This window comes from Salmo salar, chromosome 01 (genome assembly GCF_965601325.2).
Source record: "Salmo salar chromosome 01, fSalSal1, whole genome shotgun sequence".
Classification (NCBI taxonomy): domain Eukaryota; kingdom Metazoa; phylum Chordata; class Actinopteri; order Salmoniformes; family Salmonidae; genus Salmo; species Salmo salar.
The window spans coordinates 174,847,822-174,992,000 of record NC_138291.1 but is presented as its reverse complement, the minus strand read 5'-3'; the positions used below and the strand labels follow the sequence as shown (position 1 = coordinate 174,992,000).

At 41.7% G+C, this 144,179-nt stretch overlaps 6 protein-coding genes, 3 long non-coding RNA genes and 2 other non-coding genes across 15 annotated transcripts; 6 read left to right on the top strand and 5 right to left on the bottom strand.

Annotated features, from left to right (window-relative positions):
* Window positions 1-918: 918 nt before the first annotated feature.
* Window positions 919-19,909, top strand: st8sia4 (ST8 alpha-N-acetyl-neuraminide alpha-2,8-sialyltransferase 4). The gene is made up of 5 exons (XM_014144958.3): window positions 919-1,165; window positions 6,417-6,548; window positions 10,193-10,450; window positions 11,995-12,288; window positions 15,620-19,909. Exons 1-5 carry the CDS (start codon window positions 1,053-1,055, stop codon window positions 15,897-15,899), a joined length of 1,077 nt encoding a protein of 358 aa, XP_014000433.1. The 5' UTR covers window positions 919-1,052; the 3' UTR covers window positions 15,900-19,909.
* LOC145858569 (uncharacterized) lies at window positions 2,651-5,808 on the bottom strand. Its single transcript, XR_014378987.1, has 3 exons — window positions 4,873-5,808; window positions 4,560-4,619; window positions 2,651-4,419 (listed from the first exon to the last, which is right to left on the bottom strand). It is a non-coding gene; the product is annotated as an uncharacterized LOC145858569 (long non-coding RNA).
* On the bottom strand, window positions 7,096-10,338 carry LOC123726604 (uncharacterized). The gene is made up of 2 exons (XR_006758671.2): window positions 10,156-10,338; window positions 7,096-8,380 (listed from the first exon to the last, which is right to left on the bottom strand). It is a non-coding gene; the product is annotated as an uncharacterized LOC123726604 (long non-coding RNA).
* Window positions 19,910-25,860: 5,951 nt separating the features above from the next.
* On the top strand, window positions 25,861-27,661 carry LOC106571679 (transmembrane protein 217). 2 transcript variants are annotated; one of them, XM_014145024.3, is made up of 2 exons: window positions 25,861-26,046; window positions 26,551-27,661. In XM_014145024.3, the coding sequence occupies exon 2, from the start codon at window positions 26,840-26,842 to the stop codon at window positions 27,398-27,400; it is 561 nt and encodes a 186-aa protein (XP_014000499.1). In that variant the 5' UTR covers window positions 25,861-26,046; window positions 26,551-26,839; the 3' UTR covers window positions 27,401-27,661. The 2 variants fall into 2 exon arrangements, with proteins under 2 accessions (XP_014000499.1, XP_082813553.1); XM_082957427.1 differs by having other exon boundaries at window positions 26,530-27,661.
* Window positions 27,662-32,827: 5,166 nt separating this feature from the next.
* Window positions 32,828-73,428, top strand: chd1 (chromodomain helicase DNA binding protein 1). The gene is made up of 37 exons (XM_045693707.2): window positions 32,828-33,160; window positions 34,754-34,888; window positions 41,610-41,793; window positions 42,184-42,291; window positions 42,559-42,611; window positions 42,842-42,988; window positions 43,545-43,819; window positions 44,510-44,735; window positions 44,911-45,011; window positions 45,226-45,404; window positions 46,553-46,677; window positions 47,058-47,274; window positions 50,330-50,419; window positions 51,484-51,674; window positions 53,771-53,959; window positions 56,387-56,549; window positions 57,590-57,742; window positions 58,233-58,304; window positions 58,529-58,678; window positions 59,507-59,655; window positions 60,703-60,799; window positions 61,361-61,456; window positions 61,724-61,900; window positions 62,175-62,335; window positions 62,551-62,592; window positions 62,687-62,820; window positions 63,210-63,348; window positions 65,077-65,227; window positions 65,532-65,654; window positions 67,411-67,548; window positions 67,983-68,234; window positions 69,009-69,137; window positions 69,283-69,461; window positions 70,656-70,755; window positions 70,929-70,980; window positions 71,132-71,372; window positions 71,611-73,428. The coding sequence occupies exons 2-37, from the start codon at window positions 34,836-34,838 to the stop codon at window positions 71,975-71,977; spliced, it is 5,403 nt and encodes a 1,800-aa protein (XP_045549663.1). The 5' UTR covers window positions 32,828-33,160; window positions 34,754-34,835; the 3' UTR covers window positions 71,978-73,428.
* Window positions 55,630-55,863, top strand: LOC123726830 (small nucleolar RNA SNORA53). Its single transcript, XR_006758985.1, has one exon. It is a non-coding gene; the product is annotated as a small nucleolar RNA SNORA53 (small nucleolar RNA).
* On the top strand, window positions 67,780-67,907 carry LOC123726835 (small nucleolar RNA ACA64). The gene has a single exon (XR_006758990.1). It is a non-coding gene; the product is annotated as a small nucleolar RNA ACA64 (small nucleolar RNA).
* Window positions 73,429-80,497: 7,069 nt separating the features above from the next.
* On the bottom strand, window positions 80,498-94,878 carry LOC106571619 (caspase recruitment domain-containing protein 8). 2 transcript variants are annotated; one of them, XM_014144930.3, is made up of 13 exons: window positions 94,706-94,878; window positions 88,054-88,588; window positions 86,737-87,210; window positions 83,866-84,108; window positions 83,474-83,732; window positions 82,960-83,138; window positions 82,805-82,860; window positions 82,472-82,686; window positions 82,067-82,323; window positions 81,798-81,932; window positions 81,563-81,710; window positions 81,400-81,426; window positions 80,498-81,175 (listed from the first exon to the last, which is right to left on the bottom strand). In XM_014144930.3, exons 4-13 carry the CDS (start codon window positions 83,869-83,871, stop codon window positions 80,859-80,861), a joined length of 1,599 nt encoding a protein of 532 aa, XP_014000405.3. In that variant the 5' UTR covers window positions 83,872-84,108; window positions 86,737-87,210; window positions 88,054-88,588; window positions 94,706-94,878; the 3' UTR covers window positions 80,498-80,858. The 2 variants fall into 2 exon arrangements, with proteins under 2 accessions (XP_014000405.3, XP_014000410.3); XM_014144935.3 differs by lacking the exons at window positions 86,737-87,210; window positions 88,054-88,588 and having other exon boundaries at window positions 94,706-94,857.
* Window positions 94,879-107,140: 12,262 nt separating this feature from the next.
* Window positions 107,141-108,739, bottom strand: LOC145858666 (uncharacterized). The gene is made up of 2 exons (XR_014379151.1): window positions 107,664-108,739; window positions 107,141-107,527 (listed from the first exon to the last, which is right to left on the bottom strand). It is a non-coding gene; the product is annotated as an uncharacterized LOC145858666 (long non-coding RNA).
* A 5,978-nt stretch (window positions 108,740-114,717) lies between these two features.
* Window positions 114,718-123,483, bottom strand: reep5 (receptor accessory protein 5). Its single transcript, NM_001140957.2, is given in 5 exon segments — window positions 114,718-114,773; window positions 117,932-118,100; window positions 120,706-120,844; window positions 122,846-122,939; window positions 123,268-123,483. Coding segments are annotated over 5 exon segments (585 nt in total). The 5' UTR covers window positions 123,395-123,483.
* Window positions 123,484-127,642: 4,159 nt separating this feature from the next.
* On the top strand, window positions 127,643-142,379 carry dcp2 (decapping mRNA 2). Of its 3 annotated transcripts, XM_014143287.3 has the most exons (11): window positions 127,648-127,935; window positions 128,824-128,975; window positions 129,279-129,406; window positions 129,539-129,637; window positions 129,786-129,938; window positions 130,048-130,160; window positions 135,360-135,464; window positions 135,561-135,687; window positions 137,165-137,248; window positions 140,903-140,954; window positions 141,815-142,379. In XM_014143287.3, the coding sequence occupies exons 1-11, from the start codon at window positions 127,883-127,885 to the stop codon at window positions 141,955-141,957; spliced, it is 1,209 nt and encodes a 402-aa protein (XP_013998762.1). In that variant the 5' UTR covers window positions 127,648-127,882; the 3' UTR covers window positions 141,958-142,379.
* Window positions 142,380-144,179: the final 1,800 nt, after the last annotated feature.

The following is a 144,179-nucleotide window of genomic DNA, read 5'->3' as shown; positions in this document are numbered from 1 at the left end:
TCTCACTTGCATCATCCTTGTCTCACTTCTCATCAGCAGGGTTGTCTTCCATCCAGGCCTTTCTCTGAACCTACTAGTTGATGTTTAGAGTCATTTCTGACTTCCTAGTGTGTCCTTCAAGAGATCCAGAGTTATATTCTGACAGTTCAACATCTGATTGGTCGTTCATTTTTCTTAACCCTCCATTTGGTCATGCTAAGACTTCCTCCCAAGTGGTGTAGTCTACATGTCGGTGGTATTCTGTGCCAGTACTAGGCCATAGGGCCCTCAAATTCAACTCTGAACCTTGAAGCCAGTTCCAAGGTATTTTTTCATTGTTCTCCTCTAATCAGGGACTGTTTTAGACCTGGAAATAAGACATTTTAAGTGGTCATGTATGTTCATGAAGTCGATAGGTAGCTTAGCGGTTAAGAGCATTGGGCCAATAACCGAAAGGTTGCTGGTTTGAATCCCCAAGTCGACTAGGTGAAAAATCTGTTAATGTGCACTTGAGCAAGGCACATAACCCTCCTGTAAATTTATCTGATTAAGAACGTCAGCTAAAATGTAAATATAAGGAGTTTTAACTGCATCCTAATGTTTTCATACCCGCAGGATAAAGGTAAACTGTTACCATGTTTGAACAGAAAATGGGGGCACATGCGCTGCAGACCTGGGCTTTGCGATAGTCAGCAAGGCGGCCAGAGCTCCTCCGCCTACACAGCGTCTACCGGTCTACCGGTCTTTCTATCTGTTAAATGTTACGTCTGGCCACGCTCAGTGTGCTATAGATCTCTAACGTAACTTCAAAGTGAAAGTTGACGCCCTTCCCTATAACCATTGGTTTAGAAAACCCCGATCATTTGCATGGGCAAAACGGAGTGAGATGATTGGCTACGTTGCCTTTCCATCACAAAGATGGGCTTCATACGATGGATATGGTGTAGTTGCTGTAAGTCATGGTAATGCGCGCAGCAGAAGGAGACAAGCGCTTCGGAAGGGGGACAAATCTAACCAATAAAGGATTTTAAAGGGGAATCTATCGCTAAGGATTCTGTCACTCACTCTGCGAGATGCGTCTCTCACGGAAACGCTGGACTATTTGCACAATAAGCATCCTGGTGATCTTCTACAAGACGAAAGAAATAACTAGAAGTGAAGAACATCAGGAAGCTCAAGTCACTGGGTATGATACGTTCTTTTGCCATCGATATGGCCAATAGAATAGCTGGAACACGCTTGGGAACACAGGTATTACCATAAGGCGCGCTGCAGAGGTTTTCTACTTTGAGACTTGGTCAATGAATGTATCCTCGTGATACATTTTCGTTTTTAGGACTTTGTTTAGATGTATATTGGTAGATCTGTGCCAGTGTCCTGCAATTGGACACCTCTGCCATTGTCCAGCCCATAGCAATTGTATTGGGATGGACGCTTAATTCTCCTTTGTTTGAACTGAACCGGTGAGCACAATGTCAAAACGACACAGTGCTGCTCTTCAGTATTTTCTAGTTATTTAATTGGCTGGTATCATATTGACTGTGGCATGTGAGTGGATTCTTCAAAGATTTTACACATTTCTCTCTGAATGCTCCAGAGTCGATGAGGCATGCGGACGGACTGTCTCCTTCTGAGCCTCAGCCACACACATTGGGACAAAATCTCATTATACAGAGAAATATAGTTTTTTAGTTGATAGGATTTCGCTTTGTTCAAAATACTGGAATGCAAACAAAATCAATCAAATCTTATGCTTTACAACATTGTGTGTGTGTGTGTGTGTGTGTGTGTGTGTGTGTGTGTGTGTGTGTGTGTGTGTGTGTGTGTGTGTGTGTGTGTGTGTGTGTACGAACCCTCAAGACTCAATCACTAGTTTAAGGATACCATATTTGGGACTCTGAGTACAGGTGAAGGTTGCCATGTACCTCAACTCCTCCACTGAGTTGAGTGCAGACTAGAGTTTATTTCTTTTTAAAATGAACCTCTGACTCTTTCAAAAATGTACATTCTTAAACTCTTACTGTGTACCTAGGTTTGTCCTTTGTTGTTGCGTGCCTTTCTTTGTTTGCTGAAATCCATACTTTTTAATAAAACATTCATCAAATACAGCCACTGACTGTTTCGTCATTGCTGTTCCTCTAAGAGGGCGAATAGGCGTGAACCCGCATGTCCTGTTTGACTCTCAACAAGGAAACAGTCGGTGGTTGTGCCTGAGATGAGAAGGGTGTAATTGCGGAGCGCAATTAGGGGTGTTTTCTGATATACTGTAGGCGTTACTTGATTTCAAGTTACGCGCCATTGGTCCTTGGCCGTTTCTTTTGTGTCGGGACAAGAGTTCTTGACAATTGTAGCTAAGCATAACCCTTTTCCTAACCTTAACCTCAGCCTCCTAACCAGCCACGTCAATTATCCATAACCTGCTATGTCAACAAATCATCTGTGTCGAGAACACCAGAACTGACCAATGGCAGGTATCAATGGGCGTTTCCTGATATCAGGGAACACCCACAACAAGAAAAACCTGAATTGCGGTCGGTAATGACACCAAATGCCCTGATTTTTCCACCACCATCAAAACACCAAATGATGGATGATAGAGTTCCAGACACTTATAGAATCTATGCCAAGGAGCATTGAAGCTGTTCTGGTGGCCCATGCCCTATTTAGACACTTTAGGTTGATGTTTCCTTTATTTTGTCAGTTATCTGTATCAAATCAAAGTTTATTGGTTGCGTACGCAGATTTGCAGTTGTTATCGCAGGTGCAGTGAAATTCTTGTGTTTCTAGCTCCAACAGTGCAGTAATAATACCTGGCAATACAAAACAATAGGCACATATTCCAAAAACAAAGAAGTCAGAGTATGTACACTACCTTTCAAATATAATGGTATGTGTGTGTGTATGTACACTACCTTTCAAATATAATGGTATGTGTGTGTGTATGTACACTACCTTTCAAATATAATGGTATGTGTGTGTGTATGTACACTACCTTTCAAATATAATGGCATGTGTGTGTGTATGTACACTACCTTTCAAATATAATGGTATGTGTGTGTGTATGTACACTACCTTTCAAATATAATGGTATGTGTGTGTGTATGTACACTACCTTTCAAATATAATGGTATGTGTGTGTGTATGTACACTACCTTTCAAATATAATGGCATGTGTGTGTGTATGTACACTACCTTTCAAATATAATGGCATGTGTGTGTGTATGTACACTACCTTTCAAATATAATGGCATGTGTGTGTGTATGTACACTACCTTTCAAATATAATGGTATGTGTGTGTGTATGTACACTACCTTTCAAATATAATGGTATGTGTGTGTGTATGTACACTACCTTTCAAATATAATGGTATGTGTGTGTGTATGTACACTACCTTTCAAATATAATGGTATGTGTGTGTGTATGTACACTACCTTTCAAATATAATGGTATGTATGTGTGTGTGTATGTACACTACCTTTCAAATATAATGGTATGTGTGTGTGTATGTACACTACCTTTCAAAAGTTTGGGGTCACTCTAGAAATGTCCTTGTTTTTGAAAGAAAAGCAACAAAAAAAATTGTCCATTTAAAATAACATCAAATTGATGTTATTTTAATGGACAAAAAATGTGCTTTTCTTTCAAAAACAAGGACATTTCTAAATGATTCCAAACTTTTGAACGGTGGTATACATACTAACTTTTGAACAGTTATGTATGTATGTATGTATGTATGTATGTATGTATGGAGAATATATATAATATGGTGTGTATGGAGAATATATGAATAGAAAAGGTGTGTACAGCAGTAGTTATATAGGATGAACCTTGACTAGAAAACAGTGTATACTGTACATATAAAGTGGATAAAACAGTATGTAAACATTATTAAAGTGACCAGTGTTCAGTCTCCACTGCAGCCACGTCGATGTGAATGGGGGGGTGCTCTCTCTGCGGTCTCCTGTAGTCCACGATCAGCTCCTTCGTTATGTTGACGTTGATGGAGAGGTTATTTTCCTGCCACCACTCTGCCAGGGCTTTCACCTCCCTGTAGGCTGTCTTGTTTTTGTTGGTAATCAGGCCTATCAGACACTGTTGTGTCTTCAGCAAACTTGATGAATGATTTGGAGACGTGTTTAGCCACGGGTGAACAGGGAGTACAGGAGGGGGCTAAGCACACACCTCTGTGGGGGCCCCCGTGTTGAGGATCAGCGTGGCAGAGGTGTTGTTGCCTACCATCACCACTTGGGGGTCGGCCCATCAGGAAGTCCAGTTCCACAGGGCGGGGCTCAGACCCAGGGCCTCGAGCTTAGTGATGAGCTTTGATGGCACTATGGTGTTGAAGGGTGAGCTATAGTCAATGAACAGCATTCTTACATAGGTATTTCTCTTGTTCTTGTGGGATGTGCAGTGCAATGGCGATTGCGTCGTCCGTGGATCTGTTGGGGCGATATGTGCATAGTAGTGGGTCTAGGATATCAGGTAAGGTGGAGGTGATATGGTCCTTAATTACCCTCTCAAAGCACTTCATGATGACAGAAGTGAGTGCTATGGGGCGATAGTCATTTAGTTCAGTTACCTTCGCTTTCTTGTGTACAGGAAGGATGGTGGACATCTTGAAGCAAGTGGGGACAGCAAACTGGGATAGGGAGAGATTGAATATGTCCGTAAACACTCTAGACAGCTGGTCTGCGCATGCTCTGAGTACACAAAGAAATGGTATTTACATCTTTACCGGGAACTGAAAATATGTGATTTCTTGTATGAACAAGCCTCAGTTGGAGAGCTTCCCATTTATTCCCACTCAGTTAAAGTTAACGCTGAAGGGTTCATTTAAGCTTTATAAAAGAGAAGTGAGGTTTAAATTATTGTAATAATTAGGTTACAATCACCAGTCAGTAGGTAAGTAAGCCGTCTTGTCCGAGCCAGAACGGCACACAATCACCAGTCAGTAGGTAAGTAAGCCGTCTTGTCCGAGCCAGAACGGCACACAATCACCAGTCAGTAGGTAAGTAAGCCGTCTTGTCCGAGCCAGAACGGCACACAATCACCAGTCAGTAGGTAAGTAAGCCGTCTTGTCCGAGCCAGAACGGCACACAATCACCAGTCAGTAGGATGATACCATCAAAGAAAGGACGTGCTTTGTTTCAGGTCTTTATACTACTGTTGTCTCTCTTTCTGTGTGTGTGTGTGTGTGTGTGTGTGTGTGTGTGTGTGTGTGTGGCACTGAGCAGTAGACTGTGAGCCTACGCAAGAGACCTGCGGTTCCCTTTTTCTCCAATCTAAGCAGGAAGTGTCAAACGAAAACAACAACCCATCTATCAACTGATGTTGTCCTATCCGTTCATGAGAGTTAAGACTGTTCAAAATGTAATTAGTATTACAAGGATTTAGAAAAACTATAGATGATTGTCTCTTGAACCACCACTGCAGCTAGCCTAAAAGGTTACACATTTGAACATCCAAGCTGTTTTTGTTTTAAGCCAAACAATTAGTTTAATCAGGTTGCAACAACCAATAGGAAGTAACTTCAGTGGTCATTATGCGTGTGAACAGCTAAGTCCCAACAGTAGGGTATTTCCCATTGTGTCCACTTATATCTGTTGAAGATCGTCAGTTCACACACAACCGTGCCTCATTGATCCCAGGCAACCCTGGCAGATGCTGTGAGTCAGATGCTGTGAGTCATATAACATTTGAGAATGTCTGGGGCTCGCGGCTTTGTTCACTGGGGTAACCATGCATAGACATGTTAAGGTAGGCGAATGGACTGGGAGTAGCTCTTTCAGAAAAGTAAAAGTATTCTTGTGAATGGTGCTTCACTCTAATCACACGTACATATGTGTTAAAGATATTAGTACACTTGTTTTTGGAAGACTCTGAAAGCTGCCATGACTTTCTCTGTAGAGCACGTCTCTAAATATAAAGGAAGTTACATAAATAACCTTCCCAAAATCAACTGTCCTTGCCAAGAGTAGGTGTAGCCCAAGCAAGGACAATCAACTGTGTGTGTGTGTACCACACACACACACACCTTTATGAGAGACTGTACAGTGTGATGGATGAAAAACAATGTCAAACTGACAGTGGGTTCACGGTATCTCTTTCAGAAAACAACAGAGCTTTCATATTAAGGACAAAAGACTGGGTGCGCATGGAACTCAGGGTGTACTGCTGTACAAATCAAGCCCTCTTTTCTAGTCCACTATCTCTCTAGTACCTTTTTCTGACATTCATTCCAATGTAATTACTGGTGCAATCACCTCAATGAGAAATCATATCACATTAAAACAAAGAACCTGGACGTGTGTGTGTGTGTGTGTGTGTGTGTGTGTGTGTGTGTGTGTGTGTGTGTGTGTCAAGGATCAAGTACTCGTTCATGTGTGGGGACATTGGACAATAAAGTCTTTTTTTTCTATAATATTTTTCATTTCAGCGACAGTGAACTCGGCACTTCAAGACTTATGGTCAATAGTTCGGAGAAAAGCAGCAGGAGTGGTGTGCCTTCCTTTTTCCAGCACTCGGTCGAAGGATGGCGGGTCAATTCCTCACTAGTTCTCATGATAAGGTGAGTCACCACTTGTCCAGTTATTGATATTGGATTAAAAGAGGCTTGAATTGACACAATGGAGATCTTCTCTACACCACTAGCCCCAAGAGCACACATTGTCCGAGGATTACTGACCTCATACACCACCATTGTACAGTCTTCTGCTCAGTGGCACACACACACACACACACACACACACACACACACACACACACACACACACACACACACACACACACACACACAGAAAGAGAGACAACCTTCCTGTCTTAAGTCCAGTAGTATAAAAAACCTGAAACAAAGCACGTCCTTTCTTTCAGCGATATGCGATTCGTCCAAAACGGCACCCTATTCCCTACATAGCACTACTTTTTTACCAGAGCCCTATAAGCCCCTGGTCAAAAGTAGTGCACTGTATAGGGAATAGGGTGCCATTTGGGACGTAGAGATACAGTAGGAAACCACTGGAGACTATGAGGAGGATGAATCATTGTCAGGGTCAACATTAACTCAAGCTCATTGCTTTGGTGACACAGTTCAACCAGAGTCAACACGTTCGTACATCTAATTTGACTGCATTTAATGGCATAAGAATCTATACCGAAGGTCGTTCCTTTTCATTACAAACACTCTTGTCAATAAGTCTATATTACTTATGTACTACTTCTGAAGAAGTCTGTGTACTATTTCTATACATGATATCATAAAGGAGTTGAGATACTTATTATATTCTTACAACACTGTTGTATTATACTGTAACTTTGGGGAGGTTGTCATTGTAGAAGGTTGTCTTCGTTTTTTGCCACCGACTGTTTTACCTAAACATGCAAACACCGTCAGATAGAATTTATAGCAAACAGTGCACTGGGTTAGTCAGATTTGATGAAATATAACATAACAGGTGAACTGGGATGACATTCACTCTCACGGGATGTGTTGCCAAAAATAACTAACTGAAAGCCACACCCCCGATAAGCTGTGAATATGACTGCATTGAGGCATCTGTCACTGTGTTTCTATGGCTATATGCACCATGCCACAGCTTACTTCATTTGTTCATTTAGCAAACAAGACCGCTTATAATCCAGTGCCTTTATCACAGCCAACACACATTTATTTTAGCTTTACTTTTCTCTCAGCCTCATGGCATAATGTGTAGAATAGCATGAGATTAGCTATGAAACTGAAACTTTGCCCTATTGCAAAATGTCTATAATTTAAGGAAGTTAGCTGCAGGCCCACCCACCAGCTAATTTCTGGCTACGCAACTGCGTATGCGCTTAATTTGCGGTGAGACAACTTTTCTTTTTATTGTGGAAATGTGCCTTCCATGCCTAAGAATAGCGGCCTGCCCCTCTGTCTCCGTGTCTAGGGAATCGTCGACGTTGGACTGCAATAGAACACATAGCCCTCTGAGACAGCGAAAAAGAGACAGAAAACTGCAAAACTCTCATTACTGTATGACATAAGAGGCTCTTTGCCCATTTAGCCGAGCCTTTGTTCTGGGACTGATTTCCGTGCTTCCTTTTTCCCCCCATGCAGCATATTGTAATTACAAAGCCAATCAAGATATTGCTATTTGACTCGCTGTGAAAAATGTAGGCCATTTTTGCTCATTTATCTTTTTTGCTATTTTTGCTCATTTATCTTCATGTTTTTTTTTCTGGCCCACCTAATGTTTCAAACTTTGCAGCAGGTTGACTGGAACACATTGCACCAGCATTTTAGGGTGCTTCATATACTGTGGTTTCTTTCTTCATCATCTTGCTTTGCGTTAGATGTTTTTGAGACACCATACTGTTTGTCGCTGTCATGTTGGATACATGCTTACATCTGTCACAACAGGAGACCTGTAATGAATCAAAACAGAACATTCCCCCATTAAGATTTCATCATTAACAACCGGAGAACTGTGACATATTTTCATCAAATATAGAACAGAGGTGTCATCCCCCAACATCAAAAGAACTGAATCAATCACTGTCAACAGACTGTCTAAACCCTTATCATGTGCTGAAGCCAACTCTTCTATCATTGCCATGTCATGTAGAAGAGCAGCGCATACAGTAGGCCTATGGGACATGTCTATCATACAGTAGGCCTATGGGACATGTCTATCATACAGTAGGCCTATGGGACATGTCTATCATACAGTAGGCCTATGGGACATGTCTATCATACAGTAGGCCTATGGGACAAGTCTATCATACAGTAGGCCTATGGGACAAGTCTATCATACAGTAGGCCTATGGGACATGTCTATCATACAGTAGGCCTATGGGACATGTCTATCATACAGTAGGCCTATGGGACATGTCTATCATACAGTAGGCCTATGGGACAAGTCTATCATACAGTAGGCCTATGGGACATGTCTATCATACAGTAGCACTATTGGGACATGTCTATCATACAGTAGGCCTATGGGACATGTCTATCATACAGTAGGCCTATGGGACATGTCTATCATACAGTAGGCCTATAGGACAAGTCTATCATACAGTAGGCCTATGGGACATGTCTATCATACAGTAGGCTATGGGACATGTCTATCATACAGTAGGCCTATGGGACAAGTCTATCATACAGTAGGCCTATGGGACAAGTCTATCATACAGTAGGCCTATGGTACAAGTCTATCATACAGTAGGCCTATGGTACAAGTCTATCATACAGTAGGCCTATGGTACAAGTCTATCATACAGTAGGCCTATGGGACAAGTCTATCATACAGTAGACCTATGGGACAAGTCTATCATACAGTAGGCCTATGGGACAAGTCTATCATACAGTAGGCCTATGGGACAAGTCTATCATACAGTAGGCCTTTGGGACAAGTCTATCATACAGTAGACCTATGGGACATGTATATCATACAGTAGCACTATTGGGACATGTCTATCATACAGTAGGCCTATGGGACAAGTCTATCATACAGTAGGCCTATGGGACATGTATATCATACAGTAGCACTATTGGGACATGTCTATCATACAGTAGGCCTATGGGACATGTCTATCATACAGTAGGACTATTGGGACATGTCTATTATACAGTAGGCATTTTGGACAAGTCTATTATACAGTAGGCATTTTGGACAAGTCTATTATACAGTAGGACTATTGGGACATGTCTATCATACAGTATGCCTTTGGGACAAGTCTATCATACAGTAGGACTATTAGGACAAGTCTATCATACAGAGGTTCTATGGGACAAGTCTATCATACAGTAGGACTATTAGGACAAGTCTATCATACAGAGGTTCTATGGGACAAGTCTATCATACAGTAGGTCTATTAGGACAAGTCTATCATACAGACGTTCTATGGGACAAGTCTATCATACAGTAGGTCTATTAGGACAAGTCTATCATACAGAGGTTCTATGGGACAAGTCTATCATACAGTAGGTCTATGGGATAAGGGTATCTTAAGCCCAAATCTCGACCAAAAAGCCCTTTCAATGGAGAAACCCATTAGGCCGGTTTCCGAGACACAGAATAACCCTGGTTCTGGACTAAAAAGCCCTTTTAATGGAGGTTCTCCATTGTGAATGCTTTTCAGTCTGGTACTTCTCTTAATCTGTCTCTGGGAAATCAGGCATGAATTAAGAGTTGACTTACTTCACTACAGTCCACTTCTCTTCTGACTAACATACAGGAAGGATGTCCTGCGTTTCCTGGATGCTGAGAGGGACGTTTCGGTTGTGAAGAGCAGTTTCAAACCAGGCGACACTATCCACTACGTCCTCGACAGACGCCGGACGCTCAACGTCTCCCACACGCTTCACAGCCTGCTACCAGACGTCTCTCCGCTCAAAAACAAGCGCTTCAGAACGTGCGCGGTGGTGGGCAATTCCGGTGTGCTTCTCAACAGCGGATGTGGCAAGGAAATCGACAGCCATGACTTTGTCATACGGTACTGCTGCTGCCTTTTTTAAAAGGATAGTTCACTCAAACACTTTTGAGTTTTTTTTGTTCATATTCTGTATGTCAGCGTTCAAGTTTTCAAGCTCCACAAACTGATGATGCATTTTGAATCATATGATAGGATCCCTTTAATGCTACCATGTCTGGTCTATGTTTTACCAAGATTGGGACTTCTTAACGCAGTTAAGGCATAGACATTCTCTGACACTCTATGAGAAAAGGTTGGATCTTTTTGCCTGGGCATAAAAGCCATAATATAGTTTCCCTCCGCTGTCATTAGCCCATGGTTAACACCTCCAGAATGTATATATGTTCATAGAAAACACTCAAGGTAATGACAATATTAGCTGTCATTATCTGATGGATAGAAGTCACATATTGGATCAACACTTAAGGAGACTGGCTCTTAGCCAGAAGCTTGGTCAATTTATTCCCCTGTCTGCATTTAATGAGGGGTTCTTGGGTTTATGTGCCCATGCGGCCACATTAAATTAAATCAGAAAAATAGCATCACTCTTCTCTTGTCTGGTGTTTGGGTTTGCCTCCAGCTTAGTGATACTTACATAAAAAATGACTAGATGATACGAATTTAAATTACCTGAGCATTTATAACAGTTAGGTTCATATGTCATATTGTATGACATGACATCGATAAGAAGATTGTTATGATTCATAAATGGCTGTTGTGAATATTAAACAGACAAAGCCAGAAGCACATACTGTTAGCGTGGATCAAAGATGCTACTTTTGAATAGTCTGACTCATGATGCGATACCACAACCTGTTGTGGGAGAAAAGCACAGTAAAGAGGAAGGAAATACCTTCCACCAATATTTCCATTGTGCCATCAGCCCAGTTCAGACATAATGATGTCGTCCCAAATGGAGCCCTATCCCTGAAAATGCCCTACCAAGCAAAAAGGCAGTAACTGCTCAATTGGTCTAAAATGAGTTAATGTCATTATTGTTACATTAAATACATGCTTAATCATGTGGACAAGTATCCTGCCTCTATTGTGTTTTGGAGAAAATGGGGGTCATGTTAGCAGTAACTGCATAAAGTTACTGTGAATCCAAGGTAAATAAAAGCATTTTTTTCTCAGTTACACGTTTTGAGCAGTTACTGTCTTTTTGCTTGGTAGGGCAGTAACAGTAGTGCACTACTTTTGACCAGGGCCCAAAGCTATTGTTTGCAGAGTATTGAGTGGTGTTGTATGTACAATCCTAGCCTCTCTAGAACATTGCTCTTTATTCCTGGTCCTGGAAAGCTACAGGGTGTACACAAGGTTTTGTTTCAGCCCAGCACTAACACACCTGATATAACTAATCTAAGGTTAGTGTGTAAGTGCAGGGCTGGGACAAAAACTAGCGTTAACACTAAGCTTCTCCAGGACCCAGGAGTTAAGACTTTGAAGTTTGACCACCCTTACAAAGAACAACATTTATTCTCCCCCTCTTTAAGCTTATTGGTATTGTGAAAGAGCAACGCTGTTCGAGGTTGTACCCTTTCTGAAATGACTCGTTGTTGATTTAGCTGTAACCTGCCGCCGCTGTCCGAGTTCGCCGAGGACGTGGGGCTGCGGTCCGACTTCACCACCATGAACCCCTCTGTCATCCAGAGGGCGTATGGCGGCCTGAAGAACGCCACGGACACAGAGAGGTTCGTCCAGCGCCTGCGGGGGCTCAACGACAGCGTTCTGTGGATCCCGGCCTTCATGGTGAAGGGAGGAGAGAGGCACGTGGAGAGCGTCAACGAGCTAATCGTCAAGAGGAAGCTGAGGGTGAGGACGGCCTACCCGTCACTGAGGCTCATCCACGTGGTGAGAGGGTGAGTTGAGGATTGCCACACGTGTACTACACTACCGGTCAAATGTTTTAGAACACCTACTCATTCCAGGGTTTTTCTTTATTTGTACTATTTTCTACATTGTAGAATAATAGTGAAGACATCAAAACTATGAAATAACACATATGGAATCATGTAGTTACCAAAAAACGTTTAGGTTTTCTAAAACTTTTGACTGGTAATGTATATGCATGCACACATTGACACACATTCTCACATACGGTATACACTACAGTATGTTCACACACACACACACACACACACACACACCCACAGTCAGGTAGCTGTTCATAAAGAGTTGTGGGCCATTAAATGCTTGCCTATTATACAATTGGTTGTAACTTACAGCTCAGTATAAAGTAAGCCATGCACACACCCTATTCCCTATATAATGGAGGGGCCCTGGTCAAAAGTAGTGCACTATGTCGGGAATAAGGGACTCTATGGGAAGAACTCTAGAGGTCTGAGATCTGAGGTCTGGAGGTCTAATGCATTCTATCAATGTGCCATTAATTGCAAATTGTGTTGGGAGAGAACCATTTTAAATTGTTGGTCACTGTCACGTTGTCGTGACAGTTGGCAAGACGGCACAAACCGATTGTAGACTAGGCTAGACTGAAGTACCTGCCTCTCTAAACCTTTAACATTATTTTTACACCTAGAGATGGACCAGTGATGTCATTCTCTGTTTGTTTTTATCTCATTGAAACCCACATTTTTCCAAAGGGAAATATCAATGAATTTCAATCTGGTGTCTAAACCCCATGAACCTGGTGTCCAAACCCCATGAACCTGGTGTCCAAACCCCATGAACCTGGTGTCCAAACCCCCATGAATCTGGTGTCCAAACCCCCATGAATCTGGTGTCCAAACCCCCATGAATCTGGTGTCCAAACCCCCATGAATCTGGTGTCCAAACCCCCATGAATCTGGTGTCCAAACCCCCATGAATCTGGTGTCCAAACCCCCATGAATCTGGTGTCCAAGCCCCCATGAATCTGGTGTCCAAACCCCCATGAATCTGGTGTCCAAATCCCCATGAATCTGGTGTCCAAATCCCCATGAATCTGGTGTCCTGCAGTGTGTCGTGTTAGTGTGCACCGCTTCACGCAGCATGCTAAAGTAACCGGGCAACCCGCCGATCACATCTCCCCACGCTACAATCAGCATGACATTCCACATGTCTTCTCAGCAGGCTACATTTCCATCTGTGCTCATGTCTTCATACGCAGATAGATTGCTAGGTGTAAGACAATGTCAAATATGATTGGCTTCAATTCAATTCCAATGTAGAACTCTGCGAGCCGTGGAGGAAAGGATAGAGGCAGTGAAAGGAGTGATGAGAAAAACGTCTTTGAAAGGAGAAAGTGTGTGAGACCTTATTATGGAAAAACGTCTTTGAAAGGAGAACGTGTGTGAGACCTTATTATGGAAAAACGTCTTTGAAAGGAGAACGTGTGTGAGACCTTATTATGGAAAAACGTCTTTGAAAGGAGAACGTGTGTGAGACCTTATTATGGAAAAACGTCTTTGAAAGGAGAACGTGTGTGAGACCTTATTATGGAAAAACGTCTTTGAAAGGAGAAAGTGTGTGAGACCTTATTTTGAAACATTGTTATTATCACGAACATACGGTTTACGAGCTCGAGCTTTTCTGTAGGAGTTAAAGAGAGGATCATTGTGACGGTTGTCATTTCCCCCCAGGACAAATTCACAGCAATGTATTAATTGTCCAATTGACTGGTTGATTAGTTAATTGTTTTGTGGGTTGATTGTTAGCCGTGCAGAGTTCCCCCTGGGGCACAGGTTGTGACTGTCTGATTTTATGGGCTCATTTGATGTCCTTGTGAGTTGCCATAGCAGCCAAGCACTGTGTTCTTTCTGTTCTGTCTTTCTGCTGCCCTGCCTCGCTGCTAAATATAGTTTGGTTGAAGGAGGGACATGGCTAACAGGTCCATGGGACAGACCTATCAAAATGGTTTTCATTTGAAGGCCCAACCTGTGATAGGTACAGCCATTTTTTATTGTTTAAATGAATGATATATATACACTATGTAAATATACACTGAGTGATTCTAGAAGAATATTACTTATGGCTTTTTATAGTTCAATTGTGTCTATCATGACACAAAACAATAAGGTTATTTTTCTCAATTGTCTATGTAAACAAATAATGTGTATAGCTTCAAAATGTGGTTTAAACTGTCATGTTGACCTCATGGACTGTCAGTCCTTGTATCCATGAAATGGAGAGTGGTTACATTTCTCAAGCCCCATCTCCCGGCTTTATAGCAAACCAAGTCTATAGCAGACTGCCGTTGACTGAAAAATAAAGATTGTGGCTTAAAGTAAATCAAATATATACGTTTAGGACGGCACTGGCCTTTATAATTACCATTATCTGTGATAATTTGGGTGGGATCAAGTGTTAGCCACTCAGATAGCACACAAACCTCAATGTAGGTACGACGTGTACAGGATACATCAGGAATATGTTGTTTTGACATCTTTTAAAGATAGGCAAGAGTATTGACGATGTATTTCAAATGTCTACGTTCTAAAATCTATTCTAATATCTCTGTGATGTCTTTCCAATGTGCAAACGCTCTCCACATTACATATGTCAGCCGAACCAGACGTGTACATGTTTACTGGGCACTGACCCACTGCAAATAATATTTTTATCCTGTACACTTCAGGCTCAATATTCAGTTCACTGGACAGTGCATTGTGTTATTGTAAAAATATCAATTGCAGAGGCAAATAATGATCTAGGTATGTCGGTTTATTTGGTCTATAGTAATAAGGACTTGGATTTGTTTCCCCGGCATGAGAATGTGCTATTTTTTTCATCCAATCCAAATTATCATTCTCCTCGACACACACATCTGTCTTGGGAATTGAAAACTGTCGGTTGTTCTTTAATTCATCAGTCGTTGGGAGTCTCTCTCCAAAAATTTCCCTTTTCTGTTTCGAATCCATTGATGTGTTGAAGCCTCCGAGGATGCAGCCCATAAGCCTTCGGCGTGGATATAACTTGAGTACGGAGGAGCTGTCATTCCATTCAATTAGTAGTCTGAGCTGTTATTCTATCACAAAACAACATTGCCGCCAGCATTATTTAGGCTACTACAGAGAATTGGGGCCATTTTGAGTGTTTTAGGGAATACGTACCTTGGCACTCTGCTGTTATATTGTGGATTACTAGAGATAATAGCAGTGAGATGTTTGTAGCCATCTGTATCAGTGATGGAATCATGTTTACTGTAAGTCTGAGCGAGGCTTAGTAAAACAATTTGTTCTTGTTTTCCAGGTACTGGCTGACAAACAAAATCAATATCAAACGGCCCAGCACCGGATTGTTGATGTACACTTTGGCCACGCGCTTCTGCGACGAGATTCACTTGTATGGATTCTGGCCCTTTCCGCGGGACGCAAATGGAAATATGGTGAAGTACCATTACTACGACATGCTCAAGTATCGATACTTCTCCAACGCAGGCCCTCACAGGATGCCACTTGAGTTCAAAACGCTGAAAATGCTGCACAGCAAAGGAGCTCTGAAGTTGACAACTTCGAAGTGTGAATCTTAAAGTGCTCTTCCTCGACAGAGTGCCAGTTTGTGGCGCACACTGACACTTTGTTTGCGTTGCTAGAAAGCACACAAGGCTGTAAGACTGCTGAGTTGATTATGAATAATTGCAAAAGTAGTAAGTAAAAGTGAGCGTGCCTTTTTTTAAACTAACAATATAAAGGTACAAAACAAAGAATGTAATTGAAAAATTATTAGTCTATATAAATGTCAGGTTTGGCATTGTAAGCATCATGGCTGAGAAATCAGGAAATCAATTCTTTGGATGGAGCATCAGAGACAACCAGATTGATTACAATACCATGGATTTCTACATTGGTCATTACAGTAGTTGTCTAGTAGACAAAGCACAAAGACCAACTGCTAAAAGCAGCGGTGGACGCGGTGTGTTAGCGATTACCTGCTGGGTGTCGACCAATGGTGGCGATTCAACATGCGGAATCATCAGGAAATGAACAGAAAATGACAGTCCAAGGGGATATTCTGGTCAGAGGGAATAGGACGGCCCCCAGCAAACATTAACTCCATTGGCCCCATGTGGGTATTCGGTGGGCAAGCCCACATCTGCCCGACACGAGCTAGCCCACAACAAGTCCAACACAGGCTACCCCACACCAAGCCCACATCAGCCCATACCAAGCCCACATCAGCCCAACACAGGCCAGCCCAATGCAGGGCTTTCCCACACCAAGCCCACATCAGCCCAACACAGGCCAGCCCAACGCAGGGCTTTCCCACACCAGCTCAACGCAGGACTAGCCCATATCAGTCCACCTGATCTTGGACACTGCCAATGATGAAGTTTTAAAATAAAAACTTAAATGAGTGACATGAGAAAGTAGTGTTTCTGATGTAATGTAACAAGTTCCCTAAATACCTTTTTAAGGCTTGAAAATGATCAAATGTATGCCAATGTGGGCATGTTCGCTGGGCCACCCGCTGGTTTCAACCGTTTTCGTCGCCATAGCGTGTTTTGTCAGTAGGAAAAAGCAGAGAATACAGGTTATGCCCAGTAAATTAGATTTTGGGATATTTAAAAAAAAAAGAATGTGCCCAGAGAAGTTGATTCCAAAGATCTCATGCCAATTTATTTGCCCTCACTACAAAACAAGGTTATGTTCTTCACAGCTGAACTTTCTAGGAATTAGAAGCCTCAGGGCAAAATTATTTTTATATTTGTCTAGATGTCAGATTAATTTATACATTTTCAATATGTATGCTGTTTCAAAGTGATTAATCTCATGTTATCTGAACACACCTTTTGTAAACTTGCATGTTAAAGGGGAATGGAAACGTACTTCAAGTTAGGCCTTTTTAGACAATTGTTATTAATTTGTATGCATTATTGGACTTTATACAACAGGTGGGTCTAATCCTGAATGCTGATTGATTGAAACCGCATTCCAGTCGGTGTCTTTTCCACAAATTATCACCGGCTAAATCTATGACGTTAAAATGCCTATTTACTCTGTTCCATCTAACTGCGCAATCCACTGTCTCATCAGCCCAGCCAGGCAATTTATATACTTGATCTCCACTATAAAAAGCATCGAGACATTATCTCACATTTCTTTTAGACTAACATTTAGTTTTCAACAACGACGATTTGTATAAACCTTGCTGTCTGTCTCTCCTACATTTGCAACATTGTTTCAGTATTCAAATTCGATCTCCAGCTGTCCGAAAGTAATGAATGTGTTGGGAGTCGGTATGAGACAGACAGACAGCGTTTCTCAGCCAGTTGAAATCATGAATCAGCTGGCATAATTTTCATGGATATATACAAAGAAATGTAAATTGAAAAAAGGTCAAACGAAAGGAAGTGCAGGTAGTTTGCAGTCTTTCCAGCTTCAGTTTGAAGTGATTGTGTTAGCTGTGTTGTTGGCTAGCTCCTCTGAACAACAGTGTCCTGACGAGTGAGCACATTTTCTATGCCAGGCGAAATCGCGCCTCATTAGCTCATTGTTATGGATGTATCCAAATAAATGTTACTAGAAAACAGCGTAAACAAATGCAAATGAAGCTACTTTGTTGTTTTTCTGGCTGAACTTTTTGACGTGACTGTAAGTTAGCCGTAGTTGGCTAGCTAGCAAGCAAGGGATAAGAACATTGCCAGCCAGTATGGCAATGGAGCATTTAGAAAGATTGTCCATAGATAGAGAACAAAAAGACTGAACGACTGGGTCGCGTCCATAGATACAGAACATAAAGACTGAACGACTGGGTCACGTCTCTGGCAACCGAACCGATAGAACGAACGACCAGCCGGCCTGGGTAGCAACCCCTAGATTTGTGTCGGGACTATACCTTGTGAAAGGATAAAATTGTATGAATAAATTAATCAAAATAATGTTTTTAATGAAAATATGTTAATCATTATTTGAATATGTTGTATAAAAGTGATAATGCCCTCGAAACCGGTTTTTGGAGGATATATTGAAGAAGTCTAGGGCGTAACAGCACCCGTGCCAATATATCCTCCAAACACTGGCTTCTCGGGCATTATCACTTAAGCAAAGTATTGCACCTTGCGGTGTGGTGCGTTGTGAGGTTACAAAGCGGTTGCAGAGCCTCTACAGATGACCCCCGGGGGAGTATAAAACTGATTCATCTGATCCAGTTAATTAAACCTTACCATTCCCCTTTAAACAGAGCTGAATGTAAACACAGCCTAATACCATTGGAATCAATTGGCCTATGAGCCACTGCAAGTCTAAAAATGTATAAGAAAAAAGCTGATAGAAAAGAGGTAGAGGTATGGAATTTTATGTAAGCCTATGAATTATTCATTAGCAATCAGATCTTTCGGTGATTGTTCTTAGTAACAGGATTGTTCTTAGTAACAGGATTCAACATCAGTCTGTTTCACTGTTGAATCTCTTTCATATCTCACACAGAAGTACCTCTTAGATATTTGATATATTTGAACTGCTGCATGCTCATGCTATCCTGTAGTAACTTCAACTTCCTGTATTTACATAATGTCAAGACAACTGCCCTTTCCCAGGTTCTTTAATAGGCTTGAATGTAACGCATTTATCTCACAATATGGATGATGTCATGCAAATGCTAACGAATGTTCAAAAAGATCTGCCTCGAAGAGCCATTGTATGCTCAAGGAATTCTTAATTACATTTTCTTTACATGCCAATTAAATTTTTTTATTTTATTTTTTATTTTTTACTCTCAGTATTTTGAAAGTCCAGTTGCTTACAGCTAAAAGATTGTATGTATCTAGGGGCCTATATATGAAAGTCTGGGACCGTATTCATAAATCTTCCCAGAGAAGTAATGCTAGTCTGGGACCATGTCCTCTCTGTCCATGTACTGTTTTTCTGATCTAAAAGGAAAAACTGATCCTAGATCAGCACTCCTACTCTGAGCTGCTTTATGAATACGGGCCCTGGACACCAGTGGAGACTGGAGCCCATCCTCCTAACTTCTCCTTCCACCAGCCTCCACTGCAAGACACCAACTTCTGGTATGTGGTGGCATAAATTATGTAAAATGTCCAAAAACTTTGCTTTGTAATGAATAATACTGATGTAATTGGATATGTGGCAGGTCATTTGTAAGTGAACCATTGTCAATGACAATGACCTAGACAGAATGTGAAAATGTACATACATGGTAACATTGAATAAGGAAAACAATGAATGTTAATTAATTTATGGTAGGCTAACCATTATAACGAGACATAAGGTTAAATAACTTTCTTCAATACTGCCACAAGCCTTTGAAATGACTGAAATTGTTACGCCTCGTTTGCTTTGTTACACCATGTGTCAGTTTTTGACTGTTCATAAATATGTAATTTATACAATTCTTGTTTGATGTTGAATATGTAACACCTGTAGTTTGAGTCAATCCGATCAGGTGCTGAATGTTGTGGTAGATTTTCATCCTTTTTGGTAAAATTTGATACCATTTGTTTTACAGCTTCTTTTTTATGTCAGTTTTCTATGTTTGTGAAAATGCGTTTTAGAAAAGTTAATAAACTTGTAAATTGAAGTAATCATTTGATAGGGTAATTATTCATGGATGTTTAAACGTCCATCTAGGGCCCTGTGTTTTGGCCTATTATGTCACATGACCTAGATTTTAAACTTTATTTTAATCCTTTTCACGAAATTAGAATGACACCAAGAATGAAAGCAATTGACTGAGGATGGTGCTAGACCACCTGACATTAAAAGAAAAGAGGACCGTTTGATGAAAAAGCTTTAAATAAAGGTTAAAATCCAGGTCATGTTACATGATTGTCCAAATCACAAGGCCATAATAGCAAATGCCTTATACACAAAGATGATGGCCACAGTCTGTAACATTACCAGTGTAACCCAGTGTATGTGGGCGTTGCCCTGCCTCTGCCCAGAGACCAGAACGGTTCGAGTCCCTGTTGATGCTCACTATCTCCTGCTACACTGATGGCAGTGGTGGGCTCACTCCAGTGATCTCACGTGGAGTTGGGAAAGCGTGCTCTCGCTCTCTCTCTACGCTTTTGTGGCTTGGTGAGGATGCTGCTTGAGAGAAAGGGAATACTGTAACACTGCATTTGTCAGCGTTGCACTGTCTGTCCTAAGGCCTGTGCTTTTGTGGCAGTGTGTTTGACGCTCGTCTCTGCACGGTAAGCGACACAGTTTGAGCCCCTGTCCCTTTCTCAATCACGCCCAGATTGTAACCAATTTGTTTTAAGGTAATACCCTAATAACCTGCAACATATTACCTGATTATTAAAAAAATATATACAAAATGTAGATTCTAATTATCAAAACATAAATAAATAGGCCCTAATGTAATGTTGGTTTTTATGGAATGTAATTCCTAGAGCACTAAGCCTACCATTAGAAATCAATGGGATGTAGGCTACACTTCCTTCAATGTTGTTTCGCCTACCCTTGTTGGTGGGATGATAAGAACATTATACACGGTATAATATACTCATTAAGATAAATTAATATTTCACATACTCAGGAGGAAGAAGTAGGTACATGCACAGTGATCAGGTGCGATGTCCTTGCAGGCGAGGACTTAGTGATTTGGAGGCCCCAGGCAGAGGCCAGTATTTTTAATGGGTTATATAGTAAAGATGTAATTTACCTTTTAATGTGCCATGAACACCACCAGTCATGATGTTTTTTATCTGATTGTCAAACAAATCACTTTAAAAAAGTAGGTTACCTTCACATATTCATCCCAAAATAATTCCAGCATCTGAACAGTGCACTGTGCACCAGCCAACTTTCCTTCAATTCATAAGTGGCTGAAACTATCTCACCAGAGAAAGCATCTGAGCGAGTGAAACAGCTCCCCTCTGTCTTACTATATGTAGATAATGTATCTGATGCTGTCTGGCCAAAAAGAGTATGACATGCCATACTCTTTTTGGCCAGACAGCATCAGACACATGGGCTACACATACATGTCCTCTGTCTCCACGACGATGGCAGTATTATCTACAGTATTGTATTCCCATAGAGTTTAAGGTTCCGGGGCTGGGTTTCTACTAAGCTAGCCTCGTCGAGAACCAGGCTTCCCTAATACGCTAAGCCTGGGGAAGATAATGGAAGAAAAATAGCTTGATATCAAATCAAGTTTATTTGTCACATGCGACAAATACAACAACCTTACAGTGAAATGCTTACTTACAGGCTCTAACCAACAGTGCAATTTCTAAGTTAAAAAGTTATTAGGTGAACAGTAGATAAGTAAAGAAATAAAAACAGTAAAGAAGACAGTGAAAAATAACAGTAGCGAGGGTATATACAGGCACCGGTTAGTCGGGCTGATTGAGGTAGTATGTACATGTAGATATGGTTAAAGTGACTATACATATATGATAAACCGAGAGTAGCAGCAGCGTAAAAGAGGGGTTGGGGGGGCACACAATACAAATAATCTGGGTAGCCATTTGACTACCTGTTCAGGAGTCTTATGGCTTGTAGGTAAAAATAGTTGAGAAGCCTTTTGGTCCTAGACTTGGCACTCTGGTACCGCTTGCCATGCGGCAGTATAGAGAACAGTCTATGACTGGGGTGGCTGGGGTCTTTGACAATTTTTAGGGCCTTCCTCTGACACCGTCTGGTGTAGAGGTCCTGGATGGCAGGCAGCGTAGCCCCAGTGATGTACTGGGCCGTACGCACTACCCTCTGTAGTGCCTTGCAGTCGGAGGCCGAGCAGTTGCCGTACCAGGCAGTGATGCAACCAGTCAGGATGCTCTCGATGTTGCAGCTGTAGAACCTTTTGAGGATCTGAGGACCAATGCCAAATAGTTTTTGTTTCCTGAGGGGGAAATGGGCTTTGTCGTGCCCTCTTCACGACTGTCTTGGTCTGTTTGGACCATTCTAGTTTGTTGCTGATGTGGACACCAAGGAACTTGAAGCTCTCCATCTGCTCCACTACAGCCCTGTCAATGAGAATGGGGGCTGGCTTGGTCCTCCTTTTCCTGTAGTCCACAATCAACTCCTTAGTCTTGGTTATGTTGAAGTTGTTATTCTGGCACCACCCGGCCAGGTCTCTGACCTCCTCTAACGTCTCGTTGTTGTCGGTGATCAGGCCTACCACTGTTGTGTCGTCTGCAAACTTAATGATGGTGTTGGAGTCGTGCCTGGCCACGCAGTCGTGGGTGAACAGAGAGTACAGGAGGGGACTGAGCACACACCCCTGAGGGGCTCCAGTGTTGAGGATCAGCGTGGCAGATGTGTTGCTTCCTACCCTCACCACCTGGGGGGGCGGCCCGTCAGGAAGTCCAAGATCCAGTTGCAGAGGGAGGTGTTTAGTCCCAGGATCCTTAGCTTAGTGATGAGCTTTGAGGATACTATGGTGTTGAACGCTGAGCTGTAGTCAATGAATAGCATTCTTACGTAGGTGTTCCTTTTGTCCAGGTGGGAAAAGGCAGTGTGGAGTGCAAAAGAGATTGCATCATCTGTGGATCTGTTTGGGCGGTATGCAAATTGGAGTGGGTCTAGGGTTTCTGGGATAATGGTGTTGATGTGAGCCATTACCAGCCTTTCAAAGCACTTCATGGCTACGGACATAGTCATTTAGGCAGGTTGCCTTAATAGGGGTGGAGACCACTTGTAAATCAGTGACGACTTGCTACACGTCAAACCAATCAAATGCTTTGCTTGGGCGGAGCCCCAATAGTGCTCACTAGATTAGTGTCCTAGGTGCAACAGTGCGTGACTATTCTTTTTAGATCTGGGTAAGGGTACCAAAACATTTCTGCAGCATTGAAGGTCCCCAAGAACACAGTGGCCTCCATGATTTTTAAATGTAAGAAGTTTGGAACCACCAAGGCTCTTCCTAGAGCTGGCTGGCCGGCCAAACTGAGCAATCCGGGGAGAAGGGCCTTTGTCAGGGAGGTGACCAAGAACCCGATGGTCACTCTGACAGAGCTCTAGAGTTCCTCTGTGGAGATGGGAGAAACTTCCAGAAGGACAACCATCTCTACAGCACTCCATCAATCAGGCCTTTATGGTAGCCTGGCCAGATGGAAGCCACTCCTCAGTAAAAGGCACGTCTAGAGGAAACCTGGAACCATCCTTACGGTGAAGCATGGTGGTGGCATCATCATGCTGTGGGGATGTTTTTCAGCGGCAGGGACTGGGAGACTAGTCAGGATCGAGGCAAAGATGAACGGAGAAAAGTACAGAGAGATCCTTGATGAAAACCTGCTCCAATGTGCTCAGGACCTCAGACTGGGGCGAGGTTCACCGACCCAAGGCACACAGCCAAGACAACGCAGGGCTGGCTTCGGGACAAGTCCCTGAATGTCCTTGAGTGGCCCAGCAAGAGCTTGGACTTAAACCAGATCAAACATCTCTGGAGAGACCTGAAAACAGCTGTGCAGGAAGAGGATCTGCAGAGAAGAATGGGAGAATCTCCCCAAATACAGGTGTGCCAAGCTTGTAGCGTCATACCCAAGAAGACTCAATGCTGTAATCGCTGCCAAAGGTGCTTCAACAAAGTACTGAGTAAAGGGTCTGAATACTTACGTAAATGTGATATTTCCATATTGTAATAAATTTGCAAAAATGATTTGTCATTATGGGGTATTGTGTGTAGATTGATGGGGAAAAATAACAATTTCATCAATTTATAATAGGGGTCAGAATACTTCCCGAAGGCACTATATACAGTACCAGTCAAAAGTTTGGACACACCTACCCATTCAAGGGTTTTTCTTTATTTGTACTATTTTCTACATTGTAGAATAATAGTAAAGACATCAAAGCTATGAAATAACACATATGGAATCATGTAATAACCAAACAAGTGTTAAATAACTCAAAATATATTTTATATTTGAGATTCTTCAAAGTAGCCACCCTTTGCCTTGATGACAGCTTTCCACACTCTTGGCATTCTCTCAACCAGCGTCATGAGGTAGTCACCTGGAATGCACCAGGAATGCATTTCAATTAACAATTCATTTGAGCCAATCAGTTGTGTTGTGACAAGGTAGGGTTAGTATACAGAGATAGCCCTTTTTGGTAAAAGACCAAGTCCATATTATAGCAAGAACAGCTCAAATAAGTATAGAGAAATGACAGTCCATCATTACTTTAAGACATGAAGGTCAGTCAATCTGGAAAATTTCAAGAACTTTTAAAGTTTATTCAAGTATAGTTGCAAAACCCATCAAGCGCTATGATAAAACTGGCTCTCATGTGGACCACCACAGGAAAGGATGACCCAGAGTTACCTCTGCTGCAGAGGACAAGTTCATTAGAGTTACCAGCCTCAGAAATTGCAGCCCAAATAAATGCTTCACAGAGTTCATGTAACAGACACATCTCAACATCAACTGTTCAGAGGAGATTGTGTGAATCAGGCCTTCATTGTCGAATTGCTGCAAAGAACCCACTACTAAAGGACACCAATAAGAAGAAGAGACTTGCTTGGGCCAAGAAACACGAGCAATGGACATTAGACTATTGGAAATCTGTCCTTTGAGCGCAAATTAGAAATTTTAGCTTCTAACTGCCATGTCTTTGTGAGACGCAGAGTAGGTGAACGGATGATCTCTGCATGTGTGGTTCCCACCCTGATGCATGGAGGAGATGGTGTGGCGGGTGCTTTGCTGGTGACACTGTCGGTGATTTATTTAGAATTCAAGTCACACTTAACCAGCATGGCTACCACAGCATTCTGTAGTGATACGCCATCCCATCTGGTTCGCGCTTAATGGGACTATCATTTGTTTTTCAACAGGACAAGGACCCAAAAGACACCTCTAGGCAGTGTAAGGGCTATTTGACCAAGAAGGAGAGTAATGGAGTGCTGCATAAGATGACCTGGTCTCCACAATCACCTGACCTCAACCCAATTGAGATTGTTTGGGATGAGTTGCACCGCAGAGTGAAGGAAAAGCAGCCAAAAAGTGCTCAGCATATGTGGGTCATATAAGGGGTCATATTAGTTTGAAGGCCAAGATGCCAGTGGTGTAAAGTACCCTAGGGTAAAAATACTTGAAAGTACTACTTGAGTAGTTTTTTTGGAGTATCTGTACTTTACTATTTATATTTTTGACAACTTTGATACTTAAGTATATTTTAAGCAATTACATTTACTTTTGATAATTAAGTATATTTAAAATCAAATACTTTTAGACTTTTACTCAAGTAGGATTTTACTGGGTGACTTTCACTTTTAATTGAGTCATTTTCTATTAAGGTATCTTTACTTTTACTCAAGTAGGACTATCCTGGTCTGCCAAACACAGCTGTAGCTCTGCCACGTTCCATCGCAGATGCGGAAGGCCAACATTAAAGGATATGGTGGATTGAGACGAATGCAGAAAAATACATATCTCTTACAGAGAGATTTTGATGGGGATTTTTTATTTTTATATTGTATTTATTATGCCTCAAGTGGAGAAAATTGTAATATGTTGTATTTATTATTTTTTTTGATGTTTTTGTTTAGCTCATGAGGTCAAAGGCCTAACGTTAAGTCCGCGAGTGCGAGGCGCGCGCGGCGTCACTAGGGTGTTTTAACGGTTGCTGGCCTCGCTCATCATCTGGACCGCGACGCCAACGGACGAACCTGTTAATTGCTAAACTAGCTAGCAATTTTTTTGTGTGAAAAATAACAAGAAGGTGTGAATAGAAAGGGCCCAATTCCAACAAACGTCCCGCCAGCAAGTGAGTCGAGCTACACAGCTAATTTATGGCTGTAAAAATATATATATATTTTCGCGTCACCTTTGTTGGAAAGCAGTGTATATATCGACTGATGTAACATTAGCAACTAACTTATTATTAACGTTAAATTAGCTAACGTAACTGTAGCTAGCTGGGCCTGGGCTGTTTGTGATTTTTTATTTCTGTTGACGTTGAACACATTCACCACATATTTTCATACAGTTGGATAAAATATTGGTCTCAGATAGCAAGCTAACATTACAGACAGTTTTCAATTTAATAACAGACAGGCCTGTTTTACACACAGTCATCCTCATGACGGCTGATTTCTCTCCCAGCAGTTTTCAGTGACAGTTTTATCCTGTAGCTACAGTAGCTACTGTTACCTGTCCTATGTTTGGTGTCACTGTGAGATCAGTTTTATTGCAATAATAATCCATTGTCATGCCAGTCTCCAATATTTTGTTTTCAAACATAATGCAGTCTTCTGATTCCTCCCTTCAGGTGCTGTTGTGGACTCCCCTCTCTTCCAGGAGTGAACAGATTGTTCTGCATAGTCTCAGCCGTCCACTGTGAATATTAAGCGAGAAGAGTTCTGACCTCTTTCAATGAGACATTGTGATGGAATGATAACAAATCTGACTGACTCCTCGCCTCTGTGTTTTTAAATATTTATTTTCCAATTCTGACACTCAACCACTAGAACTCCTTTAACCTTTCGCCATCTGTCTCCTTGTTTTCATCTATTCTCTCCATCGCACTCTCCTCTGTCCCATTGGACTGTAATTGTACCATGAAGCTACTTCTGTCTTCAGGCCTATGTGGCATGACCCCTTACCAGGGCTCCATAGTAGGAGGACTCTATTTTTTGATGGTGGGCGTCATGCAAATGGTCTTTGAGTTTGGCCATCTGCGCACAGCCAAGGAGAGCAACATCACAGGCTCCCAGCTTCTGCCCCAGGTGTGCTTCGGTTACTACTACTCTCTGCTTATCCTGGGTGGCATCACCCTACTGCTGACCCTGTGCATGCTCGGAGCAGTTTGGGCCCACCAGCATGTGGGTATCCTGGGCTTTGCGGTCTGGCTGACGCTGTACGACGTGATTCTGTTGGTGGTCACTTGCCTGCTCCAGAGGCAGATGCAGGCACTGGGCTTGGAGCTGAGTGTACTGGAGTGGTACGGCGTGATATGCAGGGTCATGGGAGACCCCTTCTGGCTGGCCCTCGTAATCACACACGGTCTAGAAGTGCAGATTGAGAGGCATCGGCTTGGGACACGACAACGCAAAGGCGGGATTCCAAATGAGGGGACACAGCTCAAACTGAAATTTAAGGCCTTTGACAGCAGTGTTTGAAATGGAGACCCTAATAGACACTGGTATGTGAACATGACAAACTGACTCCTTACAGTGCTTCCAGATGCTGTTTTATATTTCAGTCTTAATTAACGGAATTGATTATTTTTGTTGCTCACAGGTCTCTTCAGATACGAAAATAAAAACGTTTTGGACTTTTACTTACATGCAGAAAGTATAATATGAGTATTTTTAATGTTGTTTTTTTGTTTTACTTTGATGTTCTCTGTGTTATGTATGTATCCTCCAAATCTAAAATAATACCCTGTTTTTCATTGCAATAATGCGTCTGTTCAGTCATTAATGTTTACTGTCTACTTTTTGTTTTGATTACATAATGATTACACAGTAATAAGAATTTGTAGCTTCTTCTAGCTTAAAAGAATAATCGAACATATGACTACCACTAGTCAAGTAAATATATGTTTATGGTATTTGTGTCGCCCAAATGTGTTAAAGGTACTGTGTTCAGAAACCTAAGCAGACAGTTTTGGAAATTCAACAACATCTCTGCATACTTCCCTTTGAAAAGAGAACTGCTTCATTCATAAAAGCATTAGCTTCATGTTGATGAATTTGCATTACAAAAATGTAGCATTAAAACTCAACTTAATGTCTTGGAGGACATTGTAGCACTGAGCTGCTTTGTGTGTGGGGCTTAACTCCCTGGTTCAATCAACCTACGTCTGTGTACACTTCAAATATGGAAACTCTAGTCAATGCCAAAGTTCAGTGAATGTATTACCAATTCCCCAAAAGTACCAGACCTACCTGTTACTCCATATTGATGACTAGAACATGAAAGTAATTCAAAACTAAATGGACTTTCTAAAGATTCCCCCAGAGGGCAATACACAAAAGCCGCTACAGACATACAACTAAAGGGGAACTGAGGGAGCACTAAGAAATCTAGGTCATGTCACGTGACCTGTTGTCTGAATAACAATAGTGGATGGAGGCCCCAAGATAATATACTCCACAGTTGTGCTGATCATCTTTGTTCGTTTATTTTCCTCTATCGTTTTAGTTACCGCCAGACCTAAATTAGGTTTGACAGCCATTGGGCCGAGCCTTTTGGTCCGTATTAAAGCACACCCGTTGTATTACCACTAGTGATGGGGGGGGGGGGGTTCAATACAATTACATATCGTGATATTTTTGACGATATATCATATCGCTTTGACAATATCCCAAGACTCATTTTGCACTGGTTGGTACCTAGACCAAAACTCCAGTATTTTTCCTTCATAGCTTGTTCTCCATCTTCTTTTTAAATGCAGTGCCTGGCTCCACTCCTACTCCCCAGGCGCTCTCTTTTGATGACTTCTGTAACCGTAATAACCTTGGTTTCATGCATGTTAACATTAGAAGCCTCCTCCCTAAGTTTGTTTTATTCACTGCTTTAGCACACTCTGCCAACCCGGATGTCCTAGCTGTGTCTGAATCTTGGCTTAGGAAGTCCACCAAAAACTCTGAAATCTTCATCCCTAACTACAACGTTTTCAGACAATATAGAACGACCAAAGGGGGCGGTGTTGCAATCTACTGCAGAGATAGCCTGCAGAGTTCTGTCCTGCTATCCAGGTCTGTACCCAAACAATTTGAACTTCTACTTTTAAAAATCCACCTCTCCAAAAACAAGTCTCTCACCGTTGCCGCCTGCTATAGACCCCCCTCGGCCCCAAGCTGTGCTCTGGACACCACATGTGAACTGATTGCCCCCCATCTATCTTCAGAGCTCGTGCTACTAGGTGACCTAAACTGGGACATGCTTAACACCCCAGCCATCCTACAATCCAAGCTTGATGCCCTCAATCTCACACAAGTTATTAATGAACCCACCAGGTACAACCCCAAAGCCGCAAACACTGGCACCCTCATAGATATCATCCTAACCAACGTGCCCTCTAAATACACCTCTGCTGTTTTCAACCAAGATCTCAGCGATCACTGCCTCATTGCCTGCACCCGTAATGGGTCAGCGGTCAAACGACCTCCACTCATCACTGTCAAACGCTCCCTGAAACATTTCAACGAGCAAGCCTTTCTAATCGACCTGGCCCTGGTATCCTGGAAGGATATTGACCTCATCCCGTCAGTAGAGGATGCCTGGTTATTTAAAAAAAATGCCTTCCTCACCATCTTAAATAAGCATGCCCCTTTCAAGAAATTTAGAACCAGGAACAGATATAGCCCTTGGTTCTCCCCAGACCTGACTGCCCTTAACCAACACAAAAATATCCTGTGGCGTTCTGCATTAGCATCGAACTGCCCCCGCGATATGCAACTTTTCAGGGAAGTTAGAAACCAATACACACAGGCAGTTAGAAACGCCAAGGCTAGCTTTTTCAAACAGAAATTTGCTTCCTGCAACTCAAACTCTAAAAAGTTCTGGGACATTGTAAAGTCCATGGAGAATAAGAACACTTCCTCCCAACTGCCCACTGCACTGAGGATAGGAAACTCTATCACCACCGATAAGCCCACTATAATTGAGAATTTCAATAAGCATTTTTCTACGGCTGGCCATGCTTTCCACCTAACTACCCCTACTGCATTCAACAGCACTGCACCCCCCACAGCTACTCGCCCAAGCCTCCCCCATTTCTCCTTCTCCCAAATCCATTCAGCTGATGTTCTGAAAGAGCTGCAAAATCTGGACCCCTACAAATCAGCTGGGCTTGACAATCTGGACCCTTTCTTTCTAAAATTATCTGCCGAAATTATTGCAACCCCTATTACTAGCCTGTTCAACCTCTCTTTCGTGTCGTCTGAGATTGGAAAGCAGCTGCTGTCATCCCCCTGTTCAAAGGAGGTGACACTCTTGACCCAAATTTCTACAGACCTATATCCATCCTACCCTGCCTTTCTAAGGTCTTCGAAAGCCAAGTCAACAAACAGATTACCGACCATTTCGAATCCCACCGCACCCTCTCCGCTATGCAATCTGGTTTCAGAGCTGGTCATGGGTGCACCTCAGCCACGCTCAAGGTCCTAAACGACATCGTAACCGCCATCGATAAGAAACAATACTGTGCTGTCGTATTCATTGACCTGGCCAAAGCTTTTGACTCTGTTAATCACCACATCCTCATCGGCAGACTCAGTAGCCTTGGTTTCTCAAACGATTGCGTCGCCTGGTTCACCAACTACTTCTCTGACAGAGTTCAGTGTGTCAAATCGGAGGGCCTACTGTCCGGACCTCTGGCAGTCTCTGTGGGGGTACCACAGGGTTCAATTCTTGGGCCAACTCTTTTCTCTGTATACATCAATGATGTCGCTCTTGCTGCTGGTGAATCTCTGATCCACCTCTACGCAGACGACACCATTCTGTATACTTCTGGCCCTTCTTTGGACACTGTGTTAACAACCCTCCAGACGAGCTTCAATGCCATTCAACTCTCCTTCCGTGGTCTCCAACTGCTCCTAAACACAAGTAAAACTAAATGCATGCTCTTCAACTGATCGCTGCCTGCACCTGCCCGCCTGTCCAGCATCACTTCTCTGGACGGTTCTAACTTAGAATTTGTGGACAACTACAAATACCTAGGTGTCTGGTTAGACTGTAAACTCTCCTTCCAGACTCACATCAATCATCTCCAATCCAAAGTTAAATCTAGAATTGGCTTCCTATTTCGCAACAAAGCATCCTTCACTCATGCTGCCAAACATACCCTCGTAAAACTGACCATCCTACCAATCCTCGACTTCGGCGATGTCATTTATAAAATAGCCTCCAATACCCTACTCAACAAGCTGGATGCAGTCTATCACAGTGCCATCCGTTTTGTCACCAAAGCCCCATATACTACCCACCATTGCGACCTGTACGCTCTCGTTGGCTGGCCTTCGCTTCATAATCGTCGCCAAACACATTGGCTCCAGGTCATCTACAAGACCCTACTAGGTAAAGTCCCCCCTTATCTCCGCTCACTGGTCACCATAGCAGCACCCACCTGTAGCACGCGCTCCAGCAGGTATATCTCTCTGGTCACCCCTAAAGCCAACTCCTCCTTCGGTCGTCTCTCCTTCCAGTTCTCTGCTGCCAATGACTGGAACGAACTACAAAAATCTCTGAAACTGGAAACACTTATCTCCCTCACTAGCTTTAAGCACCAGCTATCAGAGCAGCTCCCAGATCACTGCACCTGTACATAGCCCATCTATAATTTAGCCCAAACTACTACCTCTTCCCCTACTGTATTTATTTATTTTGCTCCTTTGCACCATATTATTTATATTTTAACTTTGAACTTTCTTCAAACTACAAATCTACCATTCCAGTGTTTTACTTGCTATACTTTATTTACTTTGCCACCATGGCCTTTTTTGCCTTTACCTCCCTTATCTCACATCATTTGCTCACATTGTATATAGTCTTATTTTTTTTAAAATTTTATTTAAAAAAAAATATATATATATTTCTACTGCATCATTGATTGTATGTTGTTTTACTCCATGTGTAACTCTGTGTTTTTGTATGTTGTCGAACTGCTTTGCTTTATCTTGGCCAGGTCGCAATTGTAAATGAGAACTTGTTCTCAACTTGCCTACCTGGTTAAATAAAGGTGAAATAAATAAAATAAAAATAAAAAATAGTGAGTCAATATGTTTTCATCACTTTTATTTCTATGACTGATCAAAACTTGTTTTATCATGGCACTCTCTTGTCCCCCTGCAGCAGACATGGTGAGCAATATGTTTGGACCATGGAATCGCAATAAAATCACCGTATTGAAATCACAATACATATAGAATTGTGAGAATCACAAAACATATCGTATCTGCACCGAAGTATCGTGATAATATCGTAACGTGAGGTCCCTGGCAATCCCATCACCCCCTAATAACCACCACAGTTGAATTTTGACCACCTATCTCATGTTATTCTGCTAGATATCCCTGACCATAACTTGTTGAAATCTGCACTCATTTCAATTCCATAACCATTCAATATGTAGAACATTTTACTTTATAGTGTTAAATTGTTAGTTTGCATTTGTCCTTTTATTGAGATTCAGGAGGCTTGATTTACCCAAGAATATATCTTTCCTCTGGCAGAGGGAGTTCTAGAAACAGTTACATCATCTACATAAAAATGTGGTGATGAGGACCATTATAAGAGATGTAGAGGGTAACTTTAAGTATTTGTCCAAATAGATAACTTGGGATGAAATTATTTGAAGCAGGTAAATGCTTGGTTGAAGCAAGCGTTGCAGTGAAGGTTGTCAATCTAACCAGCACTCAACCCAATGCTATTTAATTCTCATGTGGACTATTAGCTACCTCTGTTTTATAATTACAACTATATTTCACATAATAGGCCGACTACTGTCACCTTTCGTCTGTTGTAGTTTGCAGTTGTAGGAGACTGCAAAACATCGTCGTTACGTCACTACCCGGGGTTTCCACACTCAACATCGCTAATGTTACAGTGTGAACTCGACGGCGTCATGGCGGAGACCGGCTGTAGTAGGACCCGCAGCTGAAATGTTATCTACAATCGCTGTCAATTAAATCATATATTGTTTCGAATTCAAAACGGAAAATTAAAAGTGAAACATATTTTACACTTCTGGAGGAAGAAATCAAGAAACTTGGCTCGAATTCTAGTAAGATCAGTTGGGGCTGCTCTCCCCGGCCCGGGAGCTAGCTAGCTAGCTATCTTTAGCTGCTAGTTCGCTAGCCAAAGAAAATAAGAAAAACGGACCACTGAAGTCGGACGGCAGAATCAGACTGGCAGTTCGCCGTAGCTTCAAGGTAGCCTAAAATACTAAACAAACCCCGATTGAATTTATTTTTTAGGCACTTATATTGGTATTATTGCTTAGTTTAGTTAAATAACTCCATAGAAAGCAAGGAGCCTGTCACCTAGCTTGATTTTGGGAAGTAAGCGACTGATAAACACTCTTGTTAGCTATTAGCAACGAGGGAGTTAGCTTGGGAGTGCGGGAAAAGGGTGATTATAAAACGTGATGAGTATGTGAATGTGTTTGAGGTCATGGGAATTTGCATATATTGATTAGAGCACTGTTAGAAACAATAGTACAATCACAATTGGCTACAAGTTTGATGTAAAAACCTACCTAACACTTTCCCCATGACCTGGTTTGTTAGATTAGCTAGCTTGTCAGCTAAGCTACAGTACCTAGCTGGTTTGTTTGCTAAAATGTGACTTAAGCTAGCTAGTAAGCTAACTAGGTCATTCAGATGTCCACATACGAAAAAATAAAGGATAACTGGGTAAATATTTGCCACAAGTGGAAAATATTTTGTTAAACGTCCATAACTTGCTACTGTTTGCGAAATATTGTTTCACGTGGCTTAACGTTAGTTGCTTTTTCCTCTTTCAAGGCCAGTGTGCTAGCTAGTTAGTGGTCTTGAGTTCAGTTTACTGTTTAGCTAGAACATCAGCTAGCAACTAGCTAGGTTAGCAAACAACTTTTCAGGGCTAGAAAGGAAAAATATGGATTTAAATGTAGTACGCTCACAGACGGATTGCTATATATTAGTTTATAGCTGGGCAGTTAGCATCAGTGTGATTCCGCCAATAGCTAGCAGCTGAAATTATGCGCTAAATGCTAAACATCTCAGAAATAAATCTGTCTTCTGCACACAGCCAGAACTTGGTTTGCCATTGCTAGTTTACTGGCTTGCTGCGCAACTCTGTTTGTCGTTGTATGCGAGAGAAGAATACTGTAGGCGTGGTACTATCTTGCTTCGGGCCTCCTGCGAAAGAGATCTGGAGTGCGGCGCATTGTCCAGGACAGTGCGCGAAACTCACATGCTGTGCAGGCCTCACAACAGGCCTGTGCGGTCGGAAAAGCGCTAGCTTGGTAACTTACCGCTACCGTTTGCATTCAGACGTAGGAAGCTAGCTAATGTGACAGGGATGAAAACAAACCAGCAGGCTTTATGTGTTAGCTAATTTGCTCTATAGTTCAATTTAGCTAGCTACTAACTAGCTAACGTCATATAAGGCTAAACAAGTTTAGAATAGCTAGATGGCTATAAACAACACACCGGGTTTATAGAATACTGTTTTTCTTTTAGCTATCTTACATGGGAAGCAGTGCAGGGGAAACAGTCACTAGGAAGCAGTCAAACCACAATCAGGAAACGTTTATATCAATTTAAGGATAAAACAATTAATGGATTTGTTTAGCAAATTAGTTGATTTTCAGTTTGTACAAGGTTGTGAATCTAGAACAGTCACGTTGTGAACCTAAAACACATGCAGCTATTAAAAGTTATGAGGACTATTGACAAAATGCCTATTAAATACACTGAATGTACATACTTCAAAATTGTATTTTATTTATTTTTGCGACTTTTGTGCTTTTGATTTTACAGGTGAACTGCATCCAACACGTAAACCAGGGCAGCTTGGATTATAACATTTTCTCAGAAGCTCATATATCTGGGACTCTAAGAGATGGCTGGACGAAGTGAAGACGAGGGTGTGAGCAACAGCAGTGGAGAGTCAAGGTAATGTGTCTCCATCGGTTTGGGGAATATGACAGTGCTGTGACCACCAACTGGTCCAGGGTGTATTCATTAGTGCAAACCATAGCTAAACAATTTGCAATGGAAACAAAAGTTTCTTATTGGACACGTTCAGGTAGATCCGAGTCCCAGTCCCGCTTCAGCCCGCTTGCTTCTGTTTGGTTCCTAGAGAATAGAGAACATCCCATGTTTGAGCTTCATTGAGGACAAACCGTTACATTGGAGCTTGCTAACTGATGATTATATGTGTGTGCGCATATATATATATATATATATATATATATATATATATATATATATATATATATATATATATATATATATATATATATATATATATATAAAATACAACACAACAATTTCAAAGATTTTCCTGAGTTACAGTTCATATAAGGAAATCAAGAAATTAGGTTCCATTCTATGGATTTTGCATGACTGTGCACGGGTGCAGCCATGGGTGGGCCTGGGAGGCCATAGGATCTTTTATTTCAGCTCATGAAACATGGGAGCAACACTACATGTTGCGTTTTATATTTTTGTTCTGTATATATATTGGATGCAAAGGTGTGTGTGTGTGTGTGTGTGTGGACAAGCCGATGTTTTGTCACCAACATAATCACTCTACTGGATGCTCAAAGTGAATAAGCAAGTTGTTTCGCATCCTTGTTGATATGAACATAAAATGAGACCACTGTGTGCTTATAGATATTACCTGGAAGTTGGCAAACCATAGTTGTGTTATTTGTAATTTTTAATGCTGGCACTATATTACATTTTTTATTTATACATTGTTTGACCAGGCAAGTCAATTAAGAACTATTTCTTATTTATAATGAGGGCAAATGCCTCCTGTTGGGACTGGGGCTGGGTTAAAAACAATGCAAGACAAATCGGATAACACAGACAAGACATTGGCAAAAGCACAAATACAACAGCAAACCGTTTGTGTGTGTGTGTGTGAGACGTAAAACAACATGCTTCCTTACGACATAGCTTTTTGAGTCGTCATGCTTTTCTTATTTCACATCGTCAGTGTCAATCCATTGGCTACCACTGTCTTCTAATAAGTAATGTAGAGACATGGAAATGGTCCATTTGTTAACAACACCAAGGGCCGTTTGATTGTTTTTGTTGTTGTTGTGATATCTCACACCCTGATGTTTGTTGAGTTGTACTGCACAACGCGGTCACTAAAGCCAAAGTAATGAAGACAACAATAGTTTTTGTACTTTCAGTATCAGCGTGGCTTGGTACTGTTCTGTATGTTATTTAGACTTCCCCTTGTCTTGTTGATGCACAGAATTCATACACGTAAAATATAGTATATTAGATTCAGGCATGTCAAATATAATATTTTATATATATGTATATGTATATATATATGTATATATATAAAAAATATTATATATATATAAAAAATATTATATATATATAAAAAATATTATATATATATAAAAAATATTATATATATATATATATATATATATATATATATATATATATATATATATATATATATATATATAAAATATTATATTTGACATGCCTGAATCTAATATACTATATATATATACTTATTCTACTGAACAAAAATAAACTCAACATGTAAAGTGTCGGTCCCATTTTTCATAAGCTGAAATAAAAGATCCCAGAAATGTTCCATACGCACACAAATATTATTTCTCTAAAATGTTGTGCACAACTGTGTTTCCATTCCTGTTAGTGAGCATTTCTCTTTTGCCAAGATAATCCATCCACCTGACAGGCGTGGCATATCAAGAAGCTGATTAAACATCCATTCTAAAATGAGCCGTTTTGCCACAACACAATGCTGCAGATGTCTCAAGTTTTGAGGTAGCGTGCAATTGGCATGGTGACCGCAGGAATGTCCACCAGAGCTGTTGCCAGATAATTTTAATGTTCATTTCTCTACCATAAGCCGCCTCCAAAATTTTATAGAATTTGGCAGTACGTCCAACCGGCCTCACAACCGCACACCATGTGTATGGTGTCGTATGGGCGAGCGGTGTGCTGATGTCAACGTTGTGAACAGTGCCCTATGATGGGGTTCTGGTATGGCATAAGCTACGAACACAATTGCATTTTATTGATGTCAATTTGAATGCACCAATATACCGTGACGAGATCCTGAGGCCCATTGTCGTGCCATTCATCTGATGCAGTCACCTCATGTTTTAGCATGATAATGCACAGCCCAATGTCGCAAGGTTCTGTACAGAATTCCTGGAAGCTGAAAATGTCCCAGTTCTTCCATGGCCTTCATACTCACCAGACATGGGATGCTCTGGATCGACGTGTATGACAGCGTGTTCCAGGTTCCGCCAATATCCACCGCATTTAATCATGGCAAGGTGACTGGGAATATGGCAGAAAACAAACAGTGTAGTTATTCCCTCCGCAAGGCAATCAAACAGGCAAAGTGTAGTCGCAATTCAACGGCTCAGACACGAGACGTATGTGGCAGGGTCAACAGATAATCACGGACTACAAAAGGATAACCAGCCATGTCGCGGACACCGTCTTGCTTCCGGACAAGCTAAACACCTTCGCCCGCATTGAGGATAAAACAGTGCCACCGACGCGGCCTGGTATCAAGGACTGTGGGCTCTCCTCCTCCGTGGCCAACGTGAGTAAGACATTTTAAGTGCAAGGCTGCCGGCCCAGACGGCATCCCAAGCCGCGTGCACAGACTAGCTGGCTGGTGTGTTTACGGACATATTCAATCTCTCCCTATCCCAGTCAGCTGTCCCCACATGCTTCAAGATGGCCACCATTGTTCCTTTACCCAAGAAATGAAAGGGAACTGAACTAAATGACTATCGCCCCGTAGCACTCACTTCTGTCGTCAAGAAGTGCTTTGAGAGACTAGTCAAGGATCATATCACCTCTACCTTACCTGTCACACTAGACCCACTTCAATTTGCTTACTGCGCCAATAGATCCACGGACGATGCAATCACCCTATCCCATCTGGACAAGAGGAATACCTATGTAAGAATGCTGTTGATTGACTATAGCTCAGCATTCAACTCCAAGCTTAACATTAAGCTCGAGGCCCTGTGTCTGAACCCCGCCCTGTGCAACTTGGTCCTGGACTTCCTGATGGCCGCCCCCAGGTGGTGAAGGTAGGAAACAACACCTCCACTTCGCTGATCCTCAACACGTGGGCCCCACAAGGGTGTGTGCTCAGCCCCCTCTACTCCCTGTTCACCCATGACTGCGTGGCCATGCACGCCTCCAACTCAATCATCAAGTTTGCAGACGACACAACAGTAGTAGGCTTGATTACCAACAATGATGAGACAGCCTACAGGGAGGAGGTAAGGGCTCTGGAAGTGGTGCCAGGAAAATAACCTCTCACTCAACATCGTCAAAACGAAGGAGATGATTGTGTACTTCAGGAAACAGCAGAGGGAGCACCCCACTATCCACATCGATGGGACCGCAGTGGAGAAGGTGGAACGTTTTTTTTTTTTTTTACTTTCTCGGTGTACACATCACTGACAAACTGAAACAGTCCACTCACACAGACAGTGTGGTGAAGAAGGCGCAACAGCGCCTGTTCAACCTCAGGAGGCTGAAGAAATTTCTCTTGGCACCTAAAACCCTCCCAAACTTTTACAGGTGCACAATTGAGAGCATCCTGTCGGGCTGTATCACAGACTGGTACGACAACTGCACCGCCTGCAACTGCAGGGCTCTCCAGAGGGTGTTGCAGTCTGCCCAACGCATCACCAGGGGCATACTACCTGTCCTCCAGGACACCTACAGGACCCGATGTCACAGGAAGGCCAAAAACATCATCAAGGACATCAACCACCTGAGCCACTGCCTGTTCACCCTGCTATCATCCAGAATGCATGGTCAGTACAGGTGCATCAAAGCTGGGACTGAAAAACATCTATCTCAAGGCCATCAGACTGCTATAGAGGTCTGCTGATTTAATCGGCATGGCCGATTTTCAAGTTTTCATAACAATCGGTAATAGGCATTTTTGTACGCGGATTACATTGCAATCCACAAGGAGACTGCGTGGCAGGCTGGCCACCTGTTACGCGAGTGCAGCAAGGAGCCACGGTAAGTTGCTAGCTAGCATTAAACTGATTGTTTTTTATAAGATAAATCTTCACATAATCACTAGTTAACTACACTTGGTTGATATTACTAGGTTAACTAGCTTGTCCTGCATTGCATATAATCAATGCGGTGCCTGTTAATTTATCATCGAATCACAGCCTACTTCGCCAAACGGGTGATGATTTAACAAAAGTGTATTCGCGAGAAAAGCACAATCGTTGTACCAAGTTACCTAACCATGAACATATTTTGCCATTCTTAAAATCAATACACAAGTATATTTTTTTTACACCTGCATATTTAGTTAAAAGAAATGCATGTTAGCAGGCAATATTAACTAGGGAAATTGTCACTTCTCTTGCGTTCAGTGCAAGCAGAGTCGGGGTATATGCAGCAGTTTGGACCGCCTGGCTCGTTGCGAACTGTATGAAGACCATTTCTTCCTAATAAACACCGTAATTAATTTGCCAGAATTTTACATAATTATGACATGACGTGGAAGATTGTGCAATGTAACAGCAATATTTAGACTTAGGGTTGCCACCCGTTCGATAAAATACGGAACAGTTCCGTATTTCCCTGAAAGAATATACGTTTTGTTTTCTAAATGATAGTTTCCGGATTTGACCATATTAATGACCTAAGGCTTGTATTTCTGTGTGTTTTTTATTATATTATAAATAATTATGATTTGATAGAGCAGTCTGACAGCAGCAGGCTCGTAAGCATTCATTCAAACAGCACTTTCCTGCGTTTGCCAGCAGCTCTTCGCAATGCTTGAAGCACAGAGCTGTTAATGACTTCAAGCCTATCGACTCCCGAGATTAGGCTGGCAATACTATAGTGCCTATAAGAACATCCAATAGTCAAAGGTATATTAAATAGTCCTATGATAACTACAACCTAAAAGTTCTTAAGTGGGAATATTGAAGACTCATGTTAAAAGGAACCACCAGCTTTCAAATGTTCTGACGTCAAACGTTAGCTTTCTTACATGGCACATATTGCACTTTTACTTTCTTCTCCAACACTGTTTGCATTATTTAAACCAAATTGAACATGTTTCATTATTTATTTGAGACTAAATTGATTTTGTCTTATATTAAGTTAAAATAAGTGTTCTTTCAGTGTTGTAAATGTCATTATTACAAATTTATATATATAAAAATGTGCTTTTTTTTATCGGTATCATCTTTTTTTGATCCTCCAATAATCGATATTGAAAAATCATAATCGGTCGACCTCTAGACTGTTAATTAGCCATCACTAGCACATTAGAGGATGCTGCCTGTGTACATTGTCTTGAAATCACTAGCCACTTTAATAATGTTTACATATCTTGCTTTACTCATCTCATATGTGTATATACTGTATTCTATACTACTGTATCTTAGTCTATGCCGCTCTGACATTGCTCATCCATATATTTATATATTATTACATTATTACATTACATTCCTTTACTTAGATTTGTGTGTATTGGGTATATGTTGTGAAATTGTTAGTCTATTTAAAAAAAAAAAAAAATTATCCTTAGATTAACTAGGCAAGTCAGTTAAGAAGAAATTCTTATTTACAGTGACGGCCTACCCTGGCCAAACTTGGACAACACTGGGCCAAAAGGTTGGATATTACTGCACTGTCGGAGTTAGAAACACGCATTTCACTACACCCGCAATAACATCTGCTAAACACGTGTATGTGACCAACAAAATTGGATTTGACTCCACACACTCATTGAAGAGGAGTGGGGCAACATTCCACAGGTCACAACCAACAGCCTGATCAACTCTATGCAAAGGAGATGTGTCGCGCTGCATGAGGCAAATGGTGGTCACATCAGATACTGACTGGTTTTCTGATCTACTCCCCTACCTTCTTTTTTTAATATATATTTTTTAACGTATCTGTGACTAACAGATGCATATCTGTATTCCCAGTCATGTGAAATCTATAGATTAATGCCGAATTCATTTATTTCAATTGACTGATTTTCTTATTTGAACTGTAACTCAGTAAAATCTTTGAAATTGTTGCATTTATATTTTTGTTCAGCACAGTGTTGTTTTTGTTAACCAAAATATGGCATAGTGATGTATTTACATGTTCATATAGAGAGTACAGATATGTTTTGCATCACCATTAACATGTTATTTAGCTTGTACCTAGTCCTTACCAACGGCCTCCATACTCAAGTTTAGCCGTGTTGTTTGAAGCACCACATATGCTTTCTGTTGTTGTTTTGAGGCAGAGTGAGATATGCACATTCGCACGCAGGAGAGAAGGCAGTGTGCTCACAACTGAGTCATCTAAACTGAAACCTCTTTAGACAAGGCTCTAGGATTTCCTAAGAGTTCTGTGTGTTTAGTTATCAGTGCTAGACTTGGGCAGGAACACACCTAGAATTTTCTACTGCATAAGTACGGGCACCTCTTAGAAGGCGTACATTGTATTTATTTTTTAAAACATTGCAGAGTTCTGGCACCTAAATGTAAATGGTACCGGCACCCAAAATGACTACAGAATCCAGACGCTTATTTCAGTCCACTTCAAGTATAGGTTATTGTGTTGACCTTAGTCTAAGAAATCATTTGTTTGCTTGCAGCAACTCGGACGATGAGTCCGGGTCGGGCTCTGGATCGGGCTCCAGCTCCAGCTCCAGCTCCAGTTCCAGCTCAGGAAGTGGCTCAGGAAGCGGCTCAGACTCCGGCAGCCAGTCCGATTCCGACTCTGGGAAATCCAAGGAGAAGAACGAACCAGAAAACAAAGCCAAGATCGACGGAGCCGAGGTAGGAACACCGACATTCGACTAAAACTACGTGAAATGTAATTTTGAGATTGATTCACTGCTGTTAGCACGGCATGATCTTGTCATGTTGAAGTGAAAGAGTAGAGGTTGGATAGTTCAAACAAGATAAGAGATCTAATCAAAAGATCTGAGTTCTGGGGCTGTATGTGTCAAGCATCTTAGAGTAAAAGAGCTGATTCAGTACCAAGTCTCTCCTTACCATGTCATCTTATTCATTGCAATCTGAAAGGCTAAATTGAACCTAAATCAGACCATTGATATATACGACCCTGGTCAACAGCCCCATTTTGTATTTCTGTTGAACAAGAACTGTCTTGTCCACGGGGGAACTGTCCTTGACTTGTAGCTAACGCTCCTATCTTTATCTCAGTTCTGGAAGTCCAACCCCAGTATCCTAGCAGTTCAAAGGTCAGCTATGCTCAGGAAACAGCAACTCCAGCAGCAACAACAACAACAGAGCTCTTCAAACAGTGGATCGGTGGGTGGCGTTATTAATCATTCTAATTCCATCGTTATTCAAAGTGTGTTCTAAAGCTGAATTTCAGTGAAGATGGGAGATTTTTCATCTTTAAAATTTGAATAACATTTCACTCAGTTTCATAGCCTGGTGTTTGGTGGTAGTTAGTTCTGTCATTCATTGATTTGGTAATATATAGGTTATAACGCACAACATTACACCCAGGTAGGCTAGAACATATTATTTTGGACTTGTTTTCTAATCTGTTTTCCATTTGATGTTTTTTAGGATTCGTCGAGCAGTGATGATTCAGATGACGACTCGAGTGGAAAGAGAAGAAAGTGAGTTGTACTCTCTGACACCGTTTAGTGGTGATATCAAACACATTTACTGGGGCTATACTGTTGGTATACTGTGGGCTATACTGTGGGTATACTGGGGCTATACTGGGGCTATACTGTTGGTATACTGTTGGTATACTGTGGGCTATACTGTTGGTATACTGTTGGTATACTGGGGCTATACTGTTGGTATACTGTGGGCTATACTGTTGGTATAATGCTCCCTCTAGATCGGGTTCTGGATCGTCCTCCGGGTCTGGGTCGGGTTCTGGGAGTGGTTCCGGTTCTGACTCGTCAGCACAGGAACAGGAGCACAGTGAAGAGTCGGATGATTACGAGCCCAGTCACAAAGTCAAAAGCAGGAAGCTTCCAACCAAGTAAGAGTTTTTTCCCCCCCTCGAAAGCTGTTGTATGCCAACAGATTACTATTTATCTCATCGAGACTCATAATTGTTGCCCTTTCACTGTGGAAATAGTTCATTACCAAAGTTTATACCAATTAGGTCCGTTGATCCCATAGATCAGTTTGATTTTAGCCCTAGTATGGTAACAGTTTCTGGATCCAAACCAATCCTTTTAGAATGGATGCTCAGCCACCACAATTCATCAATTGACGGTCAATGCACTCTGGCTATAAAGATGTGCTGTATTGTTGAGGCAGCTAGCATGTAAGCAGTTCACTGCACCTTTTAGACCTGCTGTAATCTGTGTATGTGACAAATATAATTTCATTTGAAGATCAAATGACCTTTAAGGGTCAAGGAGAGGAAACACCCTTTCAGTCATTGACTAGAACTCTCACAGAATGACATTTCTGCTCATATGTTGGGTCCATATGTTGCAGCACCACCGTCTTGTACTTTGTAACTCTCCTGTTCTCAAAGCAGTTCTCCCGAACTCACCGTATTGCGTCTCTGCTGTCTCTCCCTTCAGGGCTAACGCCAGAAACGGGAAGAAGAGCAATGTGCAGAGGAAAAAGCCCTCTGCGGGCTCATCCTCAGACGACGACTACGACGGCAAGAAGTCGTCGTCGAACCAGGGGCCCAGGCGCCAGGCCACGCAGAACGTCAGCTACAAGGAGGACGAGGAGCAGAAGACTGACTCTGACGACCTGGTGGAGGTGTGCGGGGAGGATGTGCCTCCGCCAGACGAGGATGAGTTTGAGACCCTGGAGCGAGTGATGGAGACGCGGATAGGGAGGAGAGGAGGTAAAGGGGAAAAACCAGAAGAGTCAATGTACCCATTCAACTAAGTTGATAGTTGCCATGACGCCCTGGTAGCAACCAGGACAGAGTTCCTGAACATGTTTATATATTTAGTTATTTAAAGTGTTATTTTCATAGTTTTTTTGTTTTTTGAGTTTTTGTTGCATATATCTGGTGTTTTTGAGCCACGATTTGCAGATTGACTGACCAGTCAACTCTTTTTGTCTTGGCTGGTTAGCTAGAACATGTTTTGTTTAAAAAATGCATCTGGACAGAGTACCAGCTTTTTTTATTTCACCTGGCTGCTTGTAGCGTGAGAGGAGCGGGAGAAAGTGGTGAGGCAGAGTGCTCGTAGTGAGGATGACTGGCTACTACTCTGAGCTTTGTGTGGTGAGCCTTCTGGCGCTCAGAGCTGCTGAGGCATCCCTCAAGTGGATGCATCAGAGTGGAAGAGAAGTCCAGTGACTATAAGACTCAGGCTGGTTCCCAGACTTGCCCTGTACCAGATCATCAGAGTAATTGACCATGAACTGACCCTCTCCAACTGCAGAGGATGCAGCTTTCACAGACATGGTCTCTTTTAGTTGGCCTGACCTGGCATGATCTATTGCTTGCTTGTTTTTCGGTTTGACATTTTTTTATCAATGATTATTTTTCCCATACTAAACACTGGTTGTTGTTTTTCCCCCACAGCGACGGGAGGCACCACCACAGTGTACGCAGTGGAGGCGGACGGAGACCCCAACGCCAACTTCAACCCCAACAAGGAGGCGGGCGAGCAGCAGTACCTGTTCAAGTGGAAAGGCTGGTCCCATATCCACAACACCTGGGAGACAGAGGAGACGCTGAAGCTACAGAACGTCAAGGGCATGAAGAAACTAGACAACTTCAAGAAGAAGGAATCGGACAAGAAGAAATGGTAAGATAATTCATCCGTGAGGGGAAATTGGTTTGTCAATCAGTCAAAAAAGATAAACTATCAATAATAAACAAATATTACAAAACAGACGTGTACATTTCAATTGTAATTGGTTGGAAGAGGTTTTTTTTGAGTTCCAGAGTTTTTCACTATAATGTTGTTTTCCTTTTTCCAGGATAAAATGTTCTTCACCAGAGGATGTGGAATATTTCAACTGTCAACAGGAACTCATGGACGACTTACACTCACAATATCAGCTGGTGGAGAGGATAATTGGTGAGATGTCCTACTGCCGAGGCGTTCCTTCCATTTTTTTACTGTTTGGAGCTGGGACATAGGATTGAGATGTATAGAGCAGACTACACCACTTTACGCAGAGTCAGTCTTGTGGTAGTTCTATAAATAACATTTCATTAAAGTATTGCCTTAACATTTTTTGATTGGGAATTGCACCTTTTTAACATGTATTCTGTTTTTTAATGTCACCCAGGGCATTCAAATCAGAAGTCGGCGGCGGGTTTTCCAGACTACCTGTGCAAGTGGCAGGGCCTGTCGTACTCCGAGTGCAGCTGGGAGGACGGAGCCCTCATCTCCAGAAAGTACCAGAAGAGCATAGATGACTATATGCGCAGAAACCAGTCCAAGACCATTCCCTCCAGAGACTGCAAGGTAAGGAGTAGGGTGACCAGGTATAGGTGACTAGATTCAGCCGCGGGCAGATTTGTCGGAGCGGACGTTCGGGGGCTGGAACATAACTATAATAACCTCTACACTGCAAATTGACCACAACTAAGTCCCAAAATAAATTGTACTTAGAAAATAACAATTTCATACACTTAGACAGGAGACCGGTGTAGGCCGTCATTGTAAATAAGAATTTGTTCTTAACTGACTTGCCTCGTTAAATAAGACACAATCTCGTGTATATATATTTTTTGGGGGGGGCTGTTCTTGAGTACAGATTTCCTTTTAGCCTAATTCCTGGTTATTTGTATTTTTTATTTAACTTAACCAATTTCCTCCACTTATAGCCCCTCGTGGTCTGTCCTTGCGTAGCACATCTGATTGGATTGGAGAGGGGAAGTCAGCAATGTTTGTCATTTTTCCGTTACCTATCCATTCCCTTTAAAAACTGAGGAGCTGGCAAGGACCCAGTTGTAGAGACTTGGGATGGTTTTAGGAACCGGCAGTAGTTTGAGTCGTTGACTTAGAGCGGTCATCCCTTTTTTGGAATGACAGAGAACTGTCTAACTCGTTGCAATGACTTGTTTTAATTTTGAACTTCAAACTCAATCAAATCAAATGTATTTATATAGCCCTTCTTAGATCAGCTGATATCTCAAAGTGCTGTACAGAAACCCAGCCTAAAACCCCAAACAGCAAGCAATGCAGGTGTAGAAGCACGGTGGCTAGGAAAAACTCCCTAGAAAGGCCAGAACCTAGGAAGGAACCTAGAGAGGAACCAGGCTATGAGGGGTGGCCAGTCCTCTTCTGGCTGTGCCGGGTGGAGATTATAACAGAACATGGCCAAGATGTTTAAATGTTCATAAATGACCAGCATGGTCAAATAATAATAATCACAGTAGTTGTCGAGGGTGCAACAGGTCAGCACCTCAAGAGTAAATGTCAGTTGGCTTTTCATAGCCGATCATTGAGAGTGTCTCTACCGCTCCTGCTGTCTCTAGAGATTTGAAAACAGCAGGTCTGGGACAGGTAGCACGTCCGGTGAACAGGTCAGGGTTCCATAGCCGCAGGCAGAACAGTTGAAACTGGAGCAGCAGCACGACCACTCACGCTCTCTCCTTTCTCCTCGTCAGGTGTTGAAACAGAGGCCGAGGTTTATTCCCATGAAGAAACAGCCGTCCTATATCGGTGGAGAAGGACTGCAGCTCCGAGACTACCAGTTGGACAGCTTGAACTGGATGGCTCACTCATGGTGCAAGTACGTCATAGTCTTCTTGAGCTTCCATTGTTGTTGTCACCATGGTTGTTGTATTCCAATTTTTTGCAGAATCATTTTCGTATAATTTTTATTTTTTGCGAAACTCAGCATTTGGGTGTTTCATAATTCATATTAAATATCACTGTTCGAAGCCCAGACATCCTGAATTTTATTTCGATTTCACTTTTCACCATCTGAAACCAGACAATAAAATCACTTAGAATAACTTTACTGAAGATAAAAAAGACGATTTTTTTTTTTTAATTAGGACCAAAACATTTTTCGTATAATAATTGTTTTCTATATATATTTTTTCATAGTTTGCATCATCCTGCCGGTGCCCCTAACACTTCTCTCACCATCCTCTCCTCTTTCCCCAGGGGGAACAGTTGCATCCTGGCAGATGAGATGGGCTTGGGAAAAACCATCCAGACCATCTCCTTCCTCAACTACCAGTTCCACGAACACCAGCTGTACGGACCATTCCTGCTGGTGGTGCCCCTGTCCACGCTCGTCTCCTGGCAGAGAGAGATCCAACTGTGGGCCCCCCTCATGAACGTGGTGGTCTACCTGGGTGACATTAGCAGCCGGGGCATGGTAGGCTACAGCCGTAGTGATGGATATGATAGATGACATGGTAGTTATGGATATGATAGATGGCATGGTAGTTATGGATATGATAGATGTAGTAGTTATGGATATGACAGATGGCATGGTTAGTTATGGATATGATAGATGGCATGGTTAGTTATGGATATGATAGATGGCATGGTAGTTATGGATATGACAGATGGCATGGTTAGTTATGGATATGATAGATGGCATGGTAGTTATGGATATGACAGATGGCATGGTTAGTTATGGATATGACAGATGGCATGGTTAGTTATGGATATGATAGATGGCATGGTTAGTTATGGATATGATAGATGGCATGGTAGTTATGGATATGACAGATGGCATGGTTAGTTATGGATATGATAGATGGCATGGTTAGTTATGGATATGATAGATGGCATGGTTAGTTATGGATATGATAGATGGCATGGTTAGTTATGGATATGATAGATGGCATGGTTAGTTATGGATATGACAGATGGCATGGTTAGTTATGGATATGACAGATGGCATGGTTAGTTATGGATATGATAGATGGCATGGTTAGTTATGGATATGATAGATGGCATGGTAGTTATGGATATGACAGATGGCATGGTTAGTTATGGATATGACAGATGGCATGGTTAGTTATGGATATGATAGATGGCATGGTTAGTTATGGATATGACAGATGGCATGGTAGTTATGGATATGACAGATGGCATGGTTAGTTATGGATATGACAGATGGCATGGTTAGTTATGGATATGATAGATGGCATGGTTAGTTATGGATATGACAGATGGCATGGTTAGTTATGGATATGATAGATGGCATGGTAGTTATGGATATGATAGATGGCATGGTAGTTATGGATATGATAGATGGCATGGTAGTTATGGATATGACAGATGGCATGGTTAGTTATGGATATGATAGATGGCATGGTTAGTTATGGATATGACAGATGGCATGGTAGTTATGGATATGATAGATGGCATGGTTAGTTATGGATATGACAGATGGCATGGTTAGTTATGGATATGACAGATGGCATGGTTAGTTATGGATATGATAGATGGCATGGTTAGTTATGGATATGATAGATGGCATGGTTAGTTATGGATATGACAGATGGCATGGTTAGTTATGGATATGATAGATGGCATGGTTAGTTATGGATATGACAGATGGCATGGTTAGTTATGGATATGACAGATGGCATGGTAGTTATGGATATGACAGATGGCATGGTTAGTTATGGATATGATAGATGGCATGGTAGTTATGGATATGACAGATGGCATGGTTAGTTATGGATATGATAGATGGCATGGTTAGTTATGGATATGATAGATGGCATGGTAGTTATGGATATGATAGATGTAGTAGTTATGGATATGACAGATGGCATGGTTAGTTATGGATATGACAGATGGCATGGTTAGTTATGGATATGATAGATGGCATGGTTAGTTATGGATATGACAGATGGCATGGTTAGTTATGGATATGATAGATGGCATGGTAGTTATGGATATGATAGATGGCATGGTAGTTATGGATATGATAGATGGCATGGTTAGTTATGGATATGACAGATGGCATGGTTAGTTATGGATATGATAGATGGCATGGTTAGTTATGGATATGACAGATGGCATGGTTAGTTATGGATATGATAGATGGCATGGTTAGTTATGGATATGATAGATGGCATGGTTAGTTATGGATATGATAGATGGCATGGTTAGTTATGGATATGACAGATGGCATGGTAGTTATGGATATGACAGATGGCATGGTTAGTTATGGATATGACAGATGGCATGGTAGTTATGGATATGACAGATGGCATGGTTAGTTATGGATATGACAGATGGCATGGGTAGTTATGGATATGACAGATGGCATGGTAGTTATGGATATGACAGATGGCATGGTTAGTTATGGATATGACAGATGGCATGGTTAGTTATGGATATGATAGATGGCATGGTTAGTTATGGATATGATAGATGGCATGGTAGTTATGGATATGACAGATGGCATGGTTAGTTATGGATATGACAGATGGCATGGTAGTTATGGATATGATAGATGGCATGGTAGTTATGGATATGATAGATGGTAGGCTACAGCAGTAGTGATGAATATTTTGAAGATAAGTACACAACGGGAGAGGATGAGAGAACTAGAGTACTAATGGTCAATAGCGAATTGTAAAAAGGAGTTGGGTTTCAGTTCAACATATGTTCGGAATCTGTGGAATGTCACTCCTGAACTCAGGGCAATGTGTGCCACGTTTTCATTGGTCTGTACATTGAGTCGGGGGCAGGATACTTTTTATTTGGCCATTGGCCAAGTTGTACTCCAAGGACTTCTGATTGGTCAAACCCAGGCTCGGGTGGGGGGGGGGGGGTATAAATGGCATCCTGTTCCTTTGTTCGGGGGGGAAAAGCTGAGGACGGGAGACTGAACATCTACCTCCCAGCATAACATCTTGATTTGTCCTTCTCAAATAAAACTATTTTTTGCCTCTGATTTGCATTGGAGTTTGTGTTGTTGAGAATAGCATACATTTCTAACAGTATGATAGGTGACATGGAAGGCTACAGCCTCAGTGATGGATATGATGGAGGTATACAATAATATTCCCCATTTAGATTATTTATGATTCAGAACAGATGAGAGGGTTTTTCAAACTGCTGATATTGCATAGGGGCTCCCGAGTGGTGCAGCGGTCTAAGGCACTATTTATTTAACCTTTATTTAACTGTATCACAACCGGCCGTGATTGGGGGATCCCATAGGGCGGCGCACAATTGGCCCAGCTTTGTCCAGTTAGGGTTTGGCCGAGGTAGGCCGTCATTGTAAATAAGAAGTTGTTCTTAACTGGCTTGCTTAGTTAAATAAAGGTTTAATTATAAGGTTTTCTGGTACTTGATATTTGAGGAGTGTTTTACTATGAAGTTACTATTTAAAGATTGAGACACCTTTTCTTGAGTTGAGGCTGGGTTTAATTATGAATTCCTCCTTTGTTACTTTTTAGATCAGAACACATGAATGGATGCATGTTCAGAACAAGAGACTCAAGTTTAACATCCTGCTAACAACATATGAAATTCTCCTAAAAGATAAGGTAAGATCACGTTTCTTAGATCTTTGTGAGTTGAAAGAATTTCCTCCTTGAAGAGCAATAAACATCATTAATCAATTAATGATTTACACAATAACACCTGAGCTAAACGGCGCACACAGAGGACAAAACTGTTATCCAGGAGTCCATCTGACTCTGGGGAAGTAGACCAGGAGTCCATCTGACTCTGGGGAAGTAGACCAGGAGTCCATCTGACTCTGGGGAAGTAGACCAGGAGTCCATCTGACTCTGGGGAAGTAGACCAGGAGTCCATCTGACTCTGGGGAAGTAGACCAGGAGTCCATCTGACTCTGGGGAAGTAGACCAGGAGTCCATCTGACTCTGGGGAAGTAGACCAGGAGTCCATCTGACTCTGAGGAAGTACACCAGGAGTCCATCTGACTCTGAGGAAGTAGACCAGGAGTCCATCTGACTCTGGGGAAGTAGACCAGGAGTCCATCTGACTCTGAGGAAGTAGACCAGGAGTCCATCTGACTCTGGGGAAGTAGACCAGGAGTCCATCTGACTCTGGGGAAGTAGACCAGGAGTCCATCTGACTCTGGGGAAGTAGACCAGGAGTCCATCTGACTCTGGGGAAGTAGACCAGGAGTCCATCTGACTCTGGGGAAGTAGACCAGGAGTCCATCTGACTCTGGGGAAGTAGACCAGGAGTCCATCTGACTCTGGGGAAGTAGACCAGAAGTCCATCTGACTCTGGGGAAGTAGACCAGAAGTCCATCTGACTCTGGGGAAGTAGACCAGGAGTCCATCGGACCCTGGGGAAGTAGACCAGGAGTCCATCTGACTCTGGGGAAGTAGACCAGGAGTCCATCGGACCCTGGGGAAGTAGACCAGGAGTCCATCTGACTCTGGGGAAGTAGACAAAGTGCTTCTTTGCCAAAATCATGAAGTATCCCTTTTAATATAGTCATTTAGCTTTTGCCCAAGTGATTTACTTGTCAACATTAACATGGAAGACCCAGCCCTGGTGCGGCCATCACCATGTGCTAACCCAGTGAGCCATTGGCACCACGCTGTAGAACTACCACTTTGTGTCCACTATGCAGGGATTCCTGGGGAACGTGCCGTGGGCCTTCATCGGCGTGGATGAAGCCCACCGGCTGAAGAACGACGACTCGCTCCTTTATAAGACCATGATGGACTTTAAGTCCAACCACCGGCTGCTCATCACCGGCACGCCGCTGCAGAACTCACTCAAAGAGCTCTGGTCCCTGCTGCACTTCATCATGCCCGAAAAGTAGGTCACCTAGCCGGGTGTATGTGGGGAGGGGTGTTGACTGTCCTATTTTGATTGAATTGTGTGTGAAGACTAGCTGTTCTATATGAGTTAATGGAGTGGCTGCGTATCCGATGGTGCTCGTTTAGTAAAGTTAGATTAAAGCCGAATCAATGTCTGAAAATATCACAATGATCACAGTATTCTACATAACAGAACCGTGTGTATAATAGTATAGCGTTACTGTAAGACGACAACAACACAGCATTTTTCTTTCATGTGGCCAAAACTCAACTGGGAACTGCACTAAGCAAAATGTATGTATGCTATGCTACAGTTTTAACACCATCTGTTCTAAAATTTAGTTACATTTACATTTAAGTCATTTAGCAGACGCTCTTATCCAGAGCGACTTACAAAATGGTGCATTCACCTTATGATATCCAGTGGAACAACCACTTTACAATAGTGCATCTAAATCTTTTAGGGGGGGGGGGGTTAGAAGGATTACTTTATCCTATCCTAGGTATTCCTTAAAGAGGTGGGGTTTCAGGTGTCTCCGGAAGGTGGTGATTGACTCCGCTGTCCTGGCGTCGTGAGGGAGCTTGTTCCACCATTGGGGTGCCAGAGCAGCGAACAGTTTTGACTGGGCTGAGCGGGAACTGTGCTTCCTCAGAGGTAGGGGGGCCAGCAGGCCAGTGGTGGATGAACGCAGTGCCCTTGTTTGGGTGTAGGGCCTGATCAGAGCCTGAAGGTATGGAGGTGCCGTTCCCTTCACAGCTCCGTAGGCAATCACCATGGTCTTGTAGCGGATGCGAGCTTCAACTGGAAGCCAGTGGAGAGAGCGGAGGAGCGGGGTGACGTGAGATAACTTGGGAAGGTTGAACACCAGACGGGCTGCGGCGTTCTGGATGAGTTGTAGGGGTTTAATGGCACAGGCAGGGAGCCCAGCCAACAGCGAGTTGCAGTAATCCAGACGGGAGATGACAAGTGCCTGGATTAGGACCTGCGCCGCTTCCTGTGTGAGGCAGGGTCGTACTCTGCGAATGTTGTAGAGCATGAACCTACAGGATCGGGTCACCGCCTTGATGTTAGTGGAGAACGACAGGGTGTTGTCCAGGATCACGCCAAGGTTCTTAGCACTCTGGGAGGAGGACACAATGGAGTTGTCAACCGTGATGGCGAGATCATGGAACGGGCAGTCCTTCCCCGGGAGGAAGAGCAGCTCCGTCTTGCCGAGGTTCAGCTTGAGCTGGTGATCCGTCATCCACACTGATATGTCTGACAGACATGCAGAGATGCGATTCACCGCCTGGTTATCAGAAGGGGGAAAGGAGAAGATTAATTGTGTGTCGTCTGCATAGCAATGATAGGAGAGACCATGTGAGGATATGACAGAGCCAAGTGACTTGGTGTATAGCGAGAATAGGAGAGGGCCTAGAACAGAGCCCTGGGGGACACCAGTGGTGAGAGCGCATGGTGCGGAGACAGATTCTCGCCACGCCACCTGGTAGGAGCGACCTGTCAGGTAGGACGCAATCCAAGCGTGGGCCGCGCCGGAGATGCCCAACTCGGAGAGGGTGGAGAGGAGGAAGTAGTTTACTGTAGGCTCCTTCCAAACAGCGCTGTAGGCTCCTTCCAAACAGCGCTGTAGGCTCCTTCCAAACAACGCTGTAGGCTCCTTCCAAACAAGGCTGTAGGCTCCTTCCAAACAAGGCTGTAGGCTCCTTCCAAACAAGGCTGTAGGCTCCTTCCAAACAAGGCTGTAGGCTCCTTCCAAACAAGGCTGTAGGCTCCTTCCAAACATTGTCCAGCGCCCCTGGAGCAATTGGGGTTAAGTGCCTTGCACTTAAGGTCACATCGACAGATTTGGCACCTTTTCGGCTCTTTTTGGTTACTGGCCCAACGCTCTGTGTGAAGACTAACTGTCCTATATGAGTTAACTGTGTGTGTCAGAGAACGGTCCTCTATAATATCATGGGGTGACTGGGAATCAAGGTACCAAGCTGGTTGAAATATGTTCTGTTTCATTGTCCTTGTTCTGGAGCTTTTGGTCCTCAGAGCATTGCTGATGTCTGGCCTTCTGCCCGTGTTTGTGTGTATGTCTGTGTTTTCAGGTTCCACTCGTGGGAGATATTTGAGGAGGAACATGGGAAGGGTAGGGACTCTGGCTACACCAGTCTACACAAGGAGCTGGAGCCCTTCCTGCTGCGTAGAGTCAAGAAGGATGTGGAGAAGTCTCTTCCTGCTAAAGTGGAGCAGATCCTCAGAGTGGAGATGAGTGCCATTCAGAAGCAGTACTACAAGTAAGAACAGATAAATACTACTCATTCAGAAACAGTACTACAAGTAAGAACAGATAAATACTACTCATTCTGTAACGGTACTACTAGTAAGAACAAATAAATACTACTCATTCTGTAACGGTACTACTAGTAAGAACAAATAAATACTACTCATTCTGTAACGGTACTACTAGTAAGAAAAGATATGCATTATTTTCAGAAACAGTACTATGAGCAAGAACAGAGAATTAGTAGTCATTCAGAAACCGTACTATAAGTCAGAACAGATAGATACTACTAGGGTTGGGCACGGTTAAGCGGATATCCGGATATCCGAACGGATGTTAGTATTCGATAACTTGAGTAAGTAACATTGTGAGAATAAAAATGTAGGCCTATTTTAACAAAAAATCTGTCTAAATGAAATTACTACTTATTCAGAAACAGTACTCCAAGTAAAAACAGATGGATATTAGAGTTGGTGATTTGAACAAAATTCCAAATTGGGCAAATATATATTTTTTGCGATAGTGATAAATAATTTTGGGGAGAGATGCCAGAGCTGGGCGATGTGGACCAAAAGACATATTGTGACTAATGGAACTATTTTACTCGATAACAACATACATTTTACTTTACACTATGTAACACTTTACACACACTTTTTCTGTGTAAAATAACATAATTTAGATGGTAGACTGATTAAAAACTATTTAATCTAACATATCCAGGAAGCATGATTGATATTTTTTATGTGCAACTGGTCAGCGTGGGATCCAGAATGATCAGATTTATTTGTCTCTTCAGAGAATTTCCAGACATCTTTGTGCACATTGTCCTACAGGCTATATTATTCACCACATGAGGAAGTGGGAACTCAAAACACTTAGCTAGATTGCTATCTCTAAATATGATATTGTTGCTAGATAGCCATGTAGGCTAATTGATTAATCTATTAGTAAATGTAGGCTAATGTCCTACACTAGGACTAGGTTACTTGATGTAGGCCTGTTCACTGCAAATGGAGCGCTGCGCTCCCTGGGCACACCTACTCCGGTTGTAAAGTTGTGTCATGACCTCAATATTTAAAGGTGAGAAACAAGCTGTGACTCTCCTCTCTAACTACAACAGTAGTTTCTTTGGGAATGGTCATATGCTTGTGCTTCTGATTTGCTTCTCTCCCTCCTCCGTGCGCCCGGTGGAAGTCAGCAGCCGATAGCGAAACGGGGGACAGGCGGACAATTTCATAGCAGGAATCAACATGATGTATAGGCTATTACTGTTGACCAAATAATGGTTCTAGAACAATCTACAGGAACATTGTGTAGAAAAACCACGGAAAGTTATCGACGTAAGCAAAATGCTTGGGTAAGAGGAAGGCAACGTCGCCGTCTGTAAGTTTTGGTTTATCGTTCCACTAGATACTACTCATCCTGAACAGAACTACAAGTAACATCATAATATGTCAACTCTCTGCATCATTGCCTTCTGCCATATCCTGCAATGCAAATGACCAGAAGCATGAAACCAATAGAAACTAACATGGGAGCTGACTAGATCAATGTTTATGCACATCACAGACATCTCCAGATATTCACTTCCACAGCTTAGACCCAATTGGCCTCATTTAACACAATATATTGATAAATTACATCAAAGGAATCTCTCTGGTATAACATTTTAGCAAGATTTGAACACTTCTTAGATCCACCTCTGGAGGGTGCGCCTGTGCTGGTGCTGTCGTCTCCGAACGCTGCAGCTTCAGCCCAGAGGCTCTCAGCAGCTTTCTGGCTGTACAGTCGGAGGTGTTTTAGTCATTGGTGTTGTAGAGCAGTCTACCTGCCTCCACAGCCCTCCTTCTGCACTGGCAACTCTGTTATACTGATGGGAATCAACCAGTGCAGCTTGGCTGGGAGGTGGACAACACACCCCTTTTTAGTTTCACTGGGATTTTGGGGGCTTCATCAGGAGTGTGTAATGTTCCAAAGATATCAAAGATGTACTTCACCTTTTATATAAATAAACCAGTCAGCCACCTCGCCTCAATATACTTGTAAACAGGCATATGGCTCCATAACACAGAGGGGCTTATCCCGGACAGAAATGAAGCCTAATCTTGGACTAATTTGTGCTTTTAAACTGGACTAAGGAAAATTGAACAACTCAAACATGGTATACAATAGACCTTAATTCATCTGGATGGAAATTAGGCCAAGTCTAGGTATTTAAGTGTGGGTATCAACTAAACCTAGGAGGTAGGCGTAAGTTCAGGTTTCCTGTTTATCCTGACTGAGTTGGAAGTTCATTTGGAGTGCTCCTTTTGCAAATGACTTCATCCAGAAATGAATACAAATTGTATTAAATACATTGCAAATGGTAGAAATCATGCTGAATTTGGGTATTATCTTTTTGTAACTACTAAGCCTGTGTGTGTGTTGGGTGAAACAGGTGGATCTTGACGAGGAACTACAAGGCCCTGAGTAAAGGTACCAAGGGTAGCACGTCTGGCTTCCTTAACATCATGATGGAGCTGAAGAAGTGCTGTAACCACTGCTATCTCATCAAGCCCCCAGAGGACAGCGAGTTCTACAACAAACAGGAGGCCTTACAGGTGAGTAGGGGGGGGGTGGAAATAAATGGACATGCAAACTTTAACTTTTCATTTGTGTGACACTCTTTAATCACTCAATTGTCAAACCTTGGCATTAAGGCATTCTGGAGGGGTGAGAGCACTGACTTGAAGCCTAAATTGAGTTGTAAATGTGGGGAAAGTAGCTGCATCTCAGACTTGGGTTTTGAAAAATGATATTATGCTTGCAGATTCATTACTTACCAACAACTGCTGGACATTCCAATAACACTACATCACGTTTTCCTAAGAACACTAGCAACGCAGGGAGCAGGCCTGCCCCGCAAGTGCACGGGGGGTTGCCTAGCAACACGTGCCTCTGAGGGAGTTGACATCTGCATTATATGGGTTTTTTTGTTTTTTTTAATCTGTTCAGGCCGAACAGCTAGCACGACAGCTAAAATGGCTTTGAAAAAATATGATTTCAGCTAATAGGGACAAAAATCTTACAAAATATCTACATTCACTAATCATAAACTATTTTCATATAATAGAAATGCTGGCACATTTGTGAACAATATTCTTACATTGCCTTAAAGAGTGAGAGCTGTGTAAACCTCTATGCTGAATGTGTGTTTCAGCCACAAGCCACTCATCAGCGTTAGTTGACATGTTTTGGCAAAATCTGTTACATCGGTGCTACTCTTGTGTGACACCACTCCTTTATGAGTTAGCTCACGGAATGTGGTGAAGTTAGAGACCTGTATTTAGTTACTGTAGGCCTCTTTAATAAGAAGGTGATGCTGAGTTTTGTCCAATATCCATATTTCAGGATATTTATTATTTAACATTGAATTCTTTCCAGAGTTCGCATGGACGCACTCTAATCTGTCCCCCTGCCCCTTGCCCTCTCCCCCTGCCCCTTGCCCTCTCCCCTTGCCCTCTCCCCCTGCCCCTTGCCCTCTCCCCCTGCCCCTCTCCCCCTGCCCCTTGCCCTCTCCCCTTGCCCTGTCCCCCTGCCCCTTGCCCTCTCCCCCTGCCCCTTTCCCTGTCCCCCTGCCCCTTGCCCTCTCCCCCTGCAGCACCTAATCCGGAGCAGTGGGAAGCTGGTGCTGCTGGACAAGCTGCTGCTGCGTCTGCGGGAGCGTGGCCACCGTGTGCTCATCTTCTCCCAGATGGTCCGGATGCTGGACATCCTGGCCGAGTACCTGAAGAGCCGCCAGTTCCTCTTCCAGGTCAGCAGCTCACTGGCTCCTTATGTACAGATCTAGGATCAGCTTCTCCTCTCCTAATCCTAAACTTAACCCATTAGTGAGAGAAATTGTAAACTGACCCAAGATCAGTGTTTTAAGGGCGACTTCACCACATTCCTCTTCCTATCCCCTTGCCGTATACTGGTGTATCGTAGATCTCCAGGAAGAGGGTTGGGCAGCCCTGCTTTAAGGGTGGGTTGAATGCTCCCTAAAGAAGTCTGTGTTGACCACAGATTTATTTTAAGCAGATCTTGTATAGAGCAGTCTTAAGGCACGATGGCTTACTAAAAATGGTGGATACGGTGCTTTCCTAGTCAGGATTCAGCTCGGTGGTATCTAAGCAAAGTACCTAGAAGCTCCTAGAGTTACCATACTTAAACCCCTAAAGATAAGCAAAATACAAAAACATTTAAACATTGTAGAACATTGAGAGTTTGCTGGGACGAGGACTAAATGCGTCTTGTCTTTGTAGAGATTGGACGGTTCCATCAAGGGGGAGATGAGGAAACAGGCGCTGGACCATTTCAACGCCGAGGGCTCTGAGGTAAGTGTGGAATGAATGCACCATAATATCTACTACTGCGCTAACAGCCAGGGTTGGGGACAAATCACATTACTTCCTGAATCGACTGAGTTGAAAACCCCAACCCTGCTACTTTTACTCAATAGTCCAATCAAGTTCACTGATGGGGTGAATGTGTAATTGGAAATCTACTGTAATGAACCATCTTACACCCCCGTTATTACATCTCACTTCTTCCCGTCCAGGATTTCTGCTTCTTGTTGTCAACACGGGCGGGTGGTCTGGGCATCAACCTGGCGTCGGCCGACACGGTGGTCATCTTTGATTCGGACTGGAACCCACAGAATGACCTGCAGGCCCAGGCCAGAGCCCACAGGATTGGCCAGAAGAGACAGGTATGCAACCAATCACTTTGTGAAGTTGACTTGCGGTCACGTTCAAGGTCAAGTTTTGTTACACAATCACAAAGCAGTTAAGAAACCAAAATGGCGTTTAATGATGACAATTACAACAATACTGAATGAACACTTATTTTAACTTAATATAATACGTAAATAAAATCAATTTAGTCTCAAATAAATAATGAAACATGTTAAATTTGTTTGAAATAATGCAAACACAGTGTTGGAGAAGAAAGTAAAAGTGCAATATGTGCCATGTAAGAAAGCTAACGTTTAAGTTCCTCGCTCAGAACATGAGAACAAATGAAAGCTGGTGGTTCCTTTTAACATGAGTCTTCAATATTCCCAGGTAAGAAGTTTTAGGTTGTAGTTATTATAGGAATTATAGGACTATTTCTCTCAATACCATTTGTATTTCATATACCTTTGACTATTGGATGTTCTTATAGGCACTTTAGTATTGCCAGGCCCTGCCGATTAATCGGTCGACGTGTAGTGTATATTGATGTGTACAGTATACAGGGCTCATCTGTAAAAGAGACCTTAGTCTCAGCATGACTCAAAATAATTATAATAGAAAACAGGCCGTTGTCAAGTTCTATTGATACCCAATGACCGCAGGCACTAGACCAAGATACATGGTCATATGAGTCCAATACATGTTGTATTGAATAGCTTTGTAAAGCTATTGCTGTTAATCTCCTCTGATTTTGTCATTCACCTTATATCCTAAACAAACATGCATTCCCAGTGGGAACAGAACGTCTAAAATTAAAGCATTACAGTTGTGGACATCCAACATGAAACCTGTATGTCTGCCAGGTGAACATCTACCGTCTGGTGACCAAGAGCTCGGTGGAGGAGGAGATCATTGAGCGGGCCAAGAAGAAGATGGTGCTGGACCATCTAGTCATCCAGAGGATGGACACCACGGGCAAGACGGTCCTCCACACCGGCACCGCCCCGTCCAGGTAGACAAATACACACTGAAAACACACATCTCTAGGTTCTTACACACAAGCAAGAGCCCACAAACTCACACGAGAACACACGCAAGAGCCCACAAACTCACACGAGAACACACGCAAGAGCCCACAAACTCGCACGAGAACACACGCAAGAGCCCACAAACTCGCACGAGAAGACATGCAAGAGCCCACAAACTGACACGAGAAGACATGCAAGAGCCCACAAACTGACACGAGAAGACATGCAAGAGCCCACAAACTCACACGAGAAGACATGCAAGAGCCCACAAACTGACACGAGAAGACATGCAAGAGCCCACAAACTCACACGAGAACACACGCAAGAGCCCACAAACTCACACGAGAACACACGCAAGAGCCCACAAACTCACACGAGAACACACGCAAGAGCCCACAAACTCACACGAGAAGACACGCAAGAGCCCACAAACTCACACGAGAACACACGCAAGAGCCCACAAACTCACGCGAGAACACATGCAAGAGCCCACAAACTCACGCAAGAGCCCACAAACTCACGCAAGAGCCCACAAACTCACGCAAGAGCCCACAAACTCACGCAAGAGCCCACAAACTCACGCAAGAGCCCACAAACTCACGCGAGAACACATGCAAGCGCACTTACAATTTTTGTTATTTAGCGGACTCTCTTATCCAGAGTGACTTACAAGAGCAATTGGGGTTAAGTGCCTTGCTCAAGGGAACGTCAACAGAAATTTCACACAGTCGGCTTGGGGATTTAAACTGGCAACCTTTCGGTTACTGGCCCAACGCTCTGAACCACTAGGCTACATGCTGCTTTACACGCATACGCACACACATACAGCCAGTTACACCTTACACTCTCAACTACATCAACAAAACGCATACTTCCTCAGTGTGCTTAGTCTCTTACAAATACACACCCTATAGCTACCCTCTAGATGCTTAATCACAAATACACACACCATCCTTCTGAGGTGTTCACGGTCATGCACACACCACCGCAAGGTTTTTTGTGTTCTCATTTGGAACTTCCATCACTTGCAGTGCCACTCCGTTCAACAAGGAGGAGCTGTCGGCCATTTTGAAGTTTGGTGCCGAGGAGCTGTTCAAGGAGCAGGAAGGGGAGGAGCAGGAGCCTCAGGTTTGTCACTCACCTCATCACTATCACATGTTACACATTTTTCTTTGTGACAAAAAAGGACACAAAGCAAACTAAACTTTAAAAACCTGCTATATTTAAAATAGTTATATCTTGGGGGAGAAACATAAGGCTGTTTGTTTTCAACAAGATGAGAATTCTGCTTCATGTTTTGTTTACTTGCCATGATACAAATGTTTATTTTATTTTACCTTTATTTAACTAGGCAAGTCAGTTAAGAACAAATTCTTATTTTCAGTGACGGCCTAGGAACAGTGGGTTAACTGCCTTGTTCAGGGGCAGAGGACAGATTTTTACCTTGTCAGCTCAGGGATTTGATCGCTCTAACCACTAGGCTACCTGCCGCCCCAATGAGTATCGTGATACTGACATCCTGACAACCCTAATCCTTATCATTGTAGGTCTCTGTTGCATTTGTTCTGATGTAGACCTATATTGTCCCTGTGTGTCTGATGTTGGTTGACAAATTCAGGTTCCCCTCAGTGGATCGATAAAGTTAATGCGTTTTTCATAAACTGACTGTTTTGGGTTTCCCTTTGGCAGGATATGGACATCGACGATATCCTGAAGAGAGCGGAGACCAGAGAGAATGACCCCGGCCCCTCCACTGTTGGAGAGGAGCTGCTCTCACAGTTCAAGGTATGTCACGTTCAACACAAGTAAAGGCTTTTTCAAAATCACCACTAATGGAAAGAACGGCACTAGTAAGAATGACAAGTACAATAGTGTTTTATAAAAAATAAATGTAACTTAAAGGGCAAAATTAAATTTAGTCCTGGGCAAAAAATAAATATTTATATGGATATTCTCTATTTACCATACTAAACGGGCCCTAATAAGAGTAAAACAAGTGAATCCGCTGAGCCTCTGTGACCTCTCAACCTAACTCTGACACCTCCCTGCCAGGTGGCCAACTTCTCCATGATGGAGGAGGAGGAGATCGTCATGGATTCTGAGCGCCACCATCGGGGCTGGGACGACATCATCCCCGAGGAGCAGCGTCGGCGGATGGAGGAGGAGGAGAGGCAGAAAGAGCTGGAGGAGATCTACCTGCTGCCCCGCATGAGGAACTGTGCCAAACAGGTTAGCTAGGGGGCACTCCCTCACACACACACACACACACAGCAGTACTCTACAATGCAGAGATTGGGTTTATCAATGAAGAAAAATCTGGCATTCCTATTTTGATATCTTAGCATTGTAATAGACTGGTAGCTTTTTTTGTCTTCTGAATGAATATGTTGTGCCGAACAGTCCCGTCCCTGTCAGTGGATGATGTGCAGGTGGTCCCATTGAAACCCTCAGAGAACATGGTCCTTATTCTAATAGTACATTGTTGTTTGATATATGGTTCCAGGTCAACTTTAACGGCAGTGAGAGCCGGCGTAGTAGAAACAGACGGTATTCCGGCTCCGACAGCGACTCCGTCTCGGATCGCAAGAGGCCCAAGAAACGAGGACGGCCTCGGACCATTCCACGAGAAAACATCAAGGGCTTCAGCGATGCTGAGATACGAAGGTAATCACTACACATGAGATGCATCCCAAATGGCACCCGATTCCCTTTATAGCACCTTAGGGATTTGGGGGACATGTGATGCTGTTAAATGTCTTCTATCCTGTGGGAATAAGTCCCTGAAAAGTCCCCTCCCCAATACCTTTTAGGGATGTAGAAAATACACTCACTTCCATTACCTCGACTGCGCCTCACAACTTTGTCTTTTTTCAACATAGATTTATCAAGAGCTACAAGAAGTTTGGTGGACCACTTGAAAGGTAACTGCAGGCAAAATCTACAAAATGTGGTTTCAATTATTTGACAACTTTTGTCAACGTGATATTTGACCAACCAAAAATCAACCTCTCTCAGACTGGATGCTATCGCCCGTGATGCCGAGCTAGTGGACAAGTCTGAACATGACCTGAAGCGTCTGGCCGAGACGGTTCACAACGGCTGTCTGAAGACTCTCAGGGAGAACCCCTGTGGACCAGAGAAGACGTCAGGTACTTTCAGCGTTTGACTGAAATAGGTGCCGGTACTAATTTTGGGTGCCATTACTGTTTTATATTTAGGTGCAGGAGCTCCACAATACATTTGAGCTGATATTCTATAAAGGAACAGGAGCTCAGACAGTTTAGAATGAGGTGCTGGTATTCAGCTCCGGTTAGCACCTGTCCAAGTTTAACACTGGGTACTTTACACCCTCTGTCTCGTCTGTCTCTATCCATCCTTCCATCCCAATATATTCATCTCTCTCTCCAGTCCATCTCTATCCATCCATCTCTCTCCTGCTAATTCAAACAATGTCAAAATCCACTGTTAAGTTGCTCAATAAGTGGCTGTGTTATGCCCCTGGTCACTGGTTTTAAACCTCTCTCTGCCTCACCACCAGGAGGCAGAAGAGGGAAAGTGAAAGGCCCTACGTTCAGAATCTCGGGAGTCCAGGTGAACGCCAAGCTGGTGATCTCCCACGAGGAGGAGCTGGCGCCGCTCCACAAAGCCATTCCTGCCGACCCTGATGAGAGGAAGAGGTCTGTCTACATTCGGTCTCTTACCTCAAACTTGGGTTACATCCCAAATGGCTCCCTTATTCCCTCTTTAGTGCACTTCTTTTGACCAGGGTCCATTTGGAACAAAGCCATGCTGCTTTTACTCAACTCCTCCATCACACAACAGTTAATTGTTTCAAGTTTTACACTCGCATAGCAGCCAATACAAACGGAAATCCCTTGGCATAACAAATAGCATAGGCCCATCTAAATCCACACCATGTATTAAATAGCATAGGCCCATCTAAATCCACCCCATGTATTAAATAGCATAGGCCCATCTAAATCCACACCATGTATTAAATAGCATAGGCCCATCTAAATCCACACCATGTATTAAATAGCATAGGCCCATCTAAATCCACCCCATGTATTAAATAGCATAGGCCCATCTAAATCCACCCCATGTATTAAATAGCATAGGCCCATCTAAATCCACCCCATGTATTAAATAGCATAGGCCCATCTAAATCCACACCATGTATTAAATGGCATAGGCCCATCTAAATCCACCCCATGTATTAAATAGCATAGGCCCATTAAATCCACCCCATGTATTAAATAGCATAGGCCCATCTAAATCCACCCCATGTATTAAATAGCATAGGCCCATCTAAATCCACACCATGTATTACATAGCATAGGCCCATCTAAATCCACACCATGTATTAAATAGCATAGGCCCATCTAAATCCACCCCATGTATTAAATAGCATAGGCCCATCTAAATCCACCCCATGTATTAAATAGCATAGGCCCATTAAATCCACCCCATGTATTAAATAGCATAGGCCCATCTAAATCCACCCCATGTATTAAATAGCATAGGCCCATCTAAATCCACCCCATGTATTAAATAGCATAGGCCCATCTAAATCCACCCCATGTATTAAATAGCATAGGCCCATCTAAATCCACACCATGTATTAAATAGCATAGGCCCATCTAAATCCACCCCATGTATTAAATAGCATAGGCCCATCTAAATCCACACCATGTATTAAATAGCATAGGCCCATCTAAATCCACCCCATGTATTAAATAGCATAGGCCCATCTAAATCCACCCCATGTATTAAATAGCATAGGCCCATCTAAATCCACCCCATGTATTAAATAGCATAGGCCAGGGGTCTTCAACATTTTCTTGCTCGGGGACCCACTTCCTGGCAAACGGTGACCCAGGAACCCCCATCATACATTAGCAAAAAAAATAGCCTATTGACTGGGTAGCCAGCCTATTGACTGGGTAGCCAGCCTATTGACAGTTTTCTTCAAAGCCTACTATATTTCAGATTCTCCAGTGAGTCTCTAATTGGCTTCAATTAGTATAATTTGCTCAATATTAGGAGTTGACATCATTAGAGATAACATTCTCCTCTTTTCTAATGTAGGTATGTAATAAAAAGTGGTTTATTCTGTTGCTAACTATATTCATGAACATTTAAATACAAATAAATGTAAAAAATCCTATTTTAATATTTTTGCGGACCACCTGCAGTACCTAGGTGTCTGCGAATCCCCATCTAAATCCCCAACATTTATTTATTCATTAAAGGACAGACATGACTTTCACAATGTTGTAAGAACTATGAAACCAATCTGTACTTACAATGTAAATATATAATTGTTACATAACTAGTTTTAGGACCAATTAATTTGAAATGAGACTTTCTACTCTTACTGAATCCAAACCCTTCTCTTTTCTTAGGTACACAATTCCATGCCACTCCAAGGCAGCACACTTTGACATTGATTGGGGCAAGGAGGACGACTCTAGCCTGCTCATAGGAATCTACGAGTACGGTTACGGCAGCTGGGAAATGATTAAGATGGACCCTGACCTCAACCTGACACACAAGGTGAGTCTGAAGAAATGACATTTATGTGCACCACAGTTTTTATATTACTCTAAAAACTACTACTACTTTGAATGTTGCTGCTATCAATGTTCACAATCGCCTATATCAGCGGACGTCACATTTCTCTAGGCTATTATCGTAATTAACAGTTAAATGTCATCGATAAGTGGTCTGTAATTTTTTGGTTCATTGTCCCAACTCTAAGAAGACACGGGGAACTGAAACTGTCGTACCCAAGGTTACTGTAAGAGCTTTTGTGTTATAGTTGTATTCATTTACTCATCTGTTCCTTTGCGTGAACCAGCTCCTACCAGACGACCCTGACAAGAAGCCACAGGCCAAGCAACTGCAGACGAGAGCAGACTATCTTATCAAATTACTGAGCAAGGACCTGGCCAAGAAGGAAGCACAGAGGCAAGCAGGGACGGTAAGTGTCCATGACTGGCTGGATCACACTCTATTATGGTGCCACGCCCACTTGACCCAGTTCCTGATCGAACGTAAATGTTTTCCTCCTTCCAGCCCATTCACGAACAAGAACATATTAATTACTTTTGTCAAAACTATTTAAATAACGTGCCCAAAAAATGGAAAGATGTGTTAGTTCTTTGTAGAGGGAAAAAAATGTATGCTTGTTTTTTACTTAGTATAAACACTCGAAGCCAACGTTCGTTAGCGTTCCCATACCCTTTTACTGGCGTCATTAGCTAGTTAGCGTATTAGACTGCATCAAATGGTCGTTATCCATACAGGTTGTATCCATTTTTTTTTATCAAAGTTCAATGCTTAAAATGGTAAATGTTGACACAACATCAATGACCGAAACCATGCCGAAACATTTTATGGCGATAACATTAGGATAATTGCTAGTTGTTGTGCCAGTCAAAGCTAACTAGCTAACGACGCCAGTCAAAGCTAACTAGCTAACGACGCCAGTCAAAGCCTAAGAGAATGCTAACAAATGTGGGCTTCCGGAGTGCTTATATTACATAAACAAACTTGTTAAATATTTTCCTCTACATAGAACAAACATACCTTTCAAGTTATGTGCACGTTATTTACGTTTTGACAAATTTTATTCCTTTTTAACAATATTTTTGCTTGAATGGACCGGAAAGGAGGAAAACAATTGCAACAAATTGGATGTGCCCTTGTTGCCAGGCGTCATAAGGTGAATACATAGTCTGTGTGCTTTAGTGCATCTCCTTTTCCATTGGCACTTCCTCTGTAATAAGACTATGAATTCTGCATTCCTAGCTATATGCAGGTGTGAGGAGTTGTGGAGTGTTTAATTTAGTCTCAAATTTACACCTTAAGAAGTCCACAATTAAAGTTAGTCTGGGATTCTAAAAACAAAGCGGCCGCCTTGCCACTTGTTTTGGTTAGCAGATGAGGGATGAAAGCGAGGGAATTGAAGCTTTTTAAATTCATAAGACTATGCTCAAGATACAATAACTGACAGTCCAGTACAACGAGCTGCACGATACAAGACTATGCTCCCCAACCGAGTACCTGCACTTATGCACTGCTGCACTTCACTCTGCAGCAATGTGATAGCTGCAAGACAAACAGTGACGTTTAGCCTTGTGCTTCACGTTCTTAGTTGTTGCGGAAGTCGGCCAATATTCTGTTTTACTTTGTGCATCGCTGACTATCAAGTCCAAAAATTGATGTACCAATCCCAGACTAGCTCTAAGGAATGTTGTTGATCTTGTGGATGCTCCCATGTGATCAGAGCAGAGACCTCTTTGGGTGTCTTTGTCATGTCTGGTCTCTATGACAGAGTGTCATTTCCTCCTAATAAGGTGATGAGTTGAGCCGTTTTAGTTCTAAAACAAGAAGTAAGTCATGACAAACTGCCGTTTTATCGTCTCGTACTGGCATCCTGCAACGTCAACAACGTGTCAAGTCTATGGTGGAAAAAAAGAAAATAAATATTATAGAAATAGAATTACATATTTTATAGATGTATGGACCACTGATTGAGCTGGCTTTGGCCATCAGAGAATCCAAATCCAAGTGTGGCAAATATAAATCACCAGGAGAATGATTAATCACTCACTTTAAACATCCAATTGTGACATTGAAAGTCCAAAACCCAGCACACATTCTGTTTCAAGGGCCCAAGCGTTTTTTCAATTAGTTGTAAAGAATGATTAAGTCCCTTTTTGTTGTTGTTGTAGGCCAACTGGCGGAAGAGGAAACCGAGGAGTAAGAAGACCAAAGCTGTGAAGCCAGCCAAGGTGGACGAACTGGTGAAGAGTCCGTCCTCTACGCCCCACTCAGACAAGTCCTCAGAGGACGAGATTGAGGAGGAAAAGGTATGTGGAACGATCAGATTCCTCTCCTCCAATCCTAACCTTAACCATTAGTGTGGGAAAACGCCAAACTGAACAGAGATCAGCATCTATGGGAAACTTTACCCTATTCCAACTATGATAGGAGACTCCTTATGGCTGTGGATAGTAGACAATGGATCCCTTAATGAAATAACAATGAGTAACAGATGAAATTAACCCCAGTAATCAGTCAACTAAACTCAATGAATGGGCCCAGTCTGAAAATAACCTTGGATATATCAGTTGTCAGGGGAGAGAGAACTGGGCCTACAGTACTGTGGTACGTTAAGCTTATTGCCTGCTCCGTATAGCAGTGTGATTAAACCCATGTGCCCACAAGCATACTTATAGAATTCAGTTAAGGTAATCTTGCATCAAGGCTGTCAAGCTATTCTAACCATCTCTCCACCTCCCAGGAGGTGGTCCCAGTAAAGCTGCCACCCAGAAGGGGCCGAGCGGAGCGCGTGGTGGTGAAGGAGGAGCCTGAGCCAGAGGAGGAGCCCTCGCCGCCTGAGGAGAAGGAGCCCAAAGAAAGGGAGATGAAGAAAGAGGTTAAAAAGGAGAAGAAAGAAGAGAGCCGCGAGGTGAAAGAGAAGGACCTGAAAGAGAAGAAAGAAACCAAGCCCGTGGATCCAGTACATGAACAGGAAGAGGTCACAGGGGAGAAGGTAAGATGGTTTTGACTAGGTGGGATACAGTTTTTGTAAGATTAGATTGTTTGTAGCAGGTTAGGAAAATTAATGTAAGGTTTGGAAAGGGTTTAGGCTTAGCTCAAATGCATTTGATTTAAAAAATGTTGATGCCCTAATCTTGACTGCATAGACAATGTTGCTGTTTTAAAGCAAATTTCCTGCAATTCTACACATTTTGTCATGGCCTTTGACATGTTTGCTATCTGAGTGACTCAAACATATTATAAAAAATTTTATTTCACATTTATTTACATTTTTGATTCTCCCTGACTGTCATTGTTAATTCTCATAGATATCTTTTTTGGAAATATATAGCTCCATTATCTTTTCTACTTTGTCTGGTTTTGGTCATTTTAAGTTAAAAAAAAAATTATATTGGAGTGGCCGCAACAATTTAACAGTCCGCTGCTGCCAAATGAATATAGAGGAAACACTGACAAAAGCTGTATCCCTTCTAGCCATGACCAGGTAAGACCTCACCACATTGTGAATAGTTGGAAGGGACTGAAAAACTTGAAGTGCAGTTCGTTGCACTGCAAATATGAAAAATGTATTAGCACTAAAGTTAAGGTTGGTCACTTGTCTTTTTTCCGTGTGCGGTTTTAACTCATTTTTGTGCACTATTAGTCATTTATTGTGCTTTGTGTTAAGTATGTAGGATCTTTAGTGTTTTATTTACATGGTTTATAATGTCTCTGCGTAGCATCTTAACAATTGTCACTTATTAATTGTGACTGTTTTTTCCTGTAGCCGAGCGAGGTGAAGACTGAGGTACGGGAGAAGGTGAAGAAAACTTCGGACACTCCGGTCCACATCACAGCAGGGGGAGAGAACATCTCGGAGGAGTCGGAGGAACTGGACCAGAAGACTTTCAGTGTGGTAAGTCACACAAAGTGTCAGTGATGCAAATAAGTCAGCTCAGTGAGTCGGGACGTCTAGGGACCGGGTCGGGATGGTAACAAAAGTACTTTCTTACCAATGTTGACTCTCCTTTAACTGTGTATGTCCTGTCTGTGTCCCTCAGTGTAAGGAGAGGATGCGACCGGTCAAGGCGGCCCTGAAGCAGCTGGACCGTCCGGAGAAGGGCCTGTCGGAACGCGAGCAGCTGGAGCACACACGCCAGTGTCTCATCAAGATCGGAGACCACATCACAGAGTGTCTGAAGGAGTACTCCAACCCCGAGCAGATCAAACAGTGGAGAAAGTAAGGCACTTGATATTTGTTCACATTCAGCGTTTTGTTACAATCAATTTGCTGATTTAAGATCAAGCTCTCTGAAATAACATGATACTGTTATTTACCCGTGGTATATTTAAGCAATAAGGCACGAGGGGGTGTGATATTACTGTTCCTGCACACAGCCATTAGCCGTAGTATATTAGCCATATACCACAAACCCCAGAGGTGCCTTACTGCTATTATAAACTGGTTACCAATGTAATTAGAACAGTAAAAATACATGTTTTGTCATACCCATGGTATACAGTCTGATATACCATGTCTGTCAGCCAATCAGCATTCAGGGCACGAACCACCCAGTTTATGTCTGATATACTCGTTCTGATTGGCTTGAAGAGCATTCTAGAGGGTGCATTATTTCCCTATGACACACAGTATATTTGCACGGTACAATTTAATGGCTGTAGTTCATTCTTACATGTTTGAGCTGCTTTTGAACGCAAAAGTCGAATTGAAAACATTATTGGCATTGTGGAATTCGATTTCCATAATGGCAAACGAGGACTGATTTGGTCTGTTTGGTTACCAAGGCAACTACTGTAGCTATCTAGTGAACTTGCTAGCTACCTCAGTGGATGTTGAACACATTTCTACCTGCAAGTGAACACATTTCTACCTGCAAGTGAACACATTTCTACCTGCAAGTGAACACATTTCTACCTGCAAATGAACACATTTCTACCTGCAAGTGAACACATTTCAGTGGTAATTGTGTTAAATTATAGCCAAAAGGGGATAATGAACTTGGGGCTCTGTGCGTTCTAGGGTGTTGGGGAACACACCTTCCATGTCGTGAATTATTTTCCAGAAAACGCATAGCCCCTCGTTGATTATCCCTTCCAGATCGACACAGGCTAGAATGGTGTTTATAAATACAAACACCGTTGATCATCCCATCCTTGGGGAAATAGAACAGGCCTTGGCAAACTGATGTAATGTTCATTTCTTGATTAGAAGTTTGGTAACGTTTCATAACACTGGGGTTATGAAACGGAGCTCAGGGCATATCGATTTATGTCCTTTAGCAATCGAACTGAGCTGGTTATGTACCTTTACTATTACCATTGACTGCATTCATACCATTACTTTGTTATGGGGCTCGGGCTCATTGTATCAATGACCAGTGTTGACTTAAAACACTTTTTTTCTTGTCTCCAGAAACCTGTGGATATTTGTTTCAAAATTTACAGAATTTGATGCAAGAAAATTGCATAAACTGTATAAGCACGCAATCAAGAAAAGACAAGAGAATGCTCAGGTATGTATACGGCCTGATGAGTTGCTGTTCCAGGGTGTCGGGGATATGAAAATACAATTGACTCACTTCATGAAGGTTTAACTGGGTAATAAAGTGATACAAATATAGATTGCATTTCTTATCTTTCCAAATAGAATTTTAATGGCAGTGTTTTATGATGCTCTGTTTTACAGGCAGCAGATGGGATCACTAGCACTGTAAATACCCATGGCTTTAAACATGCAGGTATGAACTTACACCATTTTGTTTTGTCGGGGGGGTTGTCTTAATGACCATGTTAAATGAAGGATATATAAAACAAATATTAATGAACAATGAGAAAAGTGTGTGTGTGGCCTTATTAATCCCGGGTCTTCTTCCTGTCCTCTTGGCCCAGACATCGAGAGGCTAAAGGACAACTCTCACCACGACGACAGCAGCAGGGACAGCTACAGCTCTGAAAGACACCACTCGTCGTCGCGCTACCATGAGGACCGCGACAGCCGGGACAGGCACACCTCCGACCCCTACAGCAGGATGGCGGGGAGCGGGGGGGACTCCAGGAAGAGACCCTACTCGTCCTTCAGCAACGGCAAAGACCACAGAGACCACTACAGGTCAGACCGGCAGGACAGCAGGTAAGACCAACTATATACTTTTTTTAAGGAACCCTTTTTTGTTTTAAATGGTTCATTTCAAGTTGGTGCCAATTCAGGGCATTTTCATTATTGTTTTATTGATTAGGTTTTGGGGCGTTATAGTTCCAGAATCTAGTGCAACTCAATGCTTAACAAATTGGTCCCATTGTGGATCAAACAATTCTGTATATTGGTTTTCTGTATTGGTCAGTCTTGCTCACGGTGTCCTCTTCATCAGATACTACAGCGACAGTAAGCACAGGAAGGTGGACGAGCACCGGTCAGGCCGAGACGGACGGATGGACAGCAAGGAGCGCTCCCACTCTGACCACCGCTCCCATTCCGAACACCACTCGGGCTCCGACTACTCGTCGGGCCACCACAAGTCGTCATCGCGAGGTGACTCCTACCGCTACCATGCAGACTGGCAGATGGACCAACGGGCATCAGCCAGCGGTCCCCGTTCGCCGCGTGACCAACGCTCACCACGCGACCAGCGCTCGCCCTACGACGGACGCTCGCCGTTAGGCCACCGGTCGCCCTTCGAGTACTCGTCAGACCACAAGAGCACGCCAGAGCAGATCTGGAGCAGCCGCAAGACATAACCGCCAGCGTCGGCCTGGGCTGGAGGAGCTAGCCTAGCGGGGAGAGTATCAGCCATAGACACGCGTTGAACACAGGAAATGCCTTATGGGGACTGTGGAAGAAAACAAAGCTGTACTACGCACTGTATCTGTGGTGTCCTATCTCCAATGGTGGACCACGTCCCAGGAACGATGGCGGTGGGAGCGGGTTGGCAGACAAATTGCATATTTTTGTATTTAAGAGTTAAAAGCTGTGCCGTCGGTGTCTCAGCATAGTTTCTTTTATTATTTTTATAAAATGGACGCCTTTTTTTACTCCAACGGACACAAATACCCTCGAGTGCTGTCTCACCAACCCACGACACTGGATCCTGCTATTGACTGTTTGTCTCTCTCACGTTTTAATGTGGTTCTCACGTTTATTTAAAGAAGTGTTTAAATCAAGAAGAAAAGTAACGTTTATGTATTTCTCTCATAATCATGCTAAGAGTGGATGTAAGGGTCTCGTCAAAAAGCAGTCTGAATGACTTGGGCTCACCTTCCAAAGTACCTCGTTTACAGTGTTTCTAGTGACCACCTTGACGATCTGTTTTTTTTCTTTTTTGCATCATGCTTTAATTATTTAATTTCTGTCTCCGCTGTAAAATAACCAGGATTTTTTTTGTGAGCAATTTAAAATGTCCCTTTTCACGAATTATACTACTGTAAATTATTGTAAAATAGTAAATCAATGGGCTTTTTTCTTCTCAGGCTCTTTTGGGTTTGTTATTACAACTCTTACCTTTCCCCATCAACTCAGGCTTTTTTGTCCGTTTTAAATGTCAGTTTTCGTACGACACTTAACTTTAATGATAAATGCTATTCGGAATAACTTTGGTAAACGGGGAAATATTCTATTAGTTCATTATTCCCCTAGAGCAGGGGTACTCAACTCTTACCCTACTAGGTCCAGAGCCTGCTGGTTTTCTGTTCTACCTGATAATTAATTGCACCCACTTGGTGTCCCACGTCTAAATCAGTCCCTGATTAGAGGAGAAGAATGGAAAAAAAAGCAGCTTGGAGGTCCAGAGTTGAGTTTGAGGGCTCTAGAGCGACTTCTTCGTTTATTTGTTTCTTTTGTGAATTCTGTTGTGAATACATGTCAGAATAGACGAGTTGAAAGCTCAAGTTTTACTACAACATGTCGTGGAAAACAGGAGGGGTCTATCAAATACAAGCGCCTGTAAGATCTCAAATAAACTAGTCTTTTTACAGAAATCATTTTCTTTTTTTTTAACATAGGCAATAATGTCAAATCTTCTATGCAGCCAAGTGTATTTCTGGTGAACAGCCTAACTGAGTGAAGCTGCTGTTACAGTTCAGTTGTACATAGATTTTCTCTATATTTCAAAATGAATTTACACTGAAAATGCATGGATTTTTAAGATCATTGTTTTATATAGTTTATAAAGTCATTAAACTCAATCACTGTACTCACTTGTAATCTGGAATGGTCTTCGTGTTGGTGCAGATGTCACAATACTGGAATTCTGGATTATCTCAGGTAACAGTGGTCCCCAGTTTTTACAATGGCGTAAACTATGACCCAGAATCCATCTCTCCCTCAACCGATTTAAGAGACAATGGACCAGGAGTTTTAAATAGATCATTCACCCAAATAACAAATTACTTTTTTGGTAACTTACTATGAGAAAATACAATCCACAAGTTGGGGTTGTTTACCTAGCTACTGTCATCAACAGTTAACTTTTAGCATTTTCTAACTGATAAACAATGGAGGTCAAAGTACCTGATATTAGCATGTTTCAATTTCATGCACAGGAGGTTGGTGGCACCTTAATTGGCGAGAACGGCATGGTTTCCAGATGTTTGATGCCATTCCATTTGTTCTGTTCCGGCCATTATGAGCCATTCTCCCCTCTGCAGCCTCCACTGTGTTATCCTCCCAAAGTGTTAAATGGATTACAGTGCATTCGGAAAGTATTCAAACCTCTTCACTTCCACATTATGTTACGGCCTTAATCTAAAATGGATTCAATTTGTTCCCCTCATCACACACACAATACCCTATAACGACAAAGCAAAAACAGGTTTTTAGAATGTTGCATATGTATTAAAAATAAACATACCTTATTAGTATTCAGACCCTTTGGAGTTCACCTGTGGTAAATTCAATTGATTGGACATGATTTGGAAAGGCACACATCTGTCTATGTAAGGTCCCACAGTTGACGGTGCATGTCAGAGCAAAAACCAAGGCATTAGGATGAAGGAATTGTCCGTAGAGCTGAGACAGGATTGTGTTGAGGCACAGATCTAGGGAAGGGTACCAAAAATGTCTGCAACATTGAAGGTCCCCAAGAACACAGTGGCCTCCATTCTTAAATGGAAGAAGTTTGGAACCACCAAGACTCTTCCTAGAGCTGGCTGCCCAGTCAAACTGAGCAATCGGAGGAGAAGGGCCTTGTTCAGGTAGGTGACCAAGAACCCGATGGTCACTGACAGAGCTCCAGAATTCCTTTGTGGAGATGGGAGAAACTTCCAGAAGACAAACATCTCTGCAGCACTCCACCAATCAGGCCTTTATGGTAGAGTGGCCAGAAGGAAGCCACTACTCAGTAAAAGGCAATTGACAGCCAGCTTGAACTTTGCCAAAAGGCACCTAAAGAAATCTGACCATGAGAAACAAGATTCTCTGGTCTGACGAAACCAAGATTGAACTCTTTGGCCTGAATGTCAAGCGTCACGGTCTACGGTGAAGCATGGTGGTGGCAGCATCATGCTGTGGGGGTGTTTTTCAGAGGCAGGGACTGGGAGACTACTCAGGATTGAGGGAAAGATGAACGGCGCAAAGTATAGAGGTCCTTGATGAAAACCTGCTCAGGACCTCAGACTGTGGCGAAGGTTGACCTTCCAACAGGACAATGACCCTAAATACACAGCCAAGACAACGCAGGAGCGGCTTCGGGACGGTCTCTTAATGTCCTTGAGTGGCCCAGCCAGAGCCCAAACTGCTTTAACGAAACAGTGACTAAATACGGAAGTGGTCAGATGACGCAGATTCTAAGCTACAGGACTGTTTAGCTAGCATAGACTGGAATATGTTACGGGATTTGTCCAATGGCATTGAGGAGTTTACCACAGCTGTCACCGGCTTCATTAATAAGTGCATCAACAACGTTGTCCCCACAGTGACTGTACGTAAATATCCCAACCAGAAGTCGTGGATTACAGGCAACATCTGCACAAAGCAAAAGGCTAGAGCTGCCTCTTTCAAGGAGTGGGACATTAATCCGGACGCTTAAGAAATCCTGCTTCGACCTCTGACGAGCCATCAAATAGGCAAAGCGTCAACACAGGACTAAGATCGAATCCTAGAAATGATCGCTTTGATGCTCTTCGGATGTGGAAGGGCTTGCAAACTATCACTGATTACAAAGGGAAACCCAGCTGCGAGCCTACCAGACTAGCTAAATGCCTTCTATGCCTGCTTCGAGGCAAGCAACACTGAACCATGCATGAGTGCACTAGCTGTTCAGGACTGTGATCACGCTCACCGTAGCCAATGTAAGAACGTTTAAACAGGTTAACATTCACAAGGCACAAAGGCCAACCAGATTACCAGGAAGCATACGCTGACCAGCTGGCAAGTGTCTTCACTGACATTTGAAACCTCTCCCTGACCCAGTCTGTAATACCTACATGTTTCAAGCAGACCACCATAGTCCCTGTGCCCAAGAACGCCCAGGTAATCCGTTGAAACTGAACAAAAATATAAACACAACATGTAAAATGTATAAACTTAAGAAAATATAAACTTAAGAACAAAAACTGAACGACTAAAAAGCACCCTAAGGAAAAGCAAAGCTAAGAAGGTGTTTTAAGATCTCTTTAAAATATGTCCACAGTTTTGTCCCCCCTCAGGTTCTCTGATAGGCTGTTCCAGAGGCTGGAGGCATAGTAACTAAAGGCTGCTTCTCCATGCCTCTTGGTCCCCCTCAGGTTCTCTGGCAGGCTGTTCCAGAGGCTGGAGGCATAGTAACTAAAGGCTGCTTCTCCATGCCTCTTGGTCCCCCTCAGGTTCTCTGGCAGGCTGGAGGCATAGTAACTAAAGGCTGCTTCTCCATGCCTCTTGGTCCCCCTCAGGTTCTCTGGCAGGCTGTTCCAGAGGCTGGAGGCATAGTAACTAAAGGCTGCTTCTCCATGCCTCTTGGTCCCCCTCAGGTTCTCTGGTAGGCTGGGGTCATAGTAACTAAAGGCTGCTTCTCCATGCCTCTTGGTCCCCCCTCAGGTTCTCTGGCAGGCTGTTCCAGAGGCTGGAGGCATAGTAACTAAAGGCTGCTTCTCCATGCCTCTTGGTCCTAGGCTTTGGGATAGTTAAAAAACCTGTGCCAGAGGAATCTACTGGGTACAGAACTTAAAAGCATGTCTGACATGTATTGGGGTGCACAATCGTGGATTGATTTAAAAACCAATATAATAATCTTAAAATGAATTCTAAAACCAGAGTAATGTGTGCTCTCTGTCTGGTCTTGGTCAGTACCCGTGCTGCACTTGACTAATGGCTTTCTTGGATAGACCAGATTGGAGAGCATTACAGTAGTCAAGCCTGCTTGTAATAAACGCATGGATGAGTCTGTCTGTATCAGCCTGAGAGAGAAACGGTCGCACCTTGGTAATGTTCCTCAAATGGTAAAAAACTATATTGGTCACATTCCTAATGTGTGATTCAAAATTGAGTTCCGATTCTAAAATAATACCTCGGTTTTGTATCTGGTGTTTTGTCTTTATTGCCCATGAATTCAAATGTGCCGTCAGATTTTCTCTGTGCTTTGGCTCCAACAATAAGTACCTCTGCATTAACCCTTTTTGCACAATTATTTCTTTGGACTCATCATATACTCTGCTGCTACTGTTTATCTCTCCTGCTGCCTAGTCACTTTACCCCTAGTTATAGGCATTCAGAAAGTATTCGGACCCCTTGACCATTTCCACATTTTGTTACGTTACAGCCTTATTCTAAAATGTATTAAATTCCTCATCAATCTACACACAATACCCCATAATGACAAAGCAAAAACGGTTTTATTTGTTTTTGCAAATGTATATTTTTATTTTATTTACATACAGTACCAGTCAACAGTTTGGAAACACCTACTCATTCAAGGGTTTTTCTTAATTTTGTACTATTTTCTACATTGTAAAATAGTAGTGAAGACAAACTATGTAACCAAAAAAGTGTACCTTTTTTTTATTTTAAATTCTTCAAAGTAGCCACCCTTTGCCTTGATGACAGCTTTGCACACTCTTGGCATTCTCTCAACCAGCTTCACCGGGAATGATTTTCCAACAGTCTTGAAGGAGTTCCCACATATGCTGAGCACTTGGCTGTTTTTCCTTCACTCTGTGGTCCAACTCATCCCAAACCATCTCAATTGGGTTGAGGTCGGGTGATTTGTGGAGGCCAGGTCATCTGATGTAGCACTCCATCACTCTCCTTCTTGGTCAAATAGCCCTTGCCCTGCCTGGAGGTGTGTTGGTTCACTGTCCTGTTGAAAAACAAATGATAGTCCCACTAAGCTCAAAACAGATGAGATGGCATATCGCTGCAGAATGCTGTGGTAGCCATGCTGGTTAAGTGTGCCTTGAATTTTAAATAAAATCACTGACAGTGTCACCAGCAAAGCACCCCAAATTATCACACCTCCTCCATGCTTCACGGTGGGAACCACACATGCAGAGGTCATCCATTCACCAGCTCTGCCTATCACTTACACTCAGCGGTTGGAACCAAAAATCTGTAATTTGGAGTGGAGTACTTTTGTAGTGGTTTCTTGGCAGCAATTCGACCATGAAGGCCTGATTCACGCAGTCTCCTCTGAACAGTTGATGTTGAGATGTGTCTGTTACTTGAACTCTGAAGCATTTATTTGGGCTGCAATTTCTGAGGCTGGTAACTCTAATGAACTTATCCTCTGCAGCAGAAGTAACTCTGGGTCTTCCTTTCCTGTGGTGGTCCTCATGAGAGCCAGTTTCATCATAGCGCTTGATGGTTTTTGCGACTGCACTTTGAAGAAACTTTCAGTTCTTTACATTTTCCTGCATTGACTGACCTCTCATGTCTTAAAGTCATGATGGACTGTCGTTTCTCTTTGCTTATTTGAGTTGTTCTTGCCATAATATGGACTTGGTCATTTTAGCAAATAGGGCTATCTTCTGTACACCACCCCTACCTTGTCACAGCACAACTGATTGGCTAAAATGCATTAAGAAGGAAATAAATTGCAGTGTGCAAAGCTGTCAAGGCAAAGGGTGGCTACTTTGAAGAATCTCAAATATAAAATATATTTTGATTTAACACTTTTTTTGGTTACTCCATGATTCCATGTGTTATTCCATAGTTTAAATGTCTTCATTATTCTTCAATGTAGAAAATTGTAAACATTTATACAAATCCTGGAATGAGTAGGTGTGTCCAAATTTCTGACTGGTGCTGTATGTAAATGTGATATTTCAGCTTTTTATTTTTAATACATTTGCTCCAAAAAACGTTTTGCTTTGTCATTATGGGGTATTGTGTGTAGGTTGATGGGGGGGGGGGGAATGAATCAATTTTAGAATAATGCTGTAATGTGGAAAAAGTCAAGGGGTCTGAATACTTTCCAAATGCACTGTACATTACAGATGGATTCAATTGTCATTTTTTTGCCAACGATCTAAACAAAATATTGTGTCATAGTGTAAGAAAAATTATAATATTTGTAAAACAATTAAGAAAAATAAAACACGAATATATCTCATTTACATAAGCATTCAACCATTCAACCCTGAGTAAATAGATGTTAGAATCACCTTTGGCAACGATTACAGCTGTGAGTCTTTCTGGGTAAGTGTCTAAGAGATTTCCACACCCGGATTATGCAACATTTGCCCATTATTGTTTTTAAAATTATCCAAGCTCTCTCAAATTGGTTGTTGATCATTGCTAGACAAACATTTTCAAGCAGATTTCAGTCAAAACTGTAACTCGGTCACTCAGGAACATTCACTGTCTTCTTGGTAAGCAACTCCAGTGTAGATTTGGCCTTGTTTTAGGTTATTGTCCTGCTGAAAGGTGAATTCATCTCCCAGTGTCTGGTGGAAAGCAGACTGAACCAGGTGTTCCTCTAGGATTTTGCCTGTGCTTAGCTCCATTCTGTTTACTTCTTATCCTGAAAAATGCCCATCATTAACGATTACAAGCATACCCATAACATGATGCAACCACCACTATGCTTGAAAATTTGCAGTATTACTTTGCCTTGCTGCACATTTTAGAACATGTTTTATTCTGTACAGGCTTCTTTCTTTTCACTCTGTCAATTAGGTTAGTATTGTGGAGTAACTACAGTGCTGTTGATCCATCCTCAGTTTTCTATCACAGCCATTAAACTTTAACAGTTTTAAAGTCATCATTGGCCTCATGGTGAAATCCCTGAGTGGTTTCCTTCCTCTCCGGCAACTGAGTTAGGAAGGACGCCTGTATCTTTGTAGTGACAGTGTATTGATACACCATCCAAAGTGTAATTAATAACTTCACCATGCTCAAAGGGATATTCAATGTCTGCAACTTATTATATGACTTGTTAAGCAAATCTTTATTCCAGAACTTATTTAGGCTTCCCAGAACATTGGGGTTCAATACTTATTGACTCAAGACATTTCAGCTTTATCATTTTAAAATTCATTTATAAAAATTCCACTTTGACATTATTGGGTATTATGTGTAGCCCAGTGACAGAAAAGTAACATTTAATCCATTAAAAATTCAGGCTGTACCACACAATAAAAGATGGAAAAAGTCAAGGGGTTTGACACTTTCTGAAGCCACTGTATCTAGCTCAATTACCTCGTACCCCTGCACATCGGCTCGGTACTGGTGCCTGTGTATTTAGCCAAGTTATCGTTACTCATTGTGTATTTATTTTTACGTGTTATTACTTTTCTATTTTCTTTCTCTCTACATTGTTGGGAAGGGCCTGTAAGGAAGAATTTCACTGTTAGTCTACACCTGTTCTTTACGAAGCATGTGACGAATAACATTTTGATAGAAATGTAAAGGTAATTTCTGATTGAGCCAACATATGCAACGTTTACCGTGAATGCAGCCTCCGCTAAAGCGGGAACATTGCCTTAAAATGTCAATCACGCTGTAAAGATCAATTTCTGCAATGCCGATTGAATAGAGCCCTTTTCATCTGTGGTCCGGAAGCGGCTCATCAATGTGTGAACTTTTTTTTTGGAACGAGGGGACGGCGTGCTAGGATAGAGCTGCTATTCAAATGGAAACATGACCCACCCAGGATGTTTTGACACAGGTGGAGTAGCTCAGATCAAATGTAATATAACTTTACACTATTGAGCATTATGAACACTGAACATTGCCCTCACACTGTTGTACAGGTTGCCTGCCACCACATAGCATTGATCTCGTCCACAGATATGCCATTCAACAGACTAGGCCTGGCTATATGATCATTTTCATACAGTACATTCTATGTGGACAAGAATGATGCAACTTTTATACAAGCATCTCTCCATCACAGTATGAGACCAATAAATACGTGTGCAGACAGAAATTCCAGCGACATTGATCATCTATAGAAATAAATGACTGATGCATAAATCTGTATGTGTATAAAATACTGACATGAAAATGTAAATAAATACTTACCATCTACATATGTATTTTATACAGAGATTAAAACATATATAATGCCATTAAATAGCAAAGTCCTGAAGCTTGCTGTTTGCAGCCAGTGCACCTGCGTAGCAACCCTGTCCTGATCTCTAGGCTCCTGGTCCATTTACATGTAGTCATTTTTGGCACAACCGTTGGATTACCTTACACACAAATCTATGGTCAGGATGTCTCCTCTTCCAGGTCTTCTACCAGGTAAGGGTCCTCTTTTTTTAGGGCCTGGTAGAGCTGTTCCTGGGCACGAGGTCCCTTCCTCATAATCATGTCCAGAAGGGCCTTGTTCCTCTGGATCCGTGAACTTATGTTGTCAATCTTCTCTCGCTCCACATTGTTCAGTACTTTACAGTCCTGGAGCTTGAGGAGTATGGGCTGCAATTCACCCATGCATTCCTCCAGTTTCACTCTGTGTTTTGTTATGAAGTCCTCTCCTGAGAGAGTAGGAGGATTGGCAGGAGGGCCTACAGGGAGAGGGCCAGAAGCTGAGAGAGGGAAAATACTATCTTTAAAATACAGTTTAGGATGAAAAAAAAATCAAGATGTATGCTAAACATCGAAGATAAATTATGACCTCAAGTCAATATTATTTTTACTACACAGGAGCCCTACGAATCAGATTTCTTTAATTCCATGTCTTTGTTTATCATTGCGATATCATTAAATTGTGATGTTTATAATTGTAAATCTCAGTGGAATATCAAGTTACCTGTAGAGATGATTTCTGTTGGTGAAACTGCAAATGAGAAAAGAAGACCGTCTGATTAACGGTGATATTAAGACTGCGTCCATTATAACCAAAACTTATGATATAAAGATGTACTAAATTCAATAACAACAACTGCAATACTAGTACAGCAACTTTGTGTTACCTGGAAGCCAGACAAGTCTATCCCACACAGACTCTGCACCATCCTTTTCTTTTAGGAGAAGATCAACTTGTTCAACAACAGTTTGTAAGAACAACTGAAATGTTGGGATGTAATTTTCATAGGATTCGAAATCCACAAATGCTGCATCCTGGTGAAAAATACAGTTCGTCAGTTATATAATTTTAATGTGCAAATACATTTTCATTCTCTCTCTCTCTCTCATATCAGATATCACCTTTGGTCTTATTTGATGTTCATCTGTAAGATCAGTGGACAGGGTGTATTCTTGCTTTGGGATTAGTTGGCAGTGAGTGTTAGTTTCAATGTAGGTTTCTTGGTCTCCATTCCTTCTCTTCCACTCCTCCTGTACCTTTGAATGTTTTCATAAAAGCACATTTTGTTATCCAATGTTTAAACTATAACACATTATCCAAGTATTAATGTTACCAAAACATGCATATTCCAGCCAAAGTATTGTTTGACATCTCTGATCTATTCACCTACCTCCCTGATCATAACATTTCTAGGAAGCAACAACACATTAAGGATGGACCTCTTTTTAGGAACAACTGGGAGTTTGTAGAATAACAAGACAAGTGCATGTATAGGGACAGTGGGTGAGTCATCTTCCCTGACGATGCCATAAGCAGAGAATCCACTGATGTTTAATATGACATGTTTGTCGGTTATCTGAACGTCACGGATAAACTCCAAAGTGTCATCCATCACATGGGCTACAGACAGGAAGTCACATCCACCGTCTGGGAAAGAAAGAGAACATGTGGAGCTTATTTCTCTGACTTGATTATCAATGATAATAGCTAAATGATGAGATATCAATAAATGATGATGTCATTCGGAATGACAGTGGTCTTGAAGCACTATGTCTTTCATGAAATCGTCACTCACTAGAATGAAGCTCACAGTGTGGGAGTTGTAGTTGACAGACAGACCCTTTAAGGCATGTGAATTTGAACAGGGGTCCCGCAGGCCTCTTGCCTCTCTGTGCTAGAAGCCACCTGTCCCAGGGGACTGTCCAATAGAGCACTTCCCCCTCCCCCTCCATCCCAAACCCAAGGCCGGTTACACCACTTGGGAACAGACCTGCACTGGGGCACTTGAACCTGTTTCGAGCATATGACAATGACGTGGCATCATGATATGTTCATTTTACATTCTTAAAAAAAGTATCCATTTCAACATGTTTTCCTCTCATATAAATGGGAAAGAAGAACAAGTTACCGGTATGCTCCCCTGCTCTCTTCATATACCTCTGTTACCAAGTTATCAGGAGATGTCTAAAATGTAAAAACAATACCAGTAGATATTGAACCCATAGATAAAATATATGCATTATAACTTCTCTTTCTTTCTTGTCAGTGAGGATCTTATATTACCTGGAGAGGGTCAGTCATACGCATGGCTTGGTCGACCTTTCCTAATACATTCCTTAATAATTGCTCCTTGGTATCAGTTAAGCTTTGAGACAGATTAACTTCAATACGTTCCTCGATCTCCTCTTGCTTTGATCGTTCGCTAGATAAAGGACGACTGGGAAGGCATGACAGGGCATGGTCTACAGAGGGAGATTTGGGTTACAGGAAGAGAGGACAATCTACAAACAGATAGCAAAGAGTGCAAATTGTATTTAGTTATTAGTCTACAACTGAGGTAGCAGGACGATGACATGAGGAACATCGCATTTCCTCTAAATCTATTACTGAGAGGGGAGGGGTGGGAGAAATGACAAACACTGTAGTTACCCTCTATAGAAGTGTTACCTGTGCTTCTGATATACATTATCAAGGAGGAACTTGGAGCATAAACATTATATATTCATTAACATTCTATAATAAGACAAGTCAAGAAGCTGAGGCACTCTGAACACACTGACTAAGAACCTGCACTTACTTCTGATGTGTTCCCTCTTCAATTCATCGGCAATATTATGCAGATTCATGTCCCTCAGGATCCTGAATGTTATCTTCACAGCTTCCTCAGGGCCGAGGATCTGCACCATCTTATCAACTGTGACCTCTAAGTTGGCGTACCTTAGCTGGCTGTCTGGGATTGGAGGAAAGCCGGGCAGCAGGTTGCCAGATTGGAGTAAATTTATTTTTTTCCTCATTTCTTTGCTCAGCTTCATCAGAGTGACCTGCAGCAGGGATCCCTTTATAAAAAGAAAAAAAAGAAAACAGAACAATTTAAAATCTTTCTCGCATGGAGAGCACCCCAAAGAGCAAAGCCTAAATGCCAAGACCAAATGTATTATCATTCATATTTTATACACAATAACAAATTACCTGCATATATGAGTTCCAATGACAGAACTAGGTATGTTTGTGTCTGTGAACCCAAACATCCCCTTTCCTCCTCACCATGACATCTTTGTTTCTTTGAATTGCAGTCCGTTTTTTGTTCTTCATTAGTATATATTTTTTTGTTTGCAGAGGGCCTAGAAACAAAAAGCTCCTCCGTCTTCTCTTTACCCTTGAACAAAGATGATGTGTGACTGCTCGGTGACACTTTCCATGCTCTTTTACTCCCTGTAGTATCACAAGAGAGACAGATAAAAGAAGTATCAGTAACAACAACAATTTAATAAGAGGTAAGTGGGAGTGGGAAAGGCAACATTTGGTAGTCAACCACACACAAAAGCAGCACCATTTTAAAATGTCATACACACCTAGCGACTTTCATGTTTTCATATAATTTTACCTTGAACATAACATAATCCGGTGATGTAACATGAGCAATGCTATAGTAGCCTAGCGGTTGGAGCGTTGAGCCAGTAACCGTAAGGTCGCTGCTCTGCCCTTGAGCAAGATAGTTATAACTTCTTCGGGATCGGTGTCCCTTCCACGGGACGGTTGAGCTAACGTAGGCTAATGCGATTAGCATGAGGTTGTAAGTAACAAGAAAATTACCCAGGACATAGACATATCTGATATTGGCAGAAAGCTTAAATTCTTGTTAATCTAACTGCACTGTCCAATTTACAGTGGCTATTACAGTGAAAGAATACCATGCTATTGTTTGAGGAGAGTGCACAATTTTGAACATGAAAAGTTATTAATAAACAAATTAGGCACATTTGGCCAGTCTTGATACAACATTTAACAGAAATGCAATTGATCAGTCTAAAACTTTGCACATACACTGATGCCATCTAGTGGCCAAAATCTAAATTGCACCTGGGCTGGAATAATACATTATGGCCTTTCTCTTGCATTTCAAAGATGATGGTACAAAAAAACACAATAGAACAGTTGGTTTTTTCTTTGTATTATCTTTTACCAGATCTATTGTGTTATATTCATTCTACATTCCTTTCACATTTCCATAAACTTCAAAGTGTTTCCTTTCAAATGGTACCAAGAAGATGCGTATCCTTGCTTCAGGGCCTGAGCTACAGGTAGTTAGATTTGGGTATGTCATTTTAGGCGAAAATTGAAAAAAAAGGGGCTAATCTTTAAGAGTAAAACACCAGTCTCAACGTCAACAGTGAAGAGGCGACTCCGGGATGCAGGCCTTCTAGACAGTGCCTGTGTTCTTTGGCCCATCTTAATCTTTTATTTTTATTGGCCAGTCTGAGATATGGCTTTTTCTTTGCAAATCTGCCTAGAAGGCCAGCATCCCAGAGTCGCCTCTTCACGGTTAACGTTGAGACTGGTGTTTTGCGGGTACTATTTAATTAAGCTGCCAGATGAGGATTTGTGTGGCGTCTGTTTCTCAAACTAGACACTCTAATGTACTTGTCCTTTTGCTCAGTTATGCACCGGGGCCTCCCACTCTTTCTATTCTGGTTAGAGACAGTTTGTGCTGTTCTGTGAAGAGAGTAGTTCACAGCCTTGTACGAGATCTTCAGTTTCTTCGCAATGGAATAGCCTTCATTTCTCAGAACAAGAATAGACTGACGAGTTTCAGAAGAAAGGTCTTCGTTTCTGGTCCTTTTGAGCCCGTAATCGAACCCACAAACGCTGATGCTCCAGATACTCAACTAGTCTAAAGAAGGCCAGTTTTATTGCTTCTTTAAATCAGAACAACAGTTTTCAGCTGTGCTAACATAATTGCAAAAGGGTTTTCTAATGATCAATTACCCTTTTAACATGATAAACTTGGATTAGCTAACACAACATGCCATTGGAACACAGGAGTGATGGTTGCTGATAATGGGCCTCTGTACACCTATGTAGATATTCCATAAAAAAATAAAAATCTGCCGTTTACAGCTACAATAGTCATTTACAACATTAACAATGTCTGCACTGTATTTCTCATCAATATGATGTTATTTTAATGGACCAAAAAAAATGATTTTCTTTCAAAAACAAGGACATTCCTAAGTGATCCCAAACTTTTGAACGGTAGTGTATGTACGATAAGTCCACTCTCTTTGTCTCTCCCGCTCTTTATCTTTCCCCACCCCCTTTCCATTGTGTAACAAGCCATCATATCGGGTTAGTCCGCTAGGGACTTTTCATTGCATTATGTTAGTAATCAATAACCTATACCGTGTGCGTGTGTTTATGTATTACTGTGTGATTATTTAGTTAGTAAAAAAATAATTAAGACAGTTTGTGTATCGCTGATTCATCACTTAGGTTAGGATTCGTGCAGATTTACGAAGTCAACGACGTTTAGAATGAGACTGATATGAGGAAAGGGTTGATTGATGACTTATGATATCAATATATTCTTGAGTTAATTCGAGAAACGGTAACTCATTAAATAAACTTTCCTGTGGTGCCCCCAAATTCCTAGTGAGTTAATTGTTACATGATTAATTTAATTGAGTAATAATTAAACGTAGTAGGTAATTATTCAATGAATAGCAGTCATCACATTAATGATAGTCACATGTGGATGTCGATTAAGGCAGCCCCCCGCACCGCTCTGATTCAGAGGAGTTTGGTTAAATGCAGAAGACACATTTAGGTTGTGCAACTGACTAGGTGTTTTGATGTTTTGTGTTTCTCGCTCCTGCTTTTGAGGAAAGGAGCGAATCTTTTTTTTGAATTTTTTTTAATAAATCGACTACAATTACAAACTTCCATATTTTTTGATTACAAACCGTAAGGAGGGAACAATCTTTTATGACATCCTATGCCAAATGTTGCTTGCTGGTAACAAGGTCCTCATAATGCACAGATTGTTTTGTCTTGCTGTATTACCTAGTCTGTAATTATTCCTTAACTTCTCAGCGAGATCAAACCACTTCATCATCTTCAGGATCACCACTGTGATCTTCACAGCATATTCGGGGCTGTAGCTCTGCACCATCTTATCCACTGTGACCTTTGTGTCAGCGTTCTCCAGTTGGTTCCATGGGATGGGGGGAAATATGGACAGCAGGGAGTGAGCCAGGTGACTCAAAAATCTCTTACACTCTTCTGCGCTTAGCATCTCTAGAGTAGCGAGGAGCAGATCTGGAACAGATGGCATTGTGGGGCACATTTCAGTGGCTTTGCTGCTCAACTGCTTTTTGTCCAAGGCACTCAAAGAACTGCTAAACAAGCTGATGCATTCTCCTTTGTCACCGGAAACTCTGCGAGATGAGGATGGTGTTCTGACTTGAAGATCGTTTAATGAGAGACTGCGTTTCAGCATCCCTTTTTGTTGAGGTTTTATATTGGGGTAAAGGCCTTCTGTGAGTAAGAAAGAGAGTGAAAACAGGTTATTGTTTTGCAGTAGATGTCTTCTTACTGAATTATCAGTGTTGAACTATTGAAGAGTTTAATTCCAAAACGCTAGATATCCATTTTCAGAAATATTGTTAAATTAGCTTTTATTGTTATAGTAAATTCTGAAAGAAATTGGTGTGGTTTTTTTTCACTATGTAATCATTGCATGGGGTTGTTCAATGGCAGATTTTAAACAAATCCATGTCTATCACTTGATGGTTTAATTTCAGATAGACAAATAATCATGTTTTTTGCAAATGCTACATATCTGCCTCACTCAGAGGAATAAGTAGTTCTGCTATGTTTTAAGGTCAAATGCAACAACTAAATATTTTATAAAGAAATGTACAAATGATACATTGTGACACACAAATAATAATAATAATTAAATCATTCAAAACATTTACATTTTAGTCACTTAGCAGATGCTCTTATCCAGAGCAAATTACAGTAAGTGCATTTATCTTAAGATAGCCAGGTGAGACAACATCACAGTCAAATATACAGGATACAAACATTCCACAATGGATATATAGTGTTTTGCAAAAAAAATAAAAAAATCATACACATCTAAAATCTCAATAAAAAAATCTGAGAACAGTAATATTTTACACACACACGAAGATACCCATATGCAATCATTTCTGATGAAAATGTAAAACAAATTGTGGATATAGCGTTTTGGAAATAAAGTTAAATTATTTGTCATACTTTTTCAGCAGTTGAAAATAAAACTGAATGACAGACCTAATATACAATTAGGTCTGCCATTCAGTTTTATTTTAGCATAGATCTCATGCACTTCACCTGCTCCTCTCTCAGGAATGGTTGTGTGCAGTGGAGCTGAAGTGGCGGTAATGTCTATGACATCACAGGTCTCATATTCTTCATCTTCTCCTTCAGGAATGCTTATGTGAGGTTGTGGTGACCCCCAAACTTGGTCATCATAGCACATGACGTCACATTCTTCACCTGCGCCTTCTTCAATGTCATCATAGGTCTCCTGGTCTCCACTTGCTCCAGGGGAAGTCAGTATGCCTTTAGAGCATGGAGTAACTTGTCTGTAGTTTATCTCTAACTTTTTTGCAAGATCAAACTGTTTTAAATTCCTCAGGATCCTCAGTGTGATCTTCACAGCGTCCTCAGGGCCGAAGCTCTGCACCATCTCATCCACTGTGTCCTGCCTGTCAGGGTCATCCAGCTGGCTCTCTGGGATGGGAGGAAATACGGGCAGCAGGCTAGTCAAGAACCACTGAAATTGCTCCAGGTTTCCTCCTCTCTCAGTCAACTCCTCCAGAGTGGCCAGTAGCAGTAGCTCCTTAGCAGGCAGCATTATGGTTCCCTAAAACAACCAAACAGGTGAGTTGTCTATGACATGTAAACTGATATAATTTGAGCAAAGAACATGAACACATCCGTATTGTTAGTAGAACATACTAGAATCTTTCAACTGGTCTCAATATCGAATTTCATCATTAGACAGATTAATTTGGGAACTGCCAACACACACACACTCACATTTTGCATACAGTATATTACAGTTTCTTACGTTTTAGATTTTAGTCATAGCAGACGCTCTTATCCAGAGCGACTTATTAAGATAGCTACAGATGTAGGATCTTAATTTGACCCGTTTCTCACAGCAGGAAAATAATCCTGCAGCAACATGAAATGTGAATGATTGTGTGGAGTGTAATTAATTTACATTTGTGTAGGGGTTGATACATTTTCTTTAGGGCAACTCAAGTGGAACATATAAAGTGAAAATTACAAACAGAAGCTTAAACCTTGAATCCACTAAGTTTGTATTTTCTGCTGTGCAGGAAATTTCCTGCAACAATAGGGTAATACAATTAAGATCCTACATCTGTAGGTGAGACATCACAGTCCTAGTAAGTAAAATGTTCCTCAATAAAGAAGTTATCAGCAAAGTCAGCTCTAGTAGGAAAAGACAAGTGCATTTTTTTTTTTTTTTTTTTTTTTTGCTCTGCACTTTTAAAAGGTCCAGTATGTAGCTTTGAGGGCGACCGGCCAAATGTTATAGATCTGTCATTCTCATTGAAAGCAAGTCTGATATGCAGTAGATCCATTCTATGTGCACAATTTCTATGCATCCCATCCTTAAAGGCCCACCTCAGAGGAAGTTGCCGCACCTATTTCGGAGAAGGGGCTAGCAGCATCCCAATATGGCAACCTGAGTATGGGCAAGTAGGTGTGTCAAAAGTGGGCGTGTGGAAAAGAGTGGGCGTGTCAAAAGGAAAGGAGGAGTGGGCGTGTCAAAAGGAAAGTAGTGGGCGTGTGGAAAGGAGTGGGTGTGTCAAAAGGAAAGTAGTGGGCATGTGGAAAAGAGTGGGTGTGTCAAAAGGAAAGTAGTGGGCGTGTCAATAGGAAAGTAGTGGGCGTGTGGAAAAGAGTGGTTGTGTCAAAAGGAAAGTAGTGGGCATGTGGAAAAGAGTGGGTGTGTCAAAAGCACTCTGCTTTTACGGTTTTGATTGAGCAGTTTTTTTCCCCCTCTTCCATTTCTTACCATGCAATACCATCCATTGAGCTACCATGCTGATGTTTTTAAGCCAGAGGATGAGTCTGAGTAGTATTTCACTGTTAGTTTTACACAAATAATTGTACATTTTAAGTTATAAAACTGACGATTGTTTATCTTTGACTTAAGTATTGATGACGGGTGTACTGTTGCTTCATGCGTTGTATGCGTGTGATCAAGTATGACTTTCACCCTGATATTGGCTACTAGATAGCTACTTCCCATGCAGTTGCCGGATGGTAGCACATGTCAAGCCGGGAGCAAAGGGCACTGTGTCCCGGTGTTGTTGCCGTTCATGCCCTCCCCATTAAATAGTAGACTGTACAGTGCATTCGGAAAGTATTCAGACCCCTTGACTTTTTCCACATTTTGTTACGTTACAGACTTATTCTTGTTTTTTCCCCTCATCAATCTACACACAATACCCCATAATGACAAAGCGAAAACAGATTTTGATTTTTTTTCTAATTTATTACAAATAAAAATAAAAAAAACATTATTTACATAAATATTCAAACCCTTTGCTATGAGACTCGAAATTGAGCTCAGGTGCATCCTGTTTCCATTGATCATCCTTGCGATGTTTCTACAACTTGATTGGAGTCCACCTGTGGTAAATTCAATTGATTGGACATGATTTGGAAAGGGACACACCTGTCTATATAAAGGTCCCACAGTTGACAGTGCATGTCAGAGCAAAAACCAAGCCATGAGGTCGAAGGAATTGTCCGTAGAGCTCAGAGACAGTATTGTGTCGAAGCACAGATCTGGGGAAGGGTACCAAAAAAAATGTCTGCATCATTGAAGGTCCCCAAGAACACAGTGGCCTCCATCATTCTTAAATGTAAGACGTTTGGAACCACCAAGACTCTTCCTAGAGCTAGACAAGTATTCAGACCATTTAGTCAGTACTCAATTAAATTTAGCACAGGTAGGCTCCAATCAAGTTGTAGAAACATCAAGGATGATCAATGGAAACAGTATGTTCCTGAGCTCAATTTTGAGTCTGATAGCAAAGGGTCTGAATACTTACGTAAATAAGGCATTTCTGTTTTTTTATTTTTAATAAATGTGCAAACATTTCTAAAAACCTGTTTTTGTTTTGTCATTATGGGGTATTTTATGTAGATTGATGAAAAGTAATTTAATACATTTTAGAATAAGTCTAACGTAACAAAATGTGGAAAAAGTCAAGGGGTCTGAATACTTTCCGAATGCACCGTATGTATCAAGGTGACATCTAGATGGTTATCAATATTAATTATTTATTGTGTAAGCTGCTTTCCTACTTGAAATAAATGTGAGAGAAAAATTGCCACATTAGCTACCGATGGCGACACGACCTTGATACCCAGTAGAAAGCACTTCAAGTCGGCATGCACAACACCGGAGCACTGGTCGCCAGCTTACTATCGACTCGTGGTGCAGCCCAATCAGCCACGCAAAAACGCTTGAGTGGCAACAAATCTGCCCATTTAGCTGATAAGCTTTCCTTACACTCACTCGCCTATACTCCGGGCTGCAGCTACCCATACCTGCTACCCTATATATACAAAAGTATGTGGACATCCCTAAATTAGTGGATTCAGCAATTTGGCCACATCCGTTTTTGACAGATGTATAAACTCGAGCACACAGCCATGCAATCTCCATAGAATGGCCTTACTGAAGAGCTCAGTGACTTTCAACATGGCACCGTCATAGGATGCTTTCCTTTCCAACAAGTCAGTTCATAAAATTTCTGCCCTGCTACAGCTGCCCTGGTCAACTGTAAGTTCTGTTACTGTGAGGTGGAAATGTCTAGGAGCAACTACGACTCAGCAGCGAAGTGGTAAGCCACACAAGCTCACATAACGGGACTGCCAAGTGCTGAAGCGCGTAAAAATCCTACAACACTCACTACCGAGTTCCAAACTGCCTCTGGAAGCAACGTCAGCACAAAAATGATTAGTCGGGAGCTTCATGAAATAGGTTTCCATGGCGGTGCAGCCACACAGAAGCATAAGATCACCATGCAAAATTCCAAGTGTTGAGTAGCACTTGTAGCCATTGGACTCTGGAACAGTGGAAACACATTCTCTGGAGTGATGAATCACGCTTCACCATCTGGCAGTCCGATGGACTAATCTGGGTTTGGCGGATGCCAGGAAAACGCTACCTGCCCCAATGCATAGTGTTAACTGTAAAGTTTGGTGGAGGAGGAAAAATGGTCTGGTGCTGTTTTTCATGGTTTGGACTAGGCCCCATAGTTCCAGTTAAGGGAAATCATAACGCTTCCGCATACAATGACATTCTAGACGATTCTGTGCTTCCAATGTTGTGGCAACAGTTTGGGGAAGTCCCTTTCCTGTTTCAGCATGACAATGCCCCCGTGCACAAAGCGAGGTCCATACAAAAATAGTTTGTCAAGATCGGTGTGGAAGAACTTGACTGGCCTGCACAAACCCCTGACCTCAACCCCATCGAACACCTAAATTGGACCGCCGACTGCGAGCCACAATGCTTGTACGGCTCCGGTTAACTTGAATAAAGAGGAACTTATGTTTTAAAGAACAGTTGTTTTCTTTAGTATTTTTTAGACAAGAAGATACAACATGGTACCAGGAGTGACACTACTCGCCTTTGACTCACCCATCATCGAGTTTTGGTCGAAAATGCTGAAAGGCGCCAAGAGGCTTCATGTCAACTAGCTATTTAGCTAACTAGCCACTGGGCTAACGAGACTGGGGTAAAGATAACCACTCCGGAGCTAACGGAGCATGCAGTGCATGTAGCTAGTCGTTTGGAGTGCTAGATGGCTAACGACATGGAGCAGCTAAAGCCTCCAAAAGAACTGAAACTTATCGGCAACGTTGAAGAGCAATGGAAGCAGTTCAAGCAGCATTTCACTCTCTATCTGACGGCGATAGGAGCGGCTGAAGAAGACGATGCACACAAGGTCGCACTGTTTCTCACAGGAGCTGGCTCGGACGCCATTTATGTCTACAACAACTTTCAGCAAACGGATGAAGAGCAAGCAGATTATGAACTAGTATTAGCCAAATATCAGTATTTTTGTACTCCCAGAAGAAATGAGACATTTGAGAGGTATGTTTTCAACAGTAGACTGTTGTGGAATTTATTATGGACTTGAAACTGAAATGTCAGTTGTGTAATTTCAGTCAAATTTCACACTCGCTGACACGAGATAGAATTGTCATGGGGGTGAGAGACAAGGGACTGAGAAAAGTTAGTTGGCGAGAATGAATTGACACTAGAAAGAGCAATACAAATGTGTCATGCTAGATAGGTGACTCAGAGTATCATACGGTCCAATGGTGTTCTTAGTAGGGATGCACGATATTAGCTAAAAATACCAACATCGGTATCGGCCCAATGTCTAGTTTAACGCCCTTTGTGCAAAACCGATGTCAAAGCTGACGTGCTATAACGTAGGTACATGACGTAATGACGCCACGTAACATTTTGCGCTACACGTGCTACACAGCATTCCTAACCTAGCCCACAATGTCTGCTGTGTGGATCGAGCAGTCAACAAGTTGAGCAGTCATTTGAAAGAGTAAGAACATTTCAGTGAGAGAACTCAAAGGCGAAGTCCATTAACGCCAAGATAATGGAATTCATTGCCCCTGACAATCAACCGTTCTCTGTCGTGGGTGATGTTGGCTTTCGCGACTGGTCGAGCACCAGTACACACTACCAAGTGCACTATTTTTCAGATGTTGCCCTACCAGAGTTACACAGTAATAGCGTCACTGCTATTAGCTTCACGACATACATACTATGGAACGCAGTTATGGTCTTTGCGTGTCAAAAATGATACAGTAGCACTGTCAAAGCTGTACATAAAAAGTCTGCAAACAAGCCAACACAGGCTATGAACGATGTGTTTACAATACCGCGTTGGTAATAAAGCATCATTTGTCAGACCGCAACTTCTGGGGTAGCTAGCTTTAGCTTGGTATCTAGCTAGCACCAGCCTGAAAACAATGACCAGTAGAAACTGCAGTCATTTTCATTATTCTTAACAATGATTTAGGAATCCTTGTGAGTAAGTATTAGCTAGGTTGCCACTTGTTGTTCGCCTATTGAAATTGAACTTCAGTTCGTGAAAATAAATAGCTAGCCAGCTACTTAACCCTGTTGCCCAAAGCTAACGTTATAAGCAGGCAGCTAGCTTCATCTGGCTATTGATGCTCGACCGGACCGGGTTATGTGTTGTGAAGCTAGCCACAATTAGATGATTAGACACAATAGTGGAATTTGCAGTTTGCCTTCAAAATAAAAGTATGTAATTGACTGTGATGCAAATTAATACAAATAGTAGAATTATGAGTCGGATAAATGCCATAAATACAGGTCAAAGTAGACAAAAGAGCCAATATGTGTTGAGGAAAACGAGGTATTGAAACAATGGGGCCAAGTAATAAAATATATTTTAATTTGCTCCATGGCTCAAGCAGCCAGAGACGGAAGAGGAAACCCCATTCGCTGTTTTTTTTAGGTTCAATTAACTAGGTAGACTAAACCCAGCTTTTATTGCATTTATGTCTATGGGAGACACAAATGTAGACCGGAACCATTTTTTTCCTCTATGATAAAACGCCTGAGTGAACTATCTTAATTTATCGACCATCTTTGCGGTGGCCAAAATGATATATTATATTGCCCAGTCCAGGCGCGATTCGCTGGTGTATTTGATTAATAAACAATGCCATGCTGGTGTGTGGTACCAAAACCCAGCCCTGAAACGAAACGTAGGCCAAAAATAATTTACATGTCATTGGCACGAATTTGCAGTCCTAAATATGATCATACTTTGAGTTACATCGTTGTGCAACCTTTATTTAACTACACAAGTCAGTTAAGAACAAATTCGTATTTACAATGACGGCCTAGGAACAGTGGGATAGATTTTACCTTGTCAGCTCGGGGATTAGGTCCAGCAACCTTCCAGTTGAACATCATGGGTTAGCTCTGGCCATCGTCTTTCAGATCGGAAAAAGTGGATTTCTGCTCGTGTGGGTGTTCAAGATTTGTTTTTGCGTCTTTTTACTTTTGGTTTTGTACACCACCAACCTATTTAAGGATCCGCCCCTTTTTTTCAATTTTCGCCTAAAATGACATACCCAAATCTAACTGCCTGTAGCTCAGGCCCTGAAGCAAGGATATGCATATTATTTATACCAATTGAAAGGAAACACTTTGAAGTTTGTGGAAATGTGAAAGGAATGTAGGAGAATATAACACAATAGATCTGGTAAAATATAATACAAAGGAAAATCCAACTGTTCTTTTGTATTTTTTTTGTGCCATCATCTTTGAAATGCAAGAGAAAGGCCATAATGTGTTATTCCAGCCCAGGTGCAATTTATATTTTGGCCACTAGATGGCAGCAGTGTATGTGTAACCGATGTGAAATGGCTAGTTAGTTAGCGGTTGTGCGTGCTAATAGCGTTTCAATCAGTGACGTCACTCGCTCTGAGACCTGAAGTGGTTGTTCCCCTTGCGTTGCAAGGGCCGCGGCTTTTGTGGCGCGATGGGTAACAATGCTTCGTGGGGTGTCAGTTGTTGATGTGTGCAAGGGTCCCTGGTTCGAGCCCAGGTTGGGGCGAAGAGAGGGACAGAACTGTTACATATGTACAACGTTTTTGACTGATCCAATGAACCATTTTATTTATGTTCAAAATGTTGTATCAAGACTGCCCAAATGTGCCTAATTTGTTTATTAATAACTTTTCATGTTCAACATTGTGCACTCTCCTCAAACAATAAAATTGTATTATTTCACTGTAATAGCCACTGTAAACTGGACAGTGCAGTTAGATTAACAAGAATTTAAGCTTTCTACCCATATCAGATATGTCTATGTCCTGGGAAATGTTCTTGTTACTTACAACCTCATGCTAATCGCATTAGCCTACGTTAGCTCAACCGTCCAATGGACAGGACACTGATCCCGAATAAGTTTTTTAAACAGCTGAGCACACGCTATTTGGTTATTTTAAAGCTATTTCACAGATGTTTAGATTGTATCTTACAATGATTCTCTATTATGTATGTAAGTCGGTGTTCTCCAGACTAGGGAAATGTTACCCCTCTTAAATTCAAAGACAGTGCTCTAGATGCAAGGACTGACAACCTTTGATATTGAATAAATAGTTATAACCATATTTTGAAGGCATAGAGGGGTTGGTTGTTAGGCAACAAAACTGACACCTGCAACTATGGGACAAAATAGATGGGGTTGGCTTATTAGGTTGTTGACAAATATAAACTATATCGTCTCCAAATGTTTATTGAAAACATACATTTGCACAAACACACCGTTGCGGCTGTTGGTTAGCTAGCTGGCTAATTTTAGCCATATTTGCATTTCACATGAAATCAGTCAAAACACATCAAAACAAAACATGGGTATCAATAACAAGATACAACTAGCTGAAACAAGCCACCAACGATTCCCCACATGGCAGCTTCTTGTCATTATTGCTAGCTGTCTGACTGTTCAGAATCATAACAAAGCAAGGCTTCTGGCACCATCGATGCACCACACTTTTTTACATTTTATTTCACCTTTATTTAACCAGGTAGGCCAGTTGAGAACAAGTTCTCATTTACAACTGCGACCTGGCCAAAATAAAGCAAAGCAGTGCGACAAAAACAACACAGAGTTACACATAGGATAAACAAACGTACAGTCAATAACACAATAGAAAAATCGGTATGCAGTGTGTGCAAATGAAGTAAGGAGGTAAGGCAATAAATAGGCCAATAGTGGCGAAGTAATTACAATTTAGGAATTTACACTGGAGTGATATATGTGCAGATGAGGATGTGCAAGTAGAAATACTGGTGTGCAAAAGAGCAGAAAAGCACAAACAAATATGGGGATGAGGTAGGTAGTTGGTTAGATGGGCTATTTACAGATGAGCTGTGTACAGCTGCAGCGATCGGTAAGCTGCTCTGACAGCTGATGCTTAAAGTTAGTGAGGGAGATATGTTTCCAACTTCAGTGATTTTTGCAATTCATTCCAGTCATAGGCAGCAGAGAACTGGAAGGAAAGGTGGCCAAAGGAGGAATTGGCTTTGGGGATGACCAGTGAAATATACCTGATTGAGTGCGTGCTACGGGTGGGTGTTGCTAGGGTGACCAGTGAGCTGAGATAAGGCGGAGCTTTACCTAGCAAAGACTTATAGATGACCTGGAGCCAATGGGTTTTGCGAAGAATATGTGGCGAGGACCAGCCAACAAGAGCATACAGTGGGGGAAAAAAGTATTTGATACCCTGCTGATATTGTACGTTTTCCCACTTACAAAGAAATGATCCATCTATAATTTTAATGGTAGGTTTATTTGAACAGTGAGAGACAGAATAACAACAAAAAAATCCAGAAAAACGCAAGTCAAAAATGTTATAAAATGATTTGCATTTTAATGAGGGAAATAAGTATTTGACCCCTCTGCAAAACATGACTTAGTACTTGGTGGCAAAACCCTTGTTGGCAATCACAGAGGTCAAACGTTTCTTGTAGTTGGCCACCAGGTTTGCATACATCTCAGGAGGGATTTTGTCCCACTCCTCTTTGCAGATCTTCTCCAAGTCATTAAGGTTTCGAGGCTGACGTTTAGCAACTCGAACCTTCAGCTCCCTCAACAGATTTTCTATGGGATTAAGGTCTGGAGACTGGCTAGGCCACTCCAGGACCTTAATGTGCTTCTTCTTGAGCCACTCCTTTGTTGCCTTGGCCGTGTGTTTTGGGTCATTGTCATGCTGGAATACCCATCCACGACCCATTTTCAATGACCTGGCTGAGGGAAGGAGGCTCTCACCCAAGATTTGACGGTACATGGCCCCGTCCATCGTCCCTTTGATGCGATTAAGTTGTCCTGTCCCCTTAGCAGAAAAACACCCCCAAAACATAATTTTTCCACCTCCATGTTTGACGGTGGAGATTGTGTTCTTGTGGTCATACGCAGCATTCCTCCTCCTCCAAACACGGCGAGTTGAGTTGATGCCAAAGAGCTCCATTTTGGTCTCATCTGACCACAACACTTTCACCAGTTGTCCTCTGAATCATTCAGATGTTCACTGGCAAACTTCAGACGGGCATGTATATGTATTTTTGAGCAGGGGGACCTTGCTGGCGCTGCAGGATTTCAGTCCTTCACGGCGTAGTGTGTTACCAATTGTTTTCTTGGTGACTATGGTCCCAGCTGCCTTGAGATCATCGACAAGATCTTCCCGTGTAGTTCTGGGCTGATTCCTCACCGTTCTCATGATCATTGCATCTCCACGAGGTGAGATCTTGCATGGAGCCCCAGGCCGAGGGATATTGACAGTTCTTTTGTGTTTCTTCCATTTGCAAATAATCGCACCAAATGTTGTCACCTTCTCACCAAGCTGCTTGGCGATGGTCTCGTAGCCCATTCCAGCCTTGTGTAGGTCTAAAATCTTGTCCCTGACATTCTTGGAGAGCTCTTTGGTCTTGGCCATGGTGGAGAGTTTGGAATCTGATTGATTGCTTCTGTGGACAGGTGTCTTTTATACAGGTAACAAGCTGCGGTTAGGAGCACTCCCTTTAAGAGTGTGCTCCTAATCTCAGCTCGTTACCTGTATAAAAGACACCTGGGAGCCAGAAATCTTTCTGATTGAGAGGGGTCAAATACTTATTTCCCTCATTAAAATGCAAATCAATTTATAACATTTTTGACATGCGTTTTTCTGGATATTTTTGTTGTTATTCTGTCTCTCACTGTTCAAATAAACCTACCATTAAAATGATAGACTGATCATTTCTTTGTCAGTGGGCAAACGTACAAAATCAGCAGGGGATCAAATACTTTTTTCCCCCACTGTACAGGTCGCAGTGGTGGGTAGTATATGGGGCTTTGGTGACAAAACGGATAGCACTGTGATAGACTGCATCCAATAATTTTTGTGATGTTTGCATTCTTGTAATTTGTAAACAACAGGATATTAAAAACGTATATTTCGGGTTATGATGAAGATGGACAACTGAGCGCATGAGGCAGGAACTGAAATAACATGTACCATGTAACAGCTTCCCAAATTTCAGACTAGCTTTAAAATAAAATGTAGTGCCTTGGCATTTGACTACTAATGAAATAAACTGATACATTTTATACTTGTGAAGGTTATTGTAAAACATTGAAATCCAAAATATTTTTTCATCATTGTTGGCTGACCTTGACTGTATTTGTATTTATTATGGATCCCCATTAGCTGCTGCCTGAGCAGCAGCTACTCTTCCTGAGGTCCAGCAAAATTAAGGCAGTTTATACAATTTTTAAAATATACAATACATTCACAGATTTCACAACACACTGTGTGCCCTCAGGCCCCTACTCCACCACTACCACGTATCTACAGTACTAAATCCACGTGTATGTATAGTGCATATGTTTTTGTGTGTGTGTGAATGCATGTGTCTGTGCCTATGTTTGTGTTGCTTCACAGTCCCCGCTGTTACATCAGGTGTATACGGTCAAGCTGCTCAATAGGGTTGAGATCCGGTTACTGTGCTGGCCACTCCATTATAGACAATACCAGCTGACTGCTTCTTCCCTAAATAGTTATTGCATAGTTTGGAGCTGTGCTTTGGGTCATTGTCCTGTTGTAGGAGGAAATTGGCTACATTTAAGCGCCGTCCACAGGGTATGGCATGACATTGCAAAATGGAGTGATAGCCTTCCCTGAAGAATATTTTACTCTGTACAAATCTCCCACTTTACCACCACCAAAGCACCCCCAGACCATCACATTGCCTCCACCATGCTTGACAGATGGCGTCAAGCACTCCTCCAGCATATTTTCATTTTTTCTGCATCTCACTAATGTTCTTCTTTGTGATCTGAACACCTCAAACTTAGATTTGTCTGTCCATAACACTTTTTTCCAATCTTCCTCTGTCCAGTGTCTGTGTTCTTTTGCCCATCTTAATCTTTTCTTTTTGTTGGCCAGTCTGAGATATGGCTTTTTCTTTGCAACTCTGCCTAGAAGGCCAGCATCCCGGAGTTGCCTCTTCACTGTTGACGTTGAGACTGGTGTTTTGCGGGTACTATTTAATGAAGCTGCCAGTTGAGGACTTGTGAGGCGTCTGTTTCTCAAACTAGACACTCTAATGTACTTGTCCTCTTGCTCAGTTGTGCCCCGGGGCCTCCCACTCTTTCTATTCTGCTTAGAGACAGTTTGCGCTGTTCTGTGAAGGGAGTAGCACACAGCGTTGTACGAGATCTTCAGTTTCTTGGCAATTTCTCACATGGAATAGCCTTCATTTCTCAAAAGAAGAATAGACTGACGAGTTTCAGAAGAAAGCCTTTGTTTCTGGCCATTTTGAGCCTGTGATCGAACCCACAAACGCTGATGCTCCAGATACTCAACTAGTCTAAAGAAGGCCAGTTTTATTGCTTCTTTAATCAGGACAACAGTTTTCAGCTGTGCTAACATAATTGCAAAAGGGTTTCTTAATGATCAATTAGCCTTTTTAAAATGATAAACTTGGATTAGCTAACACAACATGCCATTGGAACACAGGAGTGATGGTTGCTGATAATGGGCCTCTGTACGCCTATGTAGATATTACATTAAAAATCTGCCGTTTCCAGCTACAATAGTCATTTACAACATTAACAACATCTACACTGTATTTCTGATCAATTTGATGTTATTTTAAAGCAATGTTTTGTCCATTTCTTTCAAAAACAAGGACATTTCTAAGTGACCCCAAACTTTTGAACGGTAGTGTACATCAAATGATGTTCGTATCTGTGGATTAATTTATTTCTACCCATGTCCTTTTTAAGGTTTTCAAATTGGCTTGATGTGAAAATGTAACACAAGACCACAGACAAAACCAACATTATAAAGGGGAACTGCATCTGCTGATTTTGCCTCGTTTTTTAATCTTGCTCCACAAGAAATGCTGGCGGCCATGACAGAAGCCAAATGTGAGTTGGCATGAGGGTGTGGTTTCCCCCAGCTCAATCACAACAAACAAGGTTGTGTTCAATAACTACAGGCACATGTATGGTGAGATGCTGGAGGAAGCTTTGAAGAGGTCAGTAGCCTACAGAGTAATATGAGAAGAATGCAATTGATGAATTAATGTAGATCAAATTTAAAAAAAACATTATTTGTCACATGCTTTGTAAACAACAAGTGTACACTAACAGTGAAATTCTTGCTTATGGGCCATTCCTAACAATGCAAAGAAAAATAATAACACAAGGAATGAATTCACATTGACTAACATTTAACATGATATTCTAAACTAAGTGTTTTGATCACTTTTAAATGTAGTATCAGGTCAATGTAGAATAAACATCTCTTTACATGATACCGTAGAAACAGTGTTCTGCCAATAGAATGTCCCATATTTAACAGGAGTTCCCTGATCCTGGTGCAGAATACACAGGAGCTGTGTTCTAATACTCATACTGTATACTACATACTTAATGAGTATATACTACATACTATTAGTTCATTTTAGTATACGAACAGTATGCTTTCAGTTGAGCGTACTAGCTCTTCGCATGTCTACCGGAAGTTGATGCTGTGCGTAACAAATTTACTAGTTAGACATGTTACGACCTCGGGTGTGTTTTCAAATTCAATATGGAGTGGCGCTCGTAAATTCAGTGTGTTGTCAGATGGTCCGTTTGTAAATTCACCGCGTTTGGCTCTCGGAACGAGGAGTAATTTACGGTTGGTTTGAGCGTTCTGACCTTAACAATTGCAGTCAAGCACCCAAGCTAACGTTGGCTAGCTACTTCCAGACATAAATTAGACCACTCTGACCATTTTACTCGCCCTAGCCGTTTAATTACGTTGTTTTTTGTTGTTGCGACGTTTACTGACACGGCCATATTCAACGAGTGTTGAGTACTAGTAAATTCATTATTCTGCGCTCTGAAATCGGAGTAGATCGCCAGAGCAAATTTACGAAAGCACCCGAATGTACATTGAGAACTCACGACAAAGTTATACCATTTAGCGAAGAATGACGTGAATAATCAAGTTAATAAACGTTGGGTAGTCAGTTAGCCTATAGTTAATATACTGGCAAATATTTTCTTCAAATCTGGAAACGATGTGAATGAAGCCACGCCAATTTTCTGAAGATTTGCATTATGGGCCCTAAAGTACGGAAATAGTGTCCACTGCGTGTATACTTCATATTTTGTCGGTTTAGTACGACATCCGGGAACTTTTGGCATACTAACTATATATCCATACTATGACCAATACGCATACTATATACTCAAATCACGTCACAAATAGCTCGGTTAGTATGAGTATTAGAACACAGCTAGGGTTTCTACCTCCCCATGTTGACTAATACTGTACTATTCAATTCAATTAAAAGACAATACAAGTAAAAGTTGTGTCTAGTCAAATGTTTATGCTGAGTGCCAGGTCTCTCTCCATTCAGACCTCAATATCAAGCCCGTCTGTCAGTCTGGACTTAATCACATCTTTCAAGTCTCCATGTGCTGGCTCCATGTTCTGTTACCAAAGGCAGTTAGTACCTGTTTTGTGTCAGATATTACCTATCCTATGTTTAAGTTTGAACAGGTCAGATAAAACCTACCCAATTATGGTTTCCCCATCAAATGACTGAGGCTGCTGTCTGAAACACACACACACACACACACACACAGTCAATATTATATTACCAATGGAAGTTAGGGACACAAACATATACTATGTTGAAGTTTTAACAAGTTAGGCTAAACCAGACTAAATTCTGTTCTCCCCATCGACGACTGTTGGTGAACAGGCAAGAGGTGAGGCTGGAGGTGAGGTCTTTGCCAGAGCCCCATTGATGGGCATGGCAACGTAGATCACCTCTGGCCCCTCAACAAAGATACTTGTTGGTCACACAGAGAGAGAGAGCATTGACTACATTATCAATGTATCAATATTATGATTAGCTTGGTGGAACCAACCTGATTTGCTACATTCACTTTCTATCTCACTTCAGATATCATCAAATGTGAAGTGAAATAGAATGGTGAACACAGCGATCAGGGGGTGGGTTATGCCTTGGACATTATATGCACCTAAGAAGTAGACAATGAACAACAAATAATGTATTACACATGACCAAAAGAATGTGGACATTCCAAAATCATAGGCATCAATATGGTGTTGGTCCCCCCCTTTGCTGCTATAACAGCCTCCACTCTCATGGGAAGGCTTTCCATTAGATGTTGGAACATTGCTGTGGAGACTTACTTCCATTCAGCCGCAAGAACATTAGTGAGGTTGGGCACTGATGTTGGGTGATTAGGCCTGGCTCGCCGTCGGCGTTCCAATTTATCCCAAAGGTGTTTGATGGCGTTGAGATCAGGGCGCGGTGCAGACCAGTCATGTTCTTCCACACCAATCTCAACAAACCATTTCTGTATGGACCTCGCTTTGTCATGCTGAAACGGGAAAGGGCCTTCCCCAAACTGTTGCCACAAAGTTGGAAGCACAGAATTGTCTAGAATGTGATTGTATGCTGTAGTGTTAATATTTCCCTTCACCGGAACTAAGGGGCCTAACCCGAACCATGATAACAGCCCCAGTCAATGTCTGTCTATGGAGATTGCATGGCTGTGTGCTTGATTGTATACACCTGTCAGCAACAGGTGTGGCTGAAACAGACAAATCCTCTAATTTGAAGGGGTGTCCACATACTTTTGTATATATATATATATATATATACTGCTCAAAAAAATAAAGGGAACACTTAAACAACACATCCTAGATCTGAATGAAAGAAATAATCTTATTAAATACTTTTTTCTTTACATAGTTGAATGTGATGACAACAAAATCACACAAAAATAATCAATGGAAATCCAATTTATCAACCCATGGAGGTCTGGATTTGGAGTCACACTCAAAATTAAAGTGGAAAACCACACTACAGGCTGATCCAACTTTGATGTAATGTCCTTAAAACAAGTCAAAATGAGGCTCAGTAGTGTGTGTGGCCTCCACGTGCCTGTATGACCTCCCTACAACACCTGGGCATGCTTCTGATGAGGTGGGGGATGGTCTCCTGAGGGATCTCCTCCCAGACCTGGACTAAAGCATCCGCCAACTCCTGGACAGTCTGTGGTGCAACGTGGCGTTGGTGGATGGAGCGAGACATGATGTCCCAGATGTGCTCAAATGGATTCAGGTCTGGGGAACGGGCGGGTCAGTCCATAGCATCAATGCCTTCCTCTTGCAGGAACTGCTGACACACTCCAGCCACATGAGGTCTAGCATTGTCTTGCATTAGGAGGAACCCTGGGCCAACCGCACCAGCATATGGTCTCACAAGGGGTCTGAGGATCTCATCTCGGTACCTAATGGCAGTCAGGCGACCTCTGGCGAGCACATGGAGGGCTGTGCGGCCCCCCAAAGAAATGCCACCCCACACCATGACTGACCCACCGCCAAACCGGTCATGCTGGAGGATGTTGCAGGCAGCAGAACGTTCTCCACGGCGTCTCCAGACTCTGTCACGTCTGTCACGTGCTCAGTGTGTACCTGCTTTCATCTGTGAAGAGCACAGGGCGCCAGTGGCGAATTTGCCAATCTTGGTGTTCTCTGGCAAATGCCAAACGTCCTGCACGGTGTTGGGCTGTAAGCACAACCCCCACCTGTGGTCGTCGGGCCCTCATACCACCCTCATGGAGTCTGTTTCTGACCGTTTGAGCAGACACATGCACATTTGTGGCCTGCTGGAGGTCATTTTGCAGGGCTCTGGCAGTGCTTCTCCTGCTCCTCCTTGCACAAAGGTGGAGGTAGCGGTCCTGCTGCTGGGTTGTTGCCCTCCTACGGCCTCCTCCACGTCTCCTGATATACTGGCCTGTCTCCTGGTAGCGCCTCCATGCTCTGGACACTACGCTGACAGACACAGCAAACCTTCTTGCCACAGCTCGCATTGATGTGCCATCCTGGATGAGCTGCACTACCTGAGCCACTTGTGTGGGTTGTAGGCTCCGTCTCATGCTACCACTAGAGTGAAAGCACCGCCAGCATTCAAAAGTGACCAAAACATCAGCCAGGAAACATAGGAACTGAGAAGTGGTCTGTGGTCCCCACATGCAGAACCACTCCTTTATTGGGGGTGTCTTGCTAATTGCCTATAATTTCCACCTGTTGTCTATTCCATTTGCACAACAGCATGTGACATTTATTGTCAATCAGTGTTGCTTCCTAAGTGGACAGTTTGATTTCACAGAAGTGTGATTGACTTGGAGTTACATTGTGTTGTTTAAGTGTTCCCTTTATTTTTTTGAGCAGTATATATATATATATATATATATATATATATATATATATATATATATATATATATATATATATATATATATATAGTGTACCTGTGTCATGACATTGATTATAGCTCAGTTCATTCTCTCAGCAATGAATGGTACATGGGTAAAGGAAATTGTGGTTTTGACTTGCAAATCTCTCTTCCCCCACCATCAACACCAACATCTCTGTGTAACCGCTCTCATATGGCTCATCGACAAAGGACAGGGTGCTGTTCTCTTTCACGGTTTATTCTGCAAATACATACACAACACTGTGTAAACTGCAAACCCACCATGCAATCTCCATCAAGGTTTAACAACCCTTTTGACCGGATGCTGCGTGATCATGCGTACATATACAGTGGGGGAAAAAAGTATGTGAACTCTTTGGAATTACCTGGATTTCTGCATAAATTAGTTATCAAATTTGATCTGATCTTAGTCACAGCAATAGACAAACACAGTGTGCTTAAACTAATAACACACCAATTGTTGTATTTTTCTTGTCTGTATTGAATACATCATTTAAACATTCACAGTGTAGGTTGGAAAAGGTATGTGAACCCCTAGGCTAATGACTTTTCCAAAAGCTAATTGGAGTCAGGATTCAGCTAACCTGAGTCCAATCAATGAGATGAGATTGGAGATGTTGGTTAGAGCTGCCCTGCCCTATAAAAAACACTCACAAAATTGGAGTTTTCTATTCACAAGAAGCATTGCCTGATGTGAACCATGCCTCAAACAAAAGAGAGCGCAGAAGACCTAATAATTGTTAACTTATATAAAGCTGGAAAGGGTTACAAAAGTATCTCTAAAAACCTTGATGTTCGTCAGTCTGCAGTAAGACAAATTGTCTATAAATGGAGAAAGTTCAGCACTGTTGCTACTCTCCCTAGGAGTGGCCGTCCGGCAAAGATGACTGCAAGAGCACAGTGCAGAATGCTCAATGAGGTTAAGAAGATTCCTAGAGTGTCAGCTAAAGACTTACAGAAATCTCTGGAACATGCTAACATCTCTGTTGACGAGTCTACGATACGTAAAACACTAAACAAGAATGCTGTTCATGGGAGGATACCAGGGAAGAAACCACTGCTGCCCCCAAAAAACAGTGCTAGACTTCTGAAGTTCGCAAAAGAGCACCTGGATATTCCACAGCGCTTCTGGATAAATATTCTGAAGACAGATTCAACTAAAGTTGAGTTGTTTGGAAGGAACACAAAACACCATGTGTGGTGAAAAAAAAAAGGCACAGCACAGCACAGCACAGCAACACCAAAACCCCATCCCAACTGTAAAGTATGGTGGAGGGAGCATTTTGGTTTGGGGCTGCTTTGCTGCCTCAGGGCCTGGACAGCTTGCTATCATGGACGGAAAATGAATTCCCAAGTTTATCAAGACATTTTGTAGGAGAAGGTAAGGCTATCTGTCCGCCAATTGAAGCTCAACAGAAGTTGGGTGATGCAACAGGACCACGACCCAAAACACAGAAGTAAATCAACAACAGAATGGCTTCAACAGAAGAAAATACACCTTCTGGAGAGGCCCAGTCAGAGTCCTGACCTCATCCCAATTTAAAATGCTGTGGTATGACCTCGAGCGATTCACACCAGACATCCTAAGAATATTGCTGAACTGAAACAGTTCTGTAAAGATGAATGGTCCAAAATTCCTCCTGACCGCTGTGCATGTCTGATCCGCAACTACAGAAAACATTTGGTTGAGGTTATTGCTGCCAAAGGAGGGTCAACCAGTTATTAAATCCAAGGGTTCACATACTTTTTCCACCCTACAGTGAATGTTTACACGGTGTGTTCAATAAAGACATGAAAACACATTGTGTGTTATTAGTTTAAGCAGACTGCTTGTCTATTGTTGTGACTTAGATGAAGATCAGGTCAAATTTTATGACCAATTTATGCAGAAATCCAGGTAATTCCAAAAGGGTTCACATACTTTTTCTTGCCACTGTGTGTGTGGGTGTATATATATGTATATATACACAGTACCAGTCAAGAGTTTGGACACACATACTCATTCAAGTTTTTTTTCTTTATTTTTACTATTTTTCTACATTGTAGAATAATAGTTAAGACAAACTATGAAATAACACGTATGGAATCATGTAGTAATCAAAGTGTTAAACAAATCTAAATATATTTTATATTTGAGATTCTTCAAAGTAGCCACCATTTGCCTTGATGACAGATTTGCACACTCTTGGCATTTACAATTGAGAACATATAGCTATCTCAACAATATGGAGATGATTTGTGAGTTCAGCTATTCTCTGCTTCAGATGTACAATGACAAGGGGCATGTAGCTCTCTTCACGACAAGACACAGGTTGGTTCCTTGAAACGGGCGTTTATTCCCTTGCACGTCTTTTTCTCCGATGCATCCACGTCACGCCGTGAGAACTATGTTTGAATGAACACAGTAACGTTGATCAATTATACAGTACTGAAACAAAGAAATAAAAATGGCGCTCGGCGCAACAATACAAATGGCACTTGGCGGGACTATAAACAAAGTTCTATAGGTTGAACAAAATACCTCGTTGGCTGCTTGTCCTGAAAAAAACGTTATTGAATCCTTAAAGTCCCTTGAAAGTCCCTTTACTGTCTTTCTTAGCCTCTGCCATCAACAATTATGACTCAGACTAGTCTAAGATCTGCTTAAGTTAGATTGCACACAGTCAATTAACAAATTCCGTAGCAGTAACACAACAGAGAACGTTAGTTCCGGGATGGAACATAAAAACACAAACAATGGCCTAACGTTAATTTACCTGTTACATCACATTTAAATTCTTATCTATACATCACTAAATAATTTATTTATTTACTACATCAAATAAACCATGAATTATGAATTAATCATGCATCGTGAACACAGCATCTATGTAACAACACTTACAGGGCACATTGATTGCATATGCCCATTAGGCCAGTAATGCCATCATATTGTAGGTCTATGGCTGTATTGGTAATGCATGCCATTATGATAAGCTGCAGAATGGGTTCACATGGCTGATATCCTGAGACAGTGCCAAGCAAATAAACCCGATTGGAGCTCTCACAATATATCTGCCGTAAAATGGAGGTGGCGAAGGATATCATTGCTACTTAATGCGGATCCAAGTTCAGTTTTGAGATCCACCGGCATCATTGACGTAGGGTTATCTGGACTTTATTAAACTCGACAGATCGCAATGACTACAATAAATGGCTAAATTACTTCTGGACACAAAGGGTCCACTGAGCTTCTCCTCACCACTCTATTTGGTCATGTTTACATGAACATGGTAATTTCATAAAGGACTGCAATCATTTAGCATTCATTGGTCAGAGCAGGAGAAGCTCTCTGTAAAATTCCAAACGTATAAACTATTCACTTTCGAGAGAAGGGTAAACATTCAAAGCTGCATTATATTAATTGTCTAAATGCCATGCTAAGTGCGTACGGCCCAGTACATCACTGGGGCCAAGCTTCCTGCATTCCAGGACCTATATAATAGGCGGTGTCAGAGGAAAACCCATAAAATTGTCAGAGACCCCAGTCACCCAAGTTATAGACTACTACCGCACGGCAAGCGGTCCCGGAGCGCCAAGTCTAGGACCAAAAGGCTCCTTAACAGCTTCTACCCCCAAGCCATAAGACTGCTGAACAAATAATCAAATGGCCACCGGACTATTACATTGACCCCCCCCCCCTCCATTTGTTTTGTACACTGCTGCTACTCGTGGTTTATTATCTATGCATAGTCACTTCACCCCTACCTACATGTACAAATTACCTCAACTAACCTGTACCCACGTACACTGACTCGGTACCGGTACCCCCTGTATATAGCCTCGTTATTGTGCTAATTTTCTATTTATTTTTGTTTATTTCGTAAATATTTTCTTAACTCTTCCTGAACTGCACTGTTGGTTAAGGGCTTGTAAGTAAGCATTTCACGGTAAGGTCTACACTTGTTGTATTCGGCGCATGTGACAAATAAAGTTTAATTTCTAAATATACAGTGCATTCGGACCCCTTGACTTTTTCCACATTTTGTTACGTTACAGCCTTATTCTAAAAGGGATTACATTTTTTCTCATCAATCTACACACAATACCCCATAATGACAAAGCAAAAACAGTTTTTTGAAATGTTTGCAAATGTATTAAAAATAAAAAACAGATACCTTATTTACAAGTATTCAGACTCTTTGCTATGAGACTCGAAATTTAACTCAGGTGCATCCTGTCTCCATTGATCATCCTTGATGTTTCTACAACTTGATTGGAGTCCACCTGTAGTAAATTCAATTGATTGGACATGATTTGGAAAGACAAACACCTGTCTATAAAAGGTCCCACAGTTGCCTGTGCATGTCAGAGCAAATACCAAGCCATGAGGTCGAAGGAATTGTCCGTAGAGCTCAGAGACAGGATTGTGTCTGGGGAAGGGTACCAAAAAATGTTTGCAGCATTGAAGGTCCCGAAGAACACAGTGGCCTCCATCATTCTTAAATGGAAGAAGTTTGGAACCATCAAGACTCTTCCTAGAGTTGGCCGCCCGGCCAAACTGAGCAATCGGGGGAGAAGGGCCTTGGTCAGGGAGATGACCAAGAACCCAATGGTCACTCTGACAGAGCTCCAGAGTTCCTCTGTGAAGATGGGAGAACCTTCCAGAAGGGCAACCATCTCTGCTGCGCTCCACCAATCAGGCCTTTATGGTAGTGGCCAGACGAAAGCCACTCCTCAGTAAAAGGCAAATGATAGCCCGCTTGGAGTTTGCCAAAAGGCACCTAAAGGACTCTCAGACCAGGAGAAACAAGATTCTCTGGTCTGATGAAACCAAGTTTGAATTCCTTGGCCTGAATGCCAAGCGTCACGTCTGGAGGAAACTTGGCACCATCCCTACGGTGAAGCATGGTGGTGGCAGCATTGTGCTGTGGGGATGTTTTTCAGTGGCAGGCACTGGGTGACTAGTCAAGATCAAGAGAAAGATGAACGGAGCAAAGTACAGAGAGATCCTTGATGAAAACCTGCTCCAGATCGCTCAGGACCTGACTGGGGCGAAGGTTCACCTTCCAACAGGACAACAACCCTAAATACACAGTCAAAACAACGCAGGAGTTGCTTCAATACAAGTCTCTGAATGTCCTTGAGTGGCCCAGCCAGAGCCCGGACTTGAACCAGATCGAATATCTCTGGAGAGACCTGCAAATAGCTGTGCAGCGACACTCCCCATCCAACCTGACCGAGTTTGAGATGATCTGCTGAGAAGAATGAGAGAAACTCCCCAAATACAGGTGTGACATGCTTATAGCTTCATAATCAAGAAGACTTGATGCTGAAATAGCTGCCAAGGGTGCTTCAACAAAGTACTGAGTAAAGGGTCTGAATACTTATGTAAATGTGATGTTTCAGGTTTTTTATTATATAAAGTTGCAAACATTTCTAAAAACCTGTTTTTGCTTTGTCATTATTGACAACCGTGTGTAGGTTGATGAGGGGAAAAAAATGTTTAATCAATTTTAGAATAAGGCTGTAACGTAACAAAATGTGGAAAAAGTAAAGGGGTCTGAATACTTTCCAAATGCAGTGTAAATATTGACATAGTACTTGCTCAAAACATTTTCAATCTGCAAAAAGGATAAATTAATCAGTGGGTAATGGTGATTTCAGATAAAAAAGTGGGGGGGGGGGCATACATTTCCCCCACCCCTAATCTGATAATGGGGTGGTAGGTGCTGTCAGCCCACTGGCTCAGCTCAGGTGCCCACACACACACACACACACAGAGGGCCACCGCTTAGAGAAGTCATCTCAGACAGATCCAGCTCAGAGGCCCAGCTCCTGAGCTTCCATCAGCAGTATTTAAAATGGAAAATGAATGTTCATGCAACAAAAAAAAAAAAAATCTAACAAGTATCAGAGCTCATCTTGATGGGTATCGAATTGTTCATGAAGGGAGAGAAGCACATCCCTGGTAGATAACAGGCGTTAGCAACGTTTGGTGATCAATGAGACCGAGAGCTAGCTAACCAGCTGAGCTAGCAAACAATGTTACTTAAGTAACATTTTGGATTGGAAAAATACTCCCAACAGGCTTTGCAGTTCAGGAATCACAGTAGCAAATTATCATGATGCATTGTTCAATTATTTATCCATTTAAACGTACTTTTTTTTTGAAGAAAACGCAGTTTTTGCCACAGCCTTCATTAGCTCTCATGCGTTTTAAACGTGAGCTTGTCCAACGTGTCGGACTGGAAGACAGCTGCTATCCACTGGAGCACTGCAACTGGTTTCCCAAAACGGGGGCTTAGCAAAAGGTCATTGGGTGAAAGTTTGCAGTATACATTCCCCCGAGCGTATCAAAGTTATATGTGTGTTGTGATTCGCGAACGGGATAAATGGATAGCCTGGTAAAAACGTTATAGCTTATTGTACAATATGTTCCAAGATGCAAATAAAATACACATGTGACAGTATTTCGGAGATGCAGTTCGTAAGCATTGTGTTTCTGTATTTGTCTGGCTACGATGTACATTTCAACACGTCTTTACTCCATGACTGTGTAACGGTGTAAAAAGAACCCAGCATTATTTTCCGAATAAAAAAAATACATGCATCATAAATTAGAAAACATCAGAAAGTAGAAGTTACATGTATTAGACCTTGGTAGTTTCATTTCTCTCTTTCAATGCATTTCTCTTGAAACCAAGCAGAAAATGATGTACGATAAGCACAATTAGAAGTTACATCAAATAAATGTAATTTCTAATTTATGATGCATGCTTTTTTTCTTTTGGAAATAATGCTAGGATCTTGTTACACCGTTACACAGTCATGGAGTAAAGACGTGTTGAAATGTACCCGAGTCCGGTTTATTCAATAGAGTATAATATCCTAATTTAGCACAAGTTGTAAGTGTAGGTTTGAACAATGGCGACGAGGATAACGTTTGAAAAAGTATAGTTACATTCTGAAAAGTGTGTTCGTGTCGACAAGATGGAAAGCAGCGTACTAAAGTTTAACTGCTACAGCTACACTAGATCCGCATTTTCCCTGACACTCAAAAGTACCCATTACATGTGAATGATTAGCAGGACAGGAACACGATCCAATTCATACACTGGTTGATTGCGTTAGAGCAGTTCTCAGATGGTAAAGGATTAATACTATCTGCATACAATTCCCAACAAGGCACAGAAAAATGACAAGTCAGGTTGCACGTCAAGCGAGAGAGAAAACCACTGACTTCATCACGCCTCTATCAGTAACCATGGAGATAGGTGCTGCTGCTCACACCAATGCACCACGTTACAATGACCCCTCCCACGGTCCCCAACACCGAGTAGGCTTCCTTTCACCCTTCATTTCATGCACAACCAGGACATCTGCAATGTTGCACTGATATCATGCTGTAAAAAATATTTCCCGAATATGATACTGGTTACCTGGTAATGGTTTCTTGTTGACAATCATTGAACACAGCGCCAGGCCTTCAGGTACGTGTGAAATAAAGTGGAGGGAGGGAGAGAACACTCAATATTCTCAGTGGTGTAAAGTACTTAAGTAAAAATACTTAAGTAGTACTTCAGTATTTTTTATTTTTTTTTAGATATCTTTACTATTTATATTTTTGCAACTTTTACTTTCACTACATTCCTAAAGAAAATAATGTACTTTTTGCTCAGTACATTTTCCCTGACATTCAAAACTACTGAATGGTTAGCAAGACAGGAACATGATCCAATTCATACACTTATCAAGAGAACATCCCTGGTCATCCCTACTGCTTCTGATCTGACAGACTCACTAAACAGAGAACATCCTTGGTCATCCCTACTGCCTCTGATCAGACTCACTAAACAGAGAACAGCCCTGGGGGGTGGCAGGTAGCCTAGTGGTTAGAGCGTTGGGCCAGTAACCGAAAGGTTGCTGGATTGAATCCCAGAGCTGACAAGTTAAAGATCTGTCGTTCTGCCCCTGAACAAGGTAGTTAACCCACTGTTCCCCAGTAGGCTGTCATTGTAAATAATTTGTTCTTATCTGACTTGCATAGTTAAATAAAACAATCCCTACTGCCTCTGATCAAACAGAGAACACGTGGTCATCCGTACTGCCTCTGATCTGGCAGACTCACTAAACACAAATACATATTTTGTAAGTTGGAGTGTGCCCCTGGTTATCCGTACTTTTCAAAACAAAAATGGGTCCGTCTGCCTTGCCTAATATAAGGAATTTGTAATGATTTATACTTTTGATACTTGAGTATATTTTAGCAATTACATTTACTTTTGATACTTAAGTATATTTACAACCAAATACTTTTACTCAAGTAGTATTTTACTGGGTGACTTTCACTTTTACTAGAGTAACATTTAAGGTATCTATACCTTTACTCAAGTATGACAATTGGGTACTTTTTCTACCACTGAATATTCTGGCATCTCATGCGACGCTGCCAGCATGAGTTCAGCACTCTCATCTACCTTTCACCTCTGCATCTCTACCCAATTAAACATAAAAAAGGTTCCATTATTGATCATGGATGTACATCAATTGTTCCTCACTCATATCAGTCTATCGTGTTGCCAAAGGATACATGGGAAGGTTTCTGCTTCAAGCCCAGAGGGGTATATGTCAAAACAGGATCAATGAGTTAGCCTGCTAACTTGCCTATTTAGAAAGTTTTGTTTAGAAGGATATGCTTGAAATTGGCATCATCTACTTAATTCAACAACCAAAAACACATATCTAAGTCTAGCTTTATGAACCAGAAAATAAATGGTTCTTTCTGGTTGTTAGTCAACGTTAACTTGCTTTGTAGTATACCCCTCTGGACCGGGCTACATAAACGGGAACTAACCTGGCAACAGATGGCTGCTGATCTCTGTTCCCAGGTACTATTCACTGCCGATGTGCCCTTGAGCAAGTCACTTAACCCCTACAATTGCCCCAGCGATGCTGATCTGCAGCTGAGTCTGTGCTGCTGCCAGCCTTGTGTGTTTGTGCATTTTATTAGGTTGGATTTTGTATCAGCAAATCAATCCTTTTCCATTGAAAGTTGAACAGTAAAGTTCATCTATCAGTATCTTTCTTCTATAAGCAGGCCCCAATTTACAGGGGAGGTTCAGGTATGCAAATCAAAACAGTAAATCCAGCCAAAATGTTAGCTTTTGGTCTAGTACACGTCAACCTCTCTGCCAAAAATAACATTGTAAAAAAGACCATAAGCCATACATAATGAGGGAGAGAAACAATGGAGAAATAACAGCAAGTTTATTTTTATTTTTATTTGGGTTCTTAAAGCGTAGCAGGAGGGGAAACAACATCACTGGCTCATTACAGCCTAAAGGTACGCAAACAAGTTAAAGGTTTCAAACGGTTTTACATCACTCTTGGATACGTGACCATCTAATCGCTGTGTTTTTTTGTTTTTTTTTACAGACAAACTGTGCAAGACCAAGATGCTATCCTTCAGATAATTTATAAAATAATAAACAATAAAAAAAAATCCAAGGCAACATTGATTGAGCTGTGTAACACAGTCCACTCCAGAGATGACAATGCTGTTGAACTTTGGGAACTTTGTCCTCGTGGCGCCTTTAGGAGTCCTTCTTCATCCCCTCCTCCCACATTATGTTCGCCGTCGCTTTCTTCGCTGTGGAACAAAAACATTACACTTTAGACGTAAGAGGCATAAACTAAACAACTCTGCCTGTCGGTCTGTCAAGAGGCCTACCTCAACAACGCTATCTGTGTGTCAAGAGACCTACCTCAACACCGTCTGCCTATCAAGAGGCCTACCTCAACAACACCGTCAATCTGTCTGTCAGAAGCAGTCACACAGACAATTTGACAATGAAAAATGAATGGTCAAGACCGGAGCATTTCAATTAATGTGATGCTGACCTTTTAAAATTGGATATATCAACAATGGCCACTTAAAATCTGTCAATGTGACAGGTTCACCGTTCCTCAATAATGCAATGAAGAAAACGTGTTACATTTCTGAAAACTGTCTGAACCATTCCTCAAAACCTGTTTTTTTTATTTCACCTTTATTTAACCAGGTAGGCTAGTTGAGAACAAGTTCTCATTTACAACTGCGACCTGGCCAAGATAAAGCAAAGCAGTGTGACACAGACAACACAGAGTTACACATGGAATAAACAATAAACAAGCCAATAACACAATAAATAAGTCAATGACACAGTAGAAAAAAAGAAAGTCAATATACAGTGTGTGCAAAAGGCACGAGGAGGTAGGCAATGAATAGGCCATAGTAGCGAAGAATTACAATTTAGCAGATTAACACTGGAGTGATAAATGAGCAGATGACGATGTGCAAGTAGAGATACTGGTGTGCAAAAGAGCAGAAAAGTAAATAAAAACAGTATGGGGATGAGGTAGGTAGATTAGGTGGGCTATTTACAGATGGACTATGTACAGCTGCAGTGATCGGTTAGCTGCTCAGATAGCTGATGTTAAAAGTTGGCGAGGGAAATATAAATCTCCAGCTTCAGCGATTTTTGCAAATCGTTCCAGTCACTGGCAGCAGAAAACTGGAAGGAAAGGCGGCCAAATGAGGTGTTGGCTTTGGGGATGATCAGTGAGATATATCTGCTGGAACGTGTGCTACGGGTGGGTGTTGTTATCGTGACCAGTGAGCTGAGATAAGGCGGAGCTTTACCTAGCATAGACTTATAGATGACCTGGAGCCAGTGGGTCTGGCGACGAATATGTAGCGAGGGCCAGCCGACTAGAGCATACAAGTCGCAGTGGTGGGTGGTATAAGGTGATTTGGTAACAAAACGGATGGCACTGTGATAGACTGCATCCAGTTTGCTGAGTAGAGTATTGGAAGCTATTTTGTAGATGACATCACCGAAGTCGAGGATCGGTAGGATAGTCAGTTTTACTTGGTTAAGTTTGGTGGTGTGAGTGAAGGAGGCTTTGTTGCGAAATAGAAAGCCAATGCTAGATTTGATTTTGGATTGGAGATGTTTAATATGAGTCTGGAAGGAGAGTTTACAGTCTAACCAGACACCTAGGTATTTATAGTTGTCCACATATTCTAGGTCAGAACCGTCCAGGGTAGTGATGCTAGTCGGGCGGGCGGGTGCGGGCAGTGAACGGTTAAAGCATGCATTTGGTTTTACTAGCGTTGAAGAGCAGTTGGAGGCCACGGAAGGAGTGTTGTATGGCATTGAAGCTTGTTTGGAGGTTAGTTAGCACAGTGTCCAAGGAAGGGCCAGAAGTATACAGAATGGTGTCGTCTGCGTAGAGGTGGATCAGGGAATCACCCGCAACAAGAGCGACATCATTGATATATACAGAGAAAAGAGTCGGCCCGAGCCTCCCGGGTGGCGCAGTGGTCTAAGGCACTGTATCGCAGTGCTAGCTGTGCCACCAGAGATTCTGGGTTCGAGCCCAGGCTCTGTCGTGGCCGGCCGCGACCGGGAGGTCCATGGGGCGACGTCGATGAAGACGGCTGCACACAATTGCCCAAGCGTCGTCCGGGTTAGGGAGGGTTTGGCCGGCAGGGATATCCTTGTCTCATCACACACTAGCGACTCCTGTGGCGGGCCGGGTGCAGTGCACGCTGACCAGGTTGCCAGGTGTACGGTGTTTCCTCTGACACATTGGTGCGGCTGGCTTCCGGGTTGGATGTGCGTTGTGTCAAGAAGCAGTGCGGCTAGGTTGGGTTGTGTTTTGGAGGACGCATGGCTCTCGACCTTCGCCTCTCCCGAGTCCGTACGGGAGTTGCAGCGATGAGACAAGACTGTAACTACCAATTGGATACCACGAAATTGGGGAGAAAAATGGGGTAAAAAAAAGAAAAAAAAAGAAAAAAGAAAAGAGTCGGCGCGAGAATTGAACCCTGTGGCACCCCCATAGACTGCGAGGTCCGGACAACATGCCCTCCGATTTGACAAACTGAACTCTGTCTGCAAAGTAGTTGGTGAACCAGGCGAGGCAGTCATTAGAGAAACCAAGGCTATTGAGTCTGCCGATAAGAATACGGTGATTGACAGAGTCGAAAGCCTTGGCCAGGTCGATGAAGACGGCTGCACAGTACTGTCTTTTATCGATGGCGGTTATGATATCGTTTAGTACCTTGAGCGTGGCTGAGGTGCACCCGTTACCGGCTCGGAAACCGGATTGCACAGCGGAGAAGGTACGGTGGGATTCGAAATGGTCAGTGATCTGTTTATTAACTTTGCTTTCGAAGACTTTAGAGAGGCAGGGCAGGATGGATATAGGTCTATAGCAGTTTGGCTCTAGAGTGTCTCCCCCTTTGAAGAGGGGGATGACCGCGGCAGTTTTCCAATCTTTAGGGATCTCGGACGATACGAAAGAGAGGTTGAACAGGCTGGTAATAGGGATTGCAACAATGGCGGAGGATAGTTTTAGAGAGGGTCCAGATTGTCTAGCCCAGCTGATTTGTATGGGTCCAGGTTTTGCAGCTCTTTCAGAACATCTGCTATCTGGATTTGGGTGAAGGAGAAGCTGGGGAGGTTCGAGGGGGTGGCTGCGGGGGGCGGAGCTGTTGGCCGGGGTTGGAGTAGCCAGGAGGAAGACATGGCCAGCCATAGAGAAATGCTTATTGAAATTTTAGATTATCATGGATTTATCAGTGGTGACCGTGTTAGAGCAAAAGGCATCACCGTCAGCTACTTTCAAAGAGCAGATGCTGCATATTTCATCCTTTAAAATGGTAAAGATAAGATTCAAAAGGGCAAAAGCAGAGACGGTTTTAAAAAGGATTCACTGTACTTCAGAGAGACATTGAAAACAAATGCTAGGTGTGCCTACCTTCATCTTTGAACTTGTCTGCAGCCTCTGCCGCCTTGCCCTTGAGGTCCTTGGCTATGTTGTCAATCTTAGCCTCGTGCTTGAGGAAGATGGGGCGGATGATCCGCGTGTATATCTGGATGGAACCGTTAGAAGGAGTTGGAGCCATGCACCACACCAAGAAGGCACACTGAGGGGAAACAAACAAAAGAACGTTCTCACCCAATGCTTCCAGGAAACGCCGCCAAGAATAAAGTCTCTGAGTAAGTGCTCTAGCAAATTACACAAGCTGGCGGGCATGAGCTCCGTTGCCATGGAGATTTAGATGGGAAGGAAATAAGGACATCTGCTTCATACCAGCACATGATGGATGTAGATTAAGGAAGGAGATTAAGTTATTGAATCGAGTCAATATAATGTTATGATTTAACATGCTTTTAATAACTTAACGATGAGCTACTGTGCCTTCAGAAAGTATTTCACCCCTGGAGTTTTTCTAAATGTTGGTGTGTTACAGCTGGAATTTAAAACTGATTAAATAGATTGTCGTCACTGGCCTAAACACAATACCCCATAACGTCAAAGTGGAACTATGTAGAAATGTTTACAAATGAATTACAAATGAAAAGCTAATGTCTGGAGTCAATAAGTATTCAAACCCTTTGATATGGAAAGCCTAAATAAAGTTCAGGAGTAAAAATTTGCTTAACAAGTCACATAATAAGTTGCATGAACTGTGTTTAGAATTTTTTTTATGTGTATCAATACAAAGATACAGGCGTCCTTCCTAACAAGGAAAAGTAATAATGCAATAAATGTGGCAAAGCAATTCACTTTCTGTCCTAAATGCTAACTTATGTTTGGGGAAAATCCAATGCAACACATTACGGAGTACCACTCTCCATATTTTCAAGGATAGTGGTAACTGCATCATGTTATAATCGTTAAGAACTGGGGGAGTTTAAAAAAATAAAAAATAAAAATAAAAAAAACACTGAATGGAGCTAAGCACAGGCAAAATCCCAGAGGAAAACCTACTTCAGTCTGCTTTCCACCAGACACTGGGAGATGAATTCAAATTTCAGCCGGACAAACCTAAAATACAAGGCCAAATCTAACCTGGAGTTGCTTACCAAGAAGACAGTGAATGTTCCTGAGTGGCCAAGTTACATGTGGCAAGACCTGCAAAAGGTTATCTAGCAATGATCAACAACCAATTTGACAGAGCTTGAAGCATTCTGAATAGAATAAATGGGCAATTGTTGCGCAATCCAGGTGGGGAAAGCTCTTAAGAGCACCATAACACCTAATGTCCATTGCTTAACGGTGGGAAATACACATGCGGAGATAATCCATTCACCCACACTGCGTCCCACAAAGACACGGCGGTTGGAACCAAAAATCTCCAATTTGGACTCCAGATAAAAGGACAAATTTCCACCGGTCTAATGTCTATTGCGCGTGTTTCTTGGCCCAAGCAAGTCTCTTCTTCTTATTGGTGTCTTGTAGTAGTGGTTTCTTTGCAGCAATCTGACCATAAAAGGCCTGTTCTCCTCTGAACAGTTGGATGTTGAGATGTGTCTGTTACTTGAACTCTGAAACATTTATTTGGGCTGCAATTTCAGAGGCTGGTAACTCTTATCCTCTGCAGCAGAGGTAACTCAGGGTCTTCCATTCCTGTGGCGGTCCTCATGCGAGACAGTTTCATCATAGCGCTTGGATGGTTTTTGAGACTGCACTTGAAGAAACTTTCAAAAATTCTTGAAATTTTCCAGATCAACTGACCTTCATGTCTTAAAGTAATGATGGACTGTCATTTCTCATTGTTTATTGGAGCTGTTCATGCCATAATACGGACTTGGTCTTTTACCAAATAGGGCCATCTTCTGTATACCACCCCATACCTTGTCACAACACAACTGATTGGCTCAAACGCATTAAGAAAGAAAGAAATTCCACAAATTAACTTTTAACAAGGCACACCTGTTAATTGAAATGCATTCCAGGTGACTACCTCATTAAGTTGGTTAAGAGAATGCCAAGAGTGTGCAAAGCTGTCATCAAGGCAAAGGGTGGCTATTTGAAGAATTTCAAATTTAATTTGTTTAGCACTTTTTTGGTTACTACATGATTCCATATGTGTTATTTCATAGTTTTGGTGTCTTCACTATTATTCTACTATGTATAAATAGTCAAACTAAAGAAAAAGTATGTGTTCTAAAACTATTGACCGGTAGTGTAGCTCTAGAGAAACTGTGCATTGTGTGCATTGAGCTTGAACTAACAAATTGGAATTCAAATTATTGAACAGACATCAGTAAATTAGTAATTTAAAACAAAAAAAAGAACTGCACATTTTTTTCTTCATTGTTTTACACATTTTAACATTGTTCTTCTACTTTGACATTAGTTTTGTGTAGATCGTAGACAAAATGACAATTAAATACATTTTAATCCCACTTTAATCCCATTTTAATTCCTAACAACAAAATGTGGAAAAGGTCAAGGGGTGTGAATACTTTCTGAGGGCACTGTAAGTGTGATTTATTTTCAGAATTCACACCTTTTGAAGTTGAAAATATTTCAGCCTATTATTTAACTATGGGGTGTGTTTGGATGTTGGCAACTGTGTGCAGAAGGTTTCACAATAGCAGGACAGTTTAACAAATGAGGGAACGGTGTATGTGCACTGCACATCATGCCCTCAATGTTAATCTCATCAAATAGTATCAAAGATTAGGAAACCACTGTACTTCAGGACCTTGAGGTTAAGGACAAACACCAGTATGCATTACCTTTCCCATGTAGTAAAATGGGAACCAGGACAGGAAGATGTCAGCAAAGAACTCTGCCACGCTGAACACCCCATACACCACCCAGTAGGTCAGCCATTTTGTGTCATCATCTTTGGTTACACTCTCAATGGCTTTGATCCTGCAATTAAAGGATAAGTCCATGTTAGCGACAGGACGCCTAAAAGCATAATGGCAAAGTATTATGCAAGATGACATGAACACACTGAGCAGATTTCATAACACAAACACGAATTCGCATTGATTTTATATTTGGGAAAGAATAGCCAGGCTGTCAAGCTACAGGCTAAAGAACATAATAGATACCATACGGCCTGGCAACTAGGTTTCCATGGTAATATTTTGAGTCACGAGTGGGAGTTCAGAGCAAATTGTGAGTCTTGTGTCAATGTTTTGCATGCCAAATAAGACTGAATGTTCCATTTTATCTTTGAAAAGCATTTGTATTGTTTCACTATGTGCTGACGTTTGTAAACTCATCCATATCTAAACAAGTTATGAATTTAATAATATAACTTGTTGTACGAGGATAACACTATATGTCAGAGTTCAGTTGAACTTTGTCCAGACATGCAGAGTTAATCACAAGGAGCAACTGTGGTTGGGACCAACTGAAATGACTGAGTCACTTGCATTTTGTGGTTAATCATGCGCATCTGGATTTTCCTCTCTGTGCTAATTGCCCAGTCTCTTGCAACACTCCACAAGAGCAGTAGCCTCGACAATATCATGACTGCTTTGCCCACATTTGGGCCTACATGTTGAATAACTGAAATATTGTCCTCATTGCAGATCCATAGACTGCTGTACGGTAAGTGTGTCTGGGAGAAAATGTGATCTCCTCACCCCAAGGAGTGATTTGATATCATTCATAGATGAGTTTGACTAGATCATCCACACCAAAAAAAAGTGTTAGATTGTGACATTTTAATGTTTAAACGGTTTTTGCACAATAGAGAGCGGAACCACAACACAAAGTAGCAAGTCAATCAAATGGCAATACATTTCATAGGATTACGGCTATGGCATATTGCTGCACTATCAAAGTATTTTACGCAACTGTAGACACAGGAAACCATACATTACTACCTTATGAAAGATGCCATTAACCCATAACAGTCTAAGCCCCTGGGAGGGGGGGTTCTACTAAGCTATATGGAATTGTTTTAAGAAGGTCATACAAGGATCATTTTGGTATTTGATTTGGAATTTTAAGACCCCTTAATGTATAATAAAATTATATTTAAATATTTGAATAATTATTTTAGCCCATACAAACGCATTCACTACATGGAACTGATAGTCCGCTGCCCCCCTCCAAAAAAAAGAAAGTTTGTTCTTTAGTGTCTGTCCTATAGGCCAAATCGTTCGGACGTTACAGACGATTTTGAGAGAGATTTCCGGGATGTCTCATGGTCTGACAAACACCGCTCTAGCTCTACCACCTTTCACCGCAGACACGGAAGTGCAACGTTGGCGGATGCGATGGATTGAGCCGCCACCAATGCAAAAAAAAAAAAACAGTTTAAATTGACAGATTCTTATGGGGATTTTTGTATTGTGCTAATAAGATTTCCGCGGAGGCGCGAACATCGACTCTAGTTTTTTTAAAGGTGATATCAAACACACACCCGACCTGCAGACAAAATTGTCTACAATTGGACCTTAGTTATTATGTAACAACTTGTAGTAAGATGCTACTGGCATATTGCCGAGTACTTTACCAGTGCCATTCAAAGAATCCTGACTCTCAAGCTGATAGTAAGGTAAACATGCCCTTTGGACCCAGACATTCTTCTTCAACATGGGCTACTGTAGGACTACATGGGTAACACCCATCAAGCAAAATGTGTTTAAAATTATTCACTAAATCAAATAGGCTCTCTCCGTGCAACGTGGGTGATTGATTCCCCGTTGGGCCTTGTTTTCTGTGGGAAATGTTGAGATAGCATAGTGATGTTGTGTTTATGCTATTGGGCGTGCGTGTGAGGAACAGGCTAGGGTGGGTCAAATATGACGCAATTCATTTCTTGTTTTTGCTGAGAACAGGGCAGCAACAATTTTATATTTGGACTGCTATCCTAAATGACCAATTAATGAGAGGAAGAAAAAAAAAACTTACGATATGTAGGCTGGATAAGCAAATCCGATGAGGTTGCACAGTAGGGAGGCTCCATACCCAATAACCAGGTAAATTGCGAGAATGATGACGACAACTGCAAGATAATAACATGTTTATTAGCCTATAGGCTACAAATGTCATCCATTAATATAAGTGATTGTCTAAATATCATCTAGTAAAAAATAAAAATGGTGTACAGTATGCTCATATGGAAACGTATTGTATTATGACAAAGCCCATCAAAACGTACAACAATTTATTTGATCAGAATATTGACTTAACGTTATTTGTCAAGAGAACAAACTGTGCCACGACCGATGCAGGCTGTGTTACCAGAACTCTTACAGCATACCCTCATTTTCTTTTCAATAAATAGATCCCTTGTGCTTCCCCCCGCCATCTCATAACAGCAAAATACTTACCGATTGCGATATAGGCCCTGTTTACTCCAGTTTTAGCTTCGATCTTTGCCAATGCATCGGTCATGATATTCTTTTCATGAAGAAACTTGTCGAATCTTTCTTTTATGTCCTGTACCATGGCTGCCATGATGTTCGTGTTGTATGGTGCTGGTTGGCTATTGAACTGCGACACCCATGCAACTCTATCCTGCTTCTTCTCGCTGTTCAGAGTAAATGAATGGAAGCACGGCCAGAAGCTCACTGAACGAAACGTCACTGCAATATGTCTACAGCCACACCCAATACTTTGATGACAATGCTAAATTGTATAAAATCAAATTTTATTTGTCACATGCTTCGTAAACAACAGGCGTAGACTTAACGTGACATGCTTAATTATAGGGCCTTTCCAACAATGCAGAGAGAGATAAAAAAAAATATATATATAATAGAAAAAGAATAACAAGCAATAAATACACAATGGCAAACGATAACTTTTATATTTGTATTTATTATGGATCCCCATTATCAGCTACTCTTCCCGGGGTCCAGCAAAATTAAGGCAGTTTATACAATTAAAAAAAATATCCCATACATTCACAGATTTCACAACATACTGTGTGCCCTCAGGCCCCTACTCCACCACTACCACATATCTACAGTACAAAATCCATGTGTATGTATAGTGCATATGTTATCTTGTGTGTATGCATGTGTCTGTGCCAACGTTTGTGTTGCTTCACAGTCCCCGCTGTTCCATAAGGTGTTTTTTTTAATCTGTTTTTTAAATCTAATTTTACTGCTTGCTTCAGTTACTTGATGTGGAATAGAGTTCCATGTAGTCATGGCTCTATGTAGTACTGTGTGCCTCCCATAGTCTGTTCTGGACTTGGGGACTGTGAAGAGACCTCTTGTGGCATGTCTTGTGGGGTATGCATGGGTGTCCGAGTTGTGTGCCAGTAGTTTAGACAGACAGCTCAGTGCATTCAACATGTCAATACCTCTCAAAAATAAAAGTAGTGATGAAGTCAATCTCTCCTCCAATTTCAGCCAGGAGAGACTGACATGCATATTATTAACATTAGCTCTCTGTGTACATGCAAGGGCCAGCCATGCTGCCCTGTTCTGAGCCAATTGCAATTTTCCTAAGTATTTTTTTGTGGCACCTGACCACACGACTGAACAGTAGTCAAGGTGCGACACAACTAGGGCCTGTAGGACCAGCCTTGCTGATAGTGTTGTTAAGAAGGCAGAGCATCGCTTTATTATAGACAGACTTCTCCCCGTCTTAGCAACTACTGTATCAATATGTTTTAACCATGACAGTTTACAATCTAGGGTTACTCCAAGCAGTTTAGTCATCTCAACTTGCTCAATTTCCACATAATTTATTACAACATTTAGTTGAGGTTTAGGGTTTGAGTGTTTTGTTCTGAATACAATGCTTTTAATTTTAGAAATATTTAGGGATAACTTATTCCTTGCCACCCACTCTGAAACAAACTGCAGTTCTTTGTTGAGTGTTGCAGTCATTTCATTCGCTGTAGTAGCTGACGTGTATAGTGTTGAGTCATCCGCATACATAGACACTCTGGCTTTACTCAAAGTCAGTGGCATGTCGTTAGTAAATATTGAAAATAGCAAGGGGCCTAAACAGCTACCCTGGGGAATTCCTGATTCTAACTGGATTATATTTGATAGGCTTCCATTAAAGAACACCCTCTGTGTTCTGTTAGACATTATAGCAGGGGGTGTAAAGCCATAACACATACGTTTTTCCAGCAGCAGACTATGATCGATAATGTCAAAAGCTGCACTGAAGGCAATCAAGACAGCCCCCACAATCATTTTATCATCAATTTCTCTCAGCCAATCATCAGTCATTTGTGTAAGTGCTATGCCAGTATCGAGTCGATGTGCAGGGGTACGTACGAGGTAATTGAGGTATATATTGTACCAGTCAAAAGTTTGGACACCTATTCATTCAAGGGTTTTTCTTTATTTTTACTATTTTCTACATTGTAGAATAATAGTGAAGACATCAAAACAATGAAATAACACATATTGGAATCATGCAGTAACCAAGACGTGTTAAACAAATCAAAATATATTTGAGATTCTTCAAAGTAGCCACCCTTTGCCTTGATGACAACTTTGCACACTCTTGGCTGTGAATCACACATAAGGAGATCATCCAATCACCTGCTCTGCATCTCACAAAGACACGGCAGTTGGAACCAAAAATCTCAAATATGGACTCATCAGACCAAAGGACAGATTTCCACCGGTCTAATGTCCATTGCTCGTGTTTCTTGGTCCAATAAAGTCTCTTCTTCTTATTGGTGTCCTTTAGTAGTGGTTTCTTTGCAGGAATTAGACCATGAAGGCCTGATTCACGCAGTCTCTGAACAGTTGATGTTGAGATGTGTCTGTTACTTAAACCCTGTGAAGCATTTATTTGGGCTGCAATTTGAGGTGCAGTTAACTCTAATGAATCCTCTGCAGCAGAGGTAACTCCGGATCTTCCTTTCCTGTGGCGGTCTTCACGAGAGCCAGTTTCATCATAGCGCTTAATGGTTTTTGTGTCTGCACTTGAAGAAACTTTCAAAGTTCTTGAAATTTTCCCTATTGACTGACCTTCATGTCTTAAAGTAATGATGGACTGTTGTTTCTCTTTGCTTATTTGAGCTGTTCTTGCCATAATAGGGTTATCTTCTGTATACCACCCCTACCTTGTCACAACACAACTGATTGGCTCAAATGCATTAAGAAGGAAAGAAATTCCACAAATTAACTTTTAACATGGCACACCTGTTAATTGAAATGCATTCCAGGTGACTACCTCATGAAGCTGGTTGAGAGAATGCCAAGAGTGTGCAAAGCTGTCAAGGCAAAGGGTGGCTATTTGAAGAATCTCAAATATAAAATGTATTTTGATTTTTTTAACACTTTTTTTTGGTTACTACATGATTCCATATGTGTTATTTCATAGTTTTGATGTCTTCACTATTATTCTACCATGTAGTTAATAGTACAAATAAAAACCCTTGAATGAGTAGGTGTTCTAAAACTTTTGACTGGTAGTGTAGCTCTAGAGAAACTGTGCAATGTGTGCATTGAGCTCGCAGGGGGGGAAAAAACAAACAAATTGGAATTCAAATAATTTAACAGACATTATTAAATTAGTTGTTTAAAAAATGAAAAAAGAACCCCAATTGTAATATTTTTTTTTAAACTTGAATTAGTAAGTGTGTCCAAATGTTTGATTGTTACTGTATGTACATATAAGTAGGGATGACGTTACTAGGCAACAGGATAGATAAACTGCTGTTACAGTGCACTATGTGATGAGTCAAAAGAGTTAGTGCAAAAAGAGTAAATGAAGAAAGTCCGGGTAGTTATTGGTTAACTATTTAACTAACTATTTAGTAGTCTTATGGCTTGAGGGTAGAAGCTGTTCAGGGTCCTGTTTTTTCCAGACTTGGTGCATCGGTATCGCTTGCCGTGTGGTAGCAGAGATAACAGGCTATGACTTGGGTGGCTGGAGCCTTTGACCATTTTTTGATATGATATATTTTTCTGCTACAGCCCAGTCACACAAATCTCCTTTATGAAACATTTAATATGCCTACACATTAATATGTCAGCCTATGAAAACACAAAATATTTATAATGTCATATATAATGTCATATAACCTAATATTTGTTTTATTTTATTCATATGCATGTTCATTCAAAATGGTCAATCCTAGGGTTCACTGACATTCTGACATTCATATCCTAAAAGAGCATCCACATTTCAAATTACTGTCACAAATGAGAGGTTAATTTAGTCTATTTTATTGAATTAAACAACTATTAATATCCACACATTTAGACGAGGGCAGTAGACTGAATAAATGGTTGTAGCTGTATAATGGTTTAGTGCTTTCACAGGTCGCTTGCCTCTCACAACAGAAGATATACAATATAATAACTTATAAGGGCACGTATAACAATATTCTATATATTTTATTACAATAACAAGTTTATCTTATTGCTTTAATAATATAATTGTGGCCAAGGATATCGCATGTTATTTATTGTGATTACTGCTAATGAAAAAGTGTTATATTGCCATTGGATGTCCGCGTATAAAATGTAATTTACATAGCTACACAGGCCTCGCCTCTTCCTCAATAATGTCTAGTTGTCTTTTTTATAATCTTGCTCGAATATCTTTGCTTACCGTTTCCTTGTTTTGTCAACCAAACTTAATAAATTTAGCTCGAGTTATTGTGTGTCGTGATTGGTTAGAATATTTTGACAGGCCATCATTCAGCCTAATAAGGTACCACCTACTCAACGTGGCCAGCCTCCCCTGATATACGATTGGATAATAATGTTCTCTCACCTCATCAACAGTGTGGCGTTTCTACCTTTCTTTTTTTCGATTACGCGGTGTTGGTGTTTGTTTTTAGCGAGCTAACATGTATTCATTTGTGTAAATTTAGGGACATTTGACGAACCTGGCACATATAGTTCAGCTTGATTGATCAATAGAATGCATTGATTCGAGATTTAAGAAAATAGTAGCTTTGCGCTGTTTATTTTTCGCCTCATTGTTTCGCGAGTTCGGGATGTTTTTATCCTCAACATGGAGACAAAAAGAGGGGAGATTCCCAACGGCGTATTGGACGACCTCTGCAGGTAAAAACCGCGTCAAAAGTGACTAACTTGTTTTGAAATATAATGTTTTGTTTTATTTACTAACACTATATCCTGAGGAGTGTCTTTGTTGTGCTTGTGGCTTGTCGTAACCTTGGTTGTGGATAGCTAGTTAGATACCGAGGTAGTTAGTCTGTCGAGCGACAATGGGGTTGACTTAACGAAAGTGCGTTGCATTAGTGTTCTCGGGGTTGTATTAATTATGTTACAAAACGTTTCTCAAACGGAACGAAACGGGGAAGGACCAATCTGAATTTAAATCAAATTGTAGTGGTCACATACACGTGTTTAGCAGATGTTATTGCAAGTGTTGCGAAATGCCAGTGTTTCTGGCCCTCGACAGTGCAGTAATATCCAACAATTTCACAACATATACACACACATCTAAGTAAAGGAATGGAATTAAGAATATATAAATATTTGGACGAGCAATGTCAGAGTGGCATAGACTTAGATACAGTAGAATATAGTATATACATATGAGATGAGTAATGCAAAATATGTAGACATTATTAAAGTGACTAGTGTACCATTTATTAAAGTGGCCAGTGATTTCAAGTCTATGTATATAGACAGCAGCCTCTGTGCTAGTGATGGCTAATTGTCAAATATTAACTCGTGTTTTGCTCTGTTTAGTTCTTAAACGGTTTCACTAATGAATGTGCCCCTGGTTGCATACACCTAACCTCAAGCTTCACTACAGTCATGATGGTACATCACTAATGTTTGGCTACCGTCATGGTACTTCATTAAACTGTGTTGTAGTTTCATAACTCAAACTGTATTGTGACATGGACCACAGTATGTTGTGTAATGAACTATGTCCATGTAGTTCTGCTACTGTACTGATTTGCCTCTCCTCTCCTCCAGTCGCTTCATCCTCCACATCCCTAGTGAAGAGAGAGACAATGCTATCCGCGTGTGCTTCCAGATCGAGCTTGCCCATTGGTTCTACCTGGACTTCTGCATGCAGAATGCACCAGGATTACCTCAGTGCGGGATAAGGGACTTTGCCAAGGCTGATATCCTTACATGAGTATAATGATGTGAGAGGGGGTGGGGGGAGTTGTTATCGTGTTGTTTTTTTCTTTGGTTAGTTAATTCCTGATTTAAAAAAAAAAATAATGCTCTATGACCGTAGGCCCGCTGTGTGAAAGGTTATGTACATGTCATCACCTAACAGTTCCTTGTTGAACTTGCAAAGACCCCACCACCTTCAATTCAAATAATGTCTTGTGAGGAGCGGTACATACAACTAAACTCAATATTCATATTTTTTGTTGTTGTTGCAAATGTTCCTTATATTCTCCTTGACACCATGCTACTTTTTAATCATTGTCCATTCCTGCTGCCCAATGGGGAGGATGTACAGAAGGTTCTAGAACAGTGGAAGGAATATAAGATGGGTGTTCCAACCTATGGTGCCATTATTCTAGATGAATCGCTTGACAATGTGCGTATAGTACATACACAGCCAGTGTTATAATGTATGGTGATACTTCCCGATAAACATTTCATATGTCTTAAGTTGTCTCACGTGTGTGTTGTATGTCCTTTTATAATATTTAATATTTCTTCTCTTTAGGCATTGCTGGTTCAGGGCTATTTGGCCAAGTCAGGGTGGGGCTTTCCAAAGGGAAAAGTCAATGAAGATGAGGCTCCTCATGTTTGTGCTGTACGAGAGGTAAATATTAAATTATCTCAGTTTTATAGGTCTTTATAATTCTGATTTGGCAAGTAAATATTTATTCTCAATACAGATTGGCTAGATACTATATATATGATGTTTCATTCAATAATGTTTTCTCATACCCATGTCTGTATTCTCTTAGGTTATGGAGGAAACGGGTTTCGATATCAAAGATCGCATCTGCAAAGACACGTACATCGAGCAGAAAATCACTGATCAGTTGGCCCGATTGTACATAATACCTGGGGTACCCAAGGAGACGAAGTTCAACCCCAAAACAAGGAAGGAGATAAGGGTACGGTTACCCCTTAACTTTCTCATCTTTTGTTCTTATTTACAATTTGTATTTACAACGCAGATGAAGAGAACAACTAGGACTAGCTGTTGTGCTGTGTTTCTCCTAGAACATCGAGTGGTTCCCGATTGAGAAACTACCATGTCACAGGAACGACATGACTCCCAAGTCTAAACTTGGACTCGCCCCCAACAAGTTTTTCATGGCCATTCCTTTTGTCAGGTAAGTGTCTTATTGCGCTTCACACATTCAGAAGAACAGGCACTTAATGAACTAATGAAAGATTAATCTTTGGTCATCAAACCTGTAGACAAGGGGGGTGCTGTGGTAGTTTTAGACTATGACAAATACAAAGAAGAGATTCAGAGACAATTCAATAATGAACGTTTCTATAAAAAAACTGTGTTGATCCCACACAGGTGTTCCAATGGGATATCTGCTCTAACCTGGAGCAAGCCCTATTAAACAACCTTATCTCAAAACCTGAGTATGAATACCTTTGCTGCAAATGTGTCATACATCCATTTTGCCAAAATTACACAAACCTAAAACACAACAAGAAAATGATCCAGGCAGACCAGTGGTTGCGGGAATAGGTTCAGTGCCTGTTGAACTTCATAGACTCTTTTATTAAATCATGTGCAAGAATTGCCATCATATGTGAAAGACTCTATAGACTTCATAAACAAGATCTCGCCAATAAAGGGTTTAACAGAAGACTGTTGGTCACATTAAATGTCGAGTCTATGTAACAGCTTTCCCCATACGGGGTAGCTGGCAGCCCTAGCTTACTATTTGAGAGATGGAGATACTAACGAATACCCACCAAGAAACTTTATTCTAGAGCTGGCTGAATATGTTTTGACATATAACTATTTCAGGTTTGATGATGAATACTACCTCCAAACGAATGGACATCGATGGGCTCCACATTCGCTCTGAGCTATGCTAACCTTTATGTGGGTATTTTTGAAGAATGTTTTGTTAACAATGAAAATGAAAATACATTTTTGAATAAAGTCCTGAAGTGGTATCGATATATTGACAATCTTTTGCATATGGGGAAAAGAGCTGTCAGACTTTATGGAATTACTCAATGACATTGACCCCAATCTCAAATTCACTATTGAATGTGACGCTAAACGCATTCATTACCTCGATATGTGGATTGAGAAATCAAATGGAACCCTGTTTACAACTCTGTATAGAAAACAAAAACGGACAGAAACACACTTATTACAAGGGGACAGCTTCTACCCTGAGACAGTTTTTCAGACAGTGCTGAATATGCCACTCCACAGAGGACTATATCTAGAAAAAGCAGCAGAGATGCTCAATAGGTTTCTAAGAAGAGGCTATTCTCCACAATGTGTGGATGAAGCTCTTCGTTTGGCGTTGGGGAAACCACAAGATGAACGGATACAAAAAAGACCCACTAGATCTAAAGAACGCTCTAATGTTCACCACCACATATACTTTGAACTTGCGAAAAGTGGGAGATGCTGTCAAGAAACACTGGCATGTTTTCATCATCCGACCCAGGTTTGCCTGCTGAATTTAAGAATCCACCACTTATTGTATATAGGAGAGTTTGCAATTTACGTGATAAATTGGTCCATGCCAACTGCCAGCCACAAAAGGAAATCAGCCAAGCTCTTTTACTCGCTTTTCCGAATGGTAGCTATAAATGCAGAGGTTGCTCACAGTGCAACAATAGGATGAAGTGTGAATATTTCTGCCACCCACATACAGGAAAACAGTTCCAAATAAATGGCATTATTACGTGCTCCACCACCGCCGTTATCTACATGATGAAATGTCATTGTGGGCCGTGTTATGTAGGCAAAACCTCTGGTTCTCTTAACATAAAGGATCAATAAGGAGAAACGACAGGGATTATCCAGTCGCAGTACATTTTAATGACCTGAAACATGACATTTTTAAATGTTTTTATTTTTTGGCATAGAGAATGTTAAGATATCAGACAGGGGAGGTGATATAAATAATACTCTGAGTAAAAGAGAATGTTTTGGGATTTTCACCCTCCAGACATTATTTCCTAAAGGTCTTAATGATGAAATGCCTATGTTGTGAATATGAATTATGCCCCCATTTCAGATTACTCTGACGTTTTTCTTGCGCTGTACCCAATGATTTATGAAAACATGCTTGGTAGGTCGACGTCCTCATTGTGGTTTTACAGATGTGTTTAATACGTTTTTTTATGTACACACTTTATTTTAACATAATTTCTTTTTAAATGCATATTGTTATATTTGGTAACACTTATTTGTTTTCCCTCGACTCCAACCCCATTCGATGCGTGGAACGGCTGTGGGTAGGGCTAGGTCTACATAAGGGTGCTAATTTAAAAACCTCTGAAAAGCTCTAAGGCCAATACGTAAAGCTTATTAAAGAGCAGTGTGCGGGTTTTTTCTTTTTTCTCGCTTCACACTGATAAAGATGCCCATTTCTGAAATATTATTTGTCTTCTTTTTTGGGGTGGGTGGTTCAGCTGTAATATTGCGGATTGTAGCTTCCATCAATGTAATCAATCCACATATATATTTGGGGTAAACATATACAGTACAAGTCAAAAGTTTGGACACACCTATTCAAGGCTTTAAAAAAAAAAAAAAAAAAAAAAAAAACCATGTAGTACTGTTTTCTACATTGTAGTTTAGATGTCTTCACTAATATTCTATGTAATTACACATGGAATCATGTAGTAACCCAAAGTGGTGATTCTTCAAAGTAGCTACCCGTTGTCTTGACAGCTTGGCACGCTCTTGGCATTCTCTCAACCACCTTCACCTGGAATGCTTTTCCATTAGTCTTGAAGGAGTTCCCACATATGCTGAGCACTTGTTGGCTGCTTTTCCTTCACTCTGCGGCCCAACTCATCCCAAACCATGTCAATTGGGTTGAGGTCGGGTGATCTGATGCAGCACTCCATCACTCTCCTTCTTGGTCAAATAGGCCTTGCACAGCCTGGAGGTGTGTTGGGTCATTGTCCTGTTGAAAAACAAATTATTATCCCACTAAGCGCAAACCAGATGGGATGGCATATCGCTGCAGGATGTTGTGGTAGTCATGCTGGTTAAGTGTGCCTTGAATTCTGAATAAATCATGGACAGTGTCACCAGCAAAGCACCATCACACCATGCTTCACGGTGGGAAATACACATGCAGAGAGAATTTGTTCACCTTCTCTGCGTCTCACAAGGACACGGCGGTTGGAACCAAAAATCTCAAATTTGGACTCCTCAGACCAAAGGACATATTTCTACCGGTCTAATGTCCATTGTTTGTGATTCTTGGTCCAAGCAAGTCTCTTCTTACTGGTGTCCTTTTTAGTAATGGTTTCTTTGCAGCAATTTGACAATGACGGTCTGATTCACGCAGTCTCCTCTGAACAGTTGATGTTGTGTCTGTTACATGAACTCTGTAAAGCATTTATTTGGGCTGCAATTTCTGAGGCTGGTAACTCTAATGAACTTATCCTCTGCAGCAGGGGTAACTCTGGGTCTTCTTTTCCTGTGGCGGTCCTCATGAGAACCAGTTTCATCAGTGCTTGATGGTTTCTGCGAACGCACTTGAAGAAACTTTCAAAGTTCTTGAAATGTTCTGCATGGACTGACCTTCATGCCTTAAAGTAATGATGGATTGTCGTTTCTCTTTGCTTATTTGAGCTGTTCTTGCCATATATGGAGTTGGTCTTTTACCAAATGGGCATATCTTCTGTATACCACCCCTACCTTGTCACAACTGATTGGCTCAAACGCATTAAGAAGGAAATAAATTCCACATTTACTATTAACAAAGCGCAGTTGTTAAGGCAAAGGGTGGCTACTTCGAAGAATCTAAAATGTATTTAGAATTGTTTAGCACTTTTTTTTTGGTTACTACATGATTCCATATGTGTTATTTCATCGTTTTGATGTCTTCACTATTATTCTACAATGTAACCCCCCCCACATTTCTGAAAGACTTGTGTGACAGCCAAATGCATGTGATAAGAGTATCTATCTAGTAAACAGTGGAATACTCTGTAGTGTTGCTTTTTCAGTTTGTCAAATATAACCTGTCATTTCAGTGCAGCATGAATAACAAAATGGTAAAACTATTGTATGTTTAGGGTGTAGCCATAGGCCACGCCTGAGTTTCTAGTTTGGGGAGGCAAATTTTCACCATTAAAAATGCACCTTCTTCAGAAAGCATTCCATGCATCACCGGCATTTCCAGACTAATGTTTTCATAATGTGATGATTGGATAGTCATTTAGGCAAATAATTTAACTTGAGTACTGTTGGGAAAATATACAGTTCAATGCATAGCTGAGAGTGTAGTGGCGTAGAGTAAGCCTAGGCAATATCCAGACACGTTTCTTCTCCTTTTGCACAGGAAAATGTGGCCTTTTTTATTATGGTGTTTCATTCTACTTTTGAATAGCCTATGACGACAACAACTCTGCTGATACTGACAAACAGATTTATAAAAATGACTATGAAGTCCATCTAACCTGGAGGACAATATTATTGTCCAAAAACGAATTTTCAGGTGGCACTGACCCAACCATGATAAAGGGTGAATATGCACAATCACCCGGGACATGGACAATGCTCTCCGCTGGTGTCAAGATGGGCTATACTGTTCGCTCAATTAAGTTGAGGATTTTGATAACTAAAAGACGGTTTAGTCTCTTAATTTTCTTGTCTTTACAGCAATAGCCATTTTGTTTTATGTTTTCCAAAGATTGTATTTTGAAATATTGCAATATGCCTGGCTGGATGACCTCTACATTTCACTGTCTGTTGCTACTTGACAATCATCTATTTGGTATTTGTTGTGTGCACTGACCAAATTGCAGGCCTTTCCGACTGCAGGCAGTGCGATTTGAAAACGATCCACAGCTTATTTTTTTGGTAAAGAAGCTAATGATCCTCTGGCCAAATCATGCTTTCTGGTGTAGTAGCCTATTATTTGAATGATTTGTATTTATTTCTGTAAAGACGGGAGTAGGCAATATGAATGACCTTTACTTTAGGGGAAGCTTTATTTTTTATTTAACCTTTTTATTTTACTAGGCAAGTCAGTTAAGAACAAATTGTTATTTACAATGACGGCCAAACCCGGACGACGCTGGGTCAATTGTGCGCTGCCCTATGGGACTCCCAATCACGGCCGGATGTGATGCAGCCTGGATTCGAACCAGGTATTGCAGTGACGCCTCTTGCACTGAAATGCAGTGTCTTAGACCACTGCACCCCTCGGGAGCCCCTTAGCATTCCCTAGCCTTATGGAGGCGTCACCTATAGTTGTAGCCGACTTGTACAGTATATTATTGTGTAACCTTCTATCCTATGTGTATAAAGTAAACATCAGTCATTGATTCTTGCATCTCTACTTTGCCCTCCACAGACCACTCCGAGAATGGATTGCCAAGCGTAAAGGAGAGTCTACAGACAGTGATGAGGATTTTGCATCCAACGGCAGCACTCCATGCAAACCTCTGGACAAAGCACGGTAAGACACTTATGCCCATGCTAAAGACAATTTTTTTATATACATTTGGTGGACAATAAAGCTTTCTGAATATGAATTGAATAATTTCTTCTATAGTTCGAAGCATAGACGGGCCCAGATGTTGCCTGAGGCCTCTCCAGGAGAGGGGTGGGGGAAGCAGAAGCAACCCAAGCCTCTGGGACAGCTGAGCCAATACGAGGTCTCTGAACTCTTGAAAGCCAAGGTTGGTTGCTCTCTGCTGTTTGAGGTTGTTTTGGTTAGATTATTAAAAAATAGTCACGGTTTTCGATTTCTGTTTCGATAATAAGAAAAACATTAAATGCATTATGAAATAATTACATTTTAAAAATGATTTGAGCTTTCTAATGGAAATTCCTAAGCAAAAAATGGTGGACATTCAATTGCCAAAACACAGAAAATATGATGGCTCTGTCAGGTCCACATTGGGTAGATATCAATAGAAAAATGACAATGAAATAAAATATTTCAGTTGGTTACATTATTTCGTTTTTATTTGACTTTATTATTTTTCATTCCTTAGTCATCATCTCTGCTCAGGAAGTAGCAGCCACCCAGACCACATCTCTGTGCTTCCTGTACTGTTTTTAGTCATCCTATTTATCTAGCCTGCCTAAGTATGCTGCAGAGCTGTCTGACAATTATTTTACTAGTTCTTCAAAGTAGATACGGCACACTTTCACGAACTCTCCCTCTTGTCATTGTGTCGTGCACATTCCTCTCTCATGCGCTCTGTGTGTAACTAACCTAATGTTGCGGGCGTCAAAGTGTATCCGTCCAGAGATCTGTATATATATTTATTGACGAGATGCTCACGAGTGCTTAACTCGAGTCTCCCGTTGACATGAATAAATGGGAAAGTCGGTATCGTGTACTAATCTCAACTCTGAATCGGGCAGTATCAGAAAATGTTACGGCTCAGGTACCCCACACTCGCTCCAGCAGACTCTATAAATTGGATGATTTGGGCAGTTATCTACAGATTTAACTTCAGAGTGCTGAGGCCTGCTGCAGCTGACACACGTTTAGTTTAGACCAAATGTAAGATGGGGTGGGTGGGGGGATAGATGTATGAAATGTCTGTGGTACATCTTCTTCAAAAATACTACAATGGATGAACTAACAAAAGCATGACAAACACTCAGGTTGAAACACATTGCATGCTCACTGTCAGTCTTCCTCAGGCAAAGCCAGATTGTTTAATTAATGGGCGACGCAACACTGAGTGTGTGTTTACTCTGCACTAGGATACTGTAGCATACCGATATCTCTTAGTCTGATCAAAACAATGCAGCAATTGTAATCCAGCATCAATTCACTCAAGGGCAAAAGGTCTGTTTTGTTTATTTTTTTCCTGTTACCAGCAGAGGGTGATGTCGCCTTAGTCTTCCCAGTTTGGCCTTGTTCTGAATCAGGCCTTGTAGAATGCAAAAATATTTCTGTGTCTAGCCTGAAATTATTCTTTAAAAAAAAATTTTTATCAAGAATTCCTGCTTTTCTGACAGCACCCATTAATCAAAACTGACCTAAACCAAAATCGATTTCCCCCCCCCCAATTTTCTATGTCGTTCTGAGGACACTATAGTAGTAGAAGTGCCTCAGTGCCTACTCAATATATTTTTGTTGTTGTTGAATGTCCCAAGTATGAGTCCTGGTTCTATGGTACTTGCTCCTGTCTGCAGAACCTCAATGTGAAAGGCAATGGGAAGAAGCACCAGGATTCTCCCAACCTGAAGAAAAGGGCCAATGGAGTCGGCAACCAGCAGGTGAAACTTAGCTTGGCTGAAGCTGTGTGTAACGCCTCACCATAGTTTGTTAGGTGTGCCTGCTGAAAGTGAAAACAACTACTGAAATCTGGCTTACTTTCTCATTATTGCCTTTTCTCTGCCCCCTACCAACTGTAACCCCCTACCAACGCCAAAACTACTTTAAAAACATCCAGGCTAGCACTAGTCTTTTTATTTTATTTTTTTATTTTTTTTGTATGCTACTTTCTCACTGACTCGGCTTGTATTGCTTGCCAAAAAAACTTCTGGATTTTGTGTATACTATTACCATTTTTTTTATTATCAAAGCCCCATAGGCCATCCATTTTAGATTGGATACTGGTCTTCAACCGTTTGCTCTACAAACATCAAACTGATGTTGACAAGTGCGAGCCGTCTCAACTTAGATTATAAAATTTTACCTTTTATTTAACTAGGCAAGTCAGTTAAGAACAAATTCTTATTTTCAATGACGGCCTAGGAACAGTGGGTTAACTGCCTTGTTCAGGGGCAGAATGACAGAATTTTACCTTGTTGGCTCGGGGATTCGATCTTGCAACCTTTCGGTTACTAGTCCAACGCTCTAACCACTAGGCCGTTGATTACGTCAATACATCTTTTTATAGCTACCTTAAGATGAATGCTCTAACTGTTGTAACTGGAACTTGCTCTGGATAAGACTGTTAAAATGACTGTAGATGTAAAACCTTACAGATTCCTGTGTCCCCCCCCCCCATGTCAATAGTGGTATACAGACTTCCACATTCTAAATCACTGGTGCAGAACTATCAGAATGTTCAAACTAAAACATTTTCAGAGCTTAAAACACATTCTATTGGTTATGATGCTATAGTGCTCACACTACCCTACTGTCTTAACCCACTATAATAACGCCATACCTACAAACCACCCCAAAATAGCTCACTATAACTACTACCATTACTACGACAGTCACTACTTCCTTTGTCATGTGTCAAACTTGCAAAACCTTCTGCGCACCCTATAGGAGAAGTGTAAGAAATCGGAACACAGCTTCGGTCGCAGTCTCCCTTTCGTGTTGTTGTTTAGACCAGTGTTTCCCGAACCTGTACTCCTAGCCAGTCCACTTATTGATGTATTCCCAAACTAGCACAGCTGATTCTAAATGGCCCCATTTATAATCAAGCCCCTCATTAGTTAAATCAGTAGACTGGTTTGGGTGTACTCCCAGGAGATGTTTATCAATCCTTATGAGGTATCAAACTTCACTATATATCTAGATCAACTAGACATCTAACTGACCTAGACCCTCTACACATCTACAGTTGAAGTCGGAAGTTTACATACACAATTAGTATTTGGTAGCATTGCCTTTTTAAATTGTATAACTTGGGTCAAACGTTTTGGGTAGCCTTCCACAAGCTTCCCACAATAAGTTGGGTGAATTTTGGCCCATTCCTCTTGACAGAGCTGCTGTAACTGAGTCAGTTTTGTAGGCCTCCTTGCTCACACTTGCTTTTTCAGTTCTGCCCACAAATGTTCTATAGGATTGAGGGCAGGTCTTTGTGATGGCCACTCCAATACCTGGACTTTGTTGTCCTTAAACCATTTTGCCACAACTTTGGAAGTATGCTTGGGGTCATTGTCCATTTGGAAGACCCATTTGCGACCAAGCTTTAACTTCCTGACCGATGTCTTGAGATGTTGCTTCAATATATCCACATAATTATCCTACCTCATGATGCCATCTTTTGTGAAATGCACCAGTCCCTCCTGCAGCAAAGCACCCCCACAACATGATGCTGCCACCCCTGTGCTTCACGGTTGGATGGTGTTCTTCGGCTTGCAAGCATTCCCCTTTTCCCTCCAAACATAACGATGGTCATTATGGCCAAACAGTTGTATTTTTGTTTCATCCGACCAGAGGACATTTCTCCAAAAAGTACGATCTTTGTCCCCGTGTGCAGTTGCAAACCGTAGTCTGGCTTTTTTATGGCGGTTTTGGAGCAATGGCTTCTTCTTCCTTGCTGAGCAGCCTTTCAGGTTATGTTGATATAGGACTCGTTTTACTGTGGATATAGATACTTTTGTACCTGTTTCCTCCAGCATCTTCACAAGGTCCTTTGCTGTTGTTCTGGGATTGATTTGCACTTTTCACACCAAAGTACGTTCATCTCTAGGAGACAGAACGCATCTCCTTCCTGAGCGGTATGAGTGGTCCCATGGTGTTTATACTTGCATACTATTGTTTGTACAGATGAACGTGGTAACTTCAGGCGTTTGGACATTGGTTCATCCTTGGGAGCAGACTTTTTTTCTGAGGTCTTGGCTAATTTCTTTTGATTTTCCCATGATGTCAAGCAAAGAGGCACTGCGTTTGAAGGTAGGCCTTGAAATACATCCACAGGTACACCTCCAATAGGCTAATTGACATCATTCGAGTCTATCAGAAGCTTCTAAAGCCATGGCATAATTTTCTGGAATTTTCCAAGCTGTTTAAAGGCACAGTCAACTTAGTGTATGTAAACTTCTGACCCACTGGAATTGTGATACAGTGAAATAATCTGTCTGTAAACAATTGTTGGAATAATTACTTGTGTCATGCACAAAGTAGATGTCCTAACCGACTTCCCAAAACTCTAGTTTGTTAACAAGAAATTTGTGGAGTTGTTGAAAAACAATTTTTAATGACTCCAACCTAAGTGTATGTAAACTTCTGACTTCAGCTGTAACTATAACTCAACTAGACCCTCTACACATTTAACTATAGCTGACCTACACCCTCTACCCATAGAACTATAACTACCTACACCCTCTACACATCATCATAGATGTAGGTCCAGACCAACTAAACCACTCCCTAAATAAAACCAATTATACAAACTAGACCTCTAACTAGTCTAAACTATAGACCAGGATCTAGACCAACTTACTTGACCTCTACCGAGACTATAAGAATGTAGATTAGGTCTATCTAGATTGTAGAAAGCCTGAGTGCCGGTCTTTGCATGCCAAGTCTTTGTCAAGCCAAACATCTATAGCTTGACAGCAATGGAGTTGGCAAGAGCACTAACAGATCTGGGACCAGGCTAGATGTGTTGTTAGTATTGGTCTAGATTATATCTAGCTAGACCTAATTTCTTGTGGACAGATGCAGGTAACATAAATGGTAGTAGCATCTGTCGACAGACTGTGGTATGCGACAACTAACGAGGAACTTTGTTCCGGTACGCTGATTTTCCGTCGCTGATCATTTGGACAAATCACGATTTCACATGTGCTCGCATCTTTCCAATTTCAGAAGGGACTTGCCCGAAACTGGCCGAGAGTTTCCGTAGAGAGGGGTGGAGGCTTCCCCCCCCCCCCACCCCAGAACTCTATCGAGCATCTGACACAATTACGGAAGATTTTAGTTCTGGGTGTCTAAGATTAAACTAGATCTAAAGCAAGTGAATAGCTGAAGCAACTACAAACATTTTCTAAAAGCTTTCTTGTTATCTACTAATTTAATACAAATCGGTCTCACATTTTGAAATTGCAATTATATTCATGTGTTCAATGGTGATTGTGCGTATTGTTTTTTTGCTTGATGTTTGATCATAGTCTGTTGATTTTATCATAGACACACTTTATTTTATTTTTTTTGCATTTAAAATGTTAAAACTGTTCTTCCAGAAAGAGGAGAAGAGACTTCAACCCAGGAGACTACAGGACAACTTCGACACAGGTATTGCACAAAGTGAAGATTAGGAATGAGACAAGTTTTCAATAGATATATGTAACAGCTTTTATGTGCTGTTTGAAGCAACTATATGTAAATTTTTTTCAGACACACATTGTTTTGGGTCCCTCTTTTTCACTATAGATCTTCTAACTAGCTCAGGGGTGGCCGTTACTCCTATAGAGCTTCTAACTAGCTCAGGGGTGGCCGTGACTCCTATAGATCTTCTAACTAGCTCAGGGGTGGCCGTGACTCCTATAGATCTTCTAACTAGCTCAGGGGTGGCCGTGACTCCTATAGATCTTCTAACTAGCTCAGGGGTGGCCGTGACTCCTATAGATCTTCTAACTAGCTCAGGGGTGGCCGTGACTCCTATAGATCTTCTAACTAGCTCAGGGGTGGCCGTGACTCCTATAGATCTTCTAACTAGCTCAGGGGTGGCCGTGACTCCTATAGATCTTCTAACTAGCTCAGGGGTGGCCGTGACTCCTATAGATCTTCTAACTAGCTCAGGGGTGGCCGTGACTCCTATAGATCTTCTAACTAGCTCAGGTTAGTTAACACACCTGGTTACAGTTAACACACCTGATTCAGCTAATCAAGATCCTAAGGAGCACATGACTAGAATAATGTAACAAAATTATGTTGCGAGGGTAGCTCTCCAAGAGGTTTGGCCACCATTTTTATTAGTTCAGAGTGAGAATTTAAAGGTATTGTTCACTTCAACATCAGTCAGACATTTTCTGAGAGCCACCATTTTCAAAACGTCTGGGGGGGTTGGACAAAACGTTGAGGTGAACTCTCCCTTTTTAAAGGTTGTTTCCCGCCACTGGCCTTGAGTGAAACTGCTCCCTTTCTCTTCCCAGATGCAGCACTGCCATCTGACATGTGCAGCTCCACCAATGGGCAGCAGGTGGTCTGCAACGGCAACTGTGAACACCTCTCCTCCAGGTCCTTCCTCAACTTCAAGTTCGACAGGGAGGCCATCATGAAATGCTTTGATTCCTGAAATAGCCAAAGGGACACCTTGGTCGTGTTCAGTAGGGGCCAAAAGAAAGTAAATGCATTTGTTTGCTTTTCGTTGTATGCCCTAATGAACACGACCCTGGAATGGCAGACTAGCAGATACTTCAGTTCTATGGAACGGCAGCCCCTCCAACCTTAGGGTTGAGATGAAGAGTACTGACCACATATATAAAAGCCTTCTGTCATAGGTTTAATTTTTTGTCAAGCACAGAAAGGTGAACTAGATGTCGCTGTTTGTTCATTCAAGCCGAATCCTTACTTTGGGATTCTTAGTAACTTAGTTTCGCTTCCAGGAAATCATGCAGTGATGTCAATGGCAACTAGGGATGAACAGTTTGTGCTCTTGTGCACAGATCTCTAGTTAGGATTCAGCCCATATGATCCAGATTTACTAAGCATTTGCATCAGGTGCAAATGTTGTACCTGTATTTTTATAGAGGGAATTAGTCACAGAAAGTAGAGTGGGGGGGGTTGAAAATGCAGGTTCTGAGAAGAAAGACGGTAAAGGTAGATTTAAAGGTTAAATAAAAAATAAAGGTAGATGAAGATAAGAGTTTTAACTTTGGGGTTTCATCCCCTGTTGACACGAACAGAGCATATGTTTAGTAAATCTGGCCAGTGAGTGAAGTCGGCGCCATAACTTGTTCAGTGTTTTTGTCTAATTTTAATGGACAACATAGTCCAACTTTGGTCAGTTTCACCGCCTTACCAACTGAGCTCCCGATTTATGTTTTAGGGCAGTGGTTCCCAACCAGGGGTACTAGGACCCCTTGGTGTACGTGGCCTATCTACAGGGGGTACTTGAGAAGACTCATGAGACCATAGGACTGCTGGTAAAATGCACATGAGGGGGTACTCAGTGGTACAGTAACCGAAAAAGGTTGGGAACCATTTTTTTTTGTTGTGTGTGTGTGTGATAGCTGGTGTGAACTGATCTGAGGCTAAGCACAGAGTACTGTACATTGTGCTGCTACGCTTTATCCCCAAAGTCATAGAGCTGGTGTAGATTGTCTTGTACAGGCAGTCATGTTGAATGGCTCAAGCCGTATCAGCTCCAAGTAGCCTCGTCCTACCAACTGTGATGCCAATGGCCACGTTCCAGGTCAAGCTTTTCTTTTTTTTTGCAGTCGTGCATCTCAGAAGATTGCTAAATGATACGAATGTGGTTTCCACAATGTTAAATGTGATTTTGCGCAGCACGACTACAATAAAGACAACCTGGAACGTGTCCTATGTCTGTTTTTGTCTGGGGTCTGTAGCAGGGCTTGGTGCAGCTAGCCTGACTTCAGAGGCTGATGTTAGACTGAAACAGCTTGTGTTAAGATTCCTCTGTGCAAAACTCATCACTCTCACAATACGCCTGGTTAACAAAGTATCTGTACCTATTCTACACCTGGACAAGACAAATCACATTTTACACTAGGGAACAGTAACAGGGGGATGGAATCCTAAGACAAAACGGAAATAATTTTTTTCTAGCTTTTGTTTGTTCTCCCTTCTACAAAATGATTCTAAACTGAAAGCACAGGTGCAAAGGCTTAGTAAATTTAGCCCAATATGTGTGGTACAAAGCATACTCCTAACTGGCATATGACTATGAATGAATTCAATTTACCCTTGCATCTTCAGTATGCTTGTTTTTGAAGTATTTCAGACCTCTTAATCATAATACCGTGCCCGCTAGGGTACTATACGTTGTGTTTTTCATGGCAACAAGTCATAGAACCCCAACTGTGACTGTAATGTATGATTGAACAATAAATTGACCCTACATGTAGTCAAAGGTAGGTTTTTAGAGAACTTAATGGTAACACTTTACTTGATGCTTAGTAATGCATTGTGGTTATAATGCATGTAATACTTGTCATAAGCATATACGAACCCCACTGTGTTTTAGTAAGTGTCATCTCTTCATGATCCTTTAAGTCACTTCTATTTTCAGCCTGAAGCATTGTAAGGGCTCATACCTGCTTATAGCAGGTAATGAAGCGTCATACCTGCTTGCATTAAGTTAGTAGAGCGTTACAAACTTCATGTTCAGAGGTGGTTATTCAACAATACATGAACATAGACTTCTCATTCAGGAGGGCGCAACGTTACAGAATGTTTACATAGAAATAGATTGTGTAGAAGATACACACTTCATGTAGAATCAAGACTCTTCATCATTACCTGTCTATGTTGCAACTCACGGAATCAGTCCCA

What these genes read in the sequence shown, in the direction of transcription:
- chd1 (XM_045693707.2), top strand. Translation starts at nt 34,836, where the DNA reads ATGGCTGGACGAAGTGAAGACGAGGGTGTGAGCAACAGCAGTGGAGAG. An exon ending in GGATTGGCCAGAAGAGACAG is followed by an intron (nt 58,679 to 59,506) that starts GTATGCAACCAA and finishes TATGTCTGCCAG; the next exon opens with GTGAACATCTACCGTCTGGT. An exon ending in AGCTGCTCTCACAGTTCAAG is followed by an intron (nt 61,457 to 61,723) that starts GTATGTCACGTT and finishes CCTCCCTGCCAG; the next exon opens with GTGGCCAACTTCTCCATGAT.
- LOC106571679 (XM_014145024.3), top strand. Translation starts at nt 26,840, where the DNA reads ATGAAGCTACTTCTGTCTTCAGGCCTATGTGGCATGACCCCTTACCAG.
- dcp2 (XM_014143287.3), top strand. Translation starts at nt 127,883, where the DNA reads ATGGAGACAAAAAGAGGGGAGATTCCCAACGGCGTATTGGACGACCTC. An exon ending in GTATTGGACGACCTCTGCAG is followed by an intron (nt 127,936 to 128,823) that starts GTAAAAACCGCG and finishes CCTCTCCTCCAG; the next exon opens with TCGCTTCATCCTCCACATCC. An exon ending in ATGTTTGTGCTGTACGAGAG is followed by an intron (nt 129,638 to 129,785) that starts GTAAATATTAAA and finishes GTATTCTCTTAG; the next exon opens with GTTATGGAGGAAACGGGTTT.
- LOC106571619 (XM_014144930.3), bottom strand. An exon ending in ACACTGTGAGCTTCATTCTA is followed by an intron (nt 82,324 to 82,471) that starts GTGAGTGACGAT and finishes TTTCTTTCCCAG; the next exon opens with ACGGTGGATGTGACTTCCTG. An exon ending in TAGACTTGTCTGGCTTCCAG is followed by an intron (nt 81,427 to 81,562) that starts GTAACACAAAGT and finishes TCTCATTTGCAG; the next exon opens with TTTCACCAACAGAAATCATC.
- st8sia4 (XM_014144958.3), top strand. Translation starts at nt 1,053, where the DNA reads ATGCGTCTCTCACGGAAACGCTGGACTATTTGCACAATAAGCATCCTG. An exon ending in TCACTAGTTCTCATGATAAG is followed by an intron (nt 6,549 to 10,192) that starts GTGAGTCACCAC and finishes ACTAACATACAG; the next exon opens with GAAGGATGTCCTGCGTTTCC. An exon ending in AGCCATGACTTTGTCATACG is followed by an intron (nt 10,451 to 11,994) that starts GTACTGCTGCTG and finishes TTGTTGATTTAG; the next exon opens with CTGTAACCTGCCGCCGCTGT.